This window comes from Streptopelia decaocto (assembly GCF_964273445.1).
Source record: "Streptopelia decaocto genome assembly, chromosome: Z".
In the NCBI taxonomy this organism is placed as follows: Eukaryota; Metazoa; Chordata; class Aves; order Columbiformes; family Columbidae; genus Streptopelia; species Streptopelia decaocto.
In genome coordinates, this window is record NC_138657.1 from 39,705,331 (window position 1) to 39,807,019 (window position 101,689).

The window sequence follows — 101,689 nt, forward strand, 5'->3', positions numbered from 1 at the left end:
AGTTTGGAAGAGCAGTCATTTCTAAAGGTGTAGAAAGAATTTTCCTTATTCTGGAACACTTATTTGGCTGTTCAGAGCTGAGAAGGTAAAAGGAAGGGCAGAAAAGTTTAATTTTCCTCCTCTAGTCTATGAATATAAACAAGATGTAAAATGAGATTTATTACTGTTAAAATCTTGAAGGCCATTATGACCAGGAGCTAAATTCAAATCACTGGCTAAGGATCATATTACTTTGTTTAATAAATCACTTTGTTTTAAATGTTGCACATGTTTTGATAAACCTTCTCTTCTGCAGTATGCCTATAGTAGTTCTTTGCAACTACAAAGGAAAAAAGAAGAAATTAGATACCTCTCTCCACACGTACAAACCCAAGCTGAAATGCTGTTTGAGGGCTAAATGAATCCCAGTTTTCTTTCAGATGCTGTTTAACCAAGATCACAAGAAAGAACCGTTAAATAGGAAAAGCAAATGGGTCTTCATTGCCAGCATCATAAAGAAAGTAAAAAATATTAATCTGAATAAACATGTTAAACCTTGTAACTCAGTGCAGAATAGCTATGGGTCCCGAGTGTATCCGCAGCTCAGCCAAAAGATATGTTGCATTTTATCAGCAAATGAAAATCAGACTTTCTTTGAGGAGAAAAAACAGAACAAAACAAAACAAAACCACAACCCCCTCCCCCAAAACTGAAAGCCCACACATAGCAAAATGTGAGCAATAATTTACATTTAAGCTCCCTGCTTTTTGATTTAAATAATGATTAAACATGATGTTTTAAATCTTCGTGATAAATGAATTTCCCCTCTTGTCAGGACTCTCTTTATTAAACTGACACATCTAAATTCTCAGTCTGGAAGGTTCAGCCATTAGTGAACGAGTCTCCTGGAGGAGAAAAAAAAAAAGTTTAATCCTACTCCCCTAGCTCCCTTTTTTCATCTACTTCAATTTTCCTTTATTGATTCTGTTTATATCACAGATAGCCAGTTTCTTTGTCATAAAGAATGTCACCTGCAGTTAAAATCATGGCAAGAAGAACAGAGATTGCCTGGAGCACATGATAAAGAAAAATGCAGATGATGGTCATACTTTGCTTAGTTTTTTTAGGATCTGTGTCCATGTAAAGTCTTTGTCACACTTGGCCTTGCTTTTCTGGTTGCTTTCTTGTGCTCAGACCCAATATACCTGCCCCACGAGGCTTGTGGCAGAAGGTTCCCCCTTGCAGCCTCCTTCCTCACAGTATGACCCAGCAGGTCCTTGATGTAGGAGGAGAGGACAATTGCTTCTCAACTCATGTCATCACTGCTTTGCACACCTACATCTTTGAGCAGATGTTCTGCCAGTTCCTTGCATGTCAGGGGACAAGCAGATTTGTTTTCTCCAGCAGTTACTTCAGCAGTCAAGCTTCCTAGCACATCCTGAAGGACATGCAGGCTGGCTATAGAGTCATAAGTCAGTGCCCTGGATCCACAAAAACCAATAGCTTCATGTGATCCTAAAAGCAGATCATGGTCCATTGTGCAGAGCAGAGCAGAGCAGAGAGAACATCAGTATCTCTCCACAAATCTGTCCTGAAGAGAAAAATCTCCTCTGAACCCAGCCTAAAGATTGATGTTATGTCTGGCTGTTTTGCAAGGATGCACCAGAGGCATGCACAGCAATGTAAGGCTCATACCTTATAAGTCATATTTTGACTATGGTCAGCTCCAGGATGAGTGGTGGGGAATGACAACATTCTTCACATCTTTCTTCTATAATAATATTAAAGTAACACACAGTTTGGCATGAATTTGTAAATTAAACCATGACATGATTCATGTGCTAAAAATTCAAGGTTTCTTGAATCTGATATAATGGTAGTTTTCTCCCTTGCTGTACAAAGAGGATCCTGAAGAGACAGCAGTCCATAAATGCAACATACTAAAAGCCACTCATGCCCACATCTGCCCAGGCTGCTTGCCAACGGTGTACCCCTGAAGCTCAGTGCCTTCAGTCCAGAAGTCTGAACACTTAATTCACTTCTCATTGCTCATAAATATTTGGGCACAGCATTCCCATGACTACATGTCAAGGGAAACTAAACAGAGCGTTGAGTACCTCCTTCAGAGCACACTTGAAAATACTTGCGCTTCGTGCAAGGAAGCACGAAGGACTCCCCTGGCTGGCAGGGCAGAAACCATGTCATAAGCCGTTTCTCATATGAAGTACCATGTATTTTAATTTTCCCAAGTACTCAGCTGAGATTCTGGCCAAGCGAGGGTTAGCTCCTTTCTCTTGACAGGTAAACGAGATGCAGAGCTCATTCCCTGCTTCAGGGGAGGGTCACGCTTTTCGAGCGGTGCCCTGCCCTGCACCGCCACCTGGCGTCTTCGAGGGACATTGCACCCGCTGTGTGCGCACTCCCGCTCCCTGCCCCCACATACGCAGCAGTGACTCACTAGTGGGCTCACCGGTGGGGTTTTGGCGGAATGGTTTTTGCTGCTCGGAGAGTTGAGGCGGGGGAGGGGGGAACGACGACTGATGTTAAATATTGATATGTTTCTGGGGATGTGGTTGGCTGAGGCATCATGGATGTGAATTCAGGCTAATCAACACAGGATGTATCGACTATGAAATGTATCCACAGGGGTGAGTCAGTCACATCTCTCAAGGTTATGTTGCGCCATCTGTTAACGCGTATCTGGGACAACTTCACAGCCAGTCTTGCTGCTGTTCAGTGTATAGGGATGCTCATCCAAAGAACACTATTTTTGGTACCCAGACTCACCAGAGCTACCTGTGGCAGAAAAAAGGACAGAGCCCATATCTACCAAAATTAGTCTACCTATACCCATCCACTCTGAACACTCTTCATGCACTACAGCTGCCATTCAGCACATGTCGAGGCAGATCTCAGAGCCTTCTCTGAGGACAGCAGGTCTGTCACACACCAGGGGACACATCTCTCCCCACACTGCAGTAGGGAGGAAAGCCAGCTGCAGGTGTGTAACCTTACTCCATCATATGCCCATTGACTGTAGCATGGTGCCTGAGCCTCTCGGACACTCAAAAGCTGGAGTGCCAGTGAGCAAATCAAAGTTTTCACCAAGCAGTGTTCCCACCTAGAGCAAGAAAGAGGCCAAGTGGGCTACTATCTTGTGAGGCATGTTTGAGGTGGGAGCTAAATGGGTCAGGTCTCCCAGTCCCCCAGTAGCAAATGGTACCTAAGAAGACAGGGATCATTGCCCATGATCCTGGGCTCAGCATTCAGTGGCTTTTTGGGAAGACACATTTCTGCTTCTCCATTAGCAGCCTGGCACTTGCTCCTGATTCTTCAGTTGCACTTCGACTGTCTGAGTCACTTCTGTGCAGAACCACAGGTGACAGAGATAAAGGAGAAGTCATTGTCAGATGGCCAAGATTTGACCCCACACTGCCAACAGCTCCCTCTGAGGAAACAGTGTAACACCTTCGACCCTGTGAAGCACGGTCATGTTTGGGGCACAGACAAAACCAAACTTTCAAAGTGGCAGACTATTAAGATGTTTCCATATCAGGTGTTGACTTAGCCTGTTTCCCAAAGAAGTTGTTGCTAGCAAGGGATGCTCCAGCAGGACATCCATCCGCTTGAGTCTGCAAAGAACCTGGAAAGAAGTGCTGACAAGGATTATCTCATCTGGCACCTTAGCAGTAGATTTGGTCATTGACAGGGGAAATGTCCTCAGGAAGGTGACCCCCTCCATAAAAATGAGAAATATCTTTCTAGTGGCTTTTCACATGAGTACGGGTACCCTTACATAGCAGTTCGTGAAAAAGTACAGGACAGGTGCAGTACAGCCTCTGGCTCATCTCCACTGATGCTAGAGTGGACTTCAAAGGCAAAATACTGCCTACAAGAGTGAAGACAAAAGGAGTCATCCACATGCTTTAGGCTGACTTCACAGCAGCTGTTTTTTCTTCTTCATAAGTGTAAAAATTTCTATAGCCTTGCAGCTACCCATAGCACCCAAATCACTGATGCTGTTCCTATAGAATAAACTTGGGATATCTCCCTACTGTCCTTGCTAGCACCACCAGAGCTGGTTTCCTGCCCAGCACACTAATTTTTCGTTCTACAGCAGAGCCCCGGTGTAAGGTAGCAGGCATGATTTTGGGGCCGATGGGAGAGGGGATGCAGGAACAGCTGCAGACACACCCCAGTAGCCCTGCCCAACAGAAGTGGTTGGCTCTGCAGTCACCACCATCCTCCCAGAATACAACCCTGCATTTGAATTATCTACAGTCTTCTGTGCCCTGGTACACTCACCAGCTTCCACACTGTGAGCCAGCATTTCAAGTGTTAAAGAGCCCTTGAGCTGAATTTACATTTATACTATTCTGTTGACATACAGCATTTTCTGAGTAGGATTAAATTACGTTACATATAGTATAAGCCCCTTTGCAATGCCCTGGAGTATGCCCAGAGATGTAGAATCCAGTGACTCATGGTTCCTTCATACTTGGTTCTCTACAGGTTACTGGACCGTTTTGCCTTTGCTGTTGGATGTAGCTTTAATTAGTTTTGATTAGCAATCCTGCCACAGATGGCACAACTTGGGTCACAGCTGCACAACTGAGTTTGGTGGTTGTGTGAACAAAGAAACATCACTCACACACAAAGATGGGGACAGTGTGTATGCAGTCTCCCACTCAGTGCGAAGGTGGTGTGGCAGAAATTTCCACCTCACCTGGTGAGTTTTGACAGTTCTTCATTTAAAAAGGATTCTTAAAAATCCAGTAATGACAGCAAATTGTGTGGATACCATCTTCCATCTTCGCTGAGCGGGCCAGGCCCCAAAAAGGCAAGTTCTTGTTCAAGACTGTGTTTCCTTCACACTTTAAACCTAGGTTTAGATGAATTTAAGTGATGTACTTAACAGTATTTCCTACCTTAATAACTATCACTGACCTCCCTGTGCATGAGGCAAGAAGTCTGTTTTTCCACGTGCCAGCCACAGTTCATATGGTGAAGGGCCATCAGACAGACTGTGCAAGCCTGTGACAGGGGTAACCCTGACTGCAGTTAAACTGCACTCTATTCACAGCATCTCATTGCCTTCACTTGCATGTCTTCAGTTCTGTGGAAATCTCTGTTTCAGGACCCTACAATAGTGGGATATCTCTCGTAACAGGACTTGGCACTCCAGACTATGTCACAGGGTAAAAGACACAGATAAGGTTGACTCCTGAGACGGATCACCTTCTCCCTGATGCCATAAACCCGCCTGGACATGTTCCTGTGCGACCTCACCTAGGTGTTCCTGCTCCAGCAGGGGGATTGGACTAGATGATCTTTTGAGGTCCCTTCCAAACCCAAACATACTGTGATACTGTGTGATACTGTGATATGCACCTCATCACCTTCCCCCCAAGAAGATAGATTCATGTCAGCATGTCTAACCCAACTTGTCCTACTTTAAGAACAACTCAAAGTTGTCTCCTAGGGGTTTTCAAGTGTGTTATCATAAAGTTTAGCTCAACCTTCATACCTCTTGGCCACTATCTTCTCTGCATCTACCAAACAAATCCAAAAAAGCAACACCCATTTCCTTCTAAAGCACTGTTGACAGTCACAGCAGCAAGGCTGTCCCTGGGGAGCACGCTACCCTGGTAGGAGCCACCACACAAAGCTGCTCGTCCTGTCTTAGGTGACTCCTTCCCTTCTCAGGCAGGCTGACCCTGCCAAAACAAGAGCAAGTCTTAATGCTGCATGCCATGTGGCATCTTAGAAACAGTTTTGTGGTTATAACCACTGTCTCTTAGGACATGGGGCTAGCTCCTCTGCCCATACAGGCTATACCACTCCAATATCCCCTAAAATCCTCTTTTCATCTTCTTGCCCACTCTCTCCACTGAGTTACCATTCCACCCCACCAGCAGAACCTGGTTGGATGGGCTGGCCTGTAGGAGTCTGAGGAGGGGCAAGGAGGAAGGTGTGTATCAACAAGAGGGTGGCACAGCAAGGGGGTGGAGCTTCACTTTCCTTCAGACCTGTTCCAAATGACCCAGTTGTTATTTCAAGCCTTTGCTTCCTATTTGAAGGGGGGAGCCCAGCAAGTAAGAAGCACTGCTGAGGATGGAGAGGAACCCTCCCCCAGTGACAGTCATAGAATCATAGAATTTCACAGAACCACAGAATGGTTAGGGTTGGAGGGGACCTCTGGAGAGCACCTCATCCAACCCACCTGCTAAAGCAGGTACACCTAGAACAGACTGCACAGGAATGTGTCCAGGAAGGTATTGAAAGTCTCCAGAGATGAAGACTCCACAACCTTCCTGGAAAGCCCATTCCAGTGTTCTATCACCCTCAAAGTAAAGAAGTTTCTCCTCATGTTTAGGTGGAACCTCCTATGCTTCACTTTGTGGCTGTTGTCCCTCTTCCTATCATTGGGCACCACTGAAAAGAGCCTGGTCCCATCCTCTTGACATCCACCCTTCAGATATTTATAAACATAGATGAGATCCCCCCTCAGCCTTCTCTTCTCCAGGACGAACAAACCCACCTCTCTCAATCTCCTCTCATAAGAAAGATGCTCCAGACCCCTAATCAACTTTGTAGGACACCATTCTACTCCCTTCAGTAATTCCTTGTCCTTCTTAAACTGGGGAGCCCAGAACTGGACACAGTACTCCACATGCAGCCTCCACAGGGCAGAGTAGAAGGGCAGGGTAACCTCCCTTGACCTGATGGTCACACTTTTCCTAATGCACTGAAGGATATCGTTGGCCTTCTTGGCCACAAGGGCACATTGTTGACTCATGGTCAATGTTGCTTTCCAGCAGGTCGACCTCTAACCTGTACTGGTGCCTGGGTTTATTCCTCCCCAGGTGCAGGACCCTACACTTGTCTTTGTTGAATTTCATAAGGTTCTCTTCTGTCCAGCCCTCCAAGCCTGTCCAGGTCTTACTGAATGGCAGCACAGCCTTCTGGTGTATCAACACTTCCTCCCAGTTTGGTATCATCAGCAAACTTGCTGCAAGTGGACACAGTCTCTTCATCCAGGTCACTGGTGAAGAGGTTGAATAGGACTGGACCTAATACTGAACCTTGAGGAACCCCACTAACTACAGGCCTCCAACCAGACTCTGCACTATTGATCACAGCCCTCTGAGCTCTGCCATTCAGCCAGTTTGTGATCCATCTCACATTGCATTCATCCAACCCTCACTTCCTGAGCTTGCCTACAAGGATGTTGTGAGAAACGGTGTCAAAAGCCTTGCTGAAGTCAAGGTAGACAACATCCACTGCTCTTCCCTTGTCTACCCAGCCAGTCATATAATCATAGAAGACTATCAGGCTCGTCAAACATGATTTGTTCTTGGTGAATCCATGCTGACCACTCCTGCTAACTTTCTTTTCCTCCACATGCTTGGAGATGATGTCCAGAATAAGTTGTCCCATCACCTTTCCAGAGATGGAGGTGAGGCTGACTGGCCTGTAGTTTTCTGGGCTATTCTTCTTGTCGTTTTTGAAGACTGGAGTGATGATGGCTTTCTTCCAGTCCTCAGGCACCCCTCCTGTTCTCCAAGACCTTTCAAAGATGATGGAGAGTAGCTTTGCAATAACATCTGACAACGGATTTTGGATGTCCAGTTTGCGTAAACGATTTCTAACCTGATCCTCCCCAACCAGGAGAAAGCCTTCCTTTTGCAGACTTTCTCTCCTATCTCTAGGGTCTGGGATTCCTGAGGGCTGGTCTTAGCAGTAAAGATGGAAGGAAAGAAGTAACTCTGCCTTCCCTGTATCATCTGTCACCAGGGCACACAACTGAAGCTGCTCCCTACCATGACATCTCCAACCAGTTCCTCTTGGTTTGCTAGCACAAGGTCCAGCAGGACACCCCTCCTTGTTGGCTCCTCCACCGTCCGTGTCAAAAAAGTTGTCATCAATGACCTGTAGGAGCCTCCTAGACTGTGCATGCTTAGTTGTTTCCCACCCAGCAGATGTCAGGATGATTCAAGTCTCCCATGAGAACCAGGGCATATGATTGTGAGGCTACTTCCAGCTGTCTGTAGAAAGCCTCATCAACTTCCTCTTCCTGGTCAGGTGGCTTGTAGTAAACACCCACAACAGTGGGTTGTTACTTGTCCCTTAATTTTTACCCATAAGTACTCAACTCATTCATCATCTCCCACTAGGCAGAGTGCAAGACATTCAAGTTGCTCTCTCACATAAAGTACATCGCCCTTCATGATCACATTCCAGCCATGTGAGCTGTCCCACCACGTCTCTGTAATAGCAATGAGATCATGGCCCTATAAACACACATAGATCTCTAATTCTTCATCTTTATTCCCCATGCTACATGCATTAGTGTATAGACGCTTCAGAGAAGTACTCAAGCATGTGGGTTTCTCATGAGGGGTGCAGAAAGATCCCCCACAGCCATGTGCACCCTTGAGGTTGTTGGCTTTCTGGTTCTCATCTTGGGAGGGAGCTAAGGAATATTTGTTGTTGCTCTGGTTGGTCTGGCATATTCCCCAGCTGGACATGATGGCATGAGCATCACCACTTTGGACCCTGTCCCAAAAACTCATCAATTTAGACCCTGCTCCACCTCGCCCCTCTATGCTTGCTATCTCTTCCCACAGCATGTCACAGGTGAGTCTGATTAGATCCCCCTCTCCCATCATATCTAGTTTAAAGCACTGACAATGAACCCTGCTAGCTTGTGTGCAAAGACCCTCTTCAACCCATGTGACAGGTGAACTCCATCTGACACCAGCAAACCCAGTGCTGTGTATGCCATCCCATTATCAAAAAAGCCAAAATTGTGGTGGTGACACCAGCCATGAAGCCATGTATTAATAGAGCGCACACATCTGCTTCTTCTAATTTTACTGCCCCCAACTGGAAGAAGAGAGGAAAAAATAACTTGTGCTCCTGATTCTCTCACTAACTGTCCCAACACACATAAGTCTCTTTTAATTGCCCTTGGACACTGGGTCGCAACTTCATTGCCACCAGCATGAAAAACCAGTAATGGGTAGCAGTCCAAGGGCCATACCAGGCTGGGATGTTTCCTGGTGATGTCCCTAACCCAGGCCCCAGGAAGGCAGCAGACCTCCCTAAGAGGATGGCCCAGTACAAGAACATTTCCTCATCCGTACAAGGAAAAAAAGTATTCTGAGGCCTACTGATGCTAAAGAAACACCCAAAACTGCAAAGTATGCTGACCAAAACATTCAGAAAGGTTGCCAGCAAAGGGGAAAAAATACAATTATCTTCCAAAACTCGTGACCCTGGAAGACAGACGCATTGTCACTTTCACCTCCAGGCTCCAGCTGCTGCACCTCAAGCTGTCTCAGAACCTGCCCTGCCCCTGACCCAGAGGCCTGAGGACACCCCACCAACTGGAAGACCCATGCTCATGGGCCAAAAGGAGCTGGCTTCTCTGCAGGCAACACATAACATTGAAAGGAAGATTGACAAAGCTGCCAAGGTGCCCTGGAGCCTGCATCAAAGCCTGTCAAATGGATATGGCTTTTCTTAGGCTTCCACAGACCTTCTCTGTGCAGCATGTTTCAGACCTCTGAGACTACTGCTCCACTTACTTCTCCCAGTCTGAACAGTCATAGGACCACAGACCTGCATAACCAGGGAACTCAGGCCCCAGGAAAGTTGCTTTCTGTAGGAAGCCATCAGAAAGCAACATGCAGCCTCTTCCCATTTAAAGTGGCTTTTTGTGTATCTAAGACTACCAGACTGGCAAGTCAAACGCCCACAGGTTAGAGATGCCAGGCATTTTCCCTGCACTTGGGCAAAAGGATACAGCCTCTGGCTATGTCTCTTTCAATGGTGTTTTTCACAGACACCCACCTCACTCCAGGATGGACAGCAAATGAAAGGAAGCAGGAGGAGAAGGTAACAAATTTGTGTATCTGTGTGGTTTTGGGGTGGGACTGGGAATGCATTATGAATTGGGCTTCATGGGCTTGGTGGTGCCTCAACTTCCCATAATACTTCAGGGCAAGACCCCTGTTTTCAAAAAGACTAGTTACACAGGTGTTCTTCATTCTGCCTTAATTTGCAACTTTAGCAATCATCATGTAAGTTTTTCCATGCAGAATATATGTACATATGTTAAACAAGATTGCTTTCAAGACATTTGATTGATCAGATGCAAAATAGGTGTCTCTATGCCCTGTCTCTTTCCAAAGTCAGCGAATTAAGAAATCAGCAAATAGGTTTTTAATAATTAATTCATTAACCCTGAGTTTAGGAGGCACACCTAAAGCAAGATCTGCATTTGAGGGTTCAATAACAATGGTTTAAAAACGCTTAAGTGGGAATTTCAGCCAGTAGGACACAGTAGCATATGTCCACACCACCTAGCCTTCCGTCCTTCTTGCTGCTGAAAAAAGTGCTCCTGTGAAGGGTAGTTCAGATAAGCTCTCTCCTTCCACGAATTACACAGAGAGAGTCCAGCTTTAACTTCAGTCTGTTTTTTGGACAGTCTCCACACGGCTGTGCAGTATGTCAGCTATATGAATTCACCACACCATTCAGCTCATGCATACGCTATAGTGACACAATTTTCTACAAAAGCACACAGCCACTCTCATTGTATTTCACATGAAGCTAACACCACACTGCTGACAAAACAGAGCATCACTTGCTTTTCATATGTGTGCTACCAGTGTCAAGATCTTTGGCTTTCTTTAATGCCTGCCACAAGCGTTGGATTTTATTTCTCTGTAAAATACTGAATAAGGCAAAAGAGCTAGGATTTGACCTCTGAAGCCCACAATGCACAGTTGTGCGCTCACAGCACAGGACTGAGGTTTGTCTTGCATGAAATTAACATAGCCAAAGTCCTTCTTATATTCATTTTTCTCTAAACAGTTTCTCAGTCATTGGCTTGCTTTAATTTTCTGAGTTTAAACTCCATTGCTTCTCTAATGTGTGCTTAGCACAGAAATTTCGTATGATCTGATCCCACTAGTGTTAATGCTCTCGACATGCCAGACCGTCCCAAACAAAATGAAACAAAGCAAGTATGTTGGCTAGTGTAAATGTTAAGGAGGCACTCGAAGAGCAACAAAATGAATCAATCTGAGAAAAACAGGTCAGGTGACCAGAGATAAGAGGAGGAAATAAATTTTCATAGAAACATAGAATCATTTTGGTTGGAAGAGGCCCTCCAGATCATTGAGTCCAACCTTTAACCTAACTCTAGGACTAAACCATGTCACTAAAAACCTCCTCTATACATCTTCTAAACACCTCCAGAGATACTGACACTTCTCTGGGTGGCCTGTTTCAATGCCTGACAACCCTTTCTGTGAAGAAATTTTTCCTGATATCCAATCTGAACCTCTCCTGGTGCAACTTCAGGTCAATTCCTCTTGTCCTATCATTTGCTACCTGGGAGAAGAGACCAACACCCTCCATGCTACAACCTCATTTCAGGTAGTTGTAGAGAGAGACAAGGTCTCCCCTCAGCCTCCTTTTCACCAGGTTAAACAGCCCAAGTTCCCTCAGATGTTCCTCATAATACTTGTTCTCCTGTCCCTTCACCAGCTTCAGCGCCCTTCTCTGAATTCTTTCCAGTAGCTCAGTGTGTTTCCTGTAGTGAGGGGCCCAAAACTGAACAGAGTATTTGAGGTGCAGCCTCACTAGCTCCAAGTACAGTGGCATGATCACTTCCCTATTCCTGCTGGCCACACTATTTCTGATACATGGCAGGATGCTCTTGGCCTTTCTGACCACCTGGGCACACTGATGGTTCATATTCAGCAGGTTGTCAACCAACACCCCCAGACCCTTTTCAGCCAGGCAGCTTTCCAGCCACTCTTTCCCATGCCTGTAGTGTTGCATGGGCTTGTTGTGACCCAAGTGCAGGACCCGGCACTTGGCCTTGTTGAACCTCATACAGCTGGCCGGAGCCCAAAGATCCAGCCGGTCCAGATCCCTTTGTATGGCCTTCCTGCCCTCAAGCAGATCAACACTGCCACCCAACTTGGTGTCATCTGCAAACTTACTCAGGGTGCACTCAATCCCCTCCTCCAAGTCATTGATAAAGAGATTAAACAGAACTGGCCCGAAAACTGAGTCCTGGGGAACACCACTCACAACTGGCGAACAACTGGATTTGACTCCGCTCACCCCTACTCTTTGGGTCCAGATATCCAGCCAGTTCTTTACCCAGCAAAGAGTACGCTTGTCCAAGCCATGACCTGCCAATTTCTACACAAGGATTCTGTGGAAAACAGTGTCAAAGGTTTTGCTGAAGTCCACCTACACAACATCCACAGCCTCATCCCTCATCCACTAAGTGGGTCACCTTGTCATAGAAAGATATCAGGTTGGTCAAGGAGAACCTGCCTTTCATAAACCCATGCTGACTGGGCCTGATGACCTGGTTGTCTTGTATGTGCCGTGCCGCAACACGCAGGATGAGCTCTTCCATGACCTTCCCTGGCACCGAGGTCAGACCAACAGGCCTGTAATTCCCTGGACCCTCCTTCCAGTCCTTCTTGTAGATGGGTGTCACATCTGCCAGCTTCCAGTCAACTGGGACCTACCCAGTTACCCAGGACTGCTGATAAATAATGGAAAGCAGCTTGGTGAGCATCTCCACCAGCTCCCATCTGGCGCCCTAGACTTGTGCATGTCTAGGTGGCGTAGCAGGCCACTGTTTCCCCTTGGATTGTCAGAGCTTCATTTTGCACCCTGTCCCTGTCTTCTGGCTCAGGGGGCTGTGTACCTGGAGCACACCTGGTCTCACTATTAAAGACTGAGGCAAAGAAAGCATTTAGTACTTCAGCCTCATCCTCTGTCAATGCGTTTCCCCCTGCATCCACCAGAGGGTGGAGATTCTCCTTAGCCCTCCTTTTGTTGCTGATGTATTTATAGAAGCATTTTTTGCTCCCTTTTACAGCAGTAGATAGGCTCAGCCCTAATTAGGCTTTGGCCCTTCTAATTTTCTCCCTGCATAACTTCACAGCATCCTTGTAGTCCTCTTGAATAGCCTGACCCTTCTTCCAAAGGTTATAAATTCTCCTTTTACTCCTGAGTTCCAGCCAAAGCTCTCTATTCAGCCAGGCCAGCCTTCATCCTCGACAGCTTGTCTTTCGGCACACGAGGACAGCCTGTTCCTGTGTCTCTAAGGTTTCCTTCCTGAAAAGAGACCAGCCTTCAAGACCTCCTTTGTTCTTCAGGACTACCTCCCAAGGGACTCTGCCAACCAGCCTCCTAAACAGGTCAAAGTCTGCCATTTGGAAGTCCAGCAGTTCTGCTGACCACCCTCCTTACTTCTCCAAAAAAACAGAAAACTTGATCATTTCATGATTGCTATGCCCAAGGTGACCTCCAACCAACACAATATCCATGGTCCTTCTCTGTTCGCAAACAACAGTTCCACTGGGGCACCTTTGGCTCACTGATCAGCTGTGTTAGGACGTTGTCTTCCATACACTCCAGGAGCCTCTTAGACTGTTTCCTCTCTGCTGTCTTGTATTTCCAAGAAACATCTGGTAAGTTGAAGTCCCCCATGATGAGAACAAGGCCTAGCAATCATGAGACTTCTTCTAGCTGCCTGAAAAACATTTTGTCTGCCTCTTCATCCTGGTTGGGTTGTCCGTAACAGACTCCTACCACCATATCCGCCTTGTTGGCCTCCCCATTGATTCTTACCCATAAGCACTCAAGCATGTTGTCACCCTCATTAAGCTCCAGACAAACAAAACACTCCACCTCATAAAGGGCTACCGCGTCTCCTCTCCTTCCTTGTCTATCCCTCCTGAAGAGGTTATAGCCATCCAATGCAGCACTTCCGTTGTGTGAGTCGTCCCACAATGTTTCTGTGATGGCAGTTATATTGTACATTTTCTGCTGCACAATGGCTTCCAGTTCTTCCTGTTTTTTGCTCATGCAGAATGCATTCATACAGATAACACTTCAACTGGTCCAGGCACTTCCATGGTCTATAATGCATCTATAACCCTTGTGTAACTTTTGAACCTAAAGTCTGTTTACATGTGGGATGATAAAAGTGATGTGGCAGGAAAGCCCCCACCACTGGCGTGCTGCAGGAAGGCAAAGACAAGGCCGAGCATGATAGGCGAAGGACAGGACCGACTGTACAGCACTGTGCCATGGGCTTTTTGAGGGCTTGTGGGTAATTATCACGTGATGCACCAACACCAAGGGTGGTATGGGGGCATCTGCTCACCAAGAGTTGAAGCAACTCTTAGACTGTTAGACAAAGCCTCATGATGGTAGGACCAGGTACTCACAGGGAACTTTTCCCACTAGCAACAGCTTCTGGAAGGACCCCTAGCTGGGGCAGAAAAAATCCTCTGGGAGTGGAACCAATTGGGCAGCATCCTCAGCAGGATGAAGGGTATGCTGCACCACAGACAGGGTACACAGGACACACAGGTGATGGAGGGCAGTGTCAGGCACAGCCCGACAATCACCTAGCAGGTCCACAGGGATGAAGCAGGTCAAGATTGACACAGAGGTGCAAAATGTTGGTCATGGTCAGCACCATAGCCAGGAACAGGCATGGCACAGCACGGCCCAGACACTGTAGGAGGGACTTGGGATCTCAAAAGCAGGTATGGTGTGACAGGGAAGGCCCCAGGAGAGGCTCCTCCCAGGTCCTTCTCACAGTCAACTTAGCTGCTTCCCTGCAGCCTGATAAGAGGAAAAAAAGTCTTTTAGAAACCTGACTAGGCCTAATGTAACAAGACTAGGCATAACGTAGTTAGAGGATAGGTAATTACCCTCACTGGGCAAGTTGTAGTTCCTGATCCCATCAGGAACTGTGTCATTTGCTCTCACTGTAGCAAAATACACTGATTGTAGGTATATTGTAGGTATAAATAGGTTCTGTGCAACATGGGATGCTGGTACAGCACACACAGGAGGCTGTGCAAAATGCGGCTGTACAGAAAAATACAGAAAACACCCCCTCATTGGTGAGTAGACAGAATACCAGCTGGGGAAAAGATTAATATACCTATTAGTATGACAATATCTTCATCAGTTACATTGAGATTGGGATCAAGTGCACCCTCAGCAAGTTCATGGATGGCAACAAGCTGAGTGGTGCAGTTGACACACCTGATGGACGGGATGCCATCCAGAGGGACCTGGACAAGTTTGAGAAGTGGGCCCACGCGAACCTCACGAGGTTCAACAAGGCCGTGTGCAAGGTCCTGCACCAAGGTCAGGACAACCCCCAGTATCAATAAAGGCAAGGGAATTGAAGGGATTGAGAGCAACCCTGCAGAGAAGGACTTGGGGGTACTGGTGGATGAAAGACTGGACATGAGCTGGCCATGTGTGCTTGCAGCCTAGAAGGCCAAGCATATCTTGGGCTGCATCAAAAGGAGCATAACCAGCAGGTTGAGGGAGGTGATTCCGCCTGTCTACTCCGCTCTGGTGAGACGCCACCTGAAGTCCTGCATCCAGCTCCGGAGCCCTCAGCACAGGAAAGACATGGACCTGTTGGAGAGGGTCCAAAGGAGGGTCACAAAAATGACCAGAGGGCTGGAAAACCCCATTACAAGGACAGGCTGAGGGAGCTGGGCTTGTTCAGCCTTGAGAAGAGAAGGCTCCGGGAAGAGCTTATTGCAGCCTCTCAATACTTAAGAGTGGGCGTATAAGAAAGATGGGGACAGACTTTTTAAAAGGGCATGTCACAACAGGACAAGGGGTAATGGTTTTAAACTAGAAAAAGGGAAATTCAGGTTACACATAAGGAAGAAATTTTTTACAATGAGGCTGATAAAGTACTGGCACAGGTTACCCAGAGAGGTGGTAGATGTCCCATTCCTGCAAACATTCAAGGCCAGGCTGGACAGGGCTATGAGCAATCTGATCTAGTTGAAGATGTCCCTGGTCATGGCAGGGGGGTTGGACTAGATTACCTTTGAAGGTCCCCTCCAACCCAAACTGTTCTATGATTCCATGATTCTAAGATTTAACTGCAGCAATACAATTTAAGTAAGTCTATAACTACTCCATGTCCAGGTTTCTCCAGGAACATGCTCCTTCTTTACTTCCAAATTTTGCCATGGCAGAATTTAAGGAGTCTCTATATTTGCACAGAATTTCTAGTAGCTCTCTCCAAACTCCCGAGAGTTGATATACCCCAACTATATTGACAGCTCACATGCTACAGCAGTCCCAGCACCAGGGCACCAAGTGTCACCATCTAGTGAACACTTCAAGATAAAAATCCCAGCTAGGCACAGAGAAGCTCTAACCGGCTCCAAACTTGCTTAGCTGTGGAGAAGCAGCGGACTCACAAATCCCCCAATAAAAGTTCCAAAGGCCTACTAGCATTGTTCCTACACTAGGGCAGCTGTAGCACCTTCATATGCCTTGTTCAGGGCAGTCACTGAAAGTGATCATTGAGTGACAGTGACTGCCTCCAACAAATAACTGCAATTTGAAGTAGGCAGCTGGCCTGGGATAACTTCACAGGTCTTTCTGCTGGCTCCACTGTGAGTTACCTGAGGTACCAGAGCCTCAGTCCAGAGCATAGCCCAAGCGGGAAGACAACTCCAAGGCAGATCCTGGCCCTCTCGTGACTGAAGTCTCCCACAGTCCCTTGACTGCCAACCAGGGCTGATTCTATTTGTCTGAAAGTTTTTCTCTTCCAAGAAAAATCTGCACCAGCCACAAACTAATATGCCACATTGATTTTCCTCTCATGCATTTTCTTAGTGATCATCTACTGGACCTTCCAACCCTAAGAATGTCTTTAAGTCAGGACAGATGGGCAGATTTCCATTACCACTTACTGATGTGCTCAAATTTCCCAGGTCTGTCTGCCACATTAGTATGAAATGGGTTCAGCCTTGCCTTCCCACCTAATGAGTTCAAACACACAAACAGAGGAGGCAATGCCAGATGGAAGCAACGCAACATGGCATGGTACAGTACACCACTCCTGACAAATGCCTCCAGGTGCAGAGGAGCTCTGTGTAATGTCACATCTGGAGTCAGCTATTACCATCAGGCTAATGCTGCTGACAGAGTTTCTTTAAACAGCCGCCTTTTAAAGCATAGACTTTTACAGAAAATGTATATTGTCTTCAGAGCTCTCTCTCATCTGCCAGAACTGTGTCATACTTTGAGAGTAATTCCATGCATACCCCACTCCCCTTGCCCCTGTACCTGGAGTGTCACCATAAGGAAAAAGGCAGCTGCAAAGCAGAAGTAAGATATCCACAGACTCTTCCTCCTCATCCTAATCATGCTGCACTGCCAGTTCTGCTGGAGCAGTTAGAGCTAGGAATCAGGAAGGCCAGCTTGTATAAAGTCTTTAGCCTTTGCTGCAGGGCTTTCCCACTCCATCCTACTCCTCTTCAGGGTGACCACTGCTGAAAAAGGGTATAGCATCAATAAAGATCATTCCTCAAGCTCAGCGGTTAGCTTGATGTCTACCCGTAGCTTTCTGCAGGTGCCAGAGCCACATTTTGAGCCAGGGATCAAGAAATCAGCCTGCACAAAACAGCAGTCTCATGCACAGCCCCAGGTATCTACTCTCCCTCTGGTCATCTCAGACTTCTGCATCCTCTCTACGCAGGGTCACACATCCTCTCATCCCTGCAGTCAACGCAGAGGGATGCTGATGGGCCTGGTTCAGTCCTGTGTGGAATGGGAGGTCTAAGAAAGGTTTTCTTGGGTTTCAGGTGGCAAACCGTGCTGCTTCTCAGCAGACTCACAAACAGGCGAGAGATGAAAGACTTTCCTTCCCTGGGCAAGTCCCGAAAATGCTCCTGGAAGAGGCACACAACTATCTGGCCTTGGGACTTACCACACTGAAGTCTTCTGGGACTCCTGCTCACCAGTGAAACTAGCCCAAGCATAGAGAAAGTAACCATAAAGCACACATGCAAACTCTCACCACACCTAAAAACATCTAATAAGTTTCCCTTCCCCTGTAATGTACATCTGTGCTGGTCTGCCTCTCTTGAAATAACTCTTCTGCTTCCCCAGTGTTTTTTTATTTTCAGCTGTCACAGAGCCCTACTGCTGCATACTGGATGGTACTGTGTGAAAATCCAACTCCTGACAACAGGAGTAGGCACAAATTCCAGCTTTGTCTAAATAATAATAACAAAAACAAACCAAAAAAAAGGATCGGAGAAAGGTAAGACTTTATCTCTCAATGCAGAAGAATGAAGTCTGAAATTGTAGGTATTCTGAAAGCTCAGAAGCAGGAACACACATAAAAATGTTTAATAAATTGCTATTTTAAAATTAATCTCTTTCAGAGATATGTCTCCTGCAAATTAGGCTGGTTTTCTATGAAAAGAAGGTGTATGTGACTGTATTGTCTCCATGTGCTGTGCATGCATCTGCCAGCATTCCCCGCATCCTAGTCCCACTCACAAAGTTCCAAAAGCCTGACAAAGAGGGATGTGTCTCAAAACTACTGCCTGCTCTAATACTGTCTCTGCGGTGCTGGCAGCTAGAAACACACACACAAAAAATGATCCTGTTTCTTCTTCCACTGCAACATGAGTTCACCCCTTCCCATCAACCATCAAAAAAGCCTCTTTAGTAAACACTCATACTAAACCATGCTGTGTGATTTGTGCTCTGCATGGGACAGCTGCTTGTGAAAGTTTTGTGTGGGCACAAAAGTGCACAGCTGCCAGTGGAGCACTTCTCAAATTAGGTAGGATCTTTTACAAAGCCTCTGCATTTTCTGTGCCTCTTGCATTACAGCCAAAATGGGGCAGCAGGAAGGGAAGGGGCTGAATTCTGCCCTGAACTCTGGTGGTGAAAAGCACATCCTGGAAGAGAACAATATCTTTAATACCACATGCCTTATCCTGCGCACTGCAAAAAGTAAGGCTTTGATGACCCATGGAATGTCCCCTTACCCCCTGGCCCAGTAAAGCAGTAGTAGTCATCCCATTTTTAGGTTTTTTTCTAGAGGCAGAACTGCCCACACCATGGGTCTGCTCTATCAGCTGATCCAGGGTAGAGCACTGGGTCATGGCTTCATTCTTGTGTTTGCAGTGTGGTGTAGTCCATCCTTGCAGTGGGTCACACAGGGCTCTGTTCTGTCCCAACTCCACTGGCAAAGATGACCTTGCAGCGCATTCCTACCTCGGTCAAGCAGAGCCAAGGCCCTGAGGACTTGAGGGAGGAAGCATAAATCACCACCTCCGGCTGTCCCACGGCAGAAGCAGCATCTCCCTGCAAATCCTTCCAAATTTTGCACCAGTGCTCCCTGACGCATCTACTTCTAGTCCTGCCTCACTGCATTCCTCCAGGTTCAGCACCCCAGCAAGGACTGTGCCTGCCACCCCCACCCGCCAGCCCTTGTGTCCCCGAGTCTCAGCCCATTTTGCAGCCCGGATGGGGGCTACAGCTCTGGCCCTACTCTCTGCCCGTGGGTCAGACATCCTACGGCCGGGCGCCTACTGCTGTACTCACCCCCAGAAAAGTCCCTGGTGCCTCACCGCCACTGCCCCTCTCTGGTCCCTCACCCATTTGAAGTGGGTTCCGGTGGGACTGGTTTTGTGTTTTCCTTACTTTCCGTTTGTGCACCCACTCCTGTGCGGAAATAGGTGCAGTTGGCTGCGGGGTCATCGCCGCGCAACGCTCCGCGGTAGGGCAGGCAGGTCTGCGCCTTCTCCATTCACAGCGCTGCCGGCGCAAGGGAGGACAGGGAGATACTGAGCTCATTTTGCAGTCCCCAAGGCCTTGAAGAGGCAACACAGGGGCTAAGGTGCCTGAGAACACCATTGCTTCCACCCCAGGGACTGCTTTACCCACAAGTTCCTTACAGCAAGACCTCACATCCCCCAAAAATAAATCCATCCCTGTCACTGATTTCTACAGCTTTTAGCGTAATTGTGCTTTTTGCAGTTGTTTTTGTTGGTTGGTTTTACAACAGTGCTGTTATTCTAGCCAGTGCTATCTTGACAGGGACTTAGATCGACTGCATCAAGCCAGAGGGCTTCCAGAGAAATAAATGCATCACAGAACTTGGGAAGCCCCCAGGCATAGAGCCACTGCAGGCATCCCTCTGAGACTGTGTATTGCTGCCAGCCTTGCTGAGGTGTCCACACAGGGCCTGCGTAATGACTAGGACACAGTCCTGTCTGCCAGTTCGGTGCTTACAGAGGCTGGGCCACTCTTCATGCATTTTTTGGCATTTGTTATTTGTAGTGAAAGACATTAACTCTGAAGCCAGGTTCTGCATGTCGAAGGCAGAGCCCATATTTACGCACCCAATGCATGCGAACCATACATGCTTACAACACTTCTGTAGTATCTTATACATACACATTTGTATTAACACAGAGAAATCTGATACCTACACGCTTCTTCATATGTACATGTATTTATACACAAACACTGGAAAGTGCTGAACCTGCTGCTTCTAACCCAGATGTGGCAAGTGGGGGAGGTGCAAGAGCTGGGGGGAGCAGAGGGAGAAAGAATCCCAGAGGAGGCAGAGGGAACACCTGACGTGCCTCAATTGAAATGCATGAGTGATATAAATTGTGCAAATATTATGCACACAGCTCATCTCCTTACTTTATGATGGGTCATACCTGAAGCCTTCCTGAGAGGCTCACAGGGGTACCCAGCAGACAACCTGCATCCAGCCCCCTGCAGCAGTTTAAGTGACCACTGCCATGGTGGCCCTACCCCCTTTCCTCCATAGCTCTGCTTCCCTGCAGCCCATTTGGAGTAGCACCCACTTCTTGCTGCACATACTGCAACACGGAGCTCTGATTTCTCTCTTGATCTACAAGGCTCCTCCTAAGATGAAACTAGTAACTGACACTGCAGTGTTGGGACATGACAGATTTATTTATCCTCCACTCTTTATTGAGAGCTTCATCACAGCTCTCATCCTAATTGTTTCTTCTTCCCAAAGGTGTCAGATTTTTAAGTAGAAGCTTCAGGTGGGGTTTTAATATTCTCTGTGAAATACGGTTACGGAAGTTAGACCTGTAACATGAAGAACTTCCACTGACTGTGATCCAGGAGGCATGCAGCAAACACCTCCAAGTATTGTTTTGTAAAGCAGATCCATGCTAAGGCAAACTCCTGCTTTTGCAGGTCTGACTAAGGCTTTCAGAGTGCCCCAAGGATGAGAGGACTAAAGCTAGCATGCTGCAAGAAGCATACAGTTCAGTAAATTAAAATGAGTGGTTGGAGATGGATCCAAAGCCTGGTACAGTTTATGGAAGGATTTGCTGTGATCCCACTGGGTTTCAGCCCAGTCTGTAATTTCAAAACTCAGTTATACTCCTGGCTTTCAGGCTTCCTCAGTTGCCAGACTCCTAGGTTGCTCTCGTGAGGACACAACTTGTTCATAACATGCTTTGGCTCCCTGCAATAGGCTTGCTTTTCTCAGTTACCATCCCTCAGGTCTTTAGGAGCAGTCCACAGACCCCAACAATCCACAGGTGCAGACTTAAACCACCAAAGCTAGTCCTGAAGGCAGCTGGATAGCTACCCTGTCTGCTGTCCACCCCATGCCATCATCAATATGTTCTTGGACCAGCTCCATCCAGTGGCCAGCATCAGAGCAGCTCACTTTTGTTTCTTGTCCTGCTATGTCACTCTGAGGAAATAAACTCCTGTTGCAGGATCTAGCCTGACTAATCCATATGAATTAGCTGGTAAAGATGATAGCAGCATAAGCAATGGCAGTCATTATGTATTAGTTCTGGAGGAAGCACAACCAAAAAACCCAAATCGCTGCTCAAACAGAAGACACTAGATTTCTTAAAGATTTGTATCTCAAGTACTGCCTGTCCATGGAGAGTTGTTGGTACCTAATGAACTCACAATGCAACCTTTCCCTCTGCAGGTCAGAACAACAACTTTCTGCTCTGTCTTGCAAAACAGGATTTGCTGCCTTTGAGATTCCTCTCATTTATATGTGCATATTTCCTCTGATCTATTTATAATATCCTTTGTTTCTTTTTAGGCCTGTCTTGGTTCCTTTTCTTTCCTTTTTTAGAATGTTCTGCATTTTATAACTTTTTTTTTTTTTTTTTTTTTTTTTTTACTTAGGTACTGCTGGATATCCTTTCTGTCTCCAGGTACCTCTTACTCCTTTCCTTTTTGTTCTATTCATAGTCCTATAGTCCAAAGCAAACTTTCAGTAGATTGCTCTGATTTTTTCCTCCATCATGATATTACTACTGTCTTTACCACTGTAACACCAGCAGCAGCAACTGACCTATGCACTACAAACAGTCACTGTACAAACATCCCAACAGAAACAAATTAAGTCCTCAAGTGCACCACTAAAATACACAGGGGAGAAGAAAGGCAAAGGGGCAAGGAAAGTGCAGAGGCAAGGAAAGCACAGAGGTCAAGCAACTTTCCAAAGGAGAGAAAGTTGCTCAGTGACAGAACAACCACCTGTGGGCCCAATTCTTCTTTGTCCTGGATCTTCTGTTTCAACTTGCAGCCCTGCATTTATACTCCCTTGTTGTTGCTCTGGCACTATTCTTTCCCCACAGCCCTTTCAACTTGAGCACCCCAGAATTAAAGACTTTAACTCTTTCCACCACACATGGAATGATTTCTCACCTCCCTGAATATACAGCACAGATGCAAATGTATACATGGCTCTTACTACACGTGCTCTGCCTGTCTTTAACCCGCTCCTCTCTAAAGCATCTCAGCATGTCCTAGATGATGAATCTGTAACACTGGGTCAGCTGCTTTTCCTAATGACTGTCTTTGGCTCAGCTACTTTGTCCTACTGCCCAATATCACTTCAGCCTTTCCCAATAGCACCCACTGATTACAAATGGCTGTTTCAAAACCTTCTCTAATTCCACCTTTTTGCAGAGACCAGATTCCTCAGCCTTTCCCTGTCAGAAAGTTCAGCTCTATAATGATGCTGTTTTGTGAGTTCCCATAGGGGAGCAAACACAGCTCACCACACCTGCAACACCTGAGCATCAGTAACACCAACGACGAGCTATTTGCAGCTCTGTAACTTTCCACCTCAGCTGCTATAGCAGCATCTCCCAGAGCCTCTGTTTCCCTCTGTGTTCCCATAGTGTCAGTCCGGTGCTGTTGGTCTCGTGGCCTTGCACCTGTCAAGCTGATATTAGCACTAGGGTGGGTTCTCAGGAGACATGCACTACTGCTGGCATGAGAAATGCCTCCCTTTTCTTCTTGTTTCTCGATTTCAGTTTATAGTAAGTGCAAACCAAACTACCCTGTCTGCTGTCCACCCCATGCCATCATCAGTATGTTTTTGGACCAGCTCCATCCAGAGGCCGGCACCAGAGCAGCTCACTTTTGTGAACTGCAGGTAGCAGCCACTCAAATAACCAACAAGTGCTGCCCCATAAGGCATGGGCAGGGACGTGACTATTGATCAGGGCACAACGCAGACAGGCCCTGCTGGGTCTACAGGTTTTCATCAGAGCATGGTGAAACGGGATGAGTGAAGCACAGAAGTACCCAGACCTGACCCAACCTCCTGCTGCCTCCCCCGGCACTTTTCTTACGGTTAATTAATAGACTCGTGGATTAAAGCTCTTCAGGGCACAGCGCGGCTCCTGGCTGCTGCCGGTACCGCTCACAAGTCCGGCGGCGGACAGCAGCCACCGTGCCCAGCCGCCGGCCCAGCTCCGCCGGCTGCCGCGTTCCAGCCTCGTCCCGGCGGCGAGCAGCCCCCCGGCTCGGCCCCGGCCGCACAACCCCCGCCCTCCGCTCCGGGCGAGGGCGATAGTGAGCCACGCGACCACTTTGCCCCGCCGCCCGCTCAGCCTCTATGGTTCCGCCAGTCCCCGGAAGCGGCAGCGGGGCGATGGCAGCGGAGAGGTCGGCGGCGGAGGAGCTGCAGCCAGAGGGGCAGGGCGGTGGCGAGCTGGCGGGCGGCTTCAGGCAGCTGTTGGAAGAGGAGGAGGAAGAGGGGGCGGAGGACGCCGGCTACGTGCTTTACAGGTACGGCCGCGGTGGCGCAGGCCCAGGCCCTGAGCGGCCGGGACTGGGCTCCCCCCGCCGCGGGCGCGAGGGTGGTGGCGGAGCGGAGCCTTACGTCAGGTGACGTCGGGGGGGGGGGGGGGCTTGTTGTGCTTGCGTCCCCGGAAGCGGCTCCCTGGGGTGAGGGGCGGGGGATGGCGGGGCCGTGGCAGCCGCCTCTGCTGCTTGGACGAGAGGAGGAGGAAGAGAAGAAGAAGAAGGGAGTTGGCTACGTGCTCTACAGGTACCGCGCAGTGGGCAGAGGAGGAGGGACCGGGCGGGACGGCCTGGGAGATGGGGTGTCAGCGATGATCTCGCCACCCGCCCCCGTCTCAAGGCGATAGGGTCGCCAGCTGGAGCAGGAAGCCTCGGGCTGAAAAAACGGGGCTGCCCACTTAGACTTTGAAGCCGCCAGTGCGGCTTAGCGCTCGAACCTCTGTCACGGCGTTGCGGCTGTGGCAGTGTGAGGGCGGCTGAGTCATTACTTTGCACCCTCAGGTTGTCTTACAACTGATTTTGATACGGTTACATATGTCAGTATTTCCTTATTTATACACTGGTATTTGTTATAGACAATAATATAGTAACAATAATAGTGACAGCTGGGAACAAGGATGTGTTGTTGGACATAGATTTGTGCATGTAGTGGTTTGAGTGGCATTTTGTGATTTGAAAAATATGTATTTACAGAGACAGGAAAGAATGGGCAGATATTGAACCTGTGCCTCAAAATGATGGGCCAAATCCTGTTGTTCAGATCATCTACAGTGAAAAATGTAAGTTTTAAATATGTTCTGCACTGAAAATGTGAGGTGGTTAAATTCGTATTTGTTCTTAGTGTTGTTAAAGCATGACTTCACATTTTGGATAACATATTTTCTATAGTAGTACTGTGAAGAAATTAATTAAATACTTATTGTGTTATGGTGGGTGTGTATGATGCTTTCACCAAACATCTCTGAAGTTGAATCTTCACCCAAGTTGTTAATAGCTAAGGTGTTATTTTAATATCATACAGCCTAAAGGACAGTACAATAGACAGGTTCCCATAATAAGGCATTACTAGGTCACAAGTAGAAGAGAGACATATGAAGCTGCTGCATGTGGGGAAACGATGTAAGCATAAACAAAGTTTTCTGATTGTTTTGGGTAATATTCAGATGATGCATTTTTAAGATATTTTTGTAGCTTTTTAGTATACTAATATCATTTAGAAGTTTCAAACAACAGTACTGTCAGAGCAATATGTAGCTATCATTTTAAAGAGGTGTATTTAAAGTACACAAAACAGGAAGTAACAGGAAGTCAAAGGATTATTGACCTTACCCCCTAGTCAGGCCATTGCCTCATAGCCTTGGATAAGATGCTGTTATCTATTTAGTTCAAGATGTCTATGATTACTTCCGGGCTGTTCTGCAGCGGGATGAGAGAAGTGAAAGAGCTTTCAAGCTAACAGCAGATGCCATTGAGTTAAATGCTGCAAACTACACGGTGTGGTAAGTGACAGTCTTAGGATTATTTCTGTTGTCATTTGATTGCCAACCTATTATGTCTTCAATAATTTAGTTAGTCTAATCAGGGCATGACTAGTTGAGTTTACACAGGGAGTAGTGTAGACTTCTGGTGAGCTTCTGAAGAAAGTCTTTGTTTAGTATTTTCCATTCTTCATTTTGATTCAGTTGTTTTCATTCATTTGGCTTTCAGGATATTACTATGTCAGTCAAGGTCAGGATCAGCCACAGAAAGAGCTTTGCTGTTTAAAATTAGATCACTTACCTGATAACATGGCTGTGGCAAAATGCTGAAGACACCCTCAGTTGACTTGAGGAAGAGGCATAAAAGCAGAATAGCTGCTATTTCCTGCTAAATAATTGTATACTTACTAAATTGTGCATTTTAGAACATCCATCAAGTTAATATTCAGTTAGGTAATGAATAAACAGTTAATTTCTGATAATCAGAGTAGGGCTTTTTAACTGTGAATGCTAACAAGTACCTCTTTTACATTTTTATTCCACTAACTTGCATAAAATCAGAAAGTTTACATTCTTTTAAATACATAAGTAATAGTTTCTGTGATGATCAGACTAGTGTGGGTTGACAGAGGTTAATTTGAAACAGGATCGCTGTGATCTTAGATAGCATACTGTTGTAACTAGTTTTAGTCCAGTTCTCCGCTGTTCAGTCATTGAATGGCGTTTAACAGAACTGGTTATGTGGTTTAGTTTTTTGCGCTCTTTTTAACTCAATGCCTATTAGAAGAACTGTGAACAGAGGTTCTTCTATGTTCCCCTCTGTGAATTTTAGGAAAGCCCTGTTGCAGTGTTCAAATGCTTGACTTCTATACAGGAATTTCCGGAGGGTCCTCCTGCAGTCTTTGGGAAAGGATCTCCGTGAAGAGCTTAAGTATATTACAGCTATCATTGAAGATCAGCCAAAGAACTACCAAGTCTGGTAAAATCATGTTTTCTTTTCAGTTCCTAATGTTTTTGCAGGTACTTTTTGTTTTGTAAATTGTCTAGAATAAGTTGTGATCATTGATCCTAAAAGTTGTTAGGAATTGCCTCCTGCATCTGCTTCAGTGGTGGCAGTGTAAGAGTTAAATAGAGTTGCATCCGTATTACTTCCAGAGTCCCTCTTTAGCAGTTTATTCTAAACATATGATCGTGGCTTGCTAAAAAAGTCTTGTTTTCTTTTAATTTTGATGTTTAACTTTACAAAATAAGTCTGACAGAAAGACAAACAAAAAGAAATTAGTATTTTTTCTTTTATTGGCTCTTGGCATTTGCTTACCTGTTGTTGTGCTTTTCGCAAGTGAATGGGAAGTAAAACAGCAGCATTGTTATTGCTAGAGCAATTATGTAGTACTAGAAGATTTTATTCTGCTGAGTGTTAAAAGTGGAAGCTTAACTTGTCTAAAAGAAGGTGATTGGCCAACGTGTATGTATAGTTAGACTTTGTTATAGTATAAATATGTCTTTTATTTCTGAGAGCCAAGTGTTTTGTTATATTTAATTTGAAGTATTTAACTAGTGGGTTTTTTTTCTAAGTAGTTCAGCTGATATATGCTGGTTTAATACAGACCACATGTTCACAAAAATTTTTTAGACTATTCTAAAGATAGTTTCCTCCTCTTGTCATTAGGCATCACAGACGGGTGTTAGTGGAGTGGCTGCAGGATCCATCCCAAGAGCTTGAGTTCATAGCTGACATTCTTAACCAAGATGCTAAAAATTACCATGCATGGCAACACAGACAATGGGTTATTCAGGTATTATATCCAGAGAACTCTTGAATTACTAAATAACTTGCTCAGGTTGTAGAGGTTGGTATTGTAAATACAATCTGAATTACATTTGGCACTTTGTTTCTTAAGGCTGAATGGGGGAACAATTGCATTTTAATGTGTTGGTAGAGGTTAACTATAAACCTGCCTTTTAGGAAGTGAGTTCAAAAAGATCTATTGTTGGATGCTTACTGTAACGTGTGTGAATTTAATTATGAGCTAATACTATTGTGTACAACTGAATAGTGTACTGTGTTGCTAGTGCACCCTTCCTTGTTTTCCTTTGAGCTTTGTGTTGATTTCTTTAAAAAAGTCTCTGTATTTCATGTTCAGAGAACTTAGGAGCAAGGAGAATATACTTTAAAAATAAAAACTTTTCACTGTGATATTCTCTCTTACTTCCCTTTCCATAGGAGTTCAAATTATGGGACAATGAACTGGAATATGTAGACCAGCTTTTGAGGGAAGATGTGAGAAACAACTCTGTTTGGAACCAACGACACTTCGTAATTTTCAACACCACTGGCTATGCTGATCCAGCAGTCCTAGACAGAGAAGTCCAGTTAGTAATGCTGTTCATGCTCACATTAAGTATTCTCCGTTACATGAAAGCAAAGGAATACTTTGCCAGTCCGTGTGGGCCTGTCTTTTCTGTTTTTAATGCAGTTTTGGGGCTCACTTTCATGGATAGCAGATAAAGTGTTAGTGGATGTATAGATGTGTTCAGGACCACTGAAGCAAGCTGTGCTTACCCTGCTCAAGCAATTCTCGTTAATCTTTCTTCCTGCTCTGCTGTTTATTGTACAAACAAATTTTTTGGCTTTTTATAGTCAACTAGCTATAGTGGAGGTCTGCAGAGGGTCTGTGACACTAGAACCACTTAAGTTTGCTGTTCATTATTATCTTACATCCTAACCCTAGAAAGCTTGGGAGGAGAAGCACTCTCAGTGTTGTATTAAACTGTTATACAGTAGCCATGATGATTTGAAGATAACCTGCATGTGGATTGTAGGAAGAGAAATTCCCTTTTATGAGGAGTTTGATGCAACTGGAAAAATAAAGAGCTTTCAGGGGGACGTGGTTAGCAGAAAGACCTGTGTGAGTTGGTTAGTTTTGAGGAAAATTAGCTTTGTAAATTGTTCTGAAGTGTTAAGTTTGTAACTGAAGACAAACTGGGCTTCCAGACATTTATTTTACTACAGATGGTTTTAAGGGAATCTTCCTTGTATGGTTTTCATGTCTCAGACTGCTGATGAGGGTTGGTGGGTATGAGGAGATGTTTGTCTAAAGTGAAGAAGCAATGAAAAAAGGGTGCTGCAATTTTTTGGAGCTACTCTTCAGAAGAAAGACTGAGTCTTTGAACAGGTCCATTGGTACATTGTTCATAGAGGATCCCAGCCCCCACTACTTTTTGTGGTAGTTCTTTGCAAACTAGTGTAAGTCGTACTTCTCTTCCAGTTTATAACTTTCCTGCAGATTAATAAATCTGAACCATTTCCATTACTGCTGATACATGGTGCTATATTCAGGATAATGGAATACTATCTTAAGAATCAGACTGTCTAAAGTTAAGACTTCCCAGATGTCATTATAGAATGGTAGTTGAACTGCTTGTTCTTTGCTAAACTCAGTCTTTGTCATAGTGACTGCAGAAGGTTAAAAAAGGTTTAGAGTTGTCATTTTTTTTTTTTCCTTCAGTACTGCTTATAGAATTTATCAGTATCTGCTGTCTATAAAAATTGGTAGAATGCCAGGTTATGCTGGGGAAGGGCAGAAGGTAAAGTCTGTTTTGTGAAGATGAAACATGGTTTTGTGACTGTATGGCAGATGCTCTTGCTTTGCTTTTAGAGTAGTTGCTTACCTGCTACTTTAAAAGAACTGCAGAAGGCTGTGAGCTGAAAGCTCAAGCTCTGCCTTTCTGTGGGTTTGCCAAGTGCAGCCACATGGAAAAAGTTCTGCAAACAGGTACAGAACATACCACATGCAGTCATATTAACATAGCTCACCCTGGGCTTCAATTACTCCAGCCTTTTTCAGCCCCTTGCCATTTCTGAGCATCAAGACACAAATTATTCCTTTAGCATACTGGGAAACTATATAATGTTGTTTCTAAGTGTTATTGCTCAAAATTTTGAGAACTATTTTGTTATCTTATAAATGTAGCAAATGGAACACTTGAAAATTTAGAACAGTTCTACCCCGTCTGCCTCTCTGAGACTTATGGTGATTATGTTGCAAGACAATTTTGAACTATGACCCAGCTGAGATGATCTGCAAAAAGAGTGACACATAGACTAGAGGGGTGTATTTGGGAGTGTCTGAGCACATTCAGATAATTCCTAACTGCATTGTTACTGGTTGTATTCATGACCTGTTATCTTGTTCTCACAGATACACTCTTCAGATGATCATAGCAGTGCCACATAATGAGAGCGCTTGGAACTATTTAAAAGGGTAAGGCATCGTCTGTGAAGCAAAGAGTATATCTATAGAAGGTGTATTATGCCTAGCTCTCAACTGGAAAGAGCTGCTGCTGTTCATTCTAGTGTTATGTGCACAAGCAGGCATGCAAAAACCTCCACAAGGGCTTAATATATTAACCTAATTTATCTGTAACTTTCCACTAAGTTTCTGGCCCTTTAGTTCCTGTGTGAGGATTGCAACTACTTCTAATGCCTTTAAAAACTTGACCCATAATGTTACTGGGTTCAAGAGTGTAGAGTAGGAAGTAACAAGCATGCTGTCTACTTTCTGTTCAGTTGAGCATAACTATACTAGCTTACTTTCTGCCTTACTTGTATTTGCACCCTCATTTCAAAACTGATCTCCGAGTAGAGGAGTCATAACAACAATGTAATTCTTCATACCAGATTCCCCAACGTTATATTTCAAGCCTATTAACCTCTGTTCTAGGATTCTACAGGATCATGGTCTTTCTAAGTATCCAAATCTGTTAGAGCAATTGTTGACTTTACAACCCAGCCACAGTTCACCCTATCTGATTGCCTTTCTTGTGGACATATATGAAGATATGCTTGAAAACCAGTGTGATAACAAGGAAGAAACACTGAACAAGGCATTGGAGGTAGGTTTTGAGAGCTTGGTTTTGCTTCTCAGGAGTTGCTTCTCTTCTTTTATATCCTGACAAAATGGGATTGATTTTTGTCAGTAGCACAGGTTACTTGTTAATCACAGGAGCTCTATGAAGAGTTGGACATTAAAGTCAGATAATCACGAGGGTCTCATGAATTTGTCTACAAATAACAAATTGCCATTTACAAAATCATTGTAAGTTTTCTTCACCTGGTAGTAAAGGAAGGTTTGTGATACTGCCTGCACAAGAAAGGAGATGTTTGGACAATCAAGGAGTTTCCAATGCTAACTTTTAGCATGAACTTATTTTCTTGTCTGTAGGTTGGTGAATCTTGTTCTCTGAGTATCTGTATCTAAACAGAATCTCAAGCTTGTTCTAAGAAAGCTGGCAGAATTAGCTTAAAGGTCAGCAGACACTGGGGACACAAATAAGGAATGTCAGGCACCATTTCCTTCAGAGAATAAATGACTTCTGGTAATGTTGTTTATCTCCCTGTGCTTCATATTCAGGTAACTCTTTGCTGTCATTTGCAGTGTAGTTTTTACAGGAACACTTCATTCATTGTGGGACAGACAGGAACTCAGTGTAATTAGAGCTGCAGTTCTTGCCTGTAGCCTCTGTGTTCCGACATGGTTCTTCCTCAACATTTTTTCTTTCTTGTGTTCCAGGACCAGCATGTAAATAAGTGCAGTTTGTACCTCACAGATTCATGTCCCTTTATACTATTTCATTGAGTTTGACTTGTTCACCTGTTCAGGCTCCTATTTCTCAACTCTGCTTCCCTGAGTAAGGCAATGCCATCTGCATAATAAAAGGGAATTGAGTAGAACATTTGTTGACAGTGTTCATACCATATAAATTTTACGCAGCATGTCCTGTGAGTAGATTGATTTTTGCTGTGCCTCACTGTCAGGTGAGGTCAAAATAAAACAAAAATTGGAACATGTAGAAGTATCTGCATAGAACCAGCTCTAACATGTTGTGAGAAAAGGTAAGCCATAAACCATATTTTATGTCCTGTCAGTCCACTGGGAAGATTCAAGAGCAGGATGTGCCTCCACTGTTTTGAATTATGTCATTTACAGCCTGCTGGATTGCTGAAAGAGAATCAAGCTGTCAGGAAGTTAGAAGTATACTGTAGTATACCACAGGCTCAATAGGCTGGGGTGGATGATAAATGGTAGGCATGGAAAGGAATCACAGTGAAGCGGTTACAACTGAAGTAGGACTGGAGAGGTTTTTGTGACATTTCAGATTGGTTTACTACCAGTTGGAGTTGCCATCAGTTTGGAGTCATTGGACAGTTGAAAATCTGGTGAATAAAAGAAACGTTGCTAAAACAGGTATTTCTAATGCTGGCTGAACAATATAGTGTATGCATTTTACAAAGATAATCAAGGATCCTGTAAGCTTTTGCTGTAACACTCCAATCTCTCAATTTTCTTTCATAGTTGTGTGAAATTCTGGCTAAAGAAAAAGACACCATCCGAAAGGAATACTGGGCATATATTGGAAGGTCGCTTAAGAACAAGCACAGCTCAGGCACTTAAAGCGGACTGACAGAGAAGCAGCAGTAACGGAACACGGAAGAAAACAGTGTTAAGCTCTGAAGCTGTTCTAAAGCAGTACTAAGTAGGGTCATCAACTAGTTTTAAATCCAGAGTAGTATTCCCCTGGTGAAGAGGTATTGCAATGAAAGAGGAACGTGGAATGCTGTGGAGTCTCGGGTCACTGCTGCTACTGGTGATAGCTCTAGGTGCAGACAAGAAATGTATTAGGGCTTAGTTATTGAAATGTACCAAATAAAGGGTTTATTTCCTAATAACAAATACATAAAGCTATACCTACTATTTATAAGGCACTAAACCAATTTCTCATGTTCTGGCTTATCCACTCGTGTTTCCTAACACGGTTACATCAGGTGGTAATGACTGCAGGTACCTTAGCTGTAGTGGATCTAAAGTAATTTACTTCTGGTTAGTGCAAGCAAGCACTGCAGTTGTTCCCTTATGTGAGAGCAACTACACAACACTGACAGTACATGCTGTTGCATGCAACTAACACCAAGTGTCACTTTTTAATAAAAACAGATAACTTAAAGCATTTGTCTGAATTTTTTTTAGTGTGTTTCTTTTGGTCTTTAGATGGACATTAGCCTGTTCTTCTCAGATGCTAATATAGATTTAAAAATCCTTTTTAGGAATATTGTATTCTATTGCATTGCGATGTCTTTTGCACTAGAGTATTCTCATCCCAGAAGCTTCCAATATACTTTGCATATTCAGTGGAGCCTTTAATTGTCTGCACAGTCAGGAAAAATGATTTGAGGACCCTAGAAGATCTGCTCAGGTTTTTTTTGGACTTCTGTTCAGACAGCTGAAAATCTGATTTTTTTTTCTTCACCCTTTGTAACCAGACCAAACTGAGGTCATAGATCAGAAGATATTGTAACTAGCTAGTTACGTTATGTATCTTCACTAAATTAGAAGTGAAGAAATGGTTTTCTTTGGGACCTATTTGCATTAAATGTCTTAACCTTGTTGCTTCTGTAGGCTTTTCGTATCTTTTCCATGCACACATTCAGCCAAGAAGTATTTTTCCTCCCCTTCATGAGAAATAAAAGGCACCTGCAGTACAGAACTTCAAAGGAGGTGTATACCTGTACAAGAAAGTTGCTGCATCTGCCCTGTTTTAGTAAATGGCTCTTGTAAACTGTCCTGAGTGTAGAGTGCTTGTCTGATATGAAATATTTTTCTTGGAGATGATCATAAAGGGAACAAATAAATACTAGTATTTATTCCATAATAGGAACAGTCTTTCTGATGCTAAACAGTAAACGTTGCAGCTGTGATTAAACCATAGTGGAGATTCTTTTCAATGCTTGAAATATGTTAATTCAATGCATTCTTTAAAACAACTCACAGGGAGTGGAATTAATATATGAAAGCCATGTTATTTTTTTAATGCTTTTGCCACTTTCCCAGCAGTAGAGAAAACGTTTTTATAGGGGCACATGAACACTTAAAATGGACATAAACTTCAGACTTGGAGATTTGTTACATGCTCTTTTTTTTTCTTTTTTTATTGCAGCTGAAACTTCAGCATAGAACAAAAAGTGGGGTTTTTACTCCCATGAATTGTTCCTAATTGAAACTATTGCAAACAAATGCAGTCCTTAAAATAAGCATAATTAATGAAGAGCAGACAGGATTTTGCCTGTGCATATGGTGTCACTAGGTTCCCATATCTTTCATAAACACAATTCAGAAGGCACCTGGAATAAGCCAGAGTATTCTTAATACATGCTGGCACAAATTTCTGAGAAAATAATTCATCCCGAGGTAAGATGATGAACAGTGTCCACTGGGACAGTGTATTTTGGGATATGACCTCTTAGTGACTTGTGGTCTGAGGAAAGATCTTGGATTTAGCCCTATTGGGCTATGTCAAGAATGGTGGAGTCCTCTGGCAAGGTGTTTAGACTATTTTCTTATGGTGTGGTCAACTTCCAGCCTTTTCATTCTTGAAAATGATGTCTAGAAGTAATCAGTAAAAAGTAATTACTGACAAGGTTAGTAGGGTTTTATATTGGTTATACAAGCATAGTGACACTTGTAAAGGTAATGCCGCTTCCAAGATGTTTACCAGATATGTACTCCATCAGAAAAATGTCTCATGTAAAACAAATGTGTGACCAAACAAATTATGCAAATCCTGGGGAAAAAATGTGATAGAGACTGGAGTCCAGTTAACAAAATTAAAATAAGTCATCGTGTTTTAACAGAAATATGTGGTTTCTTTTCTTTCAAATGTTTATGTTTACTGTCATTCAGATTGCAAGGAATCTCTAAAGTTGTCTCCAAAAGGCACCTCAGTTCTGTAGTAGTCAGCCACAAAGTCAGAAATAGTAAGCTGACAGAGCTGGGAAAATGACTGGCTGCCCAGTCAGGTTACAACTACAGCTACCAAGCCTTTAATTTTAAAAATCTGTCTGAGACAGAATGAATCTCTCATGCAAGTAAGAGCTTGACAAAATGAATGAGCTACAAAGAGAAGGATCTAACGGTAGGAGGTGGCAGATGACTTTAACCTGTAGGCATTGGTACTGACAACCTATGATCAGGGGAAACATCAAACTGATTTGTCCTAAGGGTTCATCTGTACAAGAATACTTAACTGTTGCCAGTGATTGACTGTAGTGATGTGACTCTTGTGTACAATTTTATTACTGAATAGCTGTCCCTAGATGGAATACTGTATTAGTACAACTGTCCCTTGTAAATCACTGTAACTGGAACATTCAGAGGAATACAGAGAATTGTTAAAGCATGTGAAAGTATGTCCAATGCCTGCTTTCATCAGAGGCTGACATCCTTGCCTTGGTCTAGTTCTGTCTGCCTAAGCTGTAACTGACTTCCACCTTATTGTCTCTGCAACTCAACTGACAAAACAGTGTGCAAGCCTATTAATCTATTCAGTACAAAACCACAAAATGCTTCTATCAGTTGCTATGCTGCGGCAGACTAGGAGTGTACTGTTCAGAGAGAAGGGAGAGGTGGGCTCCTACAAGAGCACAAAATGCAATAAAGCTCCTATCACTTTTATAACAAGGGAGTAAGAGAACAACATTAAGCAATGGTGGGGAGTCATCCCTTGCATGCTCACATGAAGGCTTTGCAAATTCTGTTGGACTTGCATATCTGCAAATTCAGAATAGGCAGGGGAGACACTGCAGCTGTGGTTTTCTTACCCTGTGCACATGACTTGAGAGATAATACCTTTATTAATGCATTGAGCTATGTCTCAGATTTTGTCCCAGATATGAGTGGATGCAATAGTATGAAAAATGCTCCTCAGCATAGCTGAGTGCACTTTTCTGAAGATTGGTGCCTTCTGCTCGTTACTGACATTTAGTATAAGGTGTGTTTTTTGCACTTTCTATTCCAAGTCTCTGTGGCTTTTGGATTGGCAGCAATTTTCCCTAGTGTATCTTCTGCCTAAGGCAGATTTGTAAAACTTGGGTAAGGTGATGTTTGGCTAAGTTTTGGTGAGCCTGTTAATGTGGCAGTATGACATTTTACTTCTAGTCTGCAGCTGTCAAATGTCCTTCAATATTTAGTTTTTCTTGTAAATAACCATCTCTATTAAATATCTCCAGTTGAAAACATTTTCTCTCCCTTTAAGGCTGTACTGTCAGGCTTTTGGTACAATATACTCTAACAGCAAAGGGTAAAAAAATGCATTTGAATGTAAAAAGTACATTATTTTTGTCCTATAACAGGTCCTTTCTAGATTTCCGGGTAGTCTGCACTGGCCTGTATACTTCTGGTCATGAATGACATTGCCATTTTAAAGTACTCTGTGTATGTTTACATGAGTGCACTCTGTATGGGTGCCTATCCAATCCAGGCAAACAGTGGATGAAATCTGGCACAGAGAAGTCTCTGAAGTAGGCTATCATTTGTTTTTCTCCACAACATGTTACCTAATACTTAAGTGTTCAAATAGGGATGATCTGTGTCAGAAGTCACAGTGTAAAAGTGACATGGTCATTTTCTCTATTCATTCCTTCTCTCCTCTTAGCATTCTTCTATCTTAATGCATCACTTGCCTTAAAAACATACACCCTTCGGACACAAGACTTTTTGAAAATTAGGAGTGTATTCCTGGGCCAGAAGTGATGCTGTTGACTCTGCTGAGAGTGGAACATATTTACAAGTTCTGGCCCTCTCTGTGCCCGCTCTGAAAATAAGACCTTACCTTCTGCTAAAGTGAGCCCTGAATTTGCAGAAAAGAGAAAAGAGGAGGAGAAGAAGAAAAGAAGGAGACAGGAGGAGAAAAGAGGAGAGGAGAAAATTATAGTATGTAAAGAGGCACAAAAGAGTCTGCGTGTGAATATTCAGGACAAATATTCTGCCAAAATCAAGAGCACATGCACTTTTTTTAGGTTTCTTTAAGTACTTGGCATGAAGAGCTAATAGAAGCTTCACCAGATTTAACTAGGAACCCCACCTCAGGATGTCTAGATGTCCACATCAGCTGTCCTGTGGAAGCTCCTTGAGGCTAGGACTCTCTGCTTCTTTACATATGTCACCCATCACTCTTCTTAAGAAGCCATGGGCTCTAAGCCTACCTACGAGCTCAGCCTTGGGCAACTAAAATGTTTGCTGTAGCACTTCGCTGCTGTGCGGGGTAGGGATGGTAATCGCTAGATGGCAGTGTGGAATTCACTCTGCCTTCGCTGATGTGCAGGCTAGCAGAGGTTTAACCAGTACAACTCCTCCGTGCAACACCACTAATTTTACACTTGCTAATTAAACACAGAAGAGCAGCTGCTTGGTAAGTCAATACATGGGAGCACAGAGGGCTCAAGCACAAGTATTTTAGGAGGTCATCTTCACTAAAAATTGTTGGTGTTACTTGGAGAGCAATTTTTCATTAACTGAAACGATGTCTCCTCTGACACCGGACACCTTGTTCCAGGTATGAACTCCATTGAGTCTTGGTGTTCTAAAATAACCACATGATTAACCCCTCTGCTCAGACTGTGGGCTTTGTCGCCAGTCTCCAGTCAAAGTGCTATACTCATGCACCTTTACAAGCTGGGAAGTTTTGGTTACTTAAAGCCAGCCTTGCTACTCTAAGTTTCTCTGATCCCTCTGTAATGAAGTACTCGCCATTGCTGGCTCTTTCTGTGAATATGGGTTGGAGGACAAGAGGACCTGCTCCTGCTGCTTGGAAGTCAGGGGAGGACTAGGGCCTAATTGAGGAAACAGAGCATGTCCAAAAGTGGTTGCATCTCTCACTGGGAAGCAGGACTATGGACCTGGGTGAAGAAGGGCAAAGACAAATCTCTCTACCTCATTCACTGGTTTGTTGAAACTGAGTCTTGTGGGTTGTAACCACAATGCAGAGATTTTAAGTGAATGAAGAGATGCCATGTGTGACTTCAGCCAAGCCAGCTTGAGCACCAAGGGCTACTCAGGTGCTGCTGCTTCCTACATGTGTATGCATTGAGCTGCCAGGACATAGGACAAGAGGAAATGGCCTCAGGTTGCACCAGGGAAGGTTCAGATTGGGTATTAAGAAACATTTATTTACAGAAAAGGTTGTGAAGCACTGGAACCGGCTGCCCAGGGAAGTGGTGGAGTCACCATCCCTATAGGTGTTTAAAAGACATATAGATGAAGCTCTTAGGGGCATGGTTTAGTTCTAGAGTTAGGTTACAGTTGGACTCAATGATCTTAAGGGTCTCATTCAACCAAAAATGATGCTATGATTCTCTGCTACCACTACCCCCTCTGGTGGGTATAACTGTCATTCTGGTACCTCTGCCCTCATCTGCAATGGTCAGGTGACAGGTGTCATCTAACCATTTCAGATGAGGGCAGAGTTAATGCTGCCCTATCAGACCTTGCCAGTGTAGAATAGGTCTTGCTGTGCTTGGGCTTCTCATTCTTTTGGCTTTGGCTTGCTTTGTATAGGTGTATTTGGTTAATTACTTCAGTGGTTTCCTGATGTGTCCTGTCTGTTGTCCAAGTCATCTCTCCAACAGGTCCAAGAAGAGCTGAATAAATGCTTGTGCTGCTACAAGGAAGCTTTGGAAGGAGGAAAATAAGAGGAAAAGGGAGCTATATTTGTATTGATGTACATCCCCTGTCCTTCCCCTTCTGCAAAAGCACCAGGACAGTAAGGCAGCAGGTAGATAACCTGCTTCCCTTTTCATAACCAAGGTTCTTATGCATATCTGTCCCTGCTCTAGCTTCCATCCACACCATGAATGTGAGTTTTATTACTGGTTTTACTAGAGGACAGTGAGAACACACTCTACCTGTCCATCATAGCACATGGTGCTCACTGGCTCTGCCACCTGCTTCTTGCATTGACAGTTTCCCTGCTGCAAAATGAACCAAAATAACTATTTGCAGGTATCCACGGCTGAGGTGCATGATTGATGTGGTGGGTTCCCAAGCTACAACCCTTTGCAGCACTGTGCCAGCACTCTGCTACCAGTTGAGTGGTAGTGTCGGTCATCTTGCTATGTTGTTTTAGAGGTCTAGCTTGAAAAGACCCTGAGCTCAGATAAAGGTTACAATAAAAAGAGTGTTCAGTATTTTAAATGGGCAAACGAAAACCAGAAAAAAAAAATGTTTTAAAATGCCAATGTTGATTATTCTTTAATTGAAAAACTAAAAACTTGTAAATCGAGAATAGAAAGCTGCTTGGCTTCTGACATTCAGAGGGAAAATATGTGATAGATTTGTTTTAGGCAAGATCTAATTTTTCATTCGAAGGGGATATCTGGACAAAACCCCAGAAGCTGGATGAGTTCTGCTTATCATTAGCAGTGTCCCAGGCATAGCTAAGTCCCTCTTGGAGCTGAAATTTTACGTTGTGTCACGGAGGGAGGGGAAGATGGAGGACGACTAGGTCCAGAGCAATCAAAAATCACTACTCATGCATCACTGACAGCAAATTATTTCAGGAGAGGTGCCTGCTGCTGAAGCTGACAGAGCCTCCTAGCACACCCAGCATTTCTGTGCATTTGTAGTAAGAGCAGTGCCTTTCCTCCAGGTTCATGTGTATTGACTTCCACATTTCTTTTCATAATTGCTAATACATTGGTGGCTCTGTTCTTGCCTGAGCTATGCAGGCTAAAGTTTATATGGAGAAAAGAGGAAGGGAAAGATAAGATACAATCCATTTTACTGCAGGATTGCTACTCAGCAGCCATGGCCAGGACATGACCCTCCTCCCCTGGCTTTATATCCCATGCTGACAGCTTTCAGTTGTTGCTTTATAACAGGCTTTTTACAGCAGAAACCACATCTCCTCATGTTTGAAAATGCCTGGTGTACATAGATGCCGCCTCACTCCAACACATGCTAGCAGTCTCTTTGTCACCATAGGAGTTTTACCTGCTTTCTGTGCCTCAGCTTCATGCCTGCGTAGCAGATAGAAGCAGTGCAGGGCAATGCTTTCCCATGCTTTGCCATGCTGTACTTAGCCTGAGTAGTGCTGGAGTCAATGAGATTTTGCAGTGACTTGTAGAGGGTTCCTTTGCTCACAAGAATCCTCATGGAAAGGGATCTAGCCATGAAGGCCCTCTGCAATCCCCTCAAGCCTTGGGCTAGTTGTGGAGACTGGGGTATATGACTCGATCACAGCACCTCATTACAGCATCCCACCCATCACATGGCCCCAGCAGGTGAGCTGAGAGGTCTAGGCATAAGCCAGCAGTCCGCTGAAATTTTGCTGAAGTAAAGGTGCATAAATCCAAAGACTAACCACTTTGGTTTGCAAAGACCAGCTTGTCTCCTGTATCAGATGGCAGCATCCACTGTAAGAGAAGGCACTAAGTAGTACTCAAAAAGGTCAAATAGGATCACTCAGTGATGTGAATTTATAGGGAACCTGCCTAAGTGCAGGTATTATTTTGAAAGAGGGTGGTGATAGCAGAGAAGAGGACAGGAAAAAAAGAGAGTAATAAAAATCTAGCTCATAGCCTGATCACAACTGGGCATGGCCCCGAGAAACATAAGCATAAAATATATCTAAGCAGCAGAGGAAAGAGTGTTTACAGCAATGAGCAGATATTGTTTTATTTGCTTCCTCCTGCTCGCAGAAGCAGGGCTTTGTAAGTAAACAGGATACATCCCTGATGTCTCCTCCTTGCTGGAACAGTGCATAGGATGCTGTGTTTCTCATTCATTCACAAGGAATGGAGTAAAACCAGCAACATTTGTGGTTCTCAAGAAGAAGAATATCAGTTTGTTCAGTGGTAACCTCCAAAGGAACACTAATAATAATTTCAAGAAAGGATAAATGATTTTTTCTTTGTCCTCTTCTGATGGAAAGCAGGCCTGGAATTTGGAGAATTTTTAAAAGCTGCTTCTGTTTCCTAGTACACTGTGACTTTAGGCCCTGTAAGAACAGTGTGCCTACTGGAACTATGCCATTACAAGGGTATGTGGTCAGTTTAGAATATTTTTGTAAGAGGACAGAATTGTTTGATGAGTTTTCAGTGTTTGTTTTGGCTCAAATTCTTCATAAAGGTTTGGCCAGAAAAGCAGGAGAGAAAGAGGTAGCTGGAACACTTTTAGCTTTATATCTTAACCGACTGTCAAGGGTTTTGATTGCAAGGTGACAATAAAACCCTGGCAGATGTATTGTTAACCTCCTCTCCTCCCCCACTTCTCCCTTTTGCCCCTCCCTTTCCCCCCTTCCCACTAAGGACAGGCGATTGGGAGGAAAAGAAGGACAGAGAGAAGAGAGTTGGAAAAATTAAAAATGTTTTACTAATGCTACTAATAAGGATATAGAAAATAATACAAAATATACAAAACCAATCTTGAAAGTCTCAGCAACTGCAGAGCCGGCACCCAGATTCCTGGATTGGACTCTGCAGCCAACCGGAGCTGGATTCAGTCTGTCACTAGGCCTCAGTTCGCAGGGACGACTAGCAAGGTCCTCTCCTAATGTCGGCCATAAGCAAAAGGGAAAAGAGGGACAAGATCCTCGTGATCTCCCACTTTTATATGAAGTATTCACGTGAATGGAATGTTATACACAGTTGGTCAGTTTATTGGTCACCTGTTTCTCATTGTCCCTCTCGCGAGAGGTGCATCCATGCTTATCAATAGCTTCGCATTCCATTGCTATGTTTACCAAAACATGTATCTGGTTCTCCAGGAAAATGCAGCTAATATGAAGGCTTTAGCTGATAGGCAAATTCACTAAAAGAGAAACCTGTTTTTTAACAAAACCGGGACACCGACATAAAAAACTGACTGCTGGGAAGGATGAAAACTCTCAGCAGGGAATGACAGTGTCCTGGTTTTGGCTGGGATAGAGTTAATTTTCTTCCTAGTAGCTGGTGTAGTGCTGTGTTTTGGATTTAGTACGAGTGAAATGTTGATAACACACTGATGTTCTAGTTGTTGCTAAGGTCTTTTCAGCTTCCCATGCCCTTCCAGTGAAGAGGTGCACAAGAAGCTGGGAGGGAGCACAGCCAGGACAGCTGACCCAAACTGGCCTAAGGGTTATTCCACATCATATGACATCATGCTGGGGGAGTTGGCCAGGGGGTGGCAATTTGTTCTCAGTGGCAAGCTGGGCATCAGTTGGCGGGTGGTGAGCAATTGCATCACTTGTTTTGTATATCATTTTACTATTGTTATTGTTCTTTTCCCTTTCTGCTCTACTAAAGTGTCTTTATCTTAACCCATGAGTTTGTTGTTTGGGTTTTTTTTGTGTCCCACCCCACTGGGGGGCTGAGTGAGCAGCTGCAGCGTGGTTGACTGCCTGCCAGGTAAAACCACAACAGGGAGATCTAGGATAAACTCTGAATGCTGACTCCAAAGTGTAGTGGTCTGGAAAGGTGATTAACAAGACAGTTCCTGATTTTACCCAAGTTCAGATATATTTGCTGATAGAAGGAAAAGAGCAGCAATATATCAGGATTCTCTGCAGTGCCTGTATGCATATGTCTGACTCTGTACAAGCACTGATCAGCTTCACCTCTTCATGGCATCTGTCTGGCTTCCAAAATGATTTTGGGAACATGCAAAACCTGTTGCAGATCACCTGGGGAGTAGGCAGTACTTTCAGAGTACATGCAGGTGAATATGGGGATGCCACTGCTCAGGAAAAATGGCAGACGTGACATCTACACCTGGACTATGTGTTTAAAAATTGGAACAGCTTCTGCCACTCCTTGTTGCCAGTGAATTAAGGGCACAGCAGTGTAGCATTTGTATTGCACTTCTTAGCTGAGTCCAACATTCAAAAGGAGGAATTCTAATAAAAGTTTAAACTGATGATGAGCATTTAACAGCATATTTAGTTATGCTTAGGTCAGTTTAGCTCTGAGGCCAAATACAGTGTCCATAGAAGTGGACAGAATACAGATGTCTGCTAAAAATTCAAGCTTCACTCTCTTCCAGTGGGCTGCTCGCACTCCACTGCAAAAGCTCTACATGAGCAAAGCCATTTGATGTTCGTGATGACTCCAAGTTTGCTTGTGCTGTTTCTTAGTGGTTTGGACATTTCAAGCTTGATTGCAAAACACTGTTGGTAGTCCTGGGAAAGTAGACGGACTGAGTTCACAACAGAAAAACCATTTCCTATCTAGCATCTAGACACAGGAGTCCTAGAGTCTTTGTGGTTTTTGTTCTGTTATTGTGGCAAAACAGGCATCCTTGGTGCAGACACTGAAACAGAAAAGAAGGTCAGTATGGAAACTTCTTCCGTATCTTTCCTTATAAATTAGAAAGCAGAAAGACTGTCGTTCTCTGATTTTAAAAGTGTTCTTTACAGATCACACTGATTACAGCCAGTAAGTAGCTCTATATCACACTGAATCACTACTGAGCAAGAAGCAAAAAAGCAGCAGTTAGAAAAGGAAGCGTAGTGGGAGGCCCTGGTGTGTATCAATATATAAATTTAACATTTTACCATGTATACATTTGCAGTGCCGTATTTATCTTATGATGACCGGATTGATTCAAGCAGTTGATTTATGTAAATTTGATACCACTGTGGTGACAGCATATCTTACCACCAAGCGTGAAGCTGAACCATCAAACCAACAAGGAGCTAGTGTTGTATGTAGAGGGGTGCCTAACCTTGGTAATGACAAATCCAATCAAAGTGAAGCAGAGATCACTTCCTCAAATGGATGAAGCCTGGTAGCGATAGCACTGAAACAATTAAAAATACTGCTTCAGTGGGTTTTCAGTAGCCCACAAATGGTTGAAAGATTTCAAGGACATTGATGGACTAAGTGGCTCCCAATGTAACAGTTTCACCTCTCAGGAGCTCTGCTCTAGGATGTCACCATTCAGTTTAGTATATGAACTTGTCCTGCTCCACTCCAGACACTGAACCCTTTTACAGTGGCAGGGAAAGGAACTGCATGAGGCCACACAAGCATGCCTTCCCTATTTCAGAGGATTTTATTACTTCCGGGCACAAGTTTTATCATATTATGATTTCATGTTGGGAAAATTCATGAATTTTTCTGTTTCTTACTATGGCTTATACAATGGCCTAGTTAGTTATGAGATCTGGGTCTCTAATTGCTTGCCTGGCTCTGACCTTGAATAACCTTGTGTAAGTAAATTTTAATTTCTCAGCTTGTGTTTACCCATCAGGAAAACACTAATGTTGAAATCTTTTTCCTCATAGCTTGATAGGAAGTCTCACCTATGGGTTATTCCGCTGCACAGGGGAGAAAGGCTTTTCCCTTAGGGACAGGTGGATCAATCTACACCATAACTTTATAAACCTCACTAGAATCTTTCTCATTCTGCCTGTGGAATAACAGCATGTTGGTCTGAGAAACAATATAGTTCAAAACAATTGTATTAATAATCAAGTTAATGCTAAGAAGTTAAGAATATTTTCTACTGGTGGCCATGACCTTGTAAAGGGCCTTCACATTCTGTTATGCACTTCTTTCCACACTCAGCCAGAGTTGCCACATGCTCACCTCTGGGAGCCTGGGTGTCTTACATTTGCAGTATTTGCCCTATTTGCAGAGAAGATAATCAGCAAAATTCCCACTGAAGGATATCACACAGATGCGTTTTACATACTACTGCACATGCAGGCATATTCTAATGTGACTCTAAACATACCAAGGCTTTTATCTATATTGTCTCACTGGGTATAGACACTGGCCTTAGGGCAAGAAAACAGTATGTAATAACAGGATGACAGTTTTAATTTTGGGCTCAAGCCTACAAAGATGCAGAAGAGGCTGCAGAATTCTCCTTGGCTGCCACAGGCACTAGTGGTGTCTCAGGAAAGTCATGTGCTGAGGTGCTCACCAGCATGTTGGACCATGTGCACTCAATGGATATTCATGTGAATATCACTTAACAGAGGCCAGGAAGGTTATTAAACCATTTTGCAATTGAAGTGTGGAGAGACAAGATGATTAGCCCAAGGTCTTCCGTGACCAAAGGCTGAATCATCTCGGTCTCAGTGAAATGCCTGGGTTTCAGTATGTATTACAGGAGATGCCTGAGGAGAAGCTCCTGTGGGAGACCACTTTGCCAGAAACAGGATAAAACCGAGCACATGCCAACACAGTATCATCGTGCTCAGAGCGAGGCAGAGTTATGTACACATGGAACCCCAGCCTTGCACAGAGACAAGATATTGCTAGCCAGGTGAGTTACCAGCTTGCAAGCTAGTTTGCATTTGCAGGGACTGAAAGGTTGCATCAGCCAAGAGCACCTCATCATCTGTATTTCACATCTAGGTGCAACAATTGCCATTTGCATTGAAAAATGCCAATGCTAAAATAAAGTAGTAGGACACACTCAACCCACTGCCCTGCTCAGTGCACTGTTGCTGTGAAATGTTGGCAAGATAAGCAGTGCTTTGCCTCTGGAACTATCTTGGGAGACACCACTTACATAGTTTAGTAGTGAGTTTTATGATAGTTGCAGATTACTCTTCAGTTTCTCGTCATCTGTAGTATGCTTCTTGCCAACTCCTTGCATGGCCAGCAATTCTTCCGTTTTCAGAAGCAGTGAAGCCATTGGCTCCCATCAGTCAAAATAACACCCAGTTTCTTCTCCAGCTTATCCAATGCACACGTATTGCTTGCTTCCAGTGAAAATGCCCACAACACACTGCATTTTTAGACAGACTGTATCCAGGTTACCCTCTCAGTAGGCACTGTGTTTATGAAACTGCATGTGGCCAAGAGAAAAATGGAAGCAAAGCAGGTGGCTACAATAGAGGGGATAGAGGTGTGCACACACACCTAAGGGGGAAAAGCAGGGGCTATATAATATGACTGGCATGGGAAAGAGAAGTTGCAAGGAATGAGGTTGTCACTTCCTCCTTTCAATACTTAGTGTTCACTCCTGCCTTTCACTGCAGCTTGATGCTTAGGTCACTCTGGCATGTGGGCCCCCGAGGGCTTCAAAGCAGACTAATAAGGACATACTTAATCAACATGAATATAAAAGAATTGCAGGGCTGGGGCAGACATATGAGGGTTGTGATGCAAAATGGTTAAGATGGAGATAAAAAAGATGGAGGAATGCCACGAGCAAGGTAGGAGATGAAAACTTAAGAGGAAAATGAAGGCAAGTGGGAGTTAGCACAGACAGAAAAGGTGAGGGAGATGGTGCTATTCAGAATGAAATCTGGGCGAAGGTCAGGAAGTCATAGTAAGAAAGGCAGCACAGAATCAAGACGCTTGATGTAGGTACCCTGTGTATCTGAAACAGGGCAGGAACACTGCCATGTTGCAGGTTTTTCACTCATCTCAAGACTAACCTGCTTTTATGACAGGGTGGGAAGCAACCATGACGGGATTTAAAGTTCTCATGGTGGGGAGAGACTAAGACACTCGTCTGGAGTGTGATGACACACAACACGTGTAGCCTCCGCCTTACTGATCTGGAGCCTGACTGAGGAACACTTCTGGCAGAAGTACTCTGCGGGCCTGACAAAGGGGGAAGAGGAAAAAAATAAGAAGGAAGTCAGCCCTGTGCCCGCCCTGGAGTACGCAGTGAGCCGTTCCCCAAGGCTACCAGAACGCCTAACGCTATCAGGAACTGAAAAACTGGTTAGGGGCAAGGGCACAGGTCTCTACCACTTTTCCCCCCTCCGTTTAAATAAAAAGCTAATCAGCGTCTGTCCCCCGGTTCAGACGGACCCTGGCGTCTGCCTTGCCGCCGCCGGGCCCCGTTACCTGCGCCGCTTCCACCGCCAGCGCCCACCGCCAGCGCCCACCGCCAGCCCTCCCCGCGGCGCCCCGCCGGCAGGGCCCGCCACCGCCCTCAGCTCTCGGCCCGGCAGCCTGCGCGGGAGGGCCGCCGCCCCGGCGGGATATTTCCTCTTCCTCCCGAAGCGCGGCCGGGGCGGGAGGAGGAGAAAGGGGAAGGGGCCGGGAGCTCTCCAGCGCAGCGGGCAGCTCCACCGCCGTTGTCGCTGCGGCAGCAGGCGGAGCGGGAGGCGGCGCCAGCAGCCTGTGGGGCCCAGAGTCACAGTGTCACGGCGCCCGGGAAGCCGCTGCCGCCGGATCCGCCCCCGCAGGGCAAGCGAGGGAGAGGGAGGAGGAGGAGGAGGGAGGACGGCTTCTCGCCGCCTCTGGTATTTTTGCCCCCTTCTCGGCCCTGCCCCCGGCCCTCCGCCTCTCGCACCGGGGCTCCGTGTGTGCGGCGGCGGGCCAGGCCGCAGCGGCGCCTGAGCAGCCCGCGGGAGCCCCGAGACGGGCCTAGGCCGTCGTCTCTAGACTAGGATGTCCCGACATGAAGGTGAGCGGCGCGGGGCCCCAGGCCGCGGCGGCGGGGGCGCGTTTCGCGGCTCGGCCCGGCGTTAGGGCCTGGCGTGGCACCCTCTCGGGCGGATCATCATGGCGCCGCCGCCACCGGGAGGGGGGCCCGTGGAGCCGGCGGCGGAAGGAGGCCGCGGAGGGCGGCGGCCAGGCCTCGCTCTGCAGCGTCATGGGAGGGGAGGCGGCCGCGGCGGTTACGGCCCGTTTGTCCCCGCGGCCTGTGGCTTACCCGGCCGCCTCCCTCTCCGCCCCTCTGGGCGCGAAGCCGGGGCCTGCCGCCGCGCGCGGCCGGGAGCGGACCGGCAGCGGGCTCTTCCTTCCTTCTCCTCCCGCATCTACGCCTGAAGGACGGGCAGGCGTACGAGGCGTCCCCGGCGGGCCTGGCCGAGGTGGGCGGCGGCGCGGGGCGGCCTGCCGACGTGTCAGCTGCCGTGGCGGGTCAGGCCGGGCACAGCGTCCCCGGCGCCCCGGGTGAGCGATGCGGCTGGGATCCCGGCAGGAAGGCGGCCTGGCACTCCGGGGGAGCGGGCTGAGAGCGAGGCCTCGCTTCGTGCTGGGTGCCGCGGGTGGGGAGAGGAGCTGGGCCCCGGCGCGGGGCCTGGGGGAAGAGGTGTGCAGGCAACCTGCGTGGCCCTGCCGAGGGGTGGCCTGTGTGCTGGTAGCCGCAGGAGTTGAGCGTTTTCTCTCTGTTTTGTGGTAGAGGAAACCAGTGCTGATGTAGTGGCGTGTTTTGAGACACTAAGAGAGGCCATCAGAGAAACGCGTTTGGCTGTTTGCCCTGGTCTCGCTGGCTTTTCTGCCGTGGCTGATTTCAGTGGATAGTTTAGAACTGGTCAAAAGGAGAAGGATGGAGAGAGACCTGGAATATCTACAGGAAGAAGATGGGATTGTGAAAACAAAAGAGAAGGTCGCTTGATTTTTCTGTCCTTTTTTACCGTCAGGTGAGGTGCCTGGACCAGTATCAACATACTTTGTAAGCCCCGGGGTTGTCACCTGAAAGTATAACTTTCTGCCGTGTTAGGAACTTAATTCAGCACCTGTCTCCATTTTCCCTCTTATCTAATTTCTAATTTATCTGTTTTATGTAATCTTAAAATGTTTGGACAGAATCGTTATAGGATATTTTAATATTTTTGGCTGGTTTCTAGTTGGAAGCTTGGTGCTGGACAATGGTACATATGATGGATTTTCAGTGTGCTCTCAATACTTTGCAAACTTCTTGTTTGTGCAAGTGTGTGTGCTTCTGAATCCAGTAGCTTTTTTAAATTAAAATTTAGTAGCAGTACCAAATTCTTTCTTTCTCTTCCCACCCTCTCCCCTTACAAAATACGTATTTTTCCCAAGAGGGTGGAAATGCAGGATTTGTTGATGATGGGAGATGCAGTTTCTAACAATAGCGAATGAAACGAGTATTGATCACAAAGTTGTTGTTGGTGATGTTGTGGGACTGTGCAGTCTGTAACTCTCTGCTGTGATGCATGCATACATGATACTCTCTTCAAAGTACAGTGGTAGGATACAAGATTTTCAAGCTTCAACTAGTCAGTATTATGGAAGTCATATCATGTGTTGTTCTTCAGTGTTTTTCAGTGATAAGTGCATGGACTGTTACAAAAGGTGGTGATGTGTGCTAAAAAGGCATTTCATTCCCAGAGCAGCCTTTTTATTAAGGCAGAGGAAATTTGGAAGTAGGTTTCCTTGTAAGTATATTTCTGATGGAGGCTATATATTCTGTTGTGTGTTAAGTTCTGTTTGTAGCAGGGAAAATTACATTCTCTTGCCTGTATACTTGTTGATATTGTTAGAAGGAGTGACTGTTAATGAAGCCAGGCTTAATATTCTCTTTCTGAAGCAGTTTCATCAGTGTTTGTTCTTTCTAGATATGCCTAATAAGAAAAAATGGAAATAATTTCCTTTCCTGATAAGTGAGTGTGAGTTTGGTAATTTTGTATTGCAGATGTGGACTCCTTAGTCTGTCACTTTATCCTTGAGATACATTTTTATTAAAAAACTACTGAGTTTCTTAACTTCTCAGTGATTCGCCTCTTTACACTTCAGCTGTTTTGTTTTATGCAAGTTCAATATGAGTTATTCTAACTAATATGAAAGACATGCTTTTCCAGCTTCATGGAAAAGTGGCTTGGAGACCTAATTTTGTTAGAAATCTGGAAATCCTTAGAAATGAAATACTGAATAAAGTAATTCTTGTTTCAGTTCTGTCATTCATAGGTGACGGGTTTTGATCTAATGTGACTAGTTTGAGAAGGACTATCTTGGAAGAATATGGTATAGGGGAAAAGCAAGCTTTAATCATGTTTAGTAAGTGATATATTTTCTATGTGTTTCCTTTAAAATGGTCCATCCTCAAAGCTGCAAGCAAGATTTATTGATTGCTCCTGACAGAATCTGGATGTTGTACCAGTTTTATGATGGGAAAGTAAATCTCTGGAAGGGTAAATGCTGGGGAAGTTGGAACTCCAAGGTCTCGGGAATTTAAATAGACCATGAAGCATCTGATGGAGATTTAAGCTTACTTTCCATCGGATTTTCTTGACTGCTTTCTTTGGTGTAGTAATACCTAAAATAAAATCAGGGGTGGGTTTTTTTGCTTTTTTTTTTTAAAAAAAAAGATATTTTGTTATCCTCCAGAAAAAGTCTGGGCATAGCCCACGTTTTCAGTGTGCTCTCATTTCACACATGACTTCTGGGCTCACATTTCTCCTGAAATCAGGAAAATGGATGCAAATAGAAATATTGTTGCTCTTTCTTCAAATGTTCATTCAGCGTTAAAGAGACTGTATTGGTAATACTGTCAGGAGTATCTGTTAGTGTGTATCTGCCTCTTGCTATTGGTAGTTGCTTCTAATTTTTCAAAACCCATTTTTGTTGTGTTATGTGAAGAGACTAGTTGTTCTCTGCCTTTGGTTTTCTAGAATGCAACATGAGGTCATCCCCTGGTCTTGGATTTCATGTTGTTCCCTTTATAGGACTGACAAGCTGTGTTTCTCTGGGTTAGCCCCTCGGTTGAGGAGTATGTGGTGGTGTAGTATTTGGCAGCCTACAAGGAGCAGGTAGGTATTTATTTTTTTTATACCCTCGAAAGTATACCAGAGGGTATTTTGCATATTAAAGATTTTTTTTCTGTGGATATACACCTGGCAATGATGCTCTTTTATGGCAGTAGATACCACCTAGGAGAGCAGAAGAACAGAGAATCACAACTTCCAGGAATATAACTGTAAAGCCATTTTTTTCAAATTCTTTTGTGAAACTAGGTTGCTGGAGCATTACTGGTCATACAGGGGCTTGGCTTCAGGTTCCCTACACCCAGCAGCTCCAGAGGGCTCACAGCACCATACTGCCCGCACCTCCTGATTCTTAGTCTTGCACAGACTGCCAACACACTCCCAGTCTGAGTTCCATACTTTTTCTTATTTTCACTATTCTTCAAGCTTCAGAGAGCTAGCAGCAATGAAAATGGTGGTTGTTTTTGATGGTATCCATTAGTCAATGTTTCTTAACCAATTGGCAAATCTCTGCAGTTACACCTAGTCCCATATGAAGTTGCAAACGAATATTGGTAACAAAGCTAGGAGGTGAGAACAGTGACTGTCAGGAACATGTGAGTTTCCAGATATTCTCACCTGGCTTCAAGCACCCTGTATTTGAGTGAGCTGGAGTCTCAGTGCTCCTCTTTTTTTTGTATGTATAAATGTGTTGCGTAGAGATCCTTTAAATCAAGTGCTTATTTGTAGTAGAAGGATAAATAAGTACATCTGAAAGAAATACTCAGAACTTGGTCTTTGAAATTTAAGAAATCCTAGAGTTACACTTGAATATATAGCAACCACTTTAAAACAGCTAATGTATGGGTAGCGTAAGTTCGTATCTTCTAGCTGTTCAATGAACAGATCAGGAGTCTGAGCTGATGACATTTTCTATATGATCACTCTACAAAACATAAGTAAAACTTTATACATAACAAACTTCTTGAAAACATTAAAAGACGGAGTAATTTCCCTCCTTCTAATTACTCAATAGTTGTGTCATACTTGAGCTGCAGAAGGGTACTACAAACTTCTGTCAAGACAAATAACACTCATCAGTTTGTGCCTAACTGTTAATATTTAGTGTAGTGTCAGTTATAGAATTACTACTAAATGCAGAATTAATCTATTTTTTGCATGTAAAACCATTCAGGTAACAAGACAACGTATTTTTCATACAAAGTGTTCAAGATACTATGTTAGTGAAATACTGCATTTAATAATGAAACATGCATTTGTGAGACGTGTTACAGCTTGCTGTATTCTGTTGCATTTTAATACTTTGCTTGTGTCTTCTCCAAACATGGAATTTTACTATTCCACAATACAGAATAATGACAGATTTTTTTCATTTGTTGCTTCTACTCAGATCTGTTTTGTAGAAAATAAATCCAGATTAAGTTGTCCATGTAACATAAAACAGTGATTTTTTTTTTTATTTTTTTTTAATTTGCACTAATATTTGGCTCTGACGAAGCACTTTCTTACTCTGTATGTAAAAGTATTTCATACTATTGCTAGTTTTGCTCTATGGTAGCATATTAATGCATATAATTACAAGTGTAGTGCAGTATCTGAAAATGCGTTGGTGTGATAATTTAACTAGTGAGAGCTATGTTTAGAACATAAATAACTGCAAATGTGATTAGAAATATTGGAGCACAGCAATCCACTTTATTGTTAAACTGTTGCTTACTTTCAGTGAGAAACTGAATCATCATTTAATAATGAAAGGAGCTTGGGCACACAAATCTTTTAACTAGCAAGGTACTGGTTTTGAGGAAGACAGGTTTTCATTTAAACGAAATTTCTGGCTCTGATGGTTTAGGAAACATACTGTGTGTGAACGATAATGCTGCTGTCCCTCTGAAGTCTGTGAAGAAGGTCCTCCAAAAATATGTGGAAAGAGAGACCATTTTTCTCAGGTTTATGATAAGAAGTAATGGTAATGCCATGGTTCAAATATTCTTTGTGAAACAGGAGAAAAAAATTAGGTTAAGTGATCAGTGTTGAAAGGTTGATAGCCAGTATCTTAAGCAGAAAAACTGGGACAGAATTTTAATACTTTTAACATTATTGGGTGGGGTTGAAGGGAGAAGACCATGGTGAAATACCTCTGACTTCCAAATTTTTGCTTGAACTAGCGGTGACCAGAAGGGATTCAGATGAAGCTTACAGAGCCACGCAAGTTGCTTGAGCCATACTGGGCAAATACAATTTGTACATGTTATAAAAAAAAAAAAAAAAGCTTTTTAAATACCTTTGCATGTCTACATTACTGATAATATTTGAGGAAGAGTAGGGGGTGTCACTGTTCATAGTTGTCTTTATTGTTGTTACTTCAGTTACTGTTAAGAAATACAAAAATGGAACAGTGACTAGTACCAAAAGTGTTAGTACATTCAAGAAGCTGCTGGACACAGCAGCAGATTGGACGAACAGCACTCAGGAGTTGGGATGTGCCAGAGTTTGGTTACACAGACAGCAGTAATTCAACCTTCTTTGAGTGTCTGCATTGTGTAATTACACAGCTGCATACTACCTACTCCATACCACCCCTCTCTCCCTCCCTTAGGATGTGTGGGAGGGTTTTGTATGTTAGACCACTGATCTGTGTTCGGGAGTGTATAGCAAACGGGTAGGTAGAAAGGATGGTTGAGGTGTTGATGACAGAGTTTTGTTCTGGAAAGTTGGATTGACCCTCCCTCCTGTCCTCTGCAGCAGAGCTGATGTGAACTGCTAGGCAAATCACTTTGGCAAGAATTCACAGGTAGCTTTTAGCTGTTTGTTCCTCATGTTATGAAGGCTTGATTTGAGATTTTTGGGATCTGAGCATTTACAACTGCAACTGTAGCAACTGAGCAATACACTTTGAAAAATCAAATATTCTGAAAAATCTGTTCTTTGACATTTCAGGTTGGGCAACTGGATTCAGTGGAGTTGTGGTTATAATCTTTACATGCCTTGGTTTCCGTCTGTTTCAAGAGAAGGAAAACACTGCTTAGAAGTGCTGTTAATTTGTTGATATTTGTGCTGCACCAGAATGCTATAGAGAAATACTTGCAGGAAAAGACATTGATAAAATCCATAGTTAATGCAATTTTTTGTAAGTATGTCATAAATAAAGACTCAGACTGACCAATGATGATAAAACAAATATTTTTTCGGTTTGTTTACTGAACACCATATACTTTGCTGCACTGAGGTGGTGTCTTTCTAGAAAGGAATGTAATTGTGTTAGATTGCATTTCCTATTCTGATAATGGATCGATACTATGATACATGTATTTTAATATGAGCAAGATTGTGAGTTTTGAAGAGTGTTTTGTTTGTTTTTTCTATTGCTCTTGGAATCACTTGGGCTAAATTCTACGCATCCCGTGCATTCTTTACAGGATTTGGAGTAGATGAGTGGGTTTGGTAGCAGTAGGTTCTGGAAATGGAGTCATAATGGAGAAGAGATATACAAACAACTATAGCCAGCAATGCTGCTCACCCATACAGAAACATCGTTATAAGGCACTGTGAGCAGCTCAGGCACACTGAGTTCAGAGAACTCAAAAAGAGTGCTGTGAGTGATTCAGAACACGTATGTGAGGTAATTACTGCATGGATGGAAATTGAAAAGGTGTTCGCTGCAACAATGCTGATATGGAGAGGGAAGCTTAAAGAAAGGCATCATCTGCATGAAAGTGTAATCTTCCCTTTTGAACACAAGAGGATATTTCATGAATTCAAGAGGGTGATTAAAACTAAGGTGCTTTTTCATACAGTAGGTAATGAGATTGTGGAGAATTTTTTCACTGAAGATTCTTGAGGCTACCTAGTATCCAGATTAAACAATTAAATTTTTGGATTTCATCTTAAATTTTATACTCCAGGTTTCTTAACTTTTTCAGATTTGAATGTGGCTGTTGAGTATCTCAAATCTTATGTCCCATTTTGTTCCTGCACCTTTCCCTGAAGCATCACCTGAATATCTGTTTTGAAGTTACTTTTACTAGTTTTTGTGCGTGTGGTCCTTACAGTTATCCACATTTTTATCTTTGCAAAGCATTATTACAGTTAATTTTGACACAATGAAGACCATTTTGCATTCAGTGTGGAGCACAGAGACAAGCATATTAGTTTAGCTATTTTAGAATATATATGTAAACCCGAGGTTTCAGTTTAGAGCTATTTTAAAAGTTTTATTTGGCTTATTGACACTGTTGATAAGTGAGGGCTGTACCAAGTGTCTTCATCTTTAGTATGAATTTTATCACTCACATAACTGCTCTTCACCCACAGGATTCAGAATGTATTTCAAAGGTATGTGCAGGTGGTAGCTGGATTTCTGCCACTTGAAGTCATTGGTTCTAGTTCAGAATTCAGTTTCAAGTATGGATACAAGTCACTGGAGCCTCTGACATATTTGGGAAAATTTACTTCCCTCCCCCCAGGTTTATTCTGAGAATGTAGTTAAAGTGTTAGGAAGAGGATGGAATTTGGTTTTGGGAATTTTAATATTTTTTAATGTTAAACTATTTAAATGAATTATTTTTTTTTTTAGACTGACTAAGCCTATGATTTGCCTTTGTACAAGAATTCCTCTTTTTATTGCCCATTTGTCACCCTGCAGTGAATTTCATGTGTGTTAATTCTTTCTATTGTGATCGCTTTATTTGGAGCTTTTAGAAGACTTTCTCTAAAAGTCGCCCGATTTCCAGTTGGAGAACCTGTGTGGAACTTTTTTATTACAACTAAACAGGGAAATGGGAAACCATGATGTTTCTCCCATTTGCATGTGGGATATCAGGTAGGGATTTTATGTCTTGTTAGAAGGCACTCAGGAAAGTCTCCTGAAGACTCCATTGCGCTGAGTTTTAAAGATGCAATTGCATTCTTAGAAATTTTTGACTCACTGGGACATTTCAGTGACATACACTGTTCGCACCTATCACTTCATACAGCTTCCCTGTGGTATTTAAAATTAGTTTTTATTTTCAGTATTTGCATAGAATTTCACATTTTAATCAAAATACAATTGATTCTGTTCCATGCTTGATCTGGATCATCCCACTGCCATGAGTGACAAAATCCAGCTGAAGAAAGACACCAGCTTAAAATCATTAAAAATATATCGCAAAAGTAAGATGAAGCAACAAAGTTTTTTTTTAAAAAAATCATAACTCCTTTTTTTTTTTTTTTTTTTTTTTCTTACCTCAGGTCATATTTGGTCTTCCCCCATCACTTCTGCCACTTCTGCCAGATTCTTTTTGGGAGGCAATGTTTCTTGTCTTGACTGACAAGAGGTGCTGTCTCTGGTAGGATAAATGATCTTTGGTTTCCTTCTTTTTGTCTTTGATCTCTTTTACCCTCTTATTTAATTGTCATTGTGCTTCCTTCCCTTTGCTGTGCTCTCCCTCTGCTACTTTGCTCCGTAGCATGCACTAGGGTGGGATTCTCAAAAACAACCTGGGCAGTGGTAGACCCAGGTTGGGCCTGGGCCTGCCTCTATAAGCCTCTTTGGTTGAAAATCCAAGCTTTAGTGTTTCTTGGTAGCACAACTAGCCATTGCTTATTTCAGAAAATAGCTGTTGCTGTAAATGTTTTCAGGCAGCAGTTTCTCTGCCCTGTTAAAGACATTGATTTGTGTTTTATTTCTTAGATTAGTTGAAGTGGCTTTAGTAACTAGTCCAGGTTATGACAGGTTCTTTCATTATTTGTTGAGGGGAGCCATTGTTTACATAACTTCAGTAACAGTTGTTTCCTAGTGTAAATTATATTTATGGTCTGACTTCTGTTAGCTTATTGATACTAAAGCAGCCAGTATTCTTGGCTGAAGATGATTATTTCTAGCCAGCTGTCTTTGACGGTATTTACCCCAAAAAATTGAAAGGATGAGGTGAAGTATTTATGTATAAACAGTGTAGAAATTAGCATGAACTAATGTGACAGGTGGAATGAAGCTGTTTGAGAATATCAGTATTCATATTAGGATTTTAATTTTAAACAAATTTCTAAATAAATTCTGTACATCTACAGACCGACATTGCTGGTCTCCAGATGCTTGATAGTATCACAGGAATTTTGTGGCAGCTTCTGGAAATGAACACCTGAGTGTGTGCCTAGAACAACATCCTGGAGGCATCCTGGAGGTGGCTGCTTGGACAGCAGTGCTGTGAGCTGTTAAACAGGTGATATTATCTGGATACTCTATCAAGTGTCCTAGCACCAGCAGCAATAGATAATACAAGATTTTCGAGGTCAGAAATGTATTAAGACTTGGATGATGGTCAGTAACTTCTGTATTCCAAATAAATTATTCTGTTAAGAAACAGTGTTTGGTCTTCTCGGTGATATGTTTTTTGCATAATTTAACATTGTGTTTGTGTGTATTAGCTGTACATGCTTTAGAAATCAGTGTTCATCTGGAATGAATTTGAAACTGCTGGGCATCTGAGTGTAAACCTTTGTTGGTTGGACTTACTTTTTGATACTTAGAAGGAAATTATCTCTGAAGAAATCTATAATTTGCGCACAAAGGCTTGTTTGTGCTCAGGATACCATCACCTGACTTTCACTTCAACAAAGCAAATGTTTCAGTTATTGCAAACATATGCATATGCTTTTAATATAGGCAGTAACAATGAGATGTGCCTAACACAAATACTGTTTAGTGTACAGGTATTATGGTATATCAGTATCAAGCTGAAGTGTGGATTGTCTCTAAAAGTGGAAAATATCCATAGTGAGAAGGGTCTTGTGATTCACTGCTGAAATCAGGTCTGTGAGAGCACGTTCACCAAGAGTAATAGTGGTGAACACACAACTGGACAGACACTGTTCTACCAATGCAGTTTCCAAAGTTTTCTTCTGACTTTATCTCCCTACTTTCCAAAAGTAAGTAATGCCACTGACTTCGCCACCTGAATTATTATGGGCGATTGGACTAGATGATCTTTCGAGGTCCCTTCCAATCCCTAACATTCTGTGATTCTATTGCTGCTGTTGTTTTTCATATGTCCAGAGTAGACTTTCTCCATAACCTTACCTGTGGAAAATGAGGTAAGATTGGGAAAGAGAATTCAGGATACTCTTGAAGAAAAAGACACCTAAGCTTTGCAAAAGTAACCTGTAGAGAGTGCAGAGTTTTCTACACCATGACTAAACTTTTTTCAATTTAGATATGTGTAGATAGCTCAGGTGATCTTAATTCCATACCTGTCTTCTATCGTTTGTGGTGTTCTGATAAGATTAAAATGTCAGCGTAGTTTGATCACTGACTGTACAGATGGAAGTTGGTTACTTCTGCTATAAACCATGACCATTTTTTTTTATTGTTTAGAGTTGTATTTGTTAATTGTATTAGTTAGATACCTTACCGATTTAAGAAGATGGAGTAGAAGCTGACAGAGTGTCTTGGCTCAGGAGGAGGTCAGATACATTTTGCAGCTTTCTTCTCCCTTGTTTATCTTCAGTTTTGCAAAACTGTAAAGGTGAATAAACCCTCCTGAATACAGAAAGATTGGATGCTTTGATCTGCAAGTATCTTTTACCAGGTTGTTTTGGTGTAAGGCGTGTGAATTGCCAGGCAGAATGTGACAGCATATAGTGTTCCTCATTCAGGAAGACTTTTGTGAGGAGCTGAGAATACAGCTTCAGATTTTGCTATAGAAGAGTGACTTTATAAGTAAAGGTTCCTTAGAATGTAACCTTCACTTTAAAAATGAAGAGTCCTTAGAATAATTGACTGTTACTATTCAAATTTGGAGTGGTAGACATTGCTATGAATAACATTCTTGTGTTATTCCAAACCGCTATCTGAAAGTTTATTTAGAAGCAGAGGATCTGCAGGATGCAAATTCTAAGCTTAACTGATGAAGTCACATGAAAAATAATGGAGGGTTGTAATAGGTTTGGGGTTGTTTTGTAGTCTGTTATGATATTATCCAACACTTAAGTATTGGAACCAGTTACTAGGAGGTGTCATGTTCATTGTATCTCAGAGCTCAGGTAATACTTTGTTCTTGGCAGTATTCAGAATTAAAGGCAAATGACCAGAAAGGTGAAGGAGTGGATTGTCGAGAACTGCATGCTAGCATAAAGTTTTCTAGGCAAGAATAAAGTACTTTGGGGTGATAACTGATTGAGGTATAGCACTTCAGCCTCTAGATTGGAGGAATTCTGTGATGTGTTTTTTGCAGAGGAAGTATTTCCTGTCTGCAGATGATTAACTCTGTTTGTAGTGACTTCATTAAAATTTGTGTTGAGGTTTTTCCAAACCTATTTTTGCGTTCTTCTAATGTCCCTATTCACAAATTAATGCTTTTGAAGTAAGCAGACGCTTCCTTGTGTGATATCGTGTTGTATTAAATGTCCCTAATCTGTAAGATGACACTGCCTGCACACTCTTTCATAGTGCTGAGCACAGGCAGATCATTTCAAAACTTACTTCAATTAAGATATATCACATTTGTTTGTACAGTTGGTTTTTCTCGTATCCTTAAAATACTGTTTGGTACATTTTGTAACTGCAGCATGGCATCTGCACCCATAGTAGGTAGTGAAACCTAATGTGTATTGGTGTGTCCTGTTCTTGTTTCTTAACTTTTGAAGTGAGGTGTATTTGATCTGTTTGGTAAAGTGCAGTATTATTAGGCACCTGCTTTGTTAATGTACTTCAGCAAATAAAAACATCTCTCTTATTTTTTTGATTTATTATACAAAAGCATGTTTTTTTGTTAAAACTCAATTTCCAATTTTTTAGAAATCTATGGTAAACAAGATTTCCTTTTTATGTGTAGTTGTTTTTCAATTGTTAAATTAGATTCCTGTTCTGAGTATTCCTCTGCAACTGTAAGTTTCAGGCTATTTCCATCTGTGTGATCCTTTGTGGAAATGCAGTTTTCTAAATGGTTTTGATGTCGTTTAATTCTGAATGTTTTGCTCTAGAGCAAGGCTTAATGACTGTCTCCTATTCACAGTAAGAATGAGGGGCTTCAGAAAGCTTTTGTCTGAAGCAGGGTCATAAGCACTGTGGTACCTGTCTGACTCTTGTGGTGTAAGTCAGAGTACGTGGGAATTTGCTTCATTAAAATTCAATGTGAGGATTTGAGAGATCTGAGTGGCAGGCTAAAACAAAGATCTATTTTTTCGTCTTCATTCTGCCTTTCAGTGTTTCTACCTGTAACAAAACAGCTACACTGAAACCACACTGATTGTTTTGCTCAGAGTTGTTTCTCCTTCAAATGGAATATAGGTGCTCTAAATACTGACTTCACTGTATCTTCAGCTTCTATGCAGATAACAATAGAGATTGTTTTTTCCTTTTGAAATTGTAAGTGGCAGCTTTCAGTTCCAGGAATAAAAATGAACTCTTCTTCCATCTTACATTTTTAATATGGTTGGGATTTTATGGTAAAATAATAGTGAAGATGATGAACTTACATTTAATGTTTTCTACAGTAAACTAGTCCCTTGTTATCTTGTTTGACAGACTTGCAATTATTTTTCATACTTGTCCCAAGTGATGCTTTCCTTTTTAGTGTGTTCAGTTAAAAAATCCCAGTTCTGTAGTGTTTTTCCTGAGAATTGGGTTTACCTTGAGAATAGGCTTGAACAGAATTTTTTTAAATGTTTTTTCCTAAATTAAAAAAAAAAGTATTTTTTAAGAGATTGAGTTAATTACAGTAAAAAGACCTAAGTACTGAAGATTCATGAACTGTGATTAATAAATCAATGATGGCTTTTAATGTTTAGTGACAGATTGAAAGCAATTTAGGAAAATGACCTGCGTAATTTTCAAAGAGGGTGGTTAGTAAATTGTTCTGAAATCTAAGTTGGATATATGTGTAAAGGTTGAATGGGACTGTCAAGGAAGTGTTCAGAAGGTGATATTCTTACAGTCTTTGGTTCTTTATGCATATGTGGTATAAGAGAAGAAAAAAGAAACTACAATGAATAAAGATAAATTAAACTCTTCCTAATGAGAGGAAGAAAGAGAAAGGTAAGCATTTCAGTATGGCTTGGAAATGGCTGGGTTGCCAGGTATAAGCAATTAGCAAAGAAGTGTGTGCCACAGTGGATTGGAAAGGGAGAGAGGAATGGAACAAACTCAGAGCCTGAAGCAGGCCTGAAAACTTTTTTTGCTTTAGGATACTGCATTTCCCACAGCACTTTTCTGGTTTAGCTGTCATGTCATAAGCAAATGTAGTTTCTGCAGGCACATTACCAGCCTGAGAAGCTGTTCTCTGTAGCAAAGAGTGGGAGTAAAAGTGGTTACTAAGGCTATGTTCATAGTAAGAAAAACGCTTGAGAAAGCCCAGGGTAGAACACTGCTATTACTTAATACAGTATAGGTTTTTAACCTCCTGTTGCAATTTTTAAAAATAAGTTTGTTATCATTCTGTCCTGTGTTCAGAGAAACTCAATTCAAGTTCCTAGGCCTCTTATGGTGTTAAGGAAAGATAATTTCTTTTTCTGACATTTTGGTGCCATTCAAGCTGATGATTTTGGAATAGGCTGTAAATGTTAAAGTGTTGTGCTCCTCTCTGTGAACTTAGTTGGGTGATAGGTAGAAATCCAGGTATGGCTGCCTGCCATTTATCAGACCACCACTGCTTTCTTTAGTGAAGAGGAGAACCACTTGTTCTTTCCCTCCTTCTTGCAGCTGCTTTCTGGATCTGTTTCCCTGACATGAAAAGTCTGTGTATTTCCAGACTGCCTTGTGCAAGTCTTTAAGTCTCAGCTATCATGTTGTAATTGCAAGTTATTACCATGAGAGCTGGAGCATTTACTGCATGAAAACTTCCATCTTTCACTTCTAGCTCTGTGGTTGCCCAGCCAGTGCTGCCTGGTTCCTGCATTGCTGCCTGTACTGAATATTAACCTCTTCTCTGTGCTGCAGGGGAGAGAAGCTTGCCATGTTTGCCTCCTTTTGGAGTGTTTAAGTATCCTAAGAGGGTCAGGAGTGAGTCTGATGGTTCAAAAGGAAGCGAAACTGAGTGTGTATTCCAGACACCAGAGCTATGAGTGTACCTAAATAGGATATTTAATTTCTGCTAAGTTTTTTGCAAAGGGTGGCATTTACAAGAAAAATTGTTGAATTTTGTGGCTGCCAGGTGTATCAAGTATTGATATTTTTTCTTATCTACCTAAAAGAGTGACTCATAGAAAAGGGAGTTAAGGCTGTTGAGTCTTCACACACTTTAACTGATGTGTTCAGTTGAACCATACTACTCGGTTCTCTCCGAAGCTTGATTTAACATGTCTTGGTCTCCTTGTTTTTTTTTTTTTCCTTGTTTTTTTTTTTGGGTCACTCTTTTTAAATTACACTCGAAACCAAAATATGCAAAGGTTTTTTTTTCTGAGAAGATCACCTCTTAATTCTGCATACCTCAACAGAGAAGTACTAGTTAATCTGTTTAATTTCTTTGGGGGGTTTTCTTAGTGTTTCCTTGTGTTTCTTAAACCTATAAAACTCATATATGTATGATGTTCCTTCCTCCAGCCCAGTTTTCTCTTTCAGTTCATGTTTGCTTCAGCTCAGTATTTCTGTTGTCTCTTTAGTCCTGAAATAAACTCAGGAATCCAGTGCTGTCCTATTAAATGAGAATCTTGGCCATTGATTTTTCTAGATGCAGGATTTAGGCGATCGCTGTTACTGTTATTTTCTTGCCCTGGCACTGTTTACAGCTTCCTCAGTTTAAGTATTTTTCTGTTAATAGAATTCACATGCTGTTTGCCATTTTCCAGATTAACAGAGTTGTTAAATAAGGGCATATTTGGTGCCAGTTCCCTTTGCTGCCACGTTACAAACTTCCTGTGCTCTGATAAATGTGTTGCAATTTGCTTAATTTTAATGTGTTTTATGGTACTTTAGCAGGCTTTCATGTTGTGATGGTTTTGATGGTCAAATTAAATTATATTAATCTAGTGATGAAACATGTGAGACAGACTGTCAAATATTAAATTAGAAGTCCAGATCCGCCTGGTCAAAAATTCTTTGCAATGTACACAGTTTCTGGTTCTCCTTTAAAAGTCTTAAACATGTCTGGCAAAACCTTTCACTGTGAATCACTTCTCATGACTGGTTAAGAATTCTGCTGTTTTCTAAATGTTTAGATATGTTAAATGTAATTATCTATTCAGAGAAGATACTAAACATTTTTGTTGAAAATACAGAAGTCTGTGGTACTGAGTGAAAACATCTTTGTACTGTAGGGGGCCAGGACTTAAAACTGTAATCTAGCTTTCTCTGTCTGAATTTAAGAAACAATTAGTGAAGAGTGATCAGGATATGAAGCCTAGAAAATGCTATTTAGATTGTCAGTAACTACTTAATACACTTTTTTGGCTATTGTATCTGGAGAAAAAGTGTTTTGTGGTGTTTGCACTAACTTGTGAAACTAATAAAACAAAAAATAGAAGTCACAGCAAATACTGTTCTAGGAAACATAATAGCTCTCCTCCACTAAATATGGATTCTATATTTATATTTTGCTGAACAAAATTCCTTAGATACAAACAGGGTAGGCTAGATAAAAAATGTGTTTTGAGAATTAGTCTCCTGCAGCAGCATTCTCATATTATCTGAAGGAGTTTCCCAGGACTTCTATGAACTTTTTCCCTTTTTGTCATTCATGCTTGCTTTCTGTATTTTAGCACAGGGATATGCATTATTTTGTCTGTCTTTTCAATATAGCCAAGTTTGTTCTGTTATGGATGATGGGAAACTCTTCACCTAGCTTGTCAGGAAAGCAGTTTTTTTTTTTTTGTATCATGGGCTGTATAGTGATTCTTGTTAAAATTACACCTAGATATGTAGTCCAGAGTTTTCAGCGGCCTCAAGAGTGTTTTCTGTTGATGCGTGTGGTGTGCCAGCAGTGTATTTAGAGAGATGTAAGAATCTTCAGATATGTATGTAAAATTTTTACAGAGAAAATTATTGCTCTTTTTGTTGTGTAGGGAGAATATATGTTTAATATTGACAAGAACTGATTGAGTTTATGTGTATGTGCTTGTACAGAACTTATTTTGGCCAGTTTCAGGCAGAATAAATGAGCAATATTTAAACCTCATCTTCCAGAATTATTAGTATAGTATCTCCTTTTTCAGTGATTTGATATGTAAGAAATGAACTTTGCAATGATTTTTGGACAGTGATCAAGAAATCTATATTGATTGTTGTTGCTTGATTTGAACATTTTTTGCAAAGGTGATATTTAAAATAATAAAAAAAAAGTTGTACGCACAGGGCTTAGTGTTATGCCATCTAAGAAAAAAACTTTGCTGTTTCAGCCAAGGTGGTAGTAAAACCACAAGTGTTTCTGGGATCTATCTTAAAAAAACTTAAAACGTTCACTTGATGTTTGTGTTTGCACTGATAGCGGCAAAATTGTTCTTGGACTTGCTGTGTGTCATTTGTATCATGGGATGCCATCTACTGGGCAGTGTGTTCAGTACATATGAGATAATAGAGCCTGCCTGTGAGAGTAGTAAATCCTTTAGGAGGTATCTATGAGTTATTTGATTAAGATGTTGAAGAACTACAAATGTATTGTTAGCATTTCAGTGTTTTTTTCAAAGGAGTAAAAACAGCCCTAGTTATTACATTTAGATATTGTGGCCTTCCTATTAAAGTTGGATCTGGAGAAGGGATGTTGAGTGATTTCCTGCGCTACCCCACCACCCCGCCCCAGCCCCCCAGTGTGAATTTTTGATGATGTTTTAGGGAAATAGAAATGATCATAATCGTTGTCTTGTTCTTTGATTGTAATTCTACGTTATTAAAATAATTTGTATAATCAAATAGAAATGAATAGGCTGACTTAGAAAGGTTACGAATTCAAATTAGGAAGCAGCAAAATGAATCTAACTAGCACAGTTTTATTTCATCCCTTTCACATAGGCCTCTAGGTAATAAGCTTAATTACCTGGCTAGATGCTAGTTTGTGTCTGGAGTGCCTTTCCCCAACTGCCTTGGTGCACAGGATAGCCTGCTCTCAAGGTGAAACAGAGACATGTATTCTGTTGTATATCTGAAAAAGAGATTCGAGGCAGTCAGCAGTGTAATGTTCTTGTTGTGCTGTCAGAATGGGAAGGCATGATGAATGAATTGGGGAATTACAGAGAGAAAAGGTCAGTTTCATGGGAAAGGCAGGTGACTGTAGATGTGGGAAGCCATCTCTCTCTCTCTTTCCTGCGTGATTCCCGTGTGATGTTGGGCATGTTCTCCAAGTGCTTACTAATAGTGCTTACTAATTGCTCATTCTGATGTCATGACTAAAACTGTTCTGTGTGTAACTTCCACAACGTGGAATGTGAAAGCAAAAATCAAAAAAACTTCCGGTAGCAGGCTGACTGACACTGCGTTAGAACCAAGGCTGCAACTTGCTGGGCCAGCTATAGTGGTCAGTTCTTTCTTTTTAAATCAGTTCTAGACAAGTACCAAACACTGTGTAAGAGGGCTTCATGAAACTTGGTGACAACGGGGAGACAAGATGTCCGTTTCTGCTCCAGACTCAAGAGGAAGGAGGAGTGCTGTTCAGAAAACAAAAGCGTTTTGCCTTTCTGGTCTCATGTAGGTCTGATTTTTCCCCCCCCCCCTTTCTTTCCAATTCCAAGTCAACATTATCTCTGCCTGCAGCTTTAATCCTACTGGTTCTTTTTGGAGACATGCTAGTCTGGTTGCTGCTTCTTCACCTCTGCTATAGGAAGATATTGCATGTTCAGCCCTCTTGCACACAGGATGAGAAAGGGGATGCAGTTGTTTTAGTTTCTTCAAGGGTAAGGTGTGTGAATTTTCTGTTCAGCACTTGACACTGCAGTGATGATGCAGAATACTCTGTGTTGTAGGTGTCCTGGATGTTTATTTTCATAATCTGCTTTAGTAAACATGGGAGAGAAAAAATAAGCAAAACCCAGAGTTTTATGGTTTGGCTGGCTTTCTGATGAAATTTTCACAGAAACAACAGAAGTTTCTGTTCCTAGAAATTAACCTCTCAAATTAGGCAGTCATCTGCATTAAGAGATTGGGCTATTAAAGTAAGAAGCATTTGCCACTTCTTTTTTTATGTTATCAAATGGCTTGTATTTTCCTATCTTCATTCTTGGAAACAGCTGAACCACTAAAGTACAGTGTCTTGGTTTATGGCCTGGGGTTGTCACGTGGCATGTAGACTACAGATGAGATAGCTGATGTCAAGCAAATTTATTTAAAAAACCCAGCCAAACCAATGCAACCCACTGAAAGAGCATCTTACAGTGAAATGTATCAAATGTGTATTATGATCTTCAGAATATAAAAATGAAATGCACTGTACAGGTTGCAGCCTTTTATTTATTCCACAAAAGAGGCAACACATCTGTTATAACTTCACTTGAAGGCTTAGGTTGGGGTTTTTGAAAGGCAGAAACCCTTAAGTTTGTCCAGCCCCCTGAAATTCAATCATATTCTTTGAGAAGGCTGAACCCCTCTAGTACTTTAGGTAAAATGGGAAGAAATGCTTAAGTAACTGACATATTTACTCTGGAGAAGAAATAATTGACAGGCTAATTTTGTATCTATGTTGAACATTAAAAAACTTCAGTGGTCATTCTGAACACTGATGAATTCAAAACAGTACCTGAATTGCAGGTGGGAAGGTTGGTTTTTGGACATTTAGCTGCTGAAGGGAATGTTAAATTAATGTCTTCAGTGTGCTACTAAAACAAAGGAGTTCAATTCTCAGGGATAGCACAAGGATTAAATACTGCTATCAGGAGCTAAATGTTGCTGGTTTCTCTGTTTGAATACTTCAGATGCAGACTTCGTAGATGAGTGGATGACATTTTCTCTCGAATTTCTGAAAATGAAATGATGCATCAAAAGTATTGATAAAGTTCAGCAGCTCACATTGTTTGAGGCAGGAACATATTCCAGGATCTCTGTATAGCTTGTATTTGACCAGGTGTTCTTTATAAGAAAAACAAACAAACAAAACAGACAAAAAAAACCAAACAAACAAAAAAAAAAAACAAAAAAAAAAAACAACAACAGCAACCAAAAAAAACAAAAAAAAAAAAACCTGCTGAGTTTTGTACATTTTCTCTGGTCATTTTTATCTGGACCAGATTATTGAGCTTTTAATATTATTATTCTAATTGCCCATAGTATCTGAGGAGGCCAAGTGGTGTAAAAAACCTTTCCTGTGTTACAAATGGGCTTTGAAGGTTGAGGGTGCTTTACTTGATTTTTATACCTTACATTTACATGTAATTGTAAAAAATTAATTCTGATGTATGTGGTATTTGAACCACACTCCTGTAGAGCATTATTCTCTCCATTATGAAATCAGACTCTGCTTCCTTGTTAAACCTGTGAGAAGTGGCTTTAATTTTAGTTCATTCCTAGCAAAAATAATTCTACGTCATGAAAGCAAATAATATTTGACTATCAGAATCAAAGCAGGAAAGGTGTTAAGGAGGGTTTTGGGGTGCGGTGGTGGTGGTGTTTGGTTGCGTTTCTGGTTTTGGTTTGTTCATGTTTTTTTTTGGTGTTTTTGTTTGGGTGTTGTGTGGTGTTTTGCGTGCGTGTGCTTGTTGTTTGTTTGTTTGTTTAATAGAATATCACTGTTCAGCATGCTACAGATAAAATGCTTTGTGGTAATATCTTCCGTGAAGTCACTGGCCATGATTAGTTGAAGATATGGGACGACTTGTCATAAAAGTAATAAGAATTTTTTATTGAAGGGGAAAACCTTATTTTATTAATGGGACTGTTAGGTATGTCCTGATTCATTTCACTCAAAATACGAAGCTGGAGAGACTGACTGTTGATATTGCAAGGGAATACTTCTGAAGAAACTTTCAGAACTTGAAGTTTGATAACTAAATGTAAACTTAACCAAAATTCCTTAGGCTTTTAGCACAATGCTTCCCTCTAGTGGAACAGTGTTACCTTAGAAAAAAAACAACCTAACACATTCTTTGTCAGTGAGCACCAAGGTTTTAATTAAACATCATACCTTCAATGCAGTGTATGTGGTTACTTGTAGAGCAATAACAAATTAGAAAAAAATTGAGGAAGCCTCCTCTATCACCTGTAATAATGAAAATGTAATCTAATTAAAATGGATATTTCTTATGCTGATCATTCTAAATTGTTGCTTTGCAAAAGGTGAATCAGGAGTTCTCATTGAATACCAACTCATTTGGGGTTAATAAGGTTTCACTTAAGGATTCTTTTAGAAGTCAGTAGAATTTAGTGCAAACTAGAAATGTATGCTGAATGTCTAAATCCTTGTCACACATAGTTCAGGCTCTTTTTTTGGTTGGTTGTTCACTTTTGTTCCCCATGTCAGAGCAGACCCCTCTAGAGCATGTTCTCTTCTCAAAATGTGTGATTAATATGAATGCATCTAGTTTAATCTGACATTCTTGAATCTGTAACATACCTGCTGTATTTGCAAATGTAAGGTAAATCCAAGCAAATTTTGGATAGGTGTCTGGTGAAAGAGTTGCTGTGCTGACTGGAATATGTTGTCTTTGTGTGTCTGGGGTTTGGAATTTCAGTTGATGTACAGATTAAAGTAGAGAAAATTGAAAAACAAACCCAAAGCTTTGATAAGGAGATAAGTGTGTACTATAGTAGAAAGAATAGGATGAGAGGAGATTATTTCCATGCCTACTTCAGTTTCAAGTTCCCAGGTTGGATAGATGGATGATGTTTTGGCAACCAAGTAATAATAGGAAAAACTGTAATGGATCTGACTTTAAGACTGTTGTAAAAAAGGAAGAATAAATGACATAATTTCTGGAAAAGAGATCCTACTGGTTTTGGGGGGAAGTCTGGGGTTTTAAGGCTGAGTTTAGTATCCAAACTGAGGTTTTTAATTTAATTCTCATTTTTATTTTTGTGGTTTTCATTCTCTGATACACAAAAGGATATAAAACTAACGTGTTACATCCCCTGCTGTCAGCCTGTTTCTCAAAGGGGAGGATGTGGTAGTTGTGGCAAAATATTAACCTTGAGACAAGTACAAAGCATGATGTCTCTACAACTTTGTTATTCTTTTGATCTGCCTTCACCAACCATAGTGATGTGTTATGCTAATGTTAGTTTTTCTGTTCATCTCAGGTTCTAGACTTGTTCTCATAACTGATTGTAAGAAGCGAAAGTCATCTGTTTGCAGACCTTGTATTACATTTCCACTGGAAATGTTAATACAAACATGCTGTGATTTATCTTCATGGCTGAATTTCTCCAAAGTTAATATTGAAAAGTATTGACATGAAGAAAATGTGTAAATGAAATCTTATTAAAACATGCCAGTCGTCAAGCAGGGACAATATAGATGTTTGAGAGAACATGTGGTTATGAACCTGATCATCCGTTACAGTGGGAGGGACTTTGCTCCTTCAGTCCCTGTCTTGCAGTTCATCCACTCAAGAAATGTGGGAAGAGAGCTTGCTGATGAAGACTAAGGCAAAGAAGTTGTTGGGTACCTCAGCCTTCTCCTCGTTATTACCAGTTTGCCAGTTGGTGTGGGGAGTACACTGTCTTTGACCTTCCCTTTTTGGTTGTCCTACTTGTAGAAGCCCTTCTTGTTATTCTTTGTGTCGCTTGCCAAGTTCAGCTCCAGCTGTACCTTGGCCTTATCTCTGCACAACCAGGCAGTGTCCTTATACTCTTCCCAGGATCCCTGTCCCTTCTTCCACTGCCTGTGCATTTCCTTCTTGCCTTCTAGTTTGACCAGCAGGTCTTGACTCAGCCATGCAGGCCTCTTGCCCTCCTTACCTGATTTCTTACACCTGGGGGTTGCAAGCATTTGTGCTCTATGGAAGGTGTCTTTAAAGATAATACTGCTCTGTTCTGCTCCCTTGGTCCCTGAGGGCAGCTCACCAGGAGGCCCTATTGACCTTGAAGAGCTGGAAGTTCGCTTTCCTGAAATTCAGGGTCATGACTTTACTCTTTACCTGTCCCACATCCTTCAGGACTGCAAATCCCATGAGTGTGTGATCACTGCAGCCCAGGCTGCCTCCAATCTTGACTTCACTGATACGTTCACTCGCATTGCTGATCATTGGGTCCAGTATTGCATCCCCCTGATAGGACTGTCTGTTACCTGGTTTAGGAAGTGATCCTCAATGCACTCCAGTATTATGTGTGGTAAAGCTTCTGTTCAGATGGTACAAAGTGGAGTAGCACAACAAAAATAATTAAAAAAATCTGTAACTAACACCAATTCTCTGTTGGTTAGGCTTTTAAAAAAAATAATTATATACATATATATATATATATATATATATGGGGTTGGATAGTGTGACTGTTTCATTCTGGCAGTTACATTTCTCTAAGTTGTCTGTGCTTGTACCAAGCTGTGAAGAACATGTCTTAGCTGATGCTGAAAGAGGATATTGATAAAAATCCTGCCTTAATTGTATAGACTGGTTTCTTTTGTGGAGGCCCTTAATTTGTACTGCAGTTGAAGGAAATTTATGTTACACTTGACAGGGATACAAGACACTTCCTGCACTTGACTAAGTAACCAAGAGAGAACTGAAACCACACAGAGAAAAGTGAAAACGTTTGGAAGGTATAGAGGTTTTCTCTGGCGCAAGCAGTGTGACTGTCTCACAGTACAAAGACGGAGTTTGAGAAAGAAGTAGGGTGGAGAGAACTGGTGCAAGCTAACTTCAAAAAACACCTTTTTTTTTTTTTTTTTTTTCCCTGTTATTTAAAATGGGAAAAGGTCATAATTTCTTCCCCACATAGAATGTCAGGGTTGGTTATGGTGTTCTTTAGAATTAAAAGTATTAGGAAGTGTGACAGTAAAGGATGAAAAGTTAGCGGACTCTTTTCAGTGGTTGGGTTGGTTATTATTGTTTTTTCCTCTCAATCTGCAATTATACTATTCAGCTTTTAAGTGTGTGGCCCAAGATTCCTAACTGAACAGTCAAAATACTAGCCAACACTGCCAGGTAAAGGTGCCTATAAGAAGGTGCGTCCAAAGAGATTTTGTAACTTATTATTTCAGGTGCTTGAGTTTGCCTGTATTTTACTGCAAGAATTCAGAATTCTAGTTGTGAGAGAGCAGTGTCTTTCAAAGACATAAATGTGTTAAAAAAATTGAGTCTTGTGTCAGCTGCACATGTCAGAGATGGCTGGTTCCTTTTAGTTGTTGAGACACAATAGCAACAAATCCGCGTCATTTAAAAAAGTGTATTTATTGCTGTTTTAAAGCAATTCTATTTGTTTACAGGTGTCAGCTGTGATGCATGTTTAAAAGGAAACTTTCGAGGTCGCCGATACAAGTGTTTAATTTGCTACGATTACGATCTGTGTGCAACTTGTTATGAAAGTGGTGCAACGACGACAAGGCATACAACTGACCATCCAATGCAGTGCATACTAACAAGAGTAGATTTTGGTAAGTGATAACTTAAAGCTCTAGTAATTTGCTGCTCAGTTGTGTCTGCAAACATAATACGGATTTTCATCTTTCTACTTATTAATCACTGCGCACATTAGCACACTGAAAATAACAGCAAGTTCTTGTCCTCCTTAAACAGGCACGTTTTCTTTGATTTTAGCATAGAACTGCTTTATGTATTTCATTTTAATTGGTGCCTATATATTTTTAATCTTTCTAGTCTGGTAATAGCAGGTTATCAGACTAATAAATACACTTAATACCAATGACACCACCTAGTTAACTTCTAATTCAGAAGATGTGGCAAGCTTCTTGCCCCAGTATGCTTTACTTGAGAGCCACAGTGGACATGCAGAAAAATACTGGCGAGATTTTGTAAGGTAGATTATTCACTGGTGGATTATGTGAGACTGTAGATAGAGCAGAGGTAGTGATGGGCTATAATGAGTGTAAAAGATGAGTGGCAAGGACTAGCAGGTAGTCTTCCTGGAACTCTTTTGAAGATGATATAATTTAAGAATTACTTCTGACTGTAAAGCCATGTCAATATTTAAAATAAAAAATATTTGTTCTTGTCCCCTATCCTGCTTGTTGTTTCTGTGGTGTCATATTTGTGACAGGTTGTAACTCACAAGATACTTGTGTGACAAGCATCTGCTCTAAGATGTTGCTGGTGCAACATTTTATGTTAAGCCCATGGGGCTAGCATTCTAACTGTTTGTTTTAAAGTGATTCCAGCTGTATTGTTCTTTACATACTGAATTCTTTAAAAAATTATGATTTCTTAAAAGCTGAAGCCTTATGAATTCTGAACTTACTTCTTTCGCTTTTTTATTAAAACATAAGCAAAAGCTACATCTTCACTGCTTTAGAGCTTAGATAATAGCTATATATAGAAACATGTATTAGGTTTCTCAAAAGAACCTTTGAATGAAGATGTCTTCCATTTTTGTAATTCTCAGGCCTCCAATTGCCCTAAGACTGCCTCGTCATGAGTTCAAAATGCAGGCCCTGGGAATCCAGGGTTTGGCAGGAGATAATTTAGTGCATTATCAATAATACTTGACAGCATTTTAGCTTCCACATGTTTCTCACTGGGCTTCTTTTTTCAGTCTTTCTAGTGAGCTAAAATATCTGTGTACAAGTATATTAATTCAGGATTCTGGTCACTGTTTGTGATGCAGAGTTCAAACATCTTAGCCCTGTAGCAGCAGTTATTCTTGGATATTACACATGGGCTAAAAGGACAGCATTGACATAAACATAAAATACTCCTTGTAGGGGAAGGAGGACTGAAACATGTTTGCTTTGAAGCCTTAAGCTAATGTTAAATGTCAAAGCTTTCAATGTGAGGAAACTTCTTCTAAACACTTCTCTCTTAAAAAATTGCCCAATATCAGAACCTAGGAATGCCTAGGAAATGCATGTTGTTTCTTGCAACTTAGATATTTCTTTTTTGGAAGTCTTTGATAAATGTATCTTTTGGTTTAGTTAATTTTATTTGTGTATTTTGTGCGATCAGGGAGGGGTTATTTTTTACTATTTAAGTCAGCATGAAGAATACAGATGGCCAGATAGAAGAAGGTTCGCAATGAAGTACTGAGATGGGTAATGGGATTCTGAGAGCTACGTCTGAATTGCTTGGTGTTTGTGCTACTATGGCTTCTTTAAATAAAAAGAGTAAGAAATCAAGCCCTAGACATTTCATATGGCTTGATACCTGAGCGTTGTTAGCACATAACCAGTGTTAGAAAAAAAATCACTGCAGCTCAGCTCTGCAGCAAGACTCCTGGTTTGATTAACACTGTAGAACAACAACAGAAAGTAATACATCACCACCAGGTTATGAACCACGACAAAGGTTGATGGCAGCCAAGTACTAGTGACCTGGTACGCTTATACACTAGGGAATGAATTAGGGAATGTTTAGAAATAATATATGCCTTAGGGCTCAGGAAGGTCTGTGGCATCATTCTTAAAATGTTTTTATTTTATAGTTCTCTGTAGAACATAAGACTGAAAGGACTGTGCCTTTACAGTATTGTATAGATGCTTAGAGAAACTTTGGTAACTTTTCAAGGAGCCCTGTATAGCTAAGGAGATCATGTGACTTTGAGGAAAATTAAAAAAAATGAGCTAATGAATGTTAAGTTTCATTAGAAAATCAATATGAATGGTAGGACTAGTCTAGAATGATCTGTTTAAGAGTTGTCAGGATAGCTGTATTAATGAATATTAAAAATTGCTAAGGAAGCATCTGTTAATGGGGTAAAAGAAAAAATCTGAAGGGCAATGTAAAACCAAATGACATTGAAGTACACGGTGTTTCAAAAACATGGACCTAATTTCAAAACAGTAGTGATTTCACATTGGCTCCATCTTTTTGAAACAGGCTGTAATGAAGTCTTCAGTCACTTCCTAGTTATGTAAGAAGTAAAATGAAAGCAGACTGTTTTCTAGTATGTGACAGTACAAGTAGATTTCAGTAGAAACACAGAATGTAAGGCTGTTAGTGTAGGTATGTATGCAAATTGTGCTTTACCTGGCCGTTGACAAACTTCAATATTGCTGTCTGTAATCAGGCTTGATTTATTTTGTGCCAAATTCTTAGGCAAAGGGAGATGCTAAATAATGGTTACCTTAATAATGTGTGGTGTGAGGTCTGGCTGGATTCACCAGAATTCTGTTTGAGGATTTTATGATTTTTCAACCACTAGAACAAGATCTGTCTGCTAGGTGCATATCTTGCTAAGTCAGAGCATGACAGAGTGATCTGTTTAGAAGGGGAATCTGGAGATCATCTGAGGGACATCAGCTGGGCTATCCCATCAAGCCAAGTCTTGAGTATTTCCATCAAGGGAGTTTTCCTCACTTTTTAGCTACCTATTCCAGTATTCAGTTCGTACAGTGAATGGGTTTTTTGTTTATTTGTTTCCCCTTATCCAAGCCAGATTTCTCTTAAGACACCTTGTGCTTGCAGCCTGTCACTGTGCTTCATTTTGAAGAGCATACCTCTACTTCCTCTACATCTACTTTTTCTGTACAAGAAGTCGGAGACAAGATCCACCTTGAGCCTTCTCTAGTGTAGATGAACACTGTTCCTTCAACCATTCTTCTGTCAAGTTCTCCAAGCCTCTTACTGTCTTGATGGACACAAATGTATGCATGCACACACAACAAACACAAAAAGCTCCTAGACTTTATTTCAGTATCTGTCCTGAATTGTAGATTTCAAAACTGAACCCTGTGTTGCATATAGCAAGTGCCAAGTAATATGGGGTAATGATGTCGCTTGATTTGATGGCCATTCTCTTGCTGATTTAGCCCAGGTCATGGTTTGCCTTGAGTGATGCAGGGGCACACTGCTGGCTTATGTTTGGCTTGCTTTCCACTGGGATCCCCCGGTCCTTTTCAGCAGAGCTGCTCCCCAGCTAGTTGACCCTGCCTTTGAGCAGCAGCTGCTGTCTTGGTGCTGCTTGGTATTGGTAGACAGGTTGCAAATCCTCTTGTCTTCATTAGCATCTGTGCTTATTCAAGGCTTCAGCATAACCAGGTGGATAGATGATAGCAAAGCAGTGAATGTGATCTATCTTGATTTCAGTAAAGCATTTGGCACAGTCCCCGGCAGCATCCTCGCAGCTAAACTGAGGAAGTGCAGACTGGATGATCGGGTAGTAAGGTGGACTGTGAACTGGCTGAAGGAAAGAAGCCAGAGAGTTGTGGTCAATAGGGCAGAGTCTACTTGCAGGCCTGTATCTAGTGGAATCCCTCAAGGGTTGGTATTGGGACCAGTATTATTCAATATATTCATTAATGACTTGAATGAGGGAATAGAGTCAGTAAGTTTGCTGATGACACCAAACTGGGAGGAGTGGCTGACATTCCAGAAGGCTGTGCTGCCGTCCAGCGAGACCTTGACAGGCTGGAGAGTTGGGTGGTGAAAAAAAATTAATGAAATATAACAAGGGCAAGTGTAGAGTCTTGCATCTGGGTTTGAACAACCCCAGATTCCCGTATATGTTGGGGAATGACCTGTTGGAGAGCAGTGTAGGGGAAAGGCACCTGGGGGTCCTGGTGGACAGCAGGATGACCGTGAGCCAGCACTGTGCCCTTGTGGCCAGGAAGACCAATGACATCCTGGGGTGTATTAGAAGTGGTGTGGTTAGTAGGTCAAGAGAGGTTCTCCTCTCCCTCTACTCTGCCCTAGTGAGACCGTATCTGGAATATTGTGTCCAGTTCTGGGCCCCTCAGTTCCAGAAGGACAGGGAACTGCTGGAGAGAGTCCAGGGCAGGGCAACAAAGATGACTAAGGGAGTGGAGCATCTCCCTCATGAGGAAAGGCTGAGGGAGCTGGGTCTCTTTAGCTTGGAGAAGAGGAGACTGAGGGGTGACCTCATGAATGTTTATAAATATGTAAAGGGTGAGTGTCATGAGGATGGAGCCAGGCTCTTCTTGGTGACAACCAATGATAAGACAAGGGGCAATGGGTACAAACTGGAACACAAGAGGTTCCACTTAAATATGAGAAGAAACTTCTTCTCAGTGAGGGTGACAGAACACTGGAACTGGCTGCCCAGGGAGGTTGTGGCTTCTTCTTCTCTGAAGACATTCAAAACCCGCCTGGGCACATTCCTGTGTAACCTCATCTAGATGTTCCTGCCCCAGCAGGAGGATTGGACTAGATGATCTTTCGAGGGCCCTTCCAATCCCCAACATTCTGTGTTTCTGTGATATAGTTCTTATTGTTGGGGGGCAGCAAGTCCAGGCCTGCCCCACAAATAACAAGCTGGGGGCTGAAGGTGGCCACAGCACAGGCAGGGACATAGTCCTCACTGACAGGATGTGAAGGATAGGGTTGGTAATGGTAGCAGGTCCTGCTGACGGTCTCAGACAAAGCATGTATAACAAGTCAGCTCTGGGGTCCATGCAGGAGTCCTATTGAAGGCTGGAGGAGGGCAAGATGCAGCTGCAGCATAGTTCATGGCCAGATGGCCAGACCTTAGATATACCCATGGACAAAGGGTGTGTGTGGAAGTCTGCTTTGAGGCTGGTCAAGGCAGCTAAGGCCTGTGGGTCAGCTCAGGGCCATCCCCCCTGCCAGGGAAGCAAACACCCTGCTGCTGCTGGACAAATAACTGAATACCTCCCATGTAGTCATTGTCAGCCCCAGCAGGGTGTCTCTCATACAGAAGCAGTTAGCCCAGTGCTATCTGGCTGTGAGGTTGAATGCTGTGATTGGCAGCTGATGAAACAGCATGAAGAAAAATGGAGGTTGTGCTATTTCTTCCTGCTAGACATAACTGTACTGGAAAGTTGCTGAATGAAATAGTGTTGTTCTAGCTGTAAGAAATGAGCAGCTGTTTACAGATTCAACTGAGCTGGTATTTTACTCTAGCAAACGTGGCTCTTGCACTACCTTTGTAGTGAAAGGGGAGAGTTCCAAGCGAGGTGAGTAGACATCCCACCTGTTAAGAGTAGATCCCTCCTGTCTGTAAAGCTGGACAGCATTGGTGATTAACAGAATATTAGAATCTAGATCAGTATTACAGCTATGTCACCATGTATCTTTGTTTCATAGGATCACTCATAAGATAATTCTGGTTAGAAGGGATCTCTGGAGGTCTCTGGTCCAACCTTTTGCTCCAAGCTGTTAGGTAAGACTAGGATAATTAGGGCTTTGCCCACTTGGGTCTCGAAAATCTCCAAGAATGGAAATGGCACAAGCTGTTTGGGTATCTTCTTCAGTACCTGTCTACATAGGGGGAAAAATGTTTTTCCATACATTCTCTTGCCCTATACTGCAGCACTTTGAAGAGCCTGGCTATATCTACTTGACCTTGTCTCTCTAGGTATGGAGGCAGCTGTTGGGTGACCCAAAGCTGTCTGCTCCAGGCTGAACTGGTGCTGGCCCTGCAGGCTCTTCTAACACAGTGAGTGCTCCAGCCTTGCCATCTTAATGGCCTTCTGCTGGACTCACTTCCATTTAATGTTGCCCCTGTACTATGAAGCCCCAAACAAAATGCCATGGCGGGATGAGGCTGGTGGGTGCTGAGCCAAGGGGATCACCCTTGCTCCTACTGCTACTCCTCTAAGCACATGACTGTCCCCTGCTTAGCTTGCTGCCCCCAGTGCCATCACCTCAGAGCTGCTCCCTAGCCCTGCCAGCATCGCTGACCAGGTCTGCCAGCCCTGGGGCAGGGTTGGACTGAATTTCACAGAATCACAGAATGGTTGGGGTTGGAAGGGATGTCTGGAGATCATGTAGTCCAACCCACCTGCTACAGCAGGTTGACCCAAAGCAGATCACACAGGAATGTGTCCAGGTGAGTCTTGAATGTCTCCGGAGAAGCAGACTCCACAGGCTCTCTGGGCAGCCTGTTTCAGTGCTCTGTAACCCTCAAAGAAGTTTCTCCTCATGTTTAGATGGAACCTCCTGTGCTTCAGTCTGTGCCTGTTGACCCTCCTCCTATCATTGGGCACCACTGAAAGGAATCTGGTCTCATCCTCTTGACACCCACCCATGAGATATTTATAAACATGGATAAGATCCTCACTCAGCCTTCTCTTCTCCAGGATCAACAGACCCAGCTTTCTCAGGCTCTCTTCATAAGAAAGGTGCTCTAGGCCCCTAATCACCTTCCAAGCCTGCTGCTGAGCTCCCTTTAATAATTCCTTGTCCTTCTTAAACTGTGGAGCCCGGAACTGAACACGGTAGTCCAGATGTGGCCTCCCCAGGGCAGAGTAGGGGGGGAGCGTAACCTTCCTTGACCTGTTGGTCACACATTTCCAATGCATCCCAGGATAGCGTTGGCCTTCTTTGCCACAAGGGCACATTGCCGACTGACAGTCAACCTGTTGTCAACCAGAACTCTCAAGCCCTTCTCTGCAGTGCTGCTTTCCAGCAGGTCAAGCCCTAACCTGTACTGGTGCCTGGGGTTATTCCTCCTGAGGTGCAGGACCATACAATTGCCCTTGTTGAATTTAATCGGGTTCTTTTCTGCCCAGTCCTGCAAGCCTGTCCAGGTCTCCCTGAATGGCAGCATAACCTTCTGGTGTGTCAGCCCTTCCTCCCAGTTTGGTATCATCAGCAAACTTGCTGAGGGTGCAACTTGTCTCTTCATCCAGGTCATTGATGAACAGATTGAACAGAACTGGACCTAACACTGACCCCTAAGGAACCCCACTAACTACAGGCCAGAACTACTGGCTAGAACAACCAGACTGTGCACCATTGATCACAACCCTCTGAGCTCTGCCATCCAGCCAGTTCATGATCCATCTCACCTTGCATTCATCCAGCCTGCACTTCGTGAGCTTACCTATGAGGATGTTGTGAGAGATGGTACCAGTCATGCCATCCTAGTAGGCTATCAGGTTGGTTAAATGTTATTTCCCTTTGGTGAACCTGTGCAGACTGCTCCTGCTAACTTTCTTTTCCTCCACATGCTTGGAGATGACATCCAGAATGAGCTGTTCCATCACCTTTCCATGGATGGAGGTGAGGCTGACTGTAGTGTCCTTTTTGCCCTTTGTGAAGACTGGAATGATGTTTGCTTTATCCAGTCCTCAGGTACCTCATCTGTTCTCCAAGACCTTTCAAAGATGATGGAGGGTGGCTTTGCAATAATATCTGCCAACTGTGTCAGCACTCATGAGTGTATCCCATCTGGGCCCATGGATTTGTGGATGTCCAGTTTGCCTAAATGATCTCTAACCAGATCCTTCTGAACCAAGGGAAAGTCTTCCTTTTGCCTGACGTTCTCTCCTATCTCTAGGGTCTGGTATTCCTCAGGGCTTCTCTCAGCAGTAAAGACAGAAGCAAAGAAGGCATTCGCTAACTCTTCCTTGTCTGTATCATCTGTCACCAAGGCACCCTCCTCATTGAGCAGCAGACCTACATTTTCTCTAACCTTCCTCTTTTTCTTAAGATTCCCACTGACCCATTCCTTTGTGCGTATGTTTAGAGTGTAGGTAAGCATTTTTTCTTTAAGTTTATAGCAGAGTGACTAGCATGTTTTAGAATGTTTTTTGCTCAGAAAATCTGCATGAAACCAGAACAAACAGCAGTTTTAAGGCTAATACTGTTTTGTACAGTATGGCTGCTTGATCAGTGGTACAGGAATAAGTAAATGCTTTGGAAAACGTGCTGTGTTGCCACCATGTTGTTTCTTCAAACATTGGAAAAAAATGAAACAAATACACTATAACTTGTATAATACCAGCATTTTTAGCTATACGTGTATATCAAATTGAAATTACATTACTCATATGAAATGTGAAACTAAAATTCCTGACTCCTGTCTAGCCTTGTACAGAAATATGTACAGAAAGCAAGGACAAACTGTTAGAAAATGTAGTCCTGAATCACCTCTTTCGAAGATTGATTTATTGAATGAATCTTGCTGTACTTCTGCCTCATTACTTACCTCCTGCCAAGTTTAAGAGTGGGTTAGTTAGATTAAAATGTTAAATACAAGCAATCTGTATCTATAGATAATAAAGCAAGAGTGCTCATATTTTCACATCAAATTAGGTTGTTGACTGCTTTTTTTTTTTTCCAGGAAAAGCTGTAATGTTTAAACACTGAGCTTGAAATCTAACTTCATAAGCTATTGTTGAGTCCCCTTTAAACAATTTTGTGATCCTTTTACTCCTTTGTATTCTTCCTCTAATTGATAAGCAGCGTAGATAATGAATCTTCTAGAGGGTTGTGATTTAGTGTGGCTTTCTTTTGTACTCAGCAACATTGTCTTCCTAGCTACTTTGAAAAGAGGGCTTTAGAGGTGTAGATGAATTTCAAGAGCTTTGGACTCCTGCTTTTGTGTAGGAAGGTATTTGGAAAGAAATACATGATCTGAAACATTTATTTGTGGCCAGAAGGGATAATTCTTTGGTCATGGGCCAGTTGTGCCATAACAGTAATACAATTGTAGGCTGGGTTGCTTCTGCAGCTATGAAGATGTGGCCTTTTCATTTTTTTCCATGTGTTCATAATTTTTAGGGTTTTTTATATACTTGTAAAAACTAATTGGAGAAATATCCATTCGCAGAGACATCAACACTAAAATTGGACACAAAGATGCGTGATATCACTTGATTACCAACCTCTTCTAAAAAAATATATCGTTTGAAAGGGACAGATTTTTATTGTAAGAGGGGGAGAGAGATTAAAGTTGAGAGGAAAAAGAGGGGTAGTAAACTTCCAATGGAAAAATATTTGGATTTGCAATTACTGATTTCACTTCTGACAGGTGCATTCTTTATTTATTCCCCCCCTAGATGAAGGCATATTAGTTTAGCATGGACATATGTGTTTACTGTGTATTAGCAGAAAGATGTGGAAGGTTGTGGGGAAACATGCAGGAGTATAATCTGGAGTCTGGAAAGAACTCAGATTTTTATTTTTTATTTATTAAATGGCTTATTTGATGTCCTTTAAAAGCAGGGACCAGAAACACGGGATTTGACAGTACTTGTCATACCTCTCTCCTCTCTGGCAGAACAGTGTGTACGGCTGGAATTCTTGACATCTGGACTGAGATAACAACATATCTAAGAAAAAGATACTTTTGCTTGCATGCTGATCTATTTACTGCTGTCTTCAGACTGGTTGTAGCCCTGTGCCGTTTGCTTAGGTGGGAAGTTGGAGTTGGTATTCCTGCCTTACTCAGAAATACTTACATTAATGAAATAGTGAGGTTTATAGGTAGAGGTTTTTAGCCCACCTGATAGTTTTGAGGGATTTCTTTTCATTTTAGATAGTTGATGCAGAACTTAGTTTTTTATACAAATCCCCTGAAGAATAAGATGTTTTACCTCTTTTTTCACTAGCTTGTCTCTTTGAGTCATCATCTTCTTTTATCCAGATCAGTATATAAGATGCCAGGACTTATAAAATTCCCAGAAATGAGTCTGCTTAGCCTAAACAGTCCTCAAAGGAAATTTTGACTTGGTGTTCTTGCATGTGTGTGTATGTTTGCAGTGATGGAGAATTTCAGTTTTCCAATCAGTAAACAGGTACTTAATCATCATTATGAGGATTGTACCAAATCTTGAGGGAAATCAGAGGATCAACTAAACAAACTGTCATTATCTTTTGATGTGTTTGTGACTGGCATTTTTGCTATTCCCACAAGCATGCAGAATTTTTTTGCAGTAGTTCTTTCTCAGTTACCGGGTTTCAGAGAACCCTATAGTATTTGCTAGTTTAGGCAGATTAAATGCAGTTAAATTTTGAATTCTTCTTAACTATTCAGTTCAAAAGTTTGGCCATCGTACTTATTTTGTTCCCATATCTTTATTATAAAGTTCCAACTCTGTATCTTTAGGACACTGGAAAAGTGAGAACTGAAGTTTTTATTTCCTCTGTGCAATGATACCATTTGCTGTATACTGTAACAACTGGCTCAATGATCTGCTTTAGAATTTTTCTTCATATAGTTGCAAGGAGGATTTTTTGTCCATGATCATTGAAACATTTTTCACTTATCTGTTCTAGACATCCATAATTTTGAATCCTTTGCCTTTCAGGTATATTTTTCTGAAAGAAAATCTGTTCAGAGTCTGTGTGGCTGATCCATTCAGAGACTGTTTTAGTGACTGCTTAGAACTTTGTCCCATGTAAACCTTATTGGTGCTTTCCTCACTTGAAACCATGACATTACTCAAATTCTTCATATTTGTGTGTGCTGCACCATATTGGTAATTTGTTTTTACCCATATTCAAGTTTTTGTCTACATCAGAATGGGAGTCTGAATGTGATACTTGGATAAACCATTGAGGAGTACTTAGTGAAATATGTACAGAAGTGGCATTAGTTTGGAGCTCCAAAATCTTAAAGTTCTGCGAGTTATATAGATTTTCTATGTGTAGTATCTGAAACCCTGTCTATAACACCTCATAGCAGGTTAATTTTCATCTAAGTCCTTATTGCATATCATGTAAGTAAGAGGAGAATGGAAGACCTGGAAACAAGAAAATAAGTATGCTGTAATTTCAGAGAAGGTATTCAAGTAAAAAGATAGTTTTGCATGTAAGTAAATCTAATTGGCTTATCCTGTAGGGTGGTGCTACTTAACACCTGTGCATAGGGGCCATCAGAATTCTGAATGCTACTGGTGTAATCCTGCCTCAGAGCCAGTATTTCTGGTCACCTGTCAGAGTAATTGTACTACCAGTCTACTCAAACAGAATAAACACAAGCTTACTGTGGATAATGGACAGGAACTACAGGTAGTTTTAAAAGCTTTGGCATAGGGGAATTTGCTGTTGTTCCTGTTTCTAAGCATTCAGAACATGCTCTAAAGCTGATTGATATTTAGCTTCTAAACCAAGCAAGCAGATTTAAGTGTTCATGAGAAGGTTTCTTCCCATCTGGAAGTATTGTCATCTTCAGTTGAAAATGGTACATTTAATTGTTGGCCGACCACCTCTCCCACAAATGGGGGAAGGTATAACTTCCTCTTCCTAGTTTCACTGATTCTTTCCTTGGATTTGTAGGGGATCAGTTAAGGACAGATGTTTTGAATTCATATATACCCTATGTCTTGTTGTTAGTATGCCAGCTGAATGCCAGACAACCTGTCAAGGAAACACCTATCATGCATTTATTGGGTGACTCAGATGCATTCAGAACTGAGTCCTGGTAAATGGTGTGCAAGGACCTTTGGGATTTCCCTCTAATAAAGATTCTGGGCATATGTTTGTGTCAGTACTGTGTAAAAGACTTTCAGGTCAGGGGAAGTGGGTGCTAATCTTTTGGACATATTTTCCGACTTACATTCATGCTGACTTTCAGTCTTTATAGCTTTCCATTTGTGTCATATCTGATATGCAATTCGATTCTCTAATGAAAAGTTATTTCTGTGCCTTATTGTGTAAAACATTAAATGGAACCTCAAATGCTGCTTTGGAGAACTAAGACTTAATTGGCTCGGAACATATTACTTTGGCTAGTTGGAAGTAGTGTTTTCCTTGTCTGTATGAAAATAAACCTAGATTCAGGATGGTATTCAAGCTTAGTGTGATAGTTAATAATCTGATGAACCGGTTAAAATGCTCAGTGTGTCAAGTAGTGTTTCTTTGGCAAGGCTGGCTGTTTCCTTGGGCGTTTCTTACCATGCTTCTTAAAGGAGGATCTTTCTCTCATCCTCCATCATTTAAATTCTCTGGAAGCAGTTTACAAATAAGGGGAACAGGGACTTACTGAACATAAATTTTATTCTGCAATGTGTTCAATCTGGCTCTGTATCTTTAATTCTGTGTATTAGCATGTTACTGTGAAGTTCATTTTGTGTATTGATCTTGGAGTGTTAACCCTCAAAACCTAGTTATATGTAAAATACTATATGTTAATATAGTGGATTATAGATATGTACCTTTTTAGCTTAAGTATCATCTTTTGTAAGGCTGCAGAAACAAAAATGCTGTTCTGTTCTTCCTAGTGATGTCCTAAAGAGAGGTCAGTAGCACAGCTGTCATAAACCGTAGCAATCTGTGACTTAAGCCATCAGGGAGACATACTCCTAACACATTAGATGGATATTGCCTTGAAGCATTCTAGTATCTGTTCAGACTTGTCCAACTTTTAATTTATAGCAGAATATTCATAGTTCTATGAACATATTTTTCAGTTACTTATCCTTGAGTCCTAGACAAAATATAAGTGTATTTTAAATTATTTGCTGGAAGAAATCATACTTTTTATCTTGATATGAGTGTGGAGTTTATTCATGTTTCCTGAAGAATACGTAATACCTGCATAGGATATGAGAGAAAAGCATTGTTTTCTTGCACAGTTTGACAAACTTTCATGTTATGTTTGGGGAACTTATGCATTAGCAATTTAAAAGTGCCTCGTTTTCATCTGCAGTGCAAAAGTGCTTAAATTCAACACACCTACAATTTGCAACCAGTGTGTAACAGATAATCAGATTCCCTTTTAACTATCTTTTATATTATACATTTGAGATGTTTCTAAAACTACTTACTGCAAAGCAATGGTTCAGCTGTAGCATAAATATTGACATATGGTGTCACTGAGGACTTGTAAATTTTAATCTAAATTTTTGAGGTACTGTTGAGAGTTCAGCTTTTGAAAATTTCACTTATGATTGAAAAATACCATGGGTGGACCCTGGACATGGGATAATAAGAGTGGCAGAAAAGCAAAGGTTTGGCAGTATCAGTAGCAGCATCGTAGGAGTCTTGGCTCCTGTTGGGTATCAGAAAACTATGTTATGTTCGCTAATGAAAATAAAATGTAGTCTGGCTGGTTTTTGTTATCCGTAAGTGAACACATATTGAATATCAGCCTGTGGCCTTTATACAAGATTAAAGTAGCCATTTCAGTTAAATACCAAATTAATTTGGCAGTGATTGCAGTGAAATATATTAAGAGGTTTATATGAACAAAATAAATGATGCTACTGTTTTGAAGTAACCTCTGTTTTAACACTCTGTGTTCCAGATTTGTACTATGGTGGAGAAGCTTTCTCTGTAGAGCAGCCACAGTCTTTTACTTGTCCTTATTGTGGAAAAATGGGTTATACGGAAACATCTCTTCAAGAACATGTTACTTCTGAGCATGCTGAAACATCAACAGAAGTGGTAAGAAGCTTCGGAATTGGCTTTCAGTTGTGGTGGGAATGTATTAAGAAAAGTCATCTGGAAAATTGGTATCTTCTTGTTCTTTTTATTTCTTGAAGCGTGAGTTCATTTAAATGCTTTGTAGGAAGACATACCCACATTTGGAGGTGACATCAGAATTATTCTATGTTTAATGAGTATCGTAATATAATGTGCTTGCTTTCTTCTGTTATGGTTGCTGTTTGGTTGTCCTGATGTAAAGATTGCCATGTTTAGGCATCTCTTGCCTGTAAGATGAAATTTAGAATGTTCTCATGGTTATTGGGTATAGCCGTGTCTCCCTTTTCACAACCAGTATGCAATTGTCTTGGAAGCTCACAGCTGTGCTAGACTTTTGTAACTGTAAGAGAGAGGAAGACATGCAGACAGTTTGGTATGTTTTTCAAATAGCTTTTGTAGTGGACCTGCTGTATTTATGCAGCAGTAGTTGTCGTTCTTCTGAAACTATTGCTGTTAAAGCAGGGTCTTTTCCCCCATCACTAACTATTGGGACACTTGATGTGGTTGAAAACACCCTTATTAAACAAGTGTCAATAGAAATACTTTAATCCGAGTTGTTAGATCATACTATCCTGGTTGTCTATGGGAGCAGGAGAAGCTAGTTTAGTAGAACAGCAGCCAGGGTACTCTGGTCTAGTTAACTGTTCTTCCATAGGTTCTTAGAAAAATATGAATGTTTGAAGTGGACTACTCATCACCAACATTAATATTATCTATTCTAATCTTCTAGTTTTTTAACTTTCAAGGAGTTCTGTGGAACAAAATGAATTTTTCCTATCCAAGCCTATTAAGGGTCTTGTGGAAAGTGATAGCGGAGGTGGTTTGTCCACCTTTTGGAGACTCAAAGGTGTTCTAATCTTTCTTAAAAACTTTTAAAGTGAAACAGTTTACTTCACTATCAGTTGCACTGTAGGACTTAGACAGACACTGCAATTTTTATCGTCTTCTTGAGTTTAACTTTGCAACTTTCCCCGAGGTCAACTGGTCAGAGCCGGTGTAGCCGGAGCTGCAGCAGCAGATCCTGAGGTACAGGGGGGTTTTGGGAGGTTCCTTTGTCAGGGAAAACCTGTGAGAGCAGCGTGACCCGGCCGCTCTCAAGAGAGCGGCTGATGTGGCGTGGGCGTTGCCAGGGTAATGGCGATCACACCCATGCCCCTTGCCTTGAAAAAGCCTCGGGGAGGCGCTGGAGGTGAGACCAGTGTGTGAGTACCAGCCACACTGTGCTGCAGCAGCAGGTGTGGTAGCTCGTGCAGCAGGGTGCAGAGGTTGTCCCTCCTTGCTCGGTAGACCATCCCACCTATTGGCAGTCTCCCAGACTGCAGCTGATCATGGTCTCCAGAGAGAGAGCTTGCCCTGGAAAGACTGTGGCGACCCAGACAGAGGGCCCGCCCCAGTCTGTGGCTGTTCAGGTCTCTGGCTGGAGGGAGCAGCCTGCTGCTGCCAGGGGAGGGAGGCTGGCATTCCACCTGTGTGAGGTGTGAGCAGATGGAAGATATATTCAGCATGCTGGTGAAACTTAAGGAGCAGGTCAAGAGACTGAGGACCATCAGGGTGTGTGAGAAGGAGACTGGTGGAGTAACTCCTTGGTGTGCCAGCCAGAAAGGCGCCAGGGAGATACCCCCAAAAAGGTGATGGACCCCCTGCCCTGTCAGGCAGAAGGGAGAGACCGAAGCCCCTGTTCTGTTGCTGTCTGGCAGAGGTAGGGGACCAAAAAGACAAGGAGGGTTGGAAGCAAGTCCCAGTTTGGCATCGCAGGTGACCCCCCTCCCTACCTGCTTTGCTTCCTCAGGTGTCCTCCACAATAGGTTTGAGGCCCTGGATTTTGAAGGAGAGGTAGGTGAGGTGGTGGAAGGCCTGCCTACAAGTAGGAAGATGCATTTGACTCCATACCTCGAGACTGCCTCTGATAAGGAAGAAAGAAGGGTAATTGTAGTAGGCAATTCCCTTCTGAGAGGAACAGAGGGCCCAATATGCAGAGTTGACCTTCATCACAGGGAAGCATGTAGTCTGCCTGGAGCCCAAATCAGGGATATTGCCAGGGAACTCCCCAACCTGGTGCACTTGACAGACTACTACCCACTGCTGGTCTTCCAGACAGGTGGGGAGGAAGCTGCATCTCGTAGTCTGTGGGGAATGAAGAAAGACTTCAGGGCCTTGGGACAGTTGGTGAAAGAGTCTGGGGTGCAATTGATTTTCTCTTCCCTCCTTCCATTTTCGGGTGATTACATCAGACAGAATAGAAGCATCCAGTCCATAAATGCTTGGCTACAAGACTGGTGCTACAGGCAGGGCTTTGGGGTCTTTGGTAATGGCTGCTTTTATAAGACACTGTAACGTCAGCTTTGCCTGTCCTCTTATTAATCCCAACACATAAGCTCTCCATCAGCTCTTCACATACTCCAGCATCGATCTCACTCAAAGGGCAAGACTCCCTCTTCTGAAGAATCCGCTTCCTCTCCTTTCTGAAGAGCTCATATTCTTCTGATCCAACACTTCAGTCATGGGAGCCATTCCAGCATGTCTTTGATCTGAAGAAGACTGTAGTCCTGCAACTGCATGCAGATTTCTAGCTCATCGTGGTTATTCCCTATGCTGTGTGTGTTAAGATACAGGCACTTTGGAAAGGCACCCCAGTGCACTGAGGTCCTGGAGAGGAACTCTGAGAGAGTCTGATATTTCCTTGAAGGTGATTGTTTTAATTCTGAAGTACTTTAATGGAAAATTATACTGGTATCTGTGGGAGTAGTCATAAGTTTTGTAATTAAGTCTCTTAAGGTTATGCACTAAAAAGAATAAGTCATGTGATTTTGGTGAGTACTAAAACCTCAGTAATTACCAGTATTTCTTTACCAGTAAATGTCCAAGGGCAATGAAAAACGTTATAAGGCAGGTACAGAACAGTCTGGTTGTCAGTATGATGATTTACTGTTGGTGTTGGGTTTCAGGTCAGTCAGCTATTCTGAATAAAATGCAGCATTCAACTAGAAGTCCGCTAGCATTGTAAATAGAAAAATTTTAGGAAACTTCATCAAAAGTCATTTTTGAATCTCAGAACAAAGACATAATTTTTTCTACCATTACATTGCACCGCAGCAACTTTCTCACATTAAGCAAGGCAGTAACTGGGCTCCTTGTAACTGAACTGTGAAGACTAGGTTGTTGATACGTTGTGGATAAAACTGATGAGAGCTTTTCTTGCAGTAATGAAATAGATAGCCTGAGACAGTCTGAATAATTCCTCTTTCATTCTTGAAGATTACAGTGTCTCTTGTTGAGGTGACAGAAATACTGCCATTTAAAGTGGTTATCTTGTCTGTAAATAGGGAGGCAGTAGTAATATAAGCGTATTTCTGGAGATTGGCGGTTAATCTGTGACTGTGACTGACTTAAGACTTTTCCGTCATCTTTCAGACATCTTTCAGGATAACATGACTTTTTAATACAAATGATCATAGCTTCAGTAGAAACTTCGGACAATGCTTTCCTTTCATCTGTACCATTTGTTCATGAATGTTCTATTAACAATGATATTTTCAGTTATGTCACACTTAATCAGTGATGTTGCAGTCTTTGTTCTGATTTTGCAGAGTTTAACTAAATTTTTGTTTGTGGGTGACAGTGCTTCAGTAACTTTCCCAGACAGAGAGTTCTTGAAAGTTTGGTTCGTGTGTAGAATTAAGGTTAGAATACTTAAATGTCCTCCTTCTCATTGTGGCTTATGACTTCTCTTAGTTACTGTTTTTCTGAGGACTGTGTCTCTTCAGGTAAATATGTGCAGTTCATATGGCCTTGGTTCTCTTAGTGAAATAGCTTTCTTGCTCTCAGAAGTGTGTTGTCCTTCTTGCATTGGGATTTTGCTTCCTCTGAGTAGGTTAAATGAAAAAAAGATGGATTTGAAGATGTCTCCTGTTGCTATGAGTTAAGCAGCTTATATTAGGTTGGTGCAAAAGTAAATGTGATTTTTGCATTGGTGAAATTTGCCGTTTGATATTGGAATACATTCTTAAATGTGGATATCTAACACATCTTTTTAGTGCGCTTTTCTCGCTTTTTTTTTTGCTACTGACTTACTACTTGCTGTTTATTTTATATTTATTTTAGACTATGGAAATGATGTTAAGCAAAAAGCAAATTCGAGCGGTTTTCTTGTTTGAGTTCAAAATGGGTTGTAAAGCAGCGGAGACAACTCGCAACATCAACAATGCGTTTGACCCAGGAACTGCTGATGAATGTACAGTGCAGTAGGGGTTCCAGAACTTTCACAAAGGAGACGAGAGCCTTGAAGATGAGGAGTGTAGTGACCAGCCAGTGGAAGTTGACAATGACCAACTGGGAGCAATCATCAAAGCTGATGCTCTTGCAAGTACATGAAGAGTTGCCGAAGAACTCTGCCATTCAATGGTCATTTGGCATTTGAAGGAAATTGGAAAGGTGAAAAAGCTTGATAAGTGGGTGGCTTATGAGCTGAGAAAAAATAAAAAAAGTTGTAGTTTCGAAATGTCGTCATCTTGTGTTCTATGCAACAACAGACCATTTCTTGATCGGATTGTGATGTGTCACAAAAAGTGGATTTTATATGACAACCAGTGATGACCAGCTCAGTAGTTGGACTGAGAAGAATCTCCAAAGCACTTCCCAAAGCCAAACTTGCACCAAAAAAATGTCACAGACAACTATTTGGTGGTCTGCTGCCAGTCTGATCCACTACAGCTTTCCTAATCCTGGTGAAACCATTCCAGCTGAGAAGTATGCTCAGCAAATTGATGAGATGCACTGAAAACTGCAACACCTGCAGCTGGCATTGGTCAACAGAAATTCTTCTCCACAACACCACACATTGACTGCACATTGCACAACCAATGCTTCGAAAGTTGAACTATGAAGTTTTGCCTCATCTGCCATATTCAGCTGACCTCTCGCCTACTGACCACCAGTTCTTCAAGCATCTCAACAGCTTTTGCAGGGAAAATGCCTCCACAATCAGCAGGATGCAGAAAATACTTTCCAAGGCTTTGTCAAATCCCAGAGCATGGATTTTTACACTGCAGGAATAAACAAACTTCTTATTGGCAAAAAATGTGTTGGTTGTAATGGTTCCTATTTTGATAATAAAGCTGTGTTTGAGCATAGTTAAAATGATTTAAAATTCATAGTCCAAAACTGAAATTACTTTTGCACCAACCTAATAAATAATTTATGGACTTCAGGACCAACTGTCCCATTTATGTCTGTGCCTGTCTCTCTACAGGGTAGCTGTATGATATGTTGGCATAGTTGAGTATTTGTTACATTACCCTGTAATAAGATGTTTTTACTCCGTAGTGTGTCTGCTTATGTGGTTTCTGTAATGGTAAAAGATCTGAAAAGAGGAGTTATTTAAAGAGAACTGCTGAACATTGACAATAAAGGGGAAGGCATTGTAGCAAAAAGCTTTCAAAATGCTTGATTTTCTGTTCAGAGCTGACTACTGAAATGGAAGTGGCAGTAAAGAATAGCAGCTGCTGTCAAAAGCAGCTGAGATTTCACACTAAACTTATTTCAAGACCTTATCCTCACCTCCACAAGAGTAAAACAGATGTGTGTGCTATTATATAGGTGTTCCTAATGCCCATGGTCTGCTGAGATCATAGAATCGTTTATGTTGGAAAAGAACTTGGAAGATCGAGTCCCACCATTAACCTTTCAAGTACACCCCTCAACCATGTCCCTGAGAACCTCATCTACACATCTTTTAAACACCTCCAGGGGTGATTGACTCCGCCACTTCCCTGAGCAGCTTTGTCCAGCACCTGACAACCCCTTCCCTGAAGAAGTTTTTTCCTAATATCCAATCTGAACCTCCCCTGGCACAACTTGAGGCCATTTCTTCTGTCACTTGCTGCTTGGGAGAAGAGACCAGTGCCCACCTCCTTTCAGGCAGTCAAAGACAGTGATAAGGTCTCCCCTCAGCCTCCTTTTCTCCAGGTTAAAAGCCCCAGTTCCCTCAGCTGCTCCTCATCAGACTTGTGCTCCAGACCCCTCACCAGTTTTGTTGCCCTCCTCTGAACCCTCTCCAGCACCTCAATGTCTTTCCTGTAGTGAGGTGCCCAAAACTGAACACAGAATTGGAGGTGTGGCCTCACCAGAGCTGAGTACAGGTAGACAATCACTTCCCTAGTCCTGCTGGCCACACTATTTCTATTCTCTACTGTCAACAACTTGAGTATATGCTGCATGAAGAGCCCTGGGAATCTCAACTTTATCGTGCAGCCAGAGTTTCTCCATAAAGGCAAGACTATTTGACTGTGAGGAACAGAGAGAGAAATTCATAGCAGTAGTATTTAACTGTCAAAGTGCTCTTAACTTGAGCTCTTAACATTTGGGGGAATAATTGGAATGGCTGGTTTTTGTCTGAAACTTAAAAATCAGTCTGCAAAACTACTGTAAATAAAAATGGAAGATGCTTCTCAAACTGTTTATGGGGTTATTCAAAAAAACAATTCATAATTATGGCAATTTTAATGGCACTGTTTGTCTCCTTAGTTAACGTGTGTTTTGGTTTAAAATAAACTGAAGACAGATGTCACTGCCTTTTCCCCAAATACTTTTGTGTAGGGATATGGAGCTGAACCCTGCCAAGCCTGTAGTTACATGCTGCCTGGATGGGTAGTCTCAGTTTGATACATAAGCAAATATATGTGGTTTCATTCTGATTCCTCTGCTGGGATGAGTGTCAAGCAGGCAAACAGTAATTATGTGTAATCACACTACTGTCTATGGCAGAATTGGCATACAAAGACTAGTTTTCAAGACATTGCAAATCAAATTTGAAAATTCTAGCTCTGGTTTTCATAGCGTTCTAAAAATCATGAAGTTTCTGTGGGTTTTGAATATGTATATCCAGGTGTTTATGCATACCTAGAATTTGATTTCAAAGCATAAAAATCAATGTCCAATGATTGATTCAATTACGTGAGTTCTATTTTGTGTAAAATCTATAAAGGTGTCTTCTTTTTTTTCCCCCCTTGCTTTGTCATTTCAGATTTGTCCAATATGTGCAGCATTACCTGGAGGGGATCCGAATCATGTCACTGATGACTTTGCAGCTCATCTTACACTGGAACACAGAGCTCCTAGAGATTTAATATCCTTTCAAAGTTGAGGCGAAGAGGCTAGACTGTTTCTTCTAGTAGCTGTGATGACTGATTTTTGAATTTTGTAATCATACCCCTGGTTTTCCTGGACCTTAAATTGCAAGAGATCTGTAGGTCAAAATTAAAAGGTTTCATTTGCTAGTTTTAAAAAGTATGAATACCAGATTGTTAACAGACTGTAGGTATACTTGACAGTGCATTTTGCTCTAACAGCAAAAACATTTAAAGAACTTTGACATTGAAAGGTTTTTCTGCTTACACTGTGGTTTATCCTGCCTGATCATTAGTCTTGCTGATGCTTTATATATCCAGATTCTGTAGTGTGCTGTAAGTATTTGTGACATGAAGATGATGATCTGAGGATGGTTTCAGCTTAGCTGGTTTTGATGAGTGATTTTTAAGTTTGCTTAACACTACTGTTAACACTATGTTTTAATAACATAATTTCATAGTGTTACTGACATTTTCTAAACATAACTTGGAAAACACTTCAGTTTTCCTGGGAAATAGAATCTTGTCTTTCAGTTACTTTAGCAGCAGGTTATGCAGATTTATCTACGTTTGATGACTGAAGAGCTGGAAGTATTTTTTTTTCCAATCCTTGTTCTTGGAATATTTTTTATTTTATTTTTATTTTTCCCCTAGGATTAACTGGTGGAATGTATTTTGGTTTGGGCTTTCTTTTTTAATGACATGCAGGCTTTGTAACCTACCTACAATAAGTAATCTCTCTAAAGTATTCCTTTGTGTCTCATTTAAACAACCAGACAAAAAGACTACATTATTATTTGGACAGTGGCTTTTTTGTTTAAAGATTTTTAAAAAGGAAAAAAAAAATATGAAGCTCTAGCAACTGGATTTCATTATGCTAACAGAATGGAGATGGCATTTAAGGGGATGGCTCTTTTTCAGTTATGATTGTGTTTGATTGCATTTATTAGTGTAACCATGGCTTAAGGTCAGGATAGAATAGGCACACGTATTAATTACTAAACAATAATTGGATCAGTGTAAAGAAGTTTGGATGTTTATTTGCTCTGTGAAGTAGTAACTAATAATGCAAAGAATAGTACAAAGTCAGATAAAAGTCATTACCTGTATTTCAGCTTTCCCTGTGGACAGGGCGGAAGCAACCGGCAGGTCTAAATTAGGAAAAACGGAAGGCAAAATGACCTTTTTATCCAGGGTCTGGCAGCATAGGGGAGAATACCTGTCAAAGTCGGGGAGCTGTTAGAAAGCTATTCTCTGATACCATTATCTCGCTGTTCTAAACATCTTTATGTGAAGTTAAAACTACACAGAGTCCGTGTTCTATAACAACCTTCATGTACAAAAAGGAGATAAGAGAGAAGGCTCTTTGCTTGTAGGTTTTCTAGAGTGAAGATTTCTGTTACAGTTTTAGGTAAGCTTTTGTTGCTGGATTTTCTATTTTTTTTTCCTTAAGTTGTCCCAGAAGGCTACATGTGTTTCTTTTTATGAACCTTGTGCAGACATTTCAAGTGATGTTCTTTATTCCTACAGTCTGAGGACAACTTCAGAAGTGCAGTTTCTTACTTTAGCAGGAAAATATTTGAAAATTTATTAAATATAGCTTTTCAGCATCAATCATACAAATAGTTCTCTCATGACTATCTGTTTGTCACAAGTTAAGGTTTACAAACATTTTTCTTACTCTAGCATAGCTGATAAGACTTGGGTGCACACTTAGCTAGTATTTTAAGAAAGATATTTGTCTGGAAATACTTCAGTAGTTGCAGTTAGGAAAGTTACTCCACAGTTCCATGTATGCTTGAAAAAAACCTCAGATACTGGCCTTTTCTACCAGATCTAGTTATGAAAAGGTTACCAAACTGCATGAGGGCAGTAGTCCATCTAATACAGTATCTCATCTCCGCCAGCATCCAGTTTCAGGACACTCAGAGGTGCAGGGCACTCTGCTTGGCAAAGTGTGTTCTGTGCCAGAGGAGATTTTCCTCTTACACCCTAGGTGTTAAGTGTTTTACACTGTAGTATAACTAATACGTTTGAAAAAGGCAACCATTCTGTAAAATCTTTTTGTAATAGCCAGAAGTTCTTTCTTGTCATGAGATGTCTAGTAATTTCTTTCAGCCTTTAGTTCTTAATCTCTATGACATCTTGAGGTTTTGCACCACTGTGTATTAACTGTGTATTATGAAAACTGCGTTGGGTACCACTGTTATACAGTAATGGATACCATATGAGTGGTAAGCATACTATTATAAAGAACATGGGAGATAGGAGGTTCTAGGCTAAAAGTCTGGTAACTGTAAAATAAAATATTCAAGCCTACGCTATTTCATTTTGCACTAGTGAATTATACTAGTGATTTTTAACATAAAAGGAAGCCTTATCTGGACTGTTTTGAAGGAATGAAGGTTAACTTTCTGACAAAAATAATTTGTTGATCGTCTCTTACTTCATATGAGAAAACTTATGAAAGGTATGCCTTCAAATGTAAGCATGATATGGAGAAGTGGTAGAAAATGAGAAAATCAAAACCATCATTGTCATATCTGGAATTAGTGGTTTTTCTTCGGTTAAAAGAGGGAACATGAAACAAAAGAGTGTGATGAAAGTGCTAAATACTCCAGAAACGTAAAATTATCTTAAGGATTGAAGTGATGAAGTTTCTTGGATAAAAGCATAAAAAAGTATAAAAGTCAAAAGGAATACAGTAATTATTATGTACTTTAATAGGGATGGCAATAAACATTTTAATTATTTTCCGTACTTAAGAGTTGGGGAGGGAGAATAAAATCCCTATGTCTCTCTAGTAATCTTGGCTGAACATGCAGTTGTCAGAGTTTTCAGATTACTGAGCAGAAAACTTTGATCTGAAAAAAACTAAGGAATTAATCCTGATGTTTCTTAAACATCATAAAAACCTGGAAAATGCAGAGAGTTTGATGTTCACAGTACTGGCTATCTTGACTTCAGATCAGTAAGTTTGACTTGCACCATTGCTACAATGTACCTTAGCTTTGCTTCAGAAGTTGAATCATTATTTTATGAAGAACAGTGTGCACCTCAGTATTTCACCTATCAAATGTCCTTGTCATTTAATACTCAAGGTCAAACAGTTCTGTTTTCTTAACTTCTTGGTTATGATGAATCCAGTGGTGTTCGGCATGTACGTAGGATGTTCCACCCAGGCCGGGGTTTAGGAGGTCCCCGTGCACGTAGATCAAACATGCACTTTACTACCAGTTCCCCTGGTGGGCTTTCGTCTTCTCAGAGTTCATATTCTCCAAGCAATAGAGAAGCCATGGATCCTATAGCTGGTAAGAGCTGTAACCACAAATTTTACCCCAGTCTCCTCGTTACACAGAAGAAGTAAAATTTAAGATGACAGTAGTTGCCCTGCTTTCTGCTCCACAGTGCAAGTGTAATTGGGGACTGCTTGCAGGTGAGCAGAGTGCTCAGCTGGGTTGTCATATGGCCTGCGCATGGAGTTGCTGAACCTGAAACCAGTGCCTGTAGCTTGCGATTTTAATTCTAGACAGTGTAAGGCTTATTCCTAAACCTAATCTATGCACAGGTGTTACATATGTTTACAAGTGGCTGTGTCCAGTTGCCACCACCTGCTTTAGTACATCTCATTTTAATTTGCTATGTGGATAAGGGTGTTTATGGAGGAGAGTATCTGAATGAAATTTGCTGAAATTGAGTATTAATACACCTTTAAAATATGTTCAGTTTGCATTAACACTGCTGCTATTTGAATGTCAGATTTGTTAATATCATGGGGATATTTGATAATATCATGGGGGTATTTGATAATATCATGTTGGTTTGTTTTTTTTTTTTTTTAAGGTGTACTTGTAAATTATTCCAAAATGTATTTGCAGTTTATTTTGGTAAAGTTTAGAAGAACTTTGAGGGGCAAGTGTCTCATTGTCAACACCAGAAAATAAAGATGTGTCTTCAGGATTCCCAGGAATAAATTGTTTGTGTATGTTTAGCTTTGATATGAAAATATCTTTTTTACAGGAAAGAAAAAATAGAGAATGAAGACATCTGAAAACAAACCCAACTTTCCCTAAGCAGAAATTTAAACATTTTTATGTTGTGGTCTTTGACTATAGCAGCATAAGTGTCAGGGAAAGCTCAAGAGCTTCTTCCATAATCTACTTTTGCTTCAGATGCCAAGAAGGCATAATGCTCTAAATGAAGCTTCCTGCTATTGTGTATTGACTTCTCCAGAGGGAGATAGCCAGGCAGCCAGCTCAATGAGGCATTGCCACTGCAACAGGAGCTGTGGCTCCACTACCTTCCTTAATCCTGGTCCCCTTGGCTGTCTTTCTACTGGTGCTGGTGCTCTGCTGGCCCGCTGTGACCTGATTTAACTCATTAAAGGAGCTAGGAAGAAGTATCCCATCAGGACAAGAAAGTAATTTAAGTGAGGTCACAGGAGGGTCTGAAAAGGACTAGAGTTTGTTCAACGATGGGGAATGTTTGTGAAGCCTCCAGTGCAAGAACTCATATTTTTCTTCCAAGAACGGCTAGTTCAGCTCCATTAAATGTGGAGTGGTTGCTAAAGGTTGTTTTCAGGCACACAAGACCTTCCCACTTAGCAGCATTAAATGTGAGATGAAATTGCATTCTTCTAGACCTTTTCTTTTTTTGGTGGAAGCTGTGCTTTTTAATTTGGAGTTCAGTTGCATACTGAGCTGGGTGTCCTTTATACCAAGGTTCCGTCTCAAGCTTGTATCCATTTCCAAAATATTGTTTTGCTATATCCTAAGCTTAAATCTATGCTTTAACTTACAGTGAGAATATAGTGAAGAATAAATCTTGTCTAGAAGTTTGATGTGTCTTCCCTTTTTCTGGAATAATAAATAGGAAAGACAACCATAATTTTTCTGTTTAAAATAGGTTATGTTTATAGCATCAGTTACCTTTTTTTTTTTTTTTAATTTTTATTTATTTGTTTGTTTGTTTGTCGCTGTGGCATTTTCTAGTAATTACAGTGGTATTAAAAGTTTTGGTATTGCTAACAGTGCTGGTAAAAATGACTTGACCATCCTGAGTTCCTGATGTGGAAAACAACTGTATCTTGCTCTATTCCCTCAAATAAAGACTTATTTAGAAGGACTGTGCTTTGTTAATGCAGTGTAAGAAAAATTATCATGACCTGTGTAGTAACTTTGTGACTAGAGCAGGGGGGCAGGAACAATATCATTTTCTACCTTCTGCCCTTATATCAAGCACAGCAAGCAGGTGGTGTACATAGGATGTATAAGAGATTCTGCAGTAATGCACTGAACAGTATATTGCTGCTAATATTTATTTTTAAAAAATTCTTTGTGGATAAAACTTGGGATAAGCATTCCATCCCCTGATGTAGGGACAAGTTTTTTTAATCACTAGACTTTCTCTGTACTTTTGGCAGAAATAAAAATTCATAGAGCAAAAGTGCTTGGCCACTTCAGTGCTGATGTGAGTCAATACTTAAATATGTTTTCTAAAATTTTTTTTATTAAATATTTGAAGCAATGTTACTGTACTTCTCTCTTTGCTGCAGCACAGATTCCTCCTGGGATACTGAGAAGGTGAAGCCTGTGTTTTGATGGAACACTCATTGGGAGGAAAATAAAATCACCAACCAAAGCCAAAATGAAATAGTTTCTTAGTCAGTTGTTGCTTTGACTTGAAGTTTCAGAGAATTGCTGCAGAGGACATTGTTTGCCAGGCATTCCCTTTAGATTGGCGCTCTCATTTTTTTGAAGGCATTTAACTTTGACTTCTTATTTGGAATAAGTCTGCATAAGTGAGTCTTAATCTTCCTTACCATTTGAGACACTGAGTGATAGGACTTTTTTCAAGAGCTTCATGAGCCCTTCATCGTTTGTTCTTTGGTTTTATTGATTGAAAAAAATAATCAATTCACTGGAATTCAGGGCATATTCATTCCATTGTGTAATGCTCATTTAAGCTCTTTCATCACAGAAACTTTCTCTTCTCTGGCAGAGCTTTTATCTCAGCTATCCGGCGTGAGGCGTACTGCAGGAGGACAGCTCAACTCCTCTGGCCCTTCTGCTTCTCAGTTACAGCAGCTGCAGATGCAACTGCAGTTGGAACGACAGCATGCACAGGCAGCAAGACAACAACTGGAGACTGCACGCAATGCAACTAGGCGCACCAACACAATCAGTGTCAACACCACTATGTCACAATCTACAACAACAGCCAACACATCCAACACAGAAAACAGTCAGCAGACTATCCAGAATTCCCAGTTTCTTCTTGCAAGGTAACTTGTTCTGTGTGTTTACTTTTAGCATTTCTGTTTGCTGTGGTTCTGACAGAGATAAATAGAGCTCAGTTATACTTAAGTGTTTGGGATTTAGACACACACCCTAGTAAAGCAGCATCTGATCAAATATATTCCAGAATTAACAGAATATATTCACAGGAGATGTCAACAATGGTCACAGAATGTATAATATGTAAAACTTGCTTTGTCCACATTACTAGCATGAAAGTAAAAACAGTAATTTAATATCCAAGAGTAGCAGTTTATAGATGGCCCAAAGGGAATTATTCTGTGTTTTGGAAAGCCATCTCTAAGAGGTGGCTGCTGAAATATCCTGTGGTGGTCTATTGTTTTGCAAAAGGCAGAGGCAGTCTCACAAGTCCGGTGTACTTTTTTGACAAACCTTGGAACATGTTTAAAGGGTTAGATTTGAGTATGGATTTCTGCAAACCTTGAAAAGGAGGCAAGTTTTTTTATTTTTGACTGAATAAATTACTTATGACACCAGACAGCAGTCTTCTGTGAGATCCTTCATCAAGTCTGTAGCCAACACACTGTGCTTTTGTTTACATTTGTAACATCATTTCAAACTTGGTGTCTGCTTCTAAGCAATGGCTAAGGATTAGTTGTGACATCTCAATTTCAAGAGGAACAAAAGGACTATTTCCTAACTAAATTGTGTTTGTTTCCCCTACTACTTTCAGAAAAACAAGTGCATTTCAGTGACACAAGCATATAGACTGGAGCCGTAATGGAGAGGGAGAGAGTCATAAGACCGTATTGTTCAATAGGAAATTAATCTTTAGTAAAAGCTGAATGTTGAATAGGGATTTAAATATTAGTTATTTTGGAGACTGGATAACGAAGCAAATAAAGGATGCCATTAATTAACAGAATAATTATCTGATTCTGAAATTATACCTAGATATCAGGGTTATTTTAAAAAGGAGTCACCTGCTATGTCATTCCAGTTCTTTTGGAAGTTTGGCTGTTGAACTGAAATAAAAATGTTTTCCACATCTCTCTGATACACCACCTCATACATGCTCTTGTTTGTTTGGTATTGTGGAAGAGTGTGGGCATTTTAACAGCTCCTGTGTCAAGAAACCTGGATTTGAGTCAAGCTGATTTTTATCTTAAGTGCAAAATAATCCCATGTGACATGTTTCAATCAGAAACTCATTATTATTTGAGAAACTTTATCAAAATACCTGCAAGTATCAGAGACTGTGACTTGCAGAGTTGGAGTGAGCAATTTCCATGCCTGTTAGGGCATGTGGTAAGAAAAGTGGTGGAATGAATGCTGTGTTGTGCTTTGGGAATCCTAGGCTTTGCACATGCAGTAATGTATTTTGTGGCATATGTTAATTTAGAAGTCGACCTAGTAGCAAAACAGCCATGTAATGAGTGTCTAGGAAATCACAACAGTCATCCCTGGAAGACTCCTGAATAGCAGGAAACCTCACAAATAGCTGTTTGTTTTCCTCTAGCTTTAAGCTCCACTTTGAATGATGATGTAGCAATAGGGGAAGAGTGATTTGTTGAATGCCTGCCTGTTGTGCTGAGGTATCGCTGGTGGCCAGAGCTGTACGTGTCGAAGAGCAGGCAGGACTGTGCTGTAGGAATGTTTTTTGAGTGTTTTTTGGTGCCTGTCAGTAGTGTCATCTGTGAAATGGGCCTTTACCAACTGCCTGTCTTCTCTTCCCTTGCTGCTGTGCAGGTTGAATGATCCAAAGATGTCAGAAGCAGAGCGTCAGTCAATGGAAAGCGAACGGGCAGACTGCAGCCTGTTTGTTCAGGAGCTTCTACTGTCCACTTTGATGCGGGAAGAAAGTTCCTCCTCAGATGAGGATGAGCGGGGGGAGATTGCAGATTTTGGTGCTATGGGCTGTGTAGATATTATGCCTCTAGATGTTGCTTTAGAAAACCTAAATTTAAAAGAGAGTAATAAAGGAAACGAGCCTCCTCCACCTCCTCTTTGATGACATCCCACTTTGCAGACAATGTCCTCTGTGCTGTATTTGCCAATGAAAGTGGACAACAGCTATCTTGGGTTTGTTTTGGTGATTGTAATTTCAGGTCTGTCACTCTTGTTACATTGTGTACATTCAAAGGAAAGAGAGAAAAGATATATATGATAATCATTTCCACTTAACTAATTTTTACTTCTAGCAGGTAAATGTAGGTTGCAGTGCAGAGCAGAAAGCTCTGTGTCCTGTACCTTGACAAAAGGCTCTCCTAATACTCCACATTCAAACTGAAGAGGAAAAAAATGAAAAATCTCTAATGAAGCTGCTGTGTGTATTTATGAATATTAATGAATAAAAACTGCTTGGATGGTTTACCTTAACTACTGCATGATGTTTTTTGCAGCGTGCATGAGTTTTAGTGACCTTGTCATTTAAAAACTTAAATACAAGGAGTAAAACTATAAACCCCAAAACCTCCCATTATTCAAAGGTTACATGACAAAAAGGTTAGTGCTGACTTAGCAGTTTGTTGCCACAAAGTAGGTTTTGAATAATATGTGACAGAATGACATCTTTATGTACTGTTTCCACACAGGATGGAAACTCTGCAGTGAGATAGATTGTAGTGACCAGGGTGTGGCATTTTGCTGCATGTGACCACTATGGTGCTGTGTTAGCCATCACCTCCGTGTGGAATAGAACTTCATTTTGTGCATCTGTAGGAGACACAACAGTAAGGCCACTGCCGGAAGCTACTGCAAGGGGCTTTTGTGTGCCCTGAAATCAAATGATGTTCACTTTTGTTTAAAGTTTCTCCTTTTTGTGGTTGTTAAATTTTTTTCATTGTTAAATATGTTTTATTCAGGTGTAGACAATTCATATATTCACTGTGTTTAAAAAAAAAATAAGTTAATCTGAATCATGTTGTCTTAGTTTAAAGAGCCTTTCACAGCCTCAGTCATATTTTTGAGTTATTTATGTATTTGCTTCATAGTTTGCAGAGACCTATCAGTATCAGGAGAGCATGAGGATTTGGATTCCCGGATTATCAGTAAATTTCAATTGAATTCTTAATGCAGCTTTAACACCTATTATTTATGGTTTCTTTTGGTTATTTTTGCTGGTATAAAAAAGTTGAAAAAGGCTGTTACTTGAATCATGCCACCTGCATGCCTACACTGTAAACCCTAGTGGTTTGGGAAAGAGTATGGTGTTCTTGTGCATAGAAGTTCATAATCTCCTGGACACAAGGACAGAAGGAGTATGTTTGGTTTGGGTTTTCTTTCCTTTTTTTTTCGTGGGTTTTTTGAATGTAAAGTTAGTTTATAAAACAAAAGTGCCCACAGCTTCTGATGAAAATTTAACCTAGGCTTTTTAATCATAATGGTGTCTTTCCAGATCTCTCTCACCTCACCCCTCTCTTTTTCTCTGTATCCTCCCATCTCTGCAGCATTGGTAGTGTTCTAGTGTAAATTTACAGACTTGAACACCAGATGGTGTTCTCAGCGGAACTGTGATGTGTGTGCTAATCCAAAATAACAGCAGCAAAAGAAGCAACCCTGTAGACTGAAGTTTAAGTTCCATTCTCTTTTTTTTTTTTTTAATCCTCAAATCCTGATTGCTTCCACATAGAGAAGTACTAGCTTTGTTCTCTTTTAGTCTCTGCAACAGAAAATGTTTCAAGGAAAACTTCACATGAGGCTTCTGGTTATCCTGAGAGTTACCCCTAGTAGGGACTTTTTTATTGATTGTTGAGGATTTAAAAAAATTTTTCAAGCTGTAGTCTTTTCAAACAAACACATCTTCTGCACATTACAATAAGACACACAGTTCAATAAAGCATTTTCAAGACTGTTGTTCAGTTGATTTTTCTTTGGTTTTTATGTATTATCCAGATAGTTTTGTTGCAGAAATTTCTGCAGCTGTCTTTAATTCCAGCTGTATACAAAATCAGTTAATGTAGAAATCCTGGGTAGTTTACATAAACACGTTTTAAAACCACATGCTTTGGCAGGTGATGAACACACAGGGAGGTGAGGTCAGGTTTCCATAGAACTAGATGCATTTAAAACAGGCTCCTCTCAGTGTGTGGTTACTTAGAATTGGTGTACAGCTTGTGTGATGTCCACACAATTGGTGTACATGCATTGTGTGATGTCCACACTCTCCTCTGCTTGGTTCAAGGATGATGAAAACCACTGTTTTCTGTGTTTATTTAGAAACTGAATTAATGCTGATCTGTATTTAATGGTATTCATGGGCATCATATTAACTCTTACAAACCTTCAGCTGGGGGCATTTTAAGTTTAGAAGCGCTATGAAATGGCTGCTAGGAAGGTGTTTATTCTAGTAGTCTGCCAATTCCTATTTGCAGAGGTGTGTTTTTCCTTCACAGAGTAAACTTTGTCAGGATAGCATTTTTGGGGGAGTATTCCCAAAACATTTGTGTTTATTTTCAAGGTGCTCTGGGCTATGATGAACAGAGCCTTCATAAACTTTGCAAGAGAATCCTGTAAGGAGTTATTGCCTTTTTTTCCTGTGAGGAGACACACACACACAAAAAAAAACCAACAGACCCCA

General features: G+C 41.8%; 2 protein-coding genes and 1 long non-coding RNA gene across 5 annotated transcripts; 2 read left to right on the top strand and 1 right to left on the bottom strand.

Moving 5' to 3' along the window:
• Positions 1 to 23,786: 23,786 nt before the first annotated feature.
• On the top strand, positions 23,787 to 34,119 carry FNTA (farnesyltransferase, CAAX box, subunit alpha). Of its 2 annotated transcripts, none has more exons than XM_082074818.1 (9): positions 23,787 to 23,934; positions 24,643 to 24,728; positions 25,334 to 25,448; positions 26,302 to 26,406; positions 27,097 to 27,223; positions 27,652 to 27,800; positions 29,630 to 29,692; positions 30,152 to 30,323; positions 31,784 to 34,119. In XM_082074818.1, exons 1-9 carry the CDS (start codon positions 23,798 to 23,800, stop codon positions 31,880 to 31,882), a joined length of 1,053 nt encoding a protein of 350 aa, XP_081930944.1. In that variant the 5' UTR covers positions 23,787 to 23,797; the 3' UTR covers positions 31,883 to 34,119. The 2 variants fall into 2 exon arrangements, with proteins under 2 accessions (XP_081930944.1, XP_081930945.1); XM_082074819.1 differs by lacking the exon at positions 23,787 to 23,934 and adding an exon at positions 24,086 to 24,196.
• Positions 34,120 to 40,605: 6,486 nt separating this feature from the next.
• Positions 40,606 to 46,029, bottom strand: LOC309451022. Its single transcript, XR_014186164.1, has 3 exons — positions 44,759 to 46,029; positions 42,959 to 43,033; positions 40,606 to 42,544 (listed from the first exon to the last, which is right to left on the bottom strand). It is a non-coding gene; the product is annotated as an uncharacterized lncRNA (long non-coding RNA).
• A 163-nt stretch (positions 46,030 to 46,192) lies between these two features.
• Positions 46,193 to 99,489, top strand: KCMF1 (potassium channel modulatory factor 1). Of its 2 annotated transcripts, XM_082074388.1 has the most exons (8): positions 46,194 to 46,615; positions 54,891 to 54,988; positions 69,911 to 70,078; positions 83,551 to 83,690; positions 90,751 to 90,852; positions 93,990 to 94,164; positions 96,854 to 97,136; positions 98,860 to 99,489. In XM_082074388.1, the coding sequence occupies exons 3-8, from the start codon at positions 70,048 to 70,050 to the stop codon at positions 99,119 to 99,121; spliced, it is 993 nt and encodes a 330-aa protein (XP_081930514.1). In that variant the 5' UTR covers positions 46,194 to 46,615; positions 54,891 to 54,988; positions 69,911 to 70,047; the 3' UTR covers positions 99,122 to 99,489. The 2 variants fall into 2 exon arrangements, with proteins under 2 accessions (XP_081930513.1, XP_081930514.1); XM_082074387.1 differs by lacking the exon at positions 54,891 to 54,988 and having other exon boundaries at positions 46,193 to 46,615.
• The last annotated feature ends 2,200 nt before the right edge of the window (positions 99,490 to 101,689 follow it).

Coding starts and splice junctions, on each gene's coding strand:
- FNTA (XM_082074818.1), top strand. CDS start 23,798: ATGGCAGCGGAGAGGTCGGCGGCGGAGGAGCTGCAGCCAGAGGGGCAG. Junction 26,407..27,096: donor CCAAAGAACTACCAAGTCTG/GTAAAATCATGT, acceptor TCTTGTCATTAG/GCATCACAGACGGGTGTTAG. Junction 30,324..31,783: donor CACTGAACAAGGCATTGGAG/GTAGGTTTTGAG, acceptor TTTCTTTCATAG/TTGTGTGAAATTCTGGCTAA.
- KCMF1 (XM_082074387.1), top strand. Junction 83,691..90,750: donor CTGAAACATCAACAGAAGTG/GTAAGAAGCTTC, acceptor TTGTCATTTCAG/ATTTGTCCAATATGTGCAGC. Junction 94,165..96,853: donor AGCCATGGATCCTATAGCTG/GTAAGAGCTGTA, acceptor CTTCTCTGGCAG/AGCTTTTATCTCAGCTATCC.